This window comes from Nicotiana sylvestris, chromosome 1 (assembly GCF_000393655.2).
Source record: "Nicotiana sylvestris chromosome 1, ASM39365v2, whole genome shotgun sequence".
NCBI lineage: Eukaryota > Viridiplantae > Streptophyta > Magnoliopsida > Solanales > Solanaceae > Nicotiana > Nicotiana sylvestris.
In genome coordinates this window covers 103715029-103831707 of record NC_091057.1, presented here as the reverse complement: position 1 = coordinate 103831707, position 116679 = coordinate 103715029, and the positions used below count along the sequence as shown (strand labels likewise).

General features: G+C 38.1%; 2 protein-coding genes across 2 annotated transcripts; both read right to left on the bottom strand.

Moving 5' to 3' along the window:
• Positions 1 to 29995: 29995 nt before the first annotated feature.
• On the bottom strand, positions 29996 to 97957 carry LOC138872663 (uncharacterized). The gene is made up of 7 exons (XM_070151053.1): positions 97779 to 97957; positions 59224 to 59282; positions 55966 to 58271; positions 55721 to 55845; positions 54918 to 55455; positions 53246 to 53844; positions 29996 to 30152 (listed from the first exon to the last, which is right to left on the bottom strand). Exons 1-7 carry the CDS (start codon positions 97955 to 97957, stop codon positions 29996 to 29998), a joined length of 3963 nt encoding a protein of 1320 aa, XP_070007154.1.
• Positions 97958 to 104001: 6044 nt separating this feature from the next.
• On the bottom strand, positions 104002 to 104460 carry LOC138872662 (non-specific lipid-transfer protein 1-like). The gene is made up of 3 exons (XM_070151049.1): positions 104355 to 104460; positions 104127 to 104268; positions 104002 to 104011 (listed from the first exon to the last, which is right to left on the bottom strand). The coding sequence occupies exons 1-3, from the start codon at positions 104458 to 104460 to the stop codon at positions 104002 to 104004; spliced, it is 258 nt and encodes an 85-aa protein (XP_070007150.1).
• Positions 104461 to 116679: the final 12219 nt, after the last annotated feature.

Below are 116679 nucleotides of genomic sequence, written 5' to 3'. Positions count from 1 at the left end.
AAAACTATAATGGAAAAAAAGTATAGTAAAATAGCAACGATTTTGCAATGAAAAACAAAATTTATCGTTGATTTTTATGCTAACTAATAGCAAAAAAATTAGAAATAGAAATTTCCGCTGAAAACACTATTATTCATATTAATTTTTGCGGTTATTACACAAATTACTCCTATAGTATTAATCAGTTTCAGATACAACCGTTGTATTTTAAATTTAAAGTTATATCCTATATATTATTGAATTCTACACTTACACCCTCTATGATGTATATCTGTAATTAATTTCTTAAAATATAATGTTAAAGACAAATTACAATTGTAAATATTTTTTATGTACTTATTTTTATGATATTTTGAGAAGAGAAGAAATATTTTTGTTGAAAATCTTTATTCACGTCATTGATTAGAAATTAATAAATATTTTTTAAAATATGTATCTCTTGAAACTCTTAAATAAAAAATTAAAACAAGTTATTTATTTATAAGACTAGAATTTTGTGTATTTTGCATAATAGCTTTATCTGTCGAAGCTTTTACCTGTAATGATGTTACTCCTATTTTTCTAGAAATATTTAAACCTCTTATGTAATAAAAATATTGCACAAGTGAAATTTCATCCAACTAAGTAAATTTAAAATAACTTTGAAGCAGATGAATAAATAACACAAACTAAAACAAAAATGAGATATTCGTATTATGAGTCTTGAATGATATATGTTTCAAAATATAGTTATTATATTCCTTAGTCAATTGGGTGAATACAAGTTTTCAACAAAAATATTTATTTTCTTTTCAAATTTCATGAAATAAATACATAAAAGGCTTTTATTTATAATTTAATTTTTCTTGTAATAAGTATGTTTTAATATACTTAGTTATGGATATACTTCATAACTTTCATGTTTTAATTTATGAGTCATAAGAGCTGTAATCGTAAGATTTTCATAATATATAAAGTTTATAAGTGCTTAATTTTCTTATAACTTCTAAGATATATAAGCCAATCAACTGCTCCACCATCACTTTAGTACCTAAAGTTGCTAAACCGGCTACAATCAAAGAATATTGGCCAATTGCATGTAGTACAATGTTATATAAAGTGATCTCAAAAGTTCTAGCGGCTAGACTTCAAAAGATCATGACATATATAATCTCTGAATCTCAAGCTGGTTTTGTTCCTGGTAGGAAAATTGCAAATTGTGATATTGGCCCATGAGTTAGTAAAGTCTTATACTAGAGCCCAAATATCTCCCAGGTGCATGATTAAAATTGACCTCCAAAAGGCTTATGATTCAGTTGAATGAATATTTTTACAACAGGTGATGGAGAAGATTGGTTTTCCTGACAAATTTATAAAGTGGATCATGGAATGTATCAAATCAGTTAGCTATACTGTACTTATTAATGGAGAAACTACTAAACCTTTTGAAGCTGCTAAGGGTCTTAGACAAGGAGACCCTATCTCACCTTTCTTATTTGCTATTGTTATGGAGTACTTGAGCAGATCATTCATTGAAATGGGGAAGGACAAGCTGTTTCAATATCATCCTAGACGCAAAAAATTGGGCATAGCTCACTTGAGTTTTGCTGATGATCTTCTTCTTTTTTCCAGAGATGATCTTACTTCTATATCCGCCCTACACCAATACTTTTCTCAGTTCTCAAAGGCATCTGGATTACAAGCTAATATGGTTAAAAGCTCAGTGTATTTTGGGGGAGTGAATCAGGATGTTAAGCAGCAAATTTTAAACTATCTTGGATTTGTACAAGGGGAGTTACCTTTTAAATACTTAGGCATCCCTGTGTCTTCCAAGAAAATTGCATTGATCCAATGACAACCCTTAATTGATAGAATCACAGGAAAGATTTCATCTTGGACTGAAAAAAAGCTCTCTTATGCTGGTCGAATACAGTTAGTCAAGTCTGTCATTTTTGGTATCCAAGCATATTGGGCTCGACTGTTTATTCTACCCACTAAAGTGTTAAAGATGATAGATGTTACGTGTAGAAGCTACATATGATCAGGTAGTAATACTATTACCAGAAAGAGCTATGTGGCATGGGACAAAATGTGTACTCCAAAATCGACTAGAGGTAAGAATATATTAATCTGATGCTCTGGAACAAGGCTACAATTGCTAAAGTATGCTGGAATTTAGCTCATAAAGAAGACAAACTATGGATTAGGTGGATCAATGCCTACTACATCAAGCATCAACAGATTCTGACCATGCCTATCCCAAAGCAAGCTAGTTGGATGGTTAGAAGAATAATAGCTTCCAGAGATGTCTTACAACAAATTTAGAGCACAAAGGATAACAAAGAGACCATCAGACATATATATCTACAACTACTGGGAGACTTACCAAGAGTGAATTGGAAGAGCTTGGTATTTCATAATTCTGCTCGACCAAAGGCTATTTTCAGTCTATGGTTAATGTTACATGGGAGATACCAAAGATAGAGTAGCAAGCTGGGAATGCACATCGATCAAAGTTGTGTATTATGCCAGGGACATCTAAAAACAAGAGATCATTTGTTTTTACATTGTTCTTATGCAACAAAATTATGCAGTAGAATATGAAAATGAATTCATGAAGATCAAAGAAACTATAGTAATTGGAAATATCATCTTCAATGGATCATCAAGAAAGGAAAAGGGAAATCTAACCATGCCAACATCTGCAGACTGGTATTCACAGAAGCAACCTATGCATTATGGCTGGAAAGAAATAATCGTATCTTTGAAAAAAGATATCGTCACTGTGAAAGTATAGTTCGAGAGATAGCTTATATTTGTAATGTTAGAGTCGAGCCTAAAGCTAGAATCCAATTACAGAAATACTTATTAGTATAGAGAGTAGTAGCTTGTACAGTCTTTTTGAGTAGATTAAGGATGTAGTGATTTCGTTGAGATAGTCAGCAGAGTATGATGTTGACTATAATTTTGTAATGATCTCACTTTGGTGATTAATACAAAGAAAGTTAATTACCCAAAAAAAAAATTAGATTAAAAATTAAGAGTTTAATATGGTTGAAATCTAAGTCGATAAAAAATTCTTATTTTATAATTATTATCAAACAAGTCTTACCTATAAGTTTTAATTATAATTACAAAACAATGAAATTATATACCATTATTGTGTATATGCCTAATTATAACATCGAATTTAAATAAATATAATCGCATATCAATTATATTGCACAATAAATTATTTATTATATACCGAATCAAAAAATTAAGAATTTAATATAATTCATATACAAGAAGGGGTCATGTCTCTTTTACGACTATTATTCGATATTTTTATAAACTTAAATAATTTTAATATTATTAGGTTCTATCAAAGCACTGATAATTTAATATGGTTGATAAAGGAGTTTAATTATAAAAAAAATTAATCAGTATATCATAATTCATACTAAACAAAGTATTACTTGTGATTTTCTAATATAATTTAAATGAATATTAACTTTGTGCTGTATCTATTTACATTGATCACTAATTTTATTCAGTTTGAATATGCATAATTAATGATCTAATGCTATTTTGATAACGTAATAATTAATTAATTACTATCATAAATCTATTAAGCACTAATATTTTTTAAAATTAATATAATTGAAATAGGAGCATACAACAAACAAACAATATCATATAGAACGAAAGAAGCTCTAAAGAAAACGGTACCTTCATTTTATTTAAATAGTTTATTGTTTCTATGTTATTTATTACTATAAATTAAGTATTTATAATATTTTTCCTTTTGGTTTTTGGTAGTTTTTTTTGTATTACTTATATTTGTTAGCACTTACACTTTTTGCATTTAATGCATTCCTTGTCTTATTAAAAATTAAAAGAAAGCAAAAATCTATATAACAACAAGTAAAAAAACGACAAAGGCCCAAAGCAAAATCCCTAAAACCTAACTTACTCTGACCTCCTCTCCCTCCCGCCGCCACCTCCCCTTCCCCACTTTTCTATTTTATTCTTTAACCATGGCTAAATGTCACGACCTAATTTCTCCTCCGTTGGATTTCGTGACGACACCTGATCTTAAGGACTAGGTAAACCTAATATTTACGGAAGAACAACAATAGTAAATAATATCTTAAAGTTCTTCTGAAATGAATCATTTATCAAATGAATATATTCCCAAAACCCGGTAGTACAAGTCATAAGCTCTACAAAGTTAACTACCACTTCTAAATATAACTGTTCGGAAAAGAATGAAAATAGTTGAATACAAGTAAGAAGATGACTCTGAAACCTGCGACGCAACATCAGGTTTACCTTGAGTTTCCTCAGCAATGATTCGCACAACTACTAACAATCGATACCTGGATCTGCACAACAAAAAATGTGCAGAAGAGTAGCATGAGCACACCACAGCGGTGCCTAGTAAGTATCAAGACTAACCTCGGTGGAGTAGTGACGAGGAACAGTCGAGACACCTACTGGTCTAATAAACTAAACAAGTATAAGTGTAGAACAACAGAGCATAATATCTATACAAGGACTACGCGATATGGCTAACAACACAGTAATTGCATTAAGGAAAGAAAACAACAAGTAACAGCGGAACACCGTAATAAGAATACAGAAAAGTGAATGGAAATGCAACCCAACTCCGAAATCATAATTACAGCAAAGACAAGTCATAACTCAATAACTACAACAACTTTCATATTTGGTCTTAGCTAGCAAACTTCAATCAATTAGCCAAATCATCCAAGTGATAAAAATGCTTCGAAATACTTCGTTCCAATAAATATTTTTCCAAAATAGTTCTTTCAAAATAAATACCTTTCTAATATAATTTTCTCGAATAAATATCCTTTGAATATAAGTCACCCTGTGACGCCTGATCTCAAAATCATATAATACGGGTCTCAATACCTGAACCCTGACACTTGGTATCATGCACCCTCATCACATCACATAGTCATACTGACAACTCACATACCAAATAGAGTCATTCTCACATTGAAGACAAATAAACAATGGTGTGCGTCTACACTCGACATTACCAAGAAGCTTCCTATCTGATTAGGGTGCTTAGCCACGTATATGCTTGTGCAGGTGTCCTACCATAGTTCATACTAGCTAGTAAGTGTAAGGAATAGAACGGACAACACATATATTGTTTACACAAGGATAGGATCAATGAAAACAATAGCTCAGAACACAGAGATGACAACTAGGGGATCTACTGGGATATCGTCCTGTTGTTCCAAACGTAAATATACAGGAGGATCTACCGGAATACCAATTCGTAGTCCTAAAGTAAATATCCAGTACAGGAGGATCTACCGGATGTCGTCCTTTAGTCCAAAATATAAATGTGCAGGGGGATCTACTGGAATACCAATCCGTAGTCCCAAAGTAAATATCCAATACAGGGGGATCTACCGGGTGTCGGCCCGTTGTCTCAAATATAAATGTTCAGGGGGATCTACCGGAATACTAATCCGTAGTCCCAAAGTAAATATCCAATACAGGGGGATCTACCAGGTGTCGTCTCGTAGTTCCAAATATAAACATGCAGGGGGAGCTACCGGAATACCGATTCGTAGTCCAAAAGTAAATACGCAGCGCAACCAACAGAGACAAAAGTTATAGCACAATAGAAGGCTCGTACATTATCACAATACGTATAACAACAACAATGACAATAATACAAGACAAGATAAGTAAATCAACTCAAGGACTGTAAATCACAAGGAAACAGTAGAACCAGCTCACAAAGAGTAACCACAAAAAAGAATGCTAACATAAAAGGGACAGTTCAACAACGGGAAAACTAACATGTAACGATGATTCCACAATACACAAGTCAATAACGAGGAAATCAACACGAGTCAAGTAGTCCCAAATAAGAGCAAGTCTACGAAGATATAAGTTATCTAAACTCCTTTTAAGATTGGACAATTTCGAGAATATTCGATAACTCAATTTAAGGAAAGATGATCTTAGCTTCACTTAAGACTAAACAATTTCAAGAGGGATAATAATAATTCTCAAATAATACAAGCAGCTATGAAAAAATAGCATGACAATAGGAGAGGCGAAATTCTTCAATTAAATTAAATAGGAGTCAATTAGGCAATAAGAGTGAATCATGAAGCAATTAATTCCAATTAAGCATGTAGAGGTGAAACTAGTAAATAGGAAACTCAGTCATGTCAAGAACACGTCCATACATAGTAAATAAAAAGACCTAAGAACCTTAAAAGGCCAATTTTTCACAATTAAGTCTGAGCACGCACTCATCACCTCACGTACACGAACTACAGTCAACATAGAAGACTCAAATCTTAAGGGGAAGTCCCCCACACAAGGTTAGGCAAGATGCTTACCTCAAAGACGATAAACCGATACTCTAAAATGCATTTCTCGGGTGAAAAGACCTCCGAACGGCTCAAATCTAACCAAATACGACTTGAATACATCAAACTATGCAAGAGAAAATAATTTCAATTAACAAAACTATGATTCTTATACAATTTGTACAAAGTCAACAAAAGTTAACTCCCAAGGCCCGCACCTCAGAACCCGACAAAATTTACAAAAATCGAATACACATTCCGATACGAGTTCACCCATAAAATTATCCAATTCCGATACCATTTGGTCATTCAAATCATTATTTTACATTTTTTTTGAAAGATTTCATAATTTTTCCCAAATTTTCCTTTAGATTCTCATGAATTTGATATTAAATCTAATATATAATCACAAAATATAGTTGTAAATTGATTAGAGACACTTACCCAATGATTTGGAGAAGTTTGGGTCTTTGGAAAATCGCCCATGGAGGTTTAGGGTTTGAGAAAATTGAAAAATAGGTGAAAATCTCGTCAAAAACCTCACTTAATATGCCTCAGATGTCGCATTTGCGAACAAAGCAGGGATGACAGAAGTTGCATTTGTGACAAAAAGTTCGCATTTGCGAACTGGGCATCGCAAATGCGATGAAGAAGTTCACATTTGCGAACACACCAGAAACCAACAATTTTTCCCGACATGAAAATGAGCATAACTTCTTCTTACGATGTCCAAATTCGATGATTCTTTTCCTATGGCTCCGTAATTTTGATATGGATCTAATGGTTCAAACAAAACTGAATTTGGATCTCATTTTCTCAATGTGATATTATTTTTTCTTGAAAAAACGACGATGAAGCATCCAAAAACAAGCGCAACATAGCCTAAACCTATCCGAAACTCACCCAAGCCCTCGGGGCTCCAAATCAAACATGCACGCAAGTCTAAAAATATTATACAGACTTGTTCGTGCGATCAAATCATCAAAATAACATCAAAAACTACGAATTTAACCTCAAAACTCATGATTTTCTCAAGGACACTCAAATTTTCTAATTTTTCAACCGGACGTCCAAATGACGTCAAATCAATTCCGATTCTCACCAAATTTTACAGATAGGACTTAAATATCATAATAAATTTGTACCGGGATTCGGAACCAAAATATAGGTCCGATACCAACGAGTTCAAACATTAATTTATTTCTTTATTTTCTTTAAAAACCAGCACAATAATATTTTTCAAAAATTGTTTTCTAAGTCTAGGGACCTCGGAATTCAATTCCGGGCATACTCCCAAGTCCCATATTTTACCTCGGACCTCTCAGGATCATTGGGACACAGATCCGAGTCCATTTACTAAAAATGTTGACCAAAGTCAACTAAAAACTAAATTTTAACTCTAGAAATTACTATATTTTTCATATTTTCACATAAACGCTTTCCGGCTTCACACCTGGACTGTGCACGCAAGTCGATACACATAATATGATGCTGTTTGTGACCTCAAACTGACAAACCGGATGCAATTGCTCAAAATGACCAGTTGGGTCGTTACATCCTCCTCCACTCATCGAACCACTGCATGAGCTCCTCATACATACACCTGGGGGTGATTCCCCATCATCCAACCTATACAGAACTGACAATGCAACTTAACTAAAGGTCTCATCTCCTCCTTAGTTCAAAACCTTAGAACATGACCCAAACCTCAACATCTGAAATTCATCATAGGACCCGAATTCCACATCATCATACTGAACACCCCAAACAAGCTGAATCGAGCCAAAAATTCCAATCCAGAATACAATCACATACTGTTCCACACAACTCACTTACTCGAAGCAATAACCTTTGACCACCATAGCTGCTTAAATAACATCTTGGATGCCGTCAATATACTTCACATTAAATTCAACCTTGTTACAGACTTCCACAACACTACCTGTGATAAAGAGACATGCGAAAACTCATAGCTGCCCATGAAGTCAATAAGTCACGAAGCTCTCCCGCCCGCCAATGGCCATTACCCAAATCTTAGCAGAAACACCCTCTCACTTCCAAACACTCCCTACCCCCAATACCATAGCACTAAACTCAGGTCTAAGAACCTTATCTCAGCCAATACAAGCAATCCAACTAACAATTCATCATGGAACCACATAGATTCTTACACTACACAATTCGTACACCAAATCAGCAATAACTCAATTATGCAGCACAAATAAAGAAAAACAAAGTAGAAGAATTATCTAACAAGTACAACATGTGTGACAACAAAAGTATAGGTTTTTCATCAAATCGTCCCATAGAGGGAAGACACAACACCAAATAAACACAAGGAAAGGGTATCCCACATAACATCCGCTGCGGTGTGCAGCCCGTTCCCAAATACTCATCAAGCTAAAATGCTCGGGCTCACTGAACATATGTGTGAGCACGTGATTTTTGCCCTATGAGAACTACTCCCAAAAAATTCAAAATAAAATGGTTTTTGTGTTGTTTGTAATTTGTGTATTTTGTCTATTTTCTATTTTAAATGAGAAAAATGCAAAAAAATATGTGTTGCATGTGCATTTAGGATTTAATTTTGCAAATTAGGATTTAATTTTACAATTTAGGATTTAATTAAGCAAGTTTGTTTTACAAAAATAGAAAAATCACAAAAAATATATGCTTTGCATTTTTAGCATTTAATGTCCGAATTGTGTAATTTTATCTTTATTTGATGTTTAATTTCGTGTGATAGTTATTTTTAAGAGTCAATATTTTAAGTTAATTGTCGATTTTATAATTTAATTAGCATTTTTAGTTTTGTTGTTGAAAAGAAAAATTGAAAAAAAAAATAATTAAAATAAATAAGAAGAGGAAGATTCAGTTGGGCCAATTTGGCCAAGCCCAAATCCTTATAGCCAAACCTGGCCAAAAAAGCAGCCCAATACCCGCCCAATCCAGTCCATCTCAGGGGCAAACCAAACGACGTCGTTTAGTAGCGCTCAATCTAGGCCGTTGATCTCAGCTGATCAACGGTCCAGATCAACTCCTCTTTCACCCGACCCGTTCCCATCCAAGACCGATCCGGTCTCGAGGGTAAACGAAACGACACCGTCTCCCTTAAATGAACTAATCCAGGCCATTGATTATGCCTGATCCAACGGCCAGGATTAGACCATCCCCTCCGTATATAAACCTAACCCCTCTCCTCACAGCCCCCCTAAGCCATATCCTGTTCATCGTCTCTTTCAGAGACGAACCCAAGCAACCCTCCCAAACCCTAGCCGCCCTGAAACCCCTTCGCTTGAAAGCCGACGGCAACAACGCCGGTGACCACCAAAATAACACCCCTGAACCTCCTAACCACCCTCTCCACAAATCCCTTAACCGTTTTGCTCGAATCAGACTCCAGCTTCTTGAATCTTCAATCGAAGATTCGAGCAAACTTGAAACCCACCCCAACCAGTCCCAAACTCACACCAAGGCACCCCCTGACCACCCTCGTTATAGATTTGTTAACCGTTTGCCTCGAATCAACCTCCAGCTTCTCGAATCTTCAATCGAATATTCGAGCAAAACCTGGACCTACCCCAATCTGCCTTGAACTCACACCCTGGCACCCCATGACCTCCCTCATGACCAAACCACCGTTGGTTTGGTTCGAATCTGGCTAGAAACACTCGAACCCCAAATCGAAAAGTAAAAACCCTAGAAAAAAACCAAAACTGGTTTCTGTCCGAAGTTCAAGAGGTTTTGGGTGTTTAACTGACCTTAGTCGAAGTGTTCTCAGATGAGAACACTCGATTAAGGTTCGTTTGACCTAAAAAAAAAGATCAAGTATGTGTTGATTCAAGTCCGTCTATTCTTTGTTCCATTTTAAGGTATTTTTCTTATTTTTTCTTTTATTCTAGTTTTGATATTTTAAATGTCTGTTTATGTGTTTAGTATTGTTATATTAATTTTTCAGTTATGTCAATTGTTCTGTTCTTCTCCCTCAGACCTTTTTATTTGGTCAAATTTGTTTCTGTTCTTTGTTGCGTATAATTATAGGTTGTGTAATCAATTCAAATAAGTTTCGTCGATTAGTTAAGCTTTATTACAAATCCATGTTCTTGTCATTGTTACTTGAATGGCCTGATTATCTATTTCTGAGTAATTGCGGTCAATTGTTATAGACAATTGGTTAATTAGTTTTCGTCGATTAATTCGTTCTTGTTTGTAGACCAATAAGCTCGTCAAATGGTTATTGTGTATGCTTGATCTGTGGACACTTAGCTTCAGGGCATTGTCAATAGACTGACAATGAACCTGCATTCATGTTACCTGCATTCATGATCATTTTGATTCAATTTTCAGTTTCAGTTATAATGATTCTGTTGAGTTCTGTGTTGTGATTCAAATTCAGTCCATGGGTTTCAATGGGAACTTGACCTTAATCATTCAGTTTGTTAGGAGAATTGGATATAGCTGTTAATCAAATTAGTTTTAGATAATTGCTAGTTTGAACAGATTTTAGAATTAAAAGTTTTAATACAGTTGAATAATTGTATTGAGGCAGTAATATTAAGGGGCTTCAGGGTGATTTGGGAATGAAACAGTTAGGATAATATTTTAATGTTAGCGTTTTGTAGTGGGATATTAATGTCTTTAAATTAATATGGTAATGGGGGGCTAAAAATAAGGAAAAGTTTTCCTTAGTGGGTTTTAAAGTGGAATGATTCAGATTTTAGTGGGAGAAGGGGGTCGGGCAGTAAGTTTGAAAGGAGGGTAGGTCTGTATAAGAGGGCAGAATGAGATCTGTTGAAGGGGGACTGGGAATTGAATTCTGAAAGCTGAAAAAGTTGAAAAAGAATAGCTATTTTTTTTGCCTGGTTTAGGATATGAAATTAGTTAGAACTTTCTTCCTTTTACTTCTGCTTTATACCTGGGAAAGTTTATAGTTGCTGGTTATTTGTTGCTGCATTGCTGTTGCCACTTCTGTTTGCTACTACTGCTGCTGACTCTCTTCTTCTTCTTCTTCTTCTTCTTCTTCTTCTTCTTCTTCTTCTTCTTCTTCTTCTTCTTCTTCTTCTTCTTCTTCTTCTTCTTCTTCTTCTTCTTCTTCTTCTTCTTCTTCTTCTTCTTCTTCTTCTTCTTCTTCTTCTTGTATTGTCAATACTAGGTGCATGCTTCGAACTCCCTTGATGTAGTTCCTTGAAGTTCATAAAAATGGAAATATTCACAGATTTGTGTTCTTTAGTAGGCTGTCTGTTGTTTATAAACGGATGAATTGTTAGTCAGATATACCTAGTCGATATTGGTTATGTGTTTTGTATTATATGAATAGTGGAGACATACGAATTGTAATTAAGAGCTAACTAAACTGCTATGCTCACGTTGACATGCTTTTAATTTACAAAATTCAACTGCCATGCTCATGATGACATGCTATTAGTTTACAAATTTGAGCTGCTAGGTTGTCAGTTCGCCTTACCTAAATATGATTTGAGCTAGAGTTTGTGGTTATAACTGTTGCGTCGGTATTTTAGGAGTGAGCTTACTTAAAGGATGATTTTGTGATTGTTGGCATTAGAACGTATTCAGCCATTGGTTAGCGTATCTGTTTGTTGGTGATCTTAAGCTAGAACTCAATTGTCATAAGGTTTTGTTGGTCTTCTTGATTAGTTGGAAGTTTGATTCCTATTATTGCTCCACCTTGGTGACTGATTGAAATATGTTTGTGATTTATTGCTTACTGCTAATTGACAAAAGGGTACACTCTATTGTTTTCATTTCTATACCATGTTCTTTCCAGGAGTCCAGGCAACAAAATCCATTAAAAGGAAATATAACAACCCATTTATTATGCTTGAATATTAGTTGATTATTGTTACAAAAAAACTTATGTCTAATAAGTGACGAAAACAGAGGCGAACGAACTTGAGATTTTGAATGATGTCATATAATATTTGTTTGGTTGTGCTGATTTTGGTTATGAATTATTCTGTTAATGAGCCGTTTCGATAATTGTTTAAAGCCATAAGGCCATTATGAAATAAGGAATGTATAGCCTTGCAACTCATTTGGGCCAGCTGCCAGCCCAATGCCATTTCAGCTGAACGCTTAGCTTCAATTTAACACAAGATCAATAGTTATTAAGTTAGCTTGAACATTAGCCTAAAAATAATTAGAATTCCTTTAAGCTCTTCTTAATTAATTAGACTCTTACGATTGGTTTGAAATGTGCCATATTAGCCAGGCCAACAATTATGACCCTCACTTAATTAACTTTAATCCTTTAGAAATCAAGGTGTGCCATTTAGTGAATTTTCCATGGCTGCGCAAAGTTAAAAACGCGTAGTGGCTTTTAAGGGCGATATTTTAATAAGGTTATTTTCATAAATTTCGGGTACACATTTATGTGACCCAAATCCAAATCTCAACAGAGTTGAAATGTGTCAATAACCACGGATGCATTGATGTGATGTGGTTCGAGATGTATTTTCACGATGTTGCAATTCTCGGTAAAAATAATAATAATAAAAGCGATACACAGTTAAAATTTGCACATCGATTCAATAAGTAAAAAATCAAATAAATAAGCCAAATATGATAGTTGAGCGACCGTGCTAGAATCATGCAACTCGGGAATGCCTAACACCTTCTCCCGGGTTAACAGAATTCCTTATCCGGATTTCTAGTGCGCAGACTGTTAAACAAAGTCATTCGTTTCCTCGATTCGGGATTCAACCGGTGACTTGGTACACCACAAATCTCCCAAGTGGCGACTCTGAATCTTTAAATAAAATCCCGTTTCGATTGTCCTTTAATTGAAAAAACTCCCTTTACGTCCCTTAGCGGGAGGCGTAGGTAAAAAAGGAGGTGTGACAGCTCTGGCGACTCTGCTGGGGACGTAACCCAGAATCTCTGGTTCAGGGTTCAAGAGTTCGAGCTTAAAATAGTTGTTATATTTGGCTTTGTTTATTATCTGATTTTTTTTACATGTTTGGGCCTAATGTGCTAAATGCTGCTTTTACCGCTTTGATATTATCTGAACTGTATATAAACTGTGCCGAAACCCTTCTCTTCTTACCTCCGGGGATGAGCTTGCTGGTCGAGACTCCCTATTCTGTTAGTGTCAATACCTGAAATAAGAAAGAGGTCGGACAAGTTACAAAGCCGGACGATCCCGCAGGTCCCCGGTACGTAGCCCCCTCCTCGATTCGAGTTGTCCGCTCGGGTACACAGTCTAGAACAAATACCCAGGTTATGAACCTAGAATAACTCAGCTTCATGCCGGATCCCTAGTAGGAACGTTTGTTTGCATCACGTACATTTGACTTTGGAGGCTCAACACAGGGGTTGGGTCTGTCTAGGACAGGTGTACCAAAAATGAAAACAACCATCCTGATGCATCTTACTTACTTCTACTTATGCATCTATTTGTTTCGGACTTGCATACTGACTAACTTTTAAGGAAAGAGGGTTAAAGAGAGTTAACCACCTATTTTGGAAAAAATCATCAATGTCCAAATAGCATCGAAACTCTGTCGAATTTTTGAGAAAACGAAAAAAAAGAAAAAAAAGAAAAAAAGGGCTGTGTTTATGAAAAAGGGTTTTATTTGCCATTAAAAAAGTCGTGTTTTCAAAAGAAGTTCGTTTTATCTGCCCGAACTACGCCGGTTTGATTCTCACAGGGTGCAGGATACGTAGGCAACCCTCATCGGGTCCAACCTCCCTTTAAAAAAAAAGAAATAAAAAAATGTCAAATTTTAATCGTCAACATAAATAAGTCGGGTGATGCCGTTTTTGGCAAGAATAACCGAATGTTCCTGAAAAGGACGCCGGAAGGATGGCTTTGCATAAACGGCCACTTTTAGTCATTTTTGGATTTTTGACCGGTTGACTCACCCAGCTTTAAAATCTTCGTTCCCGAAGTGCTGAAAAGTCGTGTGCGGAACCGCATCTTCCTTTTAAGCTGTGAAAAATTAAAAATAGTCAATTTGTTGAGTCAAATAAATTTTACTCCTTAAATCACCTTAATAAATGTGCAGGATGAGTACGATGCAAAATGAACATTTTTCAATAATGACTAAAGTCCATTTCAAGTTGCGGCTATGGTGGGATGATTTAGGTGATGAAGGGCGAGATGAGGTCAGGAAATATTTGAAAGGTCTTACGGGTTTATTGGAAATCCAGCCTCGGGGAGATATCATAAGAGCTTTGGTCACCTACTGGGACTCGGCGCACAATGTCTTCCACTTCTCCAATTTTGAACTCACCCCGACTCTGGAGGAAATAGCCGGGTACATCGGAAATGCTGAAGTTCCGTTGAGGCAAAAATACCTGGTTGCTCCAAGAGCTGTCACTGTGCACCGGTTCTTAGATTCATTGAAAATACCTAGGACGGTCCACAACCCAGATTTGGCTGCAGGGTTTTGTAATCCGCGCTTCATATACGACAGATACGGTCATGCCGGAGGATTCAACAACCCAGATAACAAGTTATGCAGCAAGAGTAATCGTCAAAAGTGGGACAAGCATAGACGAGTGGCTTTTATGATTACCTTTTTGGGCCTTTTGGTATTCCCAAGGAAAGACGGAAACATTGATCTGAAAATAGTCGGAGTCGTCAGTACTTTGCTCATTCAAGACAAAAGCACTCTTGCGCCTATGATAGTATCTGATATCTTCAGAGCTCTCACAACCTGCAAAGCTAGAGGGAGTTTCTTCGAGGGGTGTAACTTGTTGCTATAAATATGGATGACTGAGCATCTCTGCTACCGTTCCCAGCTCTTGAGTTATGGTTCCTCGAAGAAAACTTGCATAGAAGAATTCTACACTAAAATCAAGGGGGCCAGTCTACCCGAGGGAGTTACAGCATGGACATTATTCTTTCGGACCCTCACCGCCAGCCAAATACAGTGGAAACTAGGATGGTTGCCCGTGGACGAGGTCATCCATATGCCAGCAGCTAGGGCCCATTTTCTATTGATGGGGCTCAAGAGCATTCAGCCTTACGCACCATATCCGGTTTTGAGACAACTCGGGAGATGCCAAACAGTGCCTCAGGAGGAAGATCTTAGTGCTCAAGTAATTGAGATTAGCCCTGACGGACAATTCCCTGAAGCAAGAGGCCGTCAGATCTAGAGTGAATGCCAATATCTAAAAGCAGATACTTGTGTACAGGATCAGGCCAAAGGCGAAGTGGCGCCAGGATACCTTGCCTGGTACATGAGAGAACTTGAGCACAAAAGGCCGGCTAAAAGGCCCCATCTCCAGAAGTTCGTCCAGGCGTCGCAAGAACAGTGGAGTTGGTTGGCTAAAGAAGAGAGCTACAGGGCAGAAATAGGCAAGCTGAGGCAACAGATCGAAGACCTGGAATTTGAAAACAGCCTACAAGTTGATGCTGACCGGGGAGAAAAGAGCAAATTCACCCAAGAAAATGAAGCGCTGAAAGCCCAAATCCGACAGATGAGGAGAGATGCCGACAAACAACAAAGGAGTCGGTCGGATGAACGACTAATAAAAGGGTTAAAAAAGGAAATGGGTGAGTGCCGGGATGATTTGAAGCAGTCTGAGGATACCATAGCATAACTCCGGGCACAATGGGCAAAGAAAGTAAGTAAAGATCATGAAAATACTGTGGTCGGTCTAAAAAGGAAGGTGACCACCCTAGAGAGCAAGGTGGCTAAACAAGCCAAGGCTTTTGAAACTGAGAGTAAACACTGCTGTAATCTGATGGCCTCAATGGAAGGTGAAATACAGTAGTTACGGAAACAACATCTGCTAGATTCTTGGGTTTTGAAGGCTAGAGGGGATCAGATAGAACGCCTACTCCTAGAGAAAAATCAAACCAAGAACAAGATTCTGACTATTGCTCGTGCTATCACCAGGAAATGTCGGGAGTGTGAAGACATGACCCGCACTACCTTCATGTCAGCAATAATGATTTTCGTCAAGCGGACAATGTACGAACTGGAGCAACTTGAAAGGGATCTCGCACTTAAGCCCGCGGCAAGGCCGAACGATGCCTCGCGAGCACCAACTTTTGGAGCTTTAATGTATTTGTAGTTCGATTCAGTGTTTTTGTTTTTAGAGTCTGTTGTCTGTTTGTATATTCTCTTTTTCATCAAAACATGTTAGTAGTTTTTTTAGTCCGTAATTGGTATTACTTCAGGTTGTTCTCCTTTCCAAAAATTGTTTAGTTTGTATTATAAAGTTTCAGTAAAGAAAAAAGAAAATTCCCAAAATTTGCTTTCACATTTATGTGGCAGAACTACGCCCGGTCTGATTCATGTGGGGACATGATACGTAGGCAATCCACATAAGATTCGACCACCACTAGAAAAAAGAAAGAAAAAGGCAAAGTGAATAAAAGAAAGGACATAAGCTGGAATGACGCATGCAGTCGAAGCAAAGACATGTTAGAAATGGTTAAACTACCTAGGAACATTGCATTCCCCAATGTGAAATTGCAATATGTGTTAAACTCTAACGCTAACAAGTTTGTTGTTTATACTAGAGAGAGATTTCGAAACAGTTAGCTCGTTAGAACGTTCTGGCAGATTACCATTACCATACAAGATCTAAAGGGCCCATTCCGGAAAGTATGTCTGGTTTGGACAAAAGTGTTGGGGATGAAAAAACAGAGATACAGATGATGAAGGAGGAAGTAGATAGGTTGAGACAAGAGATAGATGGGATGCACCTAGCCTGGGCTAGGGGACAAACATCACCAGTACTTCCCCCTACTCCTACCCTCTCACCGGCTCGGACTCCGGAACACCCTCCCTCTGGTCCATCAACGAGCTTTCCCATTGCCCAATACTATCAGGGGAAACTTCCTATAATCCCCAAGCTCCACCACCCAAACAAAACCCTCCTCCACCAACTGTTCCTGTTTTCGTGGCACCTCCACCCGCCACATTGCAAAAATCATCCGATGAACCAGTGTTTCAGGTTCATGACAACCAATACTATCCTCCCGAACTCACCTTCAAAGCACCCGAGCCATACACTTACACCCCTCACCTTCAGCTCCCGACAGAAACTGGGAGGCCGGCTAAGAATCCGGAGTAGGACGAAGTGCTTCGTAAAGTGAAAAGCATGGAGCAATCCTTCAGGAACATGCATGGATTGGGCAGCCAAGTTAGTGTGGCCTATAAAGATTTGTGTCCCTTCCCCGATGTTCAGTTGCCGACAGGTTTTAAGATGCTAAATTTTGATCTATATGAGGGACATGGTGATCCCGTGGCACATCTACGAGGTTTCTGTAGTAAGATGAGAGGGGCATGTGGAAAGGATGAGCTGCTGATAGCTTATTTTGGCCAAAGTTTAAGCGGGTCCGCACTGGAATGGTACACGAGGCAGGATCCTAGCAGGTGGTATACCTGAGACGATCTAGCACAAGCATTTGCAGGTCACTTCCAGTATAACCTTGAGATCATCCCTGACCGTCTCACACTGTTGAAACTTGAGAAAAAGTCTGGAGAGAGCTTCAGGGAAGTCGGATTCCGTTGGAGAGAACAAGCAGCAAGAGTCGATCCACTAATGAGAGAAGGTGAAATGGTGGACTACTTCTTACAAACTTTGGAGCCAACTTACTTTGGTCACCTGGTGACGTCAGTTGGTAAATCTTTCAATGAAGTAGTAAAAATGGGCGGTATGGTTGAAGAGGGACTTAGGTCCAACAAGATAATGAGTTATTCGGCAATCAAGGCCACAACTCAGGCTATCCAAAGTGGCACGGGAGGTGCGCTCGGGAAAAAGAAGAGAGAGGAGGTCGCAACAGTCGAAGCAGGTACTTGGTCCAGATCCAGAGGTCCTTCCCCTCGCTACCAACCCAGATCCCATCACCCAAATTACCCACACACTCCATACAACCCTCCACAGCCCTACTACCCACCACAAGAGCCACATTTCTCTGTCCATCACACCCAAACTTACACCCAGCCTCCGGCTCGCCTGCAATGGCGTGCGCTAGCTCCCCAAAATGCATATCCACCTCCACAAAACACATATCCACCTCCACAAAACACATACCCACCACCAAAGGCCTACAGGAATCCTTCGGGACCAGGTTTCCGCGGAAATCAGGCTTTTAGGAATGAAAAGGTGCACAGGCAGAGAACATTCACTCCGCTGGGAGAAACCTATACTACTCTATTCCACAAATTGAAGTAATTAGGCCTATTGAGTCCTGTTGAGCCCAAATTGCCAAATCCCCTTCCCAAAAATCTGGACCACTCGGTAAGTTGTGAATATTGTTCGGGGGCTCCCGGGCATGATACTGAGAAGTGTTGGAAGTTGAAGACTGTCGTACAATATATTATTGACACAAATAGGATCGAGGTTCAGGCGCCAGAGGCACCCAACATCAATGAGAACCCATTGCCGGTGCACCATGAGGCTCACATAATCGAACTAATGCACGAAGGAGGGGAGCCCAAGAAACCCTCATAAATGGTAATGATGATTCGTGCCAGTCCAAATGAAAAGCAGACCAGTGGAAAGGCAATGGTACAGTTGGGAAAGGTAGATGACAAGCTATTTGTGGTAGTGGGGAAAGGTTCGTCTGTTGCTGCGAAGAAGCCAGAGCCAGTCAGGGTAGTGCTGCAGGGAGTACCAAGCACACCAGTGTTGGTTGTGAAGGGGGCCCGCGTAGAACCAGTTGTTATCATGCCAGTAATGCAGTTGCCGATAACAAGTGAGAAAGCTGTACCATGGAGTTATAGTCAAGTGACGGTGATGCATAAGGGGAAGGAGGTTGTGGAAGAAGTATGCGAGGCCTAGGGGTTAACTCGTTCAGGAAGGTGTTTTGCTCCCGCAGAATTGAGAAGGGCCAATCCTATAATAATAAAGAAGCCAGTGACGGAGGAAGAAGCAGAGGAGTTTTTGAAGAAGATGAAGGCACATGACTACTCCATTGTAGAGTAGTTGAGGAAGACCCCGGTCCAGATTTCGTTGCTATCCTTGTTGATCCATTCAAGAGATCATTGTCGGGCATTAATGAAGATTTTGAACGAAGCCCATGTTGCGGACAAGCTCTCAGTGAACTATTTGGAGAAAATAGTGCACAAAATCTTCGAGGTAAACCGAGTGACATTCTAGACGATGAGTTGCCAGTAGAGGGTACAGAACACAACAAAGCACTCTATTTGACTGCGAAATGCGAAGACTCGGTGGTCACTCGAGTACTGATTGATAATGGGTCCAGTGCCAATATCTGTCCTTTGGCCACTCTGAACAAATTGAAAGTTGATGATGATAGGATTCACAAGAACATCGTCTGCATCCGAGGTTTTGATGGGGGTAGTACTGACGCAGTGGGCGATATCATACTAGAATTGACAATTGGTCCGGTCGAGTTCACCATGGAATTTCAAGTGATAGATGTGGTAGTGTTCTACAATCTTCTGTTGGGGCGACCCTGGATCCACGCAGCCAAAGCAGTGCCTTCTACACTGCATCAGATGGTCAAATTTGAATGGGATAGACAAGAGATTGTGGTACACGGGGATGATGGTACACATGTCGTTAGTGATGCCATTGTGCCCTTCATAGAAACCGACGATGACAGGGGCCCATGGGTTTATCAGGTTTTTGATGCAGTCTCAGTAGACAAAATTCCTGAGGGCGGGGGCCTGCCACTTCCCAGAATCGCTGCTGCGACCTTCATGATAGCCTCAGAAATGTTACACAGCGGGTTTGTACCAGGAAAAGGTTTGGGGGTTGATCTGCAGGGTATTGTCCAGCCAGTTTCCTTGCCTAAGAATCTGGATACTTTTGGGCTAGGATTCAAGCCTACCGCAGCGGATGTAAAGCGGGCCCGCAAGTTGAAGAAAAGAGTCTGGGTCTTTCCTAAGCCAATCCCGCGCCTATCCAGATCATTTGTCAGAGCAGGTTTCAGAAAAGTTGTCGAGCCCGAAAGTCCTCGGACCACTGATCGGGCCAGATGGAGATTTGAATGAGGGCTTTGAAAGGTTGTTCGCTAATGTCAACATGATAGAAGCTGGAGAAGGTTCCAGTAAGGCAAACATACAGTTTGTGGGGCCTAGGGCCAATGTCAACAATTGGACAACTATTCCTCTTCCTACCTGGAGGGAGTCTTGGTAGTAGGCTCTGGATTTTTCTTTCTTGTTTTCTGGATTATTCCAGAGTTGTAATCCAGTTTTTGTTTTATTTTTTTTTTGTATTCGGCAAAAGTGTGAAACTCTGTTATCCCGCAGTTCAATAAATTAAAAGTTTTCTCTCTTTATTTTGTTTTAATTCTGTTTTCTTCTTTTCTCTTTCTGAACAGTGTTTTTCATACTGGTTCTAATGACATGGCATGCACAACGGATCTTCAACCTAGTCTAAAAGATCAAATTGATTCCGAACTAATTGTACAAGAGGTCGATTATGATGATGAATCGGAATACGATGAGAATGAAGCCTTTGAAGAGATAAACAGAGAGTTAAGCCAGTTTGAAGAGAAATCCAAGCCCAACTTAAATGACACAGAAGCCATCAGTTTAGGGGATGCAGGTGATATCCAGGAAACTAAAATAAGCATCCACATTGCACCAAATATCAGGGAAGAACTAATCAAAACACTTATTGAGTTCAAAGATGTTTTTGCATGGTCGTATGATGACATGCCGGGGTTAAGCACGGATTTAGTGGTTCACAAATTGCCCACTGACCCGGCGTGCCCTCCCGTCAAACAGAAATTGAGAAAGTTCAAGACAGATATAAGTGTGAAGATTAAAGAAGAAGTAACCAAGCAGCTGCAAGCAAAGGTTATTTAGGTCACTCGATATCCTGATTGGTTGGCTAATGTGGTGCCAGTGCCGAAGAAAGATGGGAAGATCAGAGTGTATGTCGATTACCGCAATTTGAACAGGGCAAGCCCTAAGGACAACTTCCCATTACCCAACATCCATATCTTGATCGACAATTGTGTCGGACGTGAGATCGGGTCTTTTATAGATTGCTATGCTGGGTACCATCAGATTCTGATGGATGAAGAAGACGCGGAAAAGACGACTACGCCGTGGGGGACTTATTGCTACCGGGTAATGCCATTTGGTTTGAAGAATGCTGGGGCAACGTACATGAGAGCAATGACTACTGTGTTTCATGACATGATACACAAAGAGATTGAGGTATACGTGGACGATGTGATCATAAAGTCCAAGCATCAGGAGGACCACGTAGCAAACCTGAGGAAGTTTTTCCAAAGACTTCGAAGGTATGATATTAAGCTCAACCCGGCCAAATGTGCATTTGGTGTTCCATCTGGAAAGCTGTTGGGATTCATCGTCAGTCGGCGAGGTATTGAGTTGGACCCGTCAAAGATCAAATCCATCCAAGATTTGCCACCACCGAAGAACAAGACAGAAGTAATGAGTCTATTGGGAAGGTTTAATTATATCAGCAGGTTTATTGCACAACTCACAGCAACCTGTGAACCCATTTTTTGGCTACTGAAGAAAGATGCTGCGGTAGAATGGACGCTAAAATGTCAGGAGGCATTTGACCAAATCAAAGGATATTTATCAAATCCACCTGTGTTGGTTCCACTTGAGCCGTGGAGACCGTTAATTCTTTATTTAACGGTCCTGGAGAATTCATTTGGCTGCGTACTAGGACAACACGACATTACAGGAAGGAAGGAGCAAGCCATCTATTATCTCAGCAAGAAGTTTACAGTATATGAGGTTAAGTACACTCAACTCGAGAAGACATGTTGCGCCCTAACTTGGGTGGCCCAGAAATTGAAGCATTATCTGTCATCATATACTACTTATCTCATTTCACGCTTGGATCCACTGAAGTATATTTTCCAGAAGCCTATGCCCACAGGGAGGTTAGCGAAATGGAAAATATTGCTCATGGAGTTCGACATCGTCTATGTGACGAGGACGGCCATGAAGGCCCAAGCATTGGCTGATCACTTGGCCGAAAATCCTGTTGATGAAGAATACGAGCCCTTGAAGATGTATTTTCCTGATGAAGAAGTAATGCATATAGATGAGTGGGAATTACCTGAGAAACCAGGTTGGAAGCTCTTCTTTGATGGAGCCACAAATGCGAAAGGAGTTAGAATATGAGCGGTACTTATTTCTAAAACACGACATCATTATCCTGTTACGGCACAACTACGTTTCTATTGTACCAATAACATGGCTGAATATGAGGCATGCATTTTGTGTTTAAGGTTAGCTGTAGACATGGATGTCCAGGACGTCTTGGTCTTGGGAGACTCGGATCTCTTGATGCATCAGATTCAGGGTGAATGGGAAACAAGGGATTTAAAGCTCATACCATATCGACAATGTTTGCACGATCTGAGCAAGCTATTTCGATCAGTGGAGTTCAAACACATCCCAAGAGTTCACAATGAGGTTGCCGATGCTTTGGCCACTTTAGCATCGATGTTGCACCACCCAGAAAAAATTCATATTGACCTGTTGCATATCCAGGTTCGTGATCAACATGCTTATTGCAACATGATAGAGGAAGAAATGGATGACGAGCCATGGTTTTATGATGTCAAGGAGTACCTCAGGATGGGGATATACCCGGAGCATGCCACCGGAGATCAAAAGAGAGCCATTCGGCGATTGGCAAATGGTTTCTTCCTCAGTGGAGGAGTGTTGTACAAAAGAACCCCAGATTTGGGATTGCTGAGATGTATAGATGCTAGTCAAGCCACGACAGTTATGACAGAGGTGTATGCCAGAGTTTGTGGGCCACATATGAGCGGATTCGTATTGGCGAAGAAGATTCTTCGAGCAGGGTACTATTGGCTCACTATGGAGCGTGATTGTATCAATTTCGTGCGAAAATGCCATTAGTGTCAGATACACGGAGATTTGATTCATTCTCCGCCGACAGAATTGCATACAATGTCAGCACCATGGCCATTTGTTGCATGGGGCATGGATGTCATTGGACCAATTGAGTTGGCAGCTTCCAACGGTCATAGGTTCATTCTAGTGACCATCGACTATTTCACTAAGTAGGTTGAAGCTAAAACTTTCAAGTCGATAACCAAGAAGGCAGTGGTAGATTTTGTTCATTCCCATATCATCTGTAGATTTGGGATACCAAAAGTGATCATCACGGACAATGGTGCTAATCTTAACAGCGACTTGATGAAAGAAGTATGTCAGCAGTTCAAGATTACACACCGCAATTCCACCCCATATCGTCCCAAGGCGAATGGAGCAGTTGAAGCGGCCAACAAAAACATAAAAAAGATACTTCGGAAAATGGTAGAAGGTTCGAGTCAATGGCATGAAAAATTACCATTTGCATTATTGGGATATCGCACTACTGTTCGTACTTTAGTAGGTGCAACTTCTTATTTGTTGGTATATGGAACTGAAGCAGTAATACCGGCGGAGGTTGAAAATCCATCCCTTCGGATTGTCGCGGAAGTTGAGATTAATGATGACGTATGGGTCAAAGCCCGATTGGAGCAGTTGAACCTGATTGATGAAAACAGGTTGACAGCTGTGTGTCATGGCCAGTTGTATCAAAAAATAATGGCAAGAGCATACAACAAAAAGGTGTGTCCTTGGAAGTTTGAAGTGGGCCAGCAAGTGCTGAAACGCATCCTCCCACATTAGGCTGAGGCAAAGGGCAAGTTCGCCCCAAATTGGCAAGGGCCATTCATTGTAACCAGAGTATTGTCCAATGGCGCTTTATGTTTAACAGATATCGAAGGGAAATGCGTCGACATGGCTATCAATTCTGACGTAGTTAAGAGATATTATGTATGATTTCTTTTGATTGTAATTATGGTTTGTTTATACTTGGCATTTGTCGGAGAATGAAATGACGGAGGCAATTCCTTCTTATACACAAACACTTTAACCTTTGCTTCCCCCTTTGAGCCTTATTTATTCTTTCATACCCCTCTCTTGGAATCAGTAATGGAAATGAAAGAAAAAGAGAAGATAAAAATAATGATAATAAAGACAAAAGAAAAGTCACAAGAAAAAAAAACAAAGGAATTGGGAACTACGTTTGACCTGATTCCTCAAAGAAGGATATGTAGGCGCCTCACGGCTCGATCATAGTGTAACAAAAAATAAAGAATCCCCAAGCAAGAAAAACTAGGGCAGAAGTTGTGTTTATAATTTTGGGAAAGAAAGTTTGATTCCAAGAGTTGTAATGTTTTACCCATCAAAATTATTTTGAGCTTTTTGATACCCCTTTTCCTTTTAGCCAGGCACAAAAACCCATATTGATGTCCAAAAAAGGCCTCCCGATCAGTATCCGAGAAGTGCCAAGTCATGCAAACGGAAGTCGGGAATAACACTCTAATCCCCAACAGAAAGGAAGATCATAAGCTAGAAATGAATTGATAGCCGAAAAGAATCCCTAGCAGGGAGAGTCATATCGGCAACACTCCAATCCCCAGCTGAAAGATAAATTAAAATGAGAGAGTCTTATCGGTGAAAACCTTCATAGGCACCATAAGGCGACGGGAGTTGAGAGAAATGAGAGAGTCTTATTAGTGAAAATCCCTTGAAGGGCACTATGAGGTGACAAGACAAGATTGACGGAAAGGATCCGCATTTGGCAGAGGGTTGAGTGCTTGTTTATCCCCGACAGGATGAGGCCGTCCGAAAGATTGATTGATACGAATAGACTAGGTTGATTAATCCAAAATGCACGACATGATCATTGGGATCGGTTATATCATTCAGATAAGTTCTTTTCTTTCTTTCTTTCTCCCCAACATTTGTTTAGAAAGATTTCTTCTTTTTCTATTTTTTTTGAAATCATCACTTTTCCATTTCTTGGTTTAAAGACTTTACCTCCCCAGCAATTTGTTTTTGAAAAGGATTTTCAGAGCTTACTACCAGCTGCCAAAACGGAGCAAAGCAAAAGGCGAATAGGACATGCCAAATAAGGCGACAAAGCAAAAAGAAGCTTGTCGTAAGACCAAATGATGAATGGGTCTAGATCCCAAGAGGACCAAATTTCCAGGGGAAGTTGGAGAAAAATGGAAAAGCAGGGTTCTCAACCCCTCAACAGTTAAAAGGTTATGAGGATCCCCAGCAGATTTGCGAGATACAGGAACAACTCCGACAGGTTCTCGACCAAGTTCCGCAATGGTCGGACAACACAGAGCGGGGAAGGAAGAGAAAAGAAAAACCATCCCCAGCAGGAGTATCATCCTCAGCAAATAATATTATCCCCAGCAAGTTTTGTAGCAAAGCATGGAAAGGAAAAAGGGAAAAACCATTCCCAGCAGAAGAGGCACGACCACTCACCACGTTTTAAACTAACAAATTTTTCTTTGATTTGAAGCAGGGAAAAGAAATATGATTGACAGTAAGAAGACATGGCCACAAAGAAGATTATCAAACTGGGGCAGAAAATTTCTTTCATTGCGAAAATTTTCTTGAAATCAGATAGCCACTTGGGGAAGATGGAAGATAACACAAGTTTTGAAGGAAGTGAAATCCCCATAATTATACGGGAAAAGGCGATGCAAGTTTTAAAGAAAGCAATCTTGGAAGAAGCAAGATAACCTGAGTTTTAAGGGTAGTGGTCTTTGAGTCAGTGCTATCCCCACCATTGTTGAAAGGAGGAAAGTAACTAGCCTTAAAAAATGGAAGATAATTCCCCAGCAGTGTTATCCCCAGCAGTTTTCGGAAGAATAAGACACCAATTTTGAGGGAAGCAGTTGAAAGAAGATGATTCAAGTTAGAAGGAAAATGGTTCGGGAGGCAGGAAGGAGAAAAATCAATAAAACGCATTTTTAAGGAATAGTTGAAGTCAGGAGCCCGCCTGGAGAATGGAGGTGTTATGTTTTAAGAAATTAATTGAAGTCATTAGCCTGCCTGGAGAATGGAGGTGTTATATTTTAAGAAGTTGTTGAAGTCAGGAGCCCGCCTGGAGAATGGAGGCTGAATTATTAAGAAGTTGTCAAAGTTAGGAGCCCGCCTGGAGAATGGAGGTGTTGTATTTTTAAGGAGTTGTTGAAATCAGGAGCCCGCCTGGAGAATGGAGGTGTTGTATTTTTAATAAGTTATTGAATTCAGGAGCCCACCTGGAGAATGGAGGTGTTGTATTTTTGATAAGTTGTTGAAGTCAGGAGCCCGCCTGGAGAATGAAGGTGCTACATTTTAAGTTATTATTGGAGTCAGGAGCCCGCCTGGAGAATGGAGGCTGAATTATTTTCAAGTTATTATTGGAGTCAGGAGCCCGCCTGGAGAATGGAGGCTGAATTATTTTCAAGTTATTATTGGAGTTAGGAGCCCGCCTGGAGAATGGAGGCTGATTTATTTTCAAAGTTGCTGATAGAGTCAGGAGCCTGCCTGTAGAATGGAGGTTGTTAAATTTTAAGTTGTCAAAGTCAGGAGCCCGCCTGGAGATTGGAGGTGTTGTATTTTAAGAAGTTGTTAAAGTCAGGAGCCCGCCTGGAGAATAGAGGCTGAATTATTTTAAGAAGTTGTCGAAGTCAGGAGCCTGCCTGGAGAATGGAGGCTGAATTATTTTTTTAGTTGTTGCTGAAGTCAGGAGCCCGCCTGTAGAATGGAGGTTGTTAAATTTTAAGTTGAAGGAGTCAGGAGCCCGCCTGCAGAACAGAGGAATACAATCCAAGAGAAAATCAGAAGTCAGTAATGCAGAGGGTCACAACAAAAAATACCCCCAACACGAATCCCAAATCAGAAATCAGAAAGAAGACTACAAGAGCAAGTCGAAAATCTAGATAAGATTTTGTAATTCATAGACTAAGTTTAGTCTAGCTTCTTGTTTCCTTTTAGCATGGTGTAATAAGGAGATCAAAAAGCAGTAGCAACAATATGCAGCAACAATAACAGCAAAATACAGTCCTATGGTAGTCCCAGCTACCGAAACTTCCCGAACTACATTAACCTGATTCCCTTCTAGCCAGGGATATGTAGGAAACCTTTGAAGCAAAGGTTCGGTTAAATTTTTTCAAAAAAATGCTTCACACGGAGTATCACAACGGGCAAAAGTCGCTCGTATCCGCTCACTTTATCTTTGCACGAAAACTCTTTGTGTTTTCGGACAAAGAGGGGCAGTTGTGAGCACGTGATTTTTTCCCTATGAGAACTACTCCCAAAAAATTCAAAATAAAATGGTTTTTGTGTTGTTTGTAATTTATGTGTATTTTGTCTATTTTCTATTTAAATGAGGAAAATGCAAAAAAATATGTGTTGCATGTGCATTTAGGATTTAATTTTGCAAATTAGGATTTAATTTTACAATTTAGGATTTAATTAAGCAAGTTTGTTTTACAAAATAGAAAAATCACAAAAAATATATGCTTTGCATTTTTAGCATTTAATGTCCGAATTGTGTAATTTTATCTATATTTGATGTTTAATTTCGTGTGATAGTTATTTTTAAGAGTCAATATTTTAAGTTAATTGTCGATTTTATAATTTAATTAGCATTTTTAGTTTTGTTGTTGAAAAGAAAAAAGTGAAAAAAATAATAATTAAAATAAATAAGAAGAGGAAGATTCAGTTGGGCCAATTTGGCCAAGCCCAAATCCTTACAGCCAAACCTGGCCAAAAAAGCAGCCCAATACCCGCCCCAATCCAGTCCATCTCAGGGCAAACCAAACGACGTTGTTTAGTAGCGCTCAATCTGGGCCGTTGATCTCAGCTGATCAACGGTCCAGATCAACTCCTCCATCACCCGACCCGTTCCCATCCAAGATCGATCCGATCTCGAGCGTAAACGAAACGACACCGTCTCCCTTAAATGAACTAATCCAGGCCATTGATCGTGCCGTCTATACGTGTAGTGTGGTGCTTAGGCCTACCCACCCTATTTGTTCCATGATCTATGGGTGATCCAATGGCCAGGATTAGACCATCCCCTCCGTATATAAACCTAACCCCTCTCCTCACACCCCCCTAAGCCATATCTTGTTCATCGTCTCTTTCAGAGACGAACCCAAGCAACCCTCCCAAACCCTAGCCGCCCTGAAACCCCTTCGCTTGAAAGCCGACGACAACAACGCCGGTGACCACCAAAATAACACCTCTGAACCTCCTAACCACCCTCTCCACAAATCCCTTAACCGTTTTGCTCGAATCATACTCCAGCTTCTCGAATCTTCAATCGAAGATTCGAGCAAACTTGAAACCCACCCCAACCAGTCCCAAACTCACACCAAGGCACCCACTGACCACCCTCGTTATGGATCTGTTAACCGTTTGCCTCGAATCAACCTCCAGCTTCTCGAATCTTCAATCGACGATTCGAGCAAAATCTAGACCTACCCCAATCTGCCTTGAACTCACACCCTGGCACCCCTTGACCTCCCTCATGACCAAACCACCATTGGTTTGGTTCTAATCTGGCTAGAAACACTCGAACCCCAAATCGAAACGTAAAAACCCTAGAAAAAAACCAAAACTGGTTTTTGTCCGCAGTTCAAGAGGTTTTGGGTGTTTAACTGACCTTAGTCGAAGTGTTATCAAATGAGAACACTCGATTAAGGTCCGTTTGACCTCAAAAAAAAGTTCAAGTATGAGTTGATTCAAGTCTGTCTATTCTTTGTTCCATTTTAAGGTATTTTTCTTATTTTTTCTTTTATTCTAGTTTTGATATTTTAAATGTCTGTTTATGTGTTTAGTATTGTTATATTAATTTTTTAGTCTTGTCAATTGTTCTGTTCTTCTCCCTCAGATCTTTTTATTTGGTCGAATTTGTTTTTGTTTTTTGTTGAGTATAATTATAGGTTGTGTAATCAATTCAAATAAGTTTCGTCGATTAGTTAAGCTTTATTACAAATCCATGTTCTTGTCATAGTTACTTGAATGGCCTGATTATCTATTTCTGAGTAATTGCTGTCAATTGTTATAGGCAATCGGTTAATTAGTTTTCGTCGATTAATTCGTTCTTGTTTGTAGACCAATAAGCTCGTCAAATGGTTATTGTGTATGCTTGATCTGTGGACACTTAGCTTCAGGGCATTGTCAATAGGCTGACTATGAACCTGCATTCATGTTACCTGCATTCATGATCATTTTGATTCAATTTTCAGTTTCAGTTATAATGATTCTGTTGAGTTTTGTGTTGTGATTCAAATTCAGTCCATGGGTTTCAATGGGAACTCGACCTTAATCATTCAGTTTGTTAGGAGAATTGGATATAACTGTTAATCAAATTAGTTTTAGATAATTGCTAGTTTGAACAGATTTTAGAATTAAAAGTTTTAATACAGTTGAATAATTGTATTAGGGGCAGTAATATTAAGGGGTTTTAAGGGTGATTTGGGAATGAAATAGTTAGGATAATATTTTAATGTTAGTGTTTTGTTAGTGAGATATTAGTGTCTTTAAATTAATATGGTAATGGGGAACAAAAGGGAATGAGGGGCTAAAAATAAGGAAAAGTTTTCCTTAGTGGGTTTTAAAGTGGAATGATTCAGATTTTAGTGGGAGAAGGGGGTCGGGCAGTAAGTTTGAAAGGAGGGTAGGTCTGTATAAGAGGGCAGAATGAGGTCTGTAGAAGGGGGACTGGGAATTGAATTCTGAAAGCTGAAAAAGTTGAAAAAGAATAGCTATTTTTTTTTGCCTGGTTTAGGATCTGAAATTAGCTAGAACTTTCTTCCTTTTACTTCTGCTCTATACCTGGGGAAGTTTATAGTTGCTAGTTATTTGTTGCTGCACTGCTGTTGCCACTTCTGTTTGCTACTACTGCTATTGACTCTCTTCTTCTTCTTCTTCTTCTTCTTCTTCTTCTTCTTCTTCTTCTTCTTCTTCTTCTTCTTCTTCTTCTTCTTCTTCTTCTTCTTCTTCTTCTTCTTCTTGTATTGTCAATACCAGGTGCATGCTTTGAACTCTCTTGATGTAGTTCCTTGAAGTTCACAAAAATGGAAATATTCACAGATTTGTGTTCTTTAGTAGGCTATCTGTTGTTTATAAACGGATGAATTGTTAGTCAGATATACCTAGTCGATATTGGTTATATGTTTTGTATTATATGAACAGTGGAGACATACGGATTGTAATTAAGAGCTAACTAAACTGCTATGCTCACGTTGACATGCTTTTAATTTACAAAATTCAACTGCCATGCTCATGATGACATGCTATTAGTTTACAAATTTGAGCTGCTAGGTTGTCAGTTCACCTTACCTAAACATGATTTGAGCTAGAGTTTGTGGTTACAATTGCTGCGTCGGTATTTTAGGAGTGAGCTTACTTAAAGGATGATTTTGTGATTGTTGGCATTAGAACGTATTCAGCCATTAGTTAGCGTATCTGTTTGTTGGTGATCTTAAGGTAGAACTCAATTGTCATAAGGTTTTGTTGGCCTTCTTGATTAGTTGGAAGTTTGATTCCTATTATGGCTCCACCTTGGTGACTGATTGAAATATGTTTGTGATTTATTGCTTACTGCTAATTGACAAAGGGTACACTCTATTATTTTCATTTCTATACCATGTTCTTTCCAGGAGTCCAGGCAACTAAATCCATTAAAAGGAAATATAACAACCCATTTCTTATGCTTGAATATTAGTTGATTATTGTTACAAAAAAGCTTATGTCTAATAAGCGACGAAAACAGAGGCGAACGAACTTGAGATTTTGAATGATGTCATATAATATTTGTTTGGTTGTGCTGATTTTGGTTCTTAATTATTCTGTTAATGAGCCGTTTCGATAATTGTTTAAAGCCATAATGCCATTATGAAATAAGGAATGTATAGCCTTGCAACTCATTTGGGCCAGCTGCCAGCCCAATGCCATTTCAGCTGAACGCTTAGCTTCAATTTAACACAAGCTCAATAGCTATTAAGTTAGCTTGAACATTAGCCTAAAAATAATTAGAATTCCTTTAAGCTCTCCTTAATTAATTAGACTCTTACGATTGGTTTGAAATGTGCCATATTAGCCAGGCCAACAATTATGGCCCTCACTTAATTAACTTTAATCCTTTAGAAATCCAGGTGTGCCATTTAGTGAATTTTCCATGGCTGCGCAAAGTTAAAAACGCGTAGTGGCTTTTAAGGGCGATATTTTAATAAGGTTATTTTCACAAATTTCGGGTACACATTTATGTGACCCAAATCCAAATCTCAACAGAGTTGAAATGTGTCAATAACCACGGGGGCATTGATGTGACGTGGTTCGAGATGTATTTTCACGATGTTGCAATTCTCAGTAATAATAATAATAATAATAAAAGCGATACACAGTTAAAATTTGCACATCGATTCAACATGTAAAAAATCAAATAAATAAGCCGAATATGATAGTTGAGCGACCGTGCTAGAACCACGGAACTCGGGAATGCCTAACACCTTCTCCCGGGTTAACAGAATTCCTTATCCGAATTTCTGATGCGCAGACTGTTAAACAGAGTCATTCTTTTCCTCGATTCAGGATTCAACCAGTGACTTGGGACACCACAAATCTCCCAAGTGGCGACTCTGAATCTTTAAATAAAATCCCGTTTCGATAGTCCTTTAATTGGGAAAACTCCCTTTACATCCCTTAGCCGGGGGCGTAGGTGAAAAATGAGGTGTGACAATATGAATACTGATATAAAGTACAATAGAGTGCACAAATAAAACTGTGGGAAAATAAATGAAAGTGCTAGAACATGAAAGAAACAAGCACAACTAAGGTGCAATGAACAAATCAACATCACGAGGGCTATCTTGCCAGCATCGCCATAAGGCCTGAACATAATTACAACATGCGTGGGGAACAATCATACAACCTCACCGCTTAATACAGTATAAAAGAGTAGCACATAACATAGTCTAGGGGCACAAATAATATCCATTCTTCCCGGTAACATAACCATAATGACAATCTCATAAGAGCGCTCAAACTTGATCTGATACAAGATACATATTCTCATTGAGCTTTCAAATAGCCCCCAACCAAAATCCTGATTATTTCCAAATAGGTAAATATCTTTTCCAAAAATTCGCAGCGACCTATCAATTATGCATGCTATTAATTACCTCATCCTCAATGTTTCTTCGTAATCCGCCAGTAGGAAATGGTCCACATATGAGGGCATCTAGCCCAAAACCTCAGGAATACCAAAACTTCCATACTCAAACTCCACTATGCAAATCAAATGGCTGATATAACACTTACACCCTATCATTCTGCTGAAGCACTCATATAGAGTTTCTGGCCGTGTAACAAAACATGAACCGCGAAAGCCTCAAAACCCAGTAATCAACATGCTACCAGCCACGCACCCGTAAACCAAACCTCAAGGTCCTTTCCAAAATGCACACTCTTCACATATGATAGCCAACAATATCAACACCCCATTAATTTCTGATGCCTATTCAGGAGAAAGCCATAATGTACCACATACTCCTTATGCCCATAGTAGACACCCAACTCAAGCCGTAGTCAAACTATCGAGAACCTTCCCAGATCCGCTCGCACACAAATAAGCCATCAGACTGCACCTCCCCAACTCAATCGAGTCACACAAACCGTCCAATCCAAGAGTGCTTCCACAAATACTAGTAGAGAATTCCTATTCAAATGACCAATCACTTCATTGCTATGCTGACCCAACACCACAGAGCTGACATATTTCTTCGGATAATCGATATGCAATAATAAGTCCCAACATCGTCCCGTGCAAGATCTCAGACCTTAGTCATTTAAAAATTTCGGAAACCTACTAACACCACACATACATATACCTCTGGCCGAAACTGACGCAAGTCTTACTATGCAATCTGAATGCCGCTGATGGACTCCTCCACTTGGCGCGAAGCCATAGAAAACAACGTTTGATGATCCGCAAAGCTAACCTTCATAGCTCGTACTATACAAATCACAAGGTACTTTAATACTGCCAACTGTCCTCAATCAACACCCATCACGCTTCCGCTGCGCCTCCATATAAACAACTGAATAGTCTCTCAATACCTCTGTATCTCTAGTTTGGACAACACATTGAGAAAATGTTTGAGCATCCCTAACTTGCTCGTAGCCTGTCTGTAGCATCACGAACCATTGGCGCATAGCGGACACCGAGAGCGTAATATTACACACGAGTGGATGTAAAGGAACATAAGTTATATGCTTCGAGCTGAATCAATATCGCACTATAAGGAATAGAGAATGTGAGATTATCCTAATAGTTCTATAGCCTCTCAAAGATAAGTACAGACGTCTCCGTACCGATCTCGCAAGAGTCTACTAAACCTGTTTATAACTCGTAGCACCTATGAACCTAGAGTTATGATACCAACTTTTCATGACCCAATTTCCCCTCTGTTGGGTTTCGTGACGGCACCTAGTCTTAAGGACTAGGTAAGCCTAACATTTACGGAAAAACAACAATAGTAAACAATATCTTAAAATTCTTCTGAAATGAATCCTTTATCAAATGAATATATTCCCAAAACCCGCTAGTACAAGTCAGAAGCTCTATAGAGTTAACTACCACTTCTAAATATAACTGTTTGGAAAAGAATGAAAATAGTTGAATACAAGTAAGAAAGTGACTCTGATGCATACGACGCAGCAACACGTTTACCTTGAGTCTCCTCGACAATGATTCGCACAGCTACTAATGATCGATACCTGGATTTGCACAACAAAAATTTGCAGAAGAGTAGCATGAGCACACTATAGCGATGCCCCAGTAAGTATCAAGACTAACCTCGATGGAGTAGTGACGAGGAACAGTCGAAACACCTATTGGTCTAATAAACTAAACAAGTATAAGTGTATAACAACAAAGCATAATATCTATATAAGGACTACAGCGATATGGATAACAACACAGTAATTGCATTAAGGAAAGAAAACAGCAAGTAATAACGAAACACCGTAGTAAAAATACAGAAAAGTGAATGGAAATACTGTAAGGACTCGACCGGTTGTTTTGATCTCTAGCATGTCGTTCAGAAGTTTGAGGCTATGAGAAGCTTCACTTCAGGTATTATGACATGTACGCATGGTCGAAATTGAATTTCAGATAGTTCAGAGTTGATTTGGAAATAGAATTCTCATTTCGGAAGCTTTAAGTTGAAAGAGTTAACTAAAATGGGATTTCTGAGTAAACGACATCGAAATCGGGATTTGAAGGTTCCAACAGATTTGTATGATGATTTTGGACTTGGGCGTATGTCCGGATCGGATTTTGGAACACCCGAAACATTTCAGCACATATTATTGAAGTTAGCATTTTGGAAGAATTTTATAAATTTGGGTTGAAGTGCATTTTAGTGTTATCGATGTCCGTTTGAGATTCTGAGTCTAAGAGTAGCTCCGTATGGTGATTCTGGTGTTGTGAGCGCGATCGAAAGTGAATTCGGAGGTCCGTGGGTCATTTTGGAGTCATTTGGCTAAAGATAGAAATTTGAAGATTTTTGAGAAGTTTGACGGGAAGTGGACTTTTTTATATCGGAGTTGGAATCTGATTCCGAAAGTTGGAGTAGGTCCGTAATGTCAAATATGACTTGTGTGCAAAGTTTGAGGTCAATCGGACGTGATTTGATAGGTTTCGTCATCGAATGTAGAAGTGTGAAATTCTAAAGTTCATCAAGCTTGGATTGGAGATTGATTCATGTTTTTAGCGTTGTTTGATATGATTTGAGGCCTTGAGAAAGTCTATAATGTATTTTGGGACTATTTGGTATGTTTGGTTGGGGTCCTAGGGGCCTCGGGTGGATTCCGAATGGTTAACGAATCAAATTTGGAATTTGAAGAAGGACTGAAGTAGCTGGTATCTGGTGTAACCGCACCAGCGAGGTTTTGGCTGTAGGAGCGGCCTAGGTGCTGCAGAAGCAGAAGTGGCTAGGCTAGGTTGGGACCGTAGATGCGGTCATCGTGCCACAGAAGTGGGACCGCACCTGCGGAAGGAAGGGCGCAAGTGCGGAAATTAGGGGCCTGGAGGAAGACCACAGAAGCGGTTAAATGGTCGCACCTGCGCAACCGCAGAAGCGGTCATGTGACCGCAGGTGCGAAATGCTGGAGGCAGTAAGGTTCTTTTAAATCGGGAGTTGGGTTTATTTCAACCCCATTTCTTCCATTGGAGCCAATTTTGGAGCAACTTTGAGGTGCCATTTTCACCACCAAGCATAAGGAAAGTAGTTTATGTTAGTTTTGAGTTAAATACATGATTGTATATGGATTTGAGCATGAAAACTTGTGGCAAACTTGGGGTTTAAGGGAAAACCTAGAAAATTCGTATCCTTGGATTTTGACCACGATTTTGGGTATGAAATTAGGAAAAAATCATATATTTGAGTTCGTGAGTTCATGGGTAAACTTTATCTTCCAAAAATTTCGGAATCCAGGCACATGGGCTCGAGGGCAATTTTGTCAACTTTTCGATCGGGGTTAGGAATTGTTATAAATTGGATTGTAATGAGTAATTGAACATATATTAATGGATTTGCATAATTATTGGCTAGTTTTGGAGCATTGTGCCTCGATTCGAGTCTTCGGAAGAGCGTAGAATGCCGGTTATGGATCTTCGGAGCGAGGTGAGTCTCCTTTCTAACATTGTAAGAGGGGATTGTCCCCATAGGTGAAATAAATAGTTATGTGCTCCTATTTGTGGGGGATACGTATGCACGAGGTGATGAGATTCCACGCGTAGCTACTAATATGTGTAAGTACGGGTAGTCTTGGACCCAAAAGCATGCTATACTTGGAATATCTGTAATCTTATTGATAGTTGAATCGCTTAAATCCTATCGAATTGGTAAATGAATTTCTAAGAGGATTAAACTTCATTTTCTTAAATTGTTAAACGAGAATTTGCTTTTATTTGGATAAATGTTCCCCGATAAATTCTTAATTGGCTGTTTGAGCATGTATTTCTATGTGTACCTGCGTCGTATGTATGATTCGCGAGCAGGATGATTGTTTATTTAAATTTGACTACGTCGCATGTATGATTCGCGAGCGGGGTAATAGATGCATCTATGGTTCGTGCTGTTCGACCCTCGGTAGTGCACATTTTACATTTATGTTGGATCGGGCCATACGACCTCGGCATGATTTTCATATGCTTGTATTGCTTGCCTTGAGATTTATTGATATTGATATTTGCTCTCCCCGACTTGAGATAATTGTTAATGAATGGGTTATAAATTCGGAGATTTTTAAATAAAAAGGAACTTTTACCTGTTTCCTGACTTATTTGAATTTACTGTTGTTCTTAATAAATCTGTGATTCATCACATTAATAATATTACTATTGGACCACTAGCAAGTGTCGAAGTCGACCTCTCGTTCTCCTGAAGTGAGTTAAGCGAAAGGTTTTTATATGATGAAGTGTTAATCTATTAGTGGTTCCGGAGTTATGACGAAAATTGTGTTCTATCGTATATTAGCATGATGGGTGCAGTGAGTGGTATGGAATTTGAATTGAGGATCAAGGTTGCAGTTCAGTATTGACAACGATGTCACTAGCTCGGATGAGCAGTAAAAGAGTTTCGATGTTTAAAGTAAGTGGGTGTTGCCTTCAGTGTCACCTAAGATCGGTGTTTTGTGAAAAAAAAGCTTTGCATCCTGGTCAAGGATCCTTGATCGCTTTTTAGCGTTAGTGTGGTCGGTGGTTTGGATGTATATACCTGTTATCTGTCACGGAAGGTTGTGGGAGCGTGCCCCACGGGAAGGTTGTATAAGTGTGGCATATATTCACTTGATTGATTGAAGAGCTAAACCAAGTATGAAGATTGTGGTGATGACGTTAAATTGAGAATTGATGCCTGGAGGGCACTCGGTCTATTGGGTTGTGGACTGTGGAGGATTACTCCGGCTATGATGGTTGTTCTTCTGTGTTATGAGAAAAAGGGAGTTATTATGGACCTTTGAAAGGTTATTAGCTTAGTTCAATGCCATTAGAATCAGTTTGAGGTCTGTGGATGGATTTAAATGTGAATATGGGTTATATATCAGGCCAGATGTGTTCATTTCAGCAATGCGCTACTTATGGAAGAGTAGTCGGGGTGTTATTTCGTCTTCAGCTATTTCATGTAATGATAAATTGTGTCGTGTGAGTTGTGAGACGGCTTGGTGAATTTTTTATGTGTTGAGGTTCCGCGTAGTGATGATGTTATATGAGCGGAATAGCTCTTGAGATTCAGGTCGTATAAAACAACCTCAGTTGCGCTTGAGTTCGTAGCTTGTGGTGCTATATGTCTCCCCAGGGATGGTATTATGCACTTAGCATGCTTATGACCGATATTCGGTATTTTTTTGTAATGAGCAATCTAGCTCGGTGTGTAACTCCTTTGTGAATTTTATGTGTGGGTCGGGTGGCACGCCGCCATGGGTATGTTATTTGGATCGGGTTGCGCGCTGCAATAGTGTGATATTGAGTACATATTCCTATATCTGTTTTTATGTGTTTTGTTTTCTATCTTTCTAAGGAAAACTCATATTAGTTATGTGCCCGCGTCGCATATATGATTTACAAGCGGGGTGTTTGTTTAATTATGTTGACCGCGTCGCATGTATGATTCGTGAGCGGGGTAATCAGATTTCCTTTTCAGAGTTTGTTTTCCTTTTGTACCGCGTTCGAATTGGTAGCCTATTGGAACATTGTGGCATCATATGAGACTTTTGGTCATGTCTGGATGGCTTATTGCCTGAGCAGTTTGTACTGGGTGAGATGGGATTATCGGAACTAAGATTAGTGCAATCGGATTATATGAAGAATATTAAAGAGCAAATACCATTATTTAGTTCAGAAGGAGGTAATGATTCTTGTCATGAGTATAGCCCCAATGATTTGTTGATTCAGCAGTTGGTTATGAATTTATACATATCTCTTACGTTGTGGCGGTATTGTAAGAGTTAAAGCAAGACCTATGTATGTCATGAGGTGCAATGGGATTCGTGGAATTTCGACTATTATGCTTAGAGAATGTTATTGTGGTTCTGTGAATAAAGCGGTGCAAGGTGTGAATTCAGCAAGGGTATGCATTCATGTTCTCGTACATCGTGTGGTGATTGATATGGTATTCGTATGTTGGAAACAGGCCTGACAGAGAATTCCGGATGTTGGAATTGGGCTCTAAGGCTTATTTGCCTAAGTGAAAAAGGGTATCTTCAGATTGATCGAGCTAGGGTGCCTAACTGAGTTGTGGTAGCACGAGTAGGTACTCGAGGTGTTAAACAATGATTTCGGGCAACCCCAACGTAGTTCTTAGCACGTTCGAGGACGTACATATGTTTAAGTGGGAGAGAATGTAACGACCTGACCAGTCGTTTTGAGCTCTAGCACGTCGTTCAGCAGTTTGAGGCCATGAGTAGCTTCACTTCAGGTATTATGACTTGTATACATGGTCGGAATTGAATTTCGGGTAGTTCGGAGTTGATTTGGAAAGAGAATTCTATTTCAGAAGCTTTAAGTTGAAAGAATGAACTAAAATTGGAATTTTGAGTAAACGATCTCGGAATCAGGATTTGAAGGTTCCAACAAGTTCATGTAATGATTTTGAACTTGGGCGTATGTCCGTATCGGGTTTTGGAAGACCCGGGAACGTTTCAGCACCTATTGTTGAAGTTAGCATTTTTGGAAGAATTTTATAAGTTTGGGTTGAAGTGCATTTCAGTGTTATCGATATCCGTTTGGGATTCTGAGTCTGAGAGTAGCTCCGTATGGTGATTCTGGTGTTGGGAGCACGATCGTAAGTGAATTCAGAGGTCCGTGGTTCATTTTGGAGTCATTTGGCTAAAGATAGAAATTTGAAGGTTTTTGAGAAGTTTGACTGGAAGTGGACTTTTTGATATCGGGGTCGGAATCCAATTACGAAAGTTGGAGTAGGTCCGTAATGTCAAATATGACTTGTGTGCAAAATTGGAGGTCAATCGGACGTGATTTGATAGGTTTTGTCATCGAATGTAGAAGTGTGAAATTCTAAAGTTCATTAAGCTTGGATTGGAGGTTAATTCATGATTTTAGCGTTGTTTGAAATGATTTGAGGCCTCGAGCAAGTCCGTATTGTGTTTTGGGACTGGTTGGTATGTTTGGTTGGGGTCCCGGAGGCCTCAGGTGGATTCCGAATGGTTAATGGATCAAATTTGTAATTTGAAGACAGATTGAAGTAGCTAGTATCTGGTGTAACCGCACCTGCGAGGTTTTGGCCGCAGGAGCGGCCTAGGTGTCGCAGAAGCGGAAGTGGCTGGGCTAGGCTGGGACCGCAGATGCGGTCATCTTGCCGCAGAAGCGGGACTGCACCTGCGGAAGGAATGGCGCAGATGCAGAAATTGGGGGCCTGGAGGAGGACCGCAGAAGTAGTTAAGTGGTCGCACCTGCGCAACCGCAGAAGCGGTCAAGTAACCGTAGGTGTGAAAATGCTGGAGGCAGTGAGGTTCTTTTAAATCGGGGGTTGGGTTCATTTCAACCCCATTTCTTCCATTGGAGCCGATTTTGGAGCAACTTTGAGGTGCCATTTTCACCACCAAGCATGAGGTAAGTGGTTTATGTTAGTTTTGAGTTAAATACATGATTGTATATGGATTTAAGCATGAAAACTTGTGGAAAACTTGGGGTTTGAGGGAAAACCTAGAAAATTCGTATTCTTGAATTTTGACCACAATTTTGGGTATGGAATTAGGAGAAAATCATATATTTGAGTTCGTGAGTTCATGGGTAAACTTTATCTTCGAAAAATTTCGGAATTCGGGCACGTGGGCCCGAGGGCATTTTTGTCAACTTTTCGATCGGGGTTAGGAATTGTTATAAATTGGATTGTAATGAGTAATTGAACATATATTAATGAATTTGCATAATTATTGGCTAGTTTTGGATCATTGTGCATCGATTCGAGTCTTTGGAAGAGCGTGGAATGCCGGTTATGGATCTTCAGAGCGAGGTGAGTTTCCTAACCTTGTAAGAGAGAATTGTCCCCATAGGTGAAATAATTAGTTGTGTGCTCCTATTTGTAGGGGCTACGAATGCACGAGGTGACGAGAGTCCGTGCGTAGTTACTAATATGTGTAAGTACTATTAGTCTAGGACCCAAAAGCATGCTATACGTGGAATATCTGTAACCTTATTGACAGTTGAATTGCTTAAATCCTATTGAATTTGTAAATGAATTTCTAAAAAGATTAAACTTCATTTTCTTAAATCGTTAAAAGAGAATTGGCTTTTATTTGGATAAATGTTCCCTGATAAATTCTTAATTGGCTGTTTGAGCATGTATTTCTATGTGTACCTGCGTTGCATGTATGATTCACGAGCAGGATGATTGTTTATTTAAATTTGACCGCATAGCATGTATGATTCCCGAGCGGGGTAATAGATGCATCTATGGTTCGTGCTGTTCGACCCTCGGTAGTGCACATTTTACATTTATGTTGGATCGGGCCGTACGACCTCGACATGATTTGCGCATGCTTGTATTGCTTACTGGAGATTTATTGATATTGATATTTGCTCTCCCCGACTTGAGATAATTGTTAATGAATGGGTTATGAATTCGAAGATTCGTGACTTATTTGAATTTACTGTTGTTCTTAATAAATCCGTAATTCATTGCAATTAATAATATTACTACTGGACCACTAGCAAGTGTCGAAGTCGACCTCTCGTCTCTAGTTCTTCGAGATTAGACGGGATACTCATTGGGTACACGTTGTTTTCGTACTCATACTACACTTGCTGTGCATTTTTGTTGCACAGTTTCATATGTAGCTAATGGCTTAGTGGCATAGCGACATGGTTGATATGGAGACTTAGGTGAGCTGCATTTATTGAGACGACCCGTAGCCAACAGAGTCCCCTTCGGAGTATTATACTGTATTTTTTTTATTTCTATCCACTTTGTATTCGGGACAGTTTCCGTATTTTATTTCATTCCCTAGTAAATGCTCATGCACTTGTGACACCGGGTTCTGGGATGATTATGGGGTATATTATACTAACTGCTTAATATTCATATTTGATTTGAAACGATTTTCTTTTACTGGTAAAATTGAAGGAAAATTATAGTTTTCAAAATTATTAAAACGAGAATTTAATTAAGTAATTTGGTTGGCTTGCCTAGCTAACAGTGGTGTCTGGTGCCATCATGACCCTTAATGGAATTTGGGTCGTGACAAATACAACCCAACTCTGAAATCACAATTACAGCAAAGACAAGTCATAACTCAATAACTACAACAACTTTCACATTTGGTCTTAGCTGGCAAACTTCAATCAATTAGCCAAATCCTCTAAGTGATAAAAATGCTTCGAAATATACTTCGTTCCAATAAATATTTTTCCAAAATAGTTCTTTCAAAATAAATACCTTCCGAATATAATTTTCTCGAATAAATATCCTTTGAATATAAGTCACCATGTGACGCCTGATCTCAAAATCATATAATACGGGTCTTAATACCTAAACCCTTACACTTAGCATCATGTACCCTCATCACACCATATAGTCATACTGACAACTCACGTACCAAATAGAGTCATTATCACATGGAAGACAAATAATCAATGGTGTACTTAGCCACGTGTATGCTTGTGCAAGTGTCCTACCATAGTTCATACTAGCTAGTAAGTGTAAGGAATAAAACGGACAACACATATATTATTTACACAAGGATAGGATCAATGAAAAGAATAGCTCAGAACACAGAGATGGCAACAGGGGGATCTACCGGGATATCGTTCCGTAGTCCCAAACGTAAATGTGCAGGAGGATCTACCGGAATACAAATCTGTAGTCCCAAAGTAAATATCCAGTATAGGGGTATTTACCGGATGTCGTCCTGTAGTCCCAAATATAAATGTGCAGGGGGATCTACTGGAATACCAATCTGTAGTCCCAAAGTAAATATCCAGTATAGGGGGATCTATCGGGTGTCGACCTGTAGTCCAAAATATAAATGTGCAGGGGGATCTACCGGAATACCAATCCGTAGTCCCAAAGTAAATATCCAATATAGGAGGATCTACCAGGTGTCGTCCCGTAGTCCCAAATATAAACATGCAGGGGGAGCTACCGGAATACCGATCCATAGTCCCAAAGTAAATACGCAGCGCAACAAATAGAGACAACAGTTACAGCATAACAGAAGGCTCGTACATCACCACAATATGTATAACAACAACAATGACAATAATACAAGGCAAGATAAGTAAATCAACTCAAGGACTGTAAATCACAAGGAAACGGTAGAACTATCTTAAAAAGAGTAGAAAAGAATGTTGACATAAAGGGGACAGTTCAACAACGAGAAAACTAACATGTAACGACGATTCTACAATACACAAGTCAATAACGAGGAAATCAACACGAGTCAAGTAGTCCCAAATAAGGGCAAGTCTACGAAGATATAGGTTATCTAAACTCTTTTTAAGATTGGACAATTTCGAGAATATTCGATAATTCAATTTAAGTAAAGATGATCTTAGCTTCACTTAAGACTAAACAATTTCAGGAGGGACAATAATAATTCTCAAATAAGACAAGCAGCTATGAAAAGATAGCATGACAATAGGAGAGGTGAAATTCGTCAAATAAATCAAATAGGAGTCAATTAGGCAATAAGAGTGAATCATGAAGCAATTAATTCTAATTAAGCATGTAGATGTGAAACTAGTAAATAGGAAACTCAGTCATGTCAAGAACACGTTCATACACAGTAAATAAAAAAACCTAAGAACCCTAAAAGGCCAATTTTCCACAATTAAGTCTTAGCACGCACTTTTCACCTCGTGTACACGAACTACAATCAACATAGAAGACTCAAATCCTAAGGGGAAGTCCCCCACACAAGGTTAGGCAAGATACTTACCTCAAAGATGACAAACTGATACTCTAAAATGCACTTCTCGGGTGAAAAGACCTCCGAACGACTCAAATCTAACCAAATACGACTTGAATACATCAAATAATGCAAGAGAAAATAATTTCAATTAACAAAATTATGATTCTTATAATTTGTAAAAAGTCAATAAAAGTCAACTCCCCAGGCCCGCACCTCGAAACCCGATAAAATTTACAAAAACCGAATACCAATTCCAATACGAGTTCACCCATACAAAAATTATTCAATTCCGATACCATTTGGTCATTCAAATCATCATTTTATATTTTTTTTGAAAGATTTCATAATTTTCCCCAAATTTTTCTTTAGATTCTCATGAATTTGATGTTAAATCTAAGATATCACAAAATATAGTTAGAAATTGATTAGAGATACACGCCCAATGATTTGGACTTTGGAGAAGTTTGGGTCTTTGGAAAATCGCCCATGGAGGTTTAGGGTTTGAGAAAATTGAAAAATTGGTGAAAATCTCGTCAAAAACCTCACTTAACAGGCTTGAGATATCGCATTTGCGACCCAGGGTTCGCAATTGCGAACCCTCGCAAATTGCGAACAAAGCAGGGCTGGCAGAAGTCGCATTTGCGACAAAAAGTTCGTATTTGTGAACTGGGCATCGCAAATGCGATGAAGGAGTTCGCATTTGCGAACACACAAGAAACCAGCAATTTTTCCCGACACGAAAATGAGCATAACTTCCTCATACGATGTCCAAATTCGATGATTTATGGCTCCGTAATTTCGATACGGATCAAATGGTTTAAACAAAACTGAATTTGGATCTCAGTTTCTCAATGTGGTATTATTTTTGCTTGAAGAAACGACGATGAAGCATCCAAAAACAAGCATAACATAGCCTAAACCTATCCGAAACTCACCCAAGCCCTCAGGGCTCCAAACCAAACATGCACGCAAATCTAAAAATATCATATGGACTTGCTCGTGCGATCAAACTATCAAAATAACATCAAAAACTATGAATTTGACCTCAAAACTCATGATTTTCTCAAGGACACTCAAATTTTCTAATTTTTCAACCGGACGTTCAAATTACGTCAAATCAATTTCGGTTCTCACCAACAGATAGGACTTAAATATCATAATAAACTTGTACCGGGCTCTGAAATCAAAATACGGGCATGATACCAACGAGTTCAAACATTAATTTATTTCTTTATTTCCTTTAAAAAACCAGCACAATAAATTTCTTTAAATTTTTTTTTCTAAGGCTAGGGACCTCAGAATTCAATTCCGGCCATACGTCCAAGTCCCATATTTTACCTCGGACCTTCTGGGATTGTCAAGACACAGATCCGGGTCCGTTTACCAAAATTGTTGAGCAAAGTCAATTAAAAACCAAATTTTAACTCTAGAAATTAATATATTTTTCATATTTTCACATAAAAGCTTTTCGATTTTACGCCCGGACTGCGCACGCAAGTTGATACACATAATATGGAGTTGTTCATGATCTCACACTGACGAATCAGACGCAATTGCTCAAAATGATCAGTTGGGTCGTTACACTAAACTAAGGAGACCGATAATGACAAAGAAGAGCGAGAGAAAACCCAATCGCTTCTCTATTCTCGGACAAAAGAGGTAAGCTCATATCTCTATATTTTAGGGCTTGTAAATCTTTTTATACCTACTTCACTTGGATTTTTGGGTACAATTTTGTGGATTATTCCAGCAATTTGATAGATATTGTATCTTATTTTTGATTAGCGATTGAGAATTTGAATAGAAAAACAATATTACAAAATTGGGATGAAGATAATTTAATGGCGTAACGGGTAAAGTTGCCTTCATGTGACCAAAAGGTCACTGGTTCGAGCGGTGGAAACAACCTCTTGCAGAAATGTAGGGTAAGACTGCATACAATAGACCCTTGTGGTCCGGCGCTTCCCTGAACCCCGTGTATAGCGGGAGTTTAGTGCACTGGGCTTCCCTTTTGGGACGAAGATAATTTAAGTTGTTTAAAAAGTGTTCAAAATTTTCTTTTTTACTTCTTTTGTTGCTTTGTTTTTCATGTTGTTATCTGTTAGAAATTCTTGTAAAATATTTATCAAGACATGTTTGTTGTCTGCTTGAAATTATTCTATTAATGTTTTTACTAACTGAATTTACATCTTTGTGTTAAAGTTTCAATTCAGTTGTATCTGTTAAACAGATATGATCAGTTATTTTTGCTTCGTGGTGTTAAAAATAATTTTTTTTGACAGGTAGATTGGTGGAGTTAGAGTAATGAGAAATTTAAAACCAAGATAAGGTGCAGTTGAAGATCCGAGAGGAGTGAAAGAAGAAATGGTGTCTCAAGCAAAATGGTGTTGTAGAAAAATTGTGCATCGTGAATGCTTTGAAATTTACAACTATGTGTAACTTGAAACCTATTGTGGAATGTAAATTCTTTTTTTATCGTATCTACTTTATTAAAAGCTTATGTGTAACTTTGAATTTATTTTGGAATCTAAAATATTTAGAATTTTAGCTATTATGAAAATTATTGTAACTAGTTATTCTTGTAGCAAATTCTTTAATTTGTGGCAATAAAAGTTTAAATTCGTGGCTGAATATATATATAATTATCACGTAACAAAAAAATGATTATACGTTCTCATTTTCGTAGCAAAAGAAGAAATATTTAGCTACCTACCTAAATATTTGTGCAAATACTTCAATTCATAGCTATGAATTTTCGAAATTGTAGCTGAAAAAAGTACTATTGCCACAAAACTAAAATATAAAAATAGCCACAAGATTTGAATTTTCGTGGCAAACAAATTAAGTCTTTTGCGACAGTAAAACACCTTGTGGTAAATATAAAGATTGCTATATAGTTTATTTGTCGTGGCAAAAGATTAAGATTATTTGGTATGAGTATATATTTCGTCGCAAAAAAGTGTTATCAATATAGCTACAACGCAGAAAATATTCGTAGCAATAAGTACTAGTTCTTAGCCACGAATCATATAAAGTCTGTAGCTAACTTTTAGCTACGCTATATTTTGCTACGAATGCTGCGGAAAAAAATATTATGGCTAAAGTGTTTAGCTACGAAAATTTTTATATTTAGCTACAATGTATTTTGTAGCTACATATGCAAAATGTTGTAGTGAATTACAAACAATGTGAAAGTGTAATGTTATGTTTCTTTCTTGATTTTCAAGATGTAATGAGTGTATTTATGTGTAAAGAAAATCACAATGTTGAAGAAGAAGAGAACAAAGTTAGTGGGGTTATGGCTTGAGGTGGAGGTGGAGGTGAAGGTGAAGAAAATAGCGTAAGATGATCGTGTCATTTTCTGTTTTTATTTTTTTTAAAGCATTATTGCTTTAATAAAGCAAATAGAAAATATAATAAAAAAATATTAGTATAAAATGGATCCAAGCCATTGAAACTTTCAACTGTACACATGGAATCATCTAAGTAGTCCATTGAGAATTACTGGACATCACATTACATGAGGGGATCCTATCCCCTTAATCGTCTAACGTAACATTTTAGGAGTGGTGAATTTGAAAGAAGTAATAAATGCCTTTTGTTTTCATACATTGGTTCCATTTTTCACACCTCCTTTTTACACACCCGAAGGTATATAAGGGAGTTTTTCTAATTTAAGTGACATTATTCGAAATGGGATTAATTATTCAATTCAGAGTCGCCACTTGGGATAGTTTATTTGGTGTCCCAAGTCACCGATTTATTTTAAATCCCAAATCGAGGAAATTTTGACTTTCCTTTTGAAGTCTGCGAACCAGAAATTCTGAGTAGGGAATTCTGTTAACCCGGGAGAAGGTGTTAGGCATTCCCGGATTTCGTGGTTCTAGCACGGTCGCTTAAACTATTACAATTGGCCTATTATCTGATTTTTAAAACATGTTTCAACCTATGGTATATTTTTAACTTATTAGCCGCTTTTAATTAATTTTATTTTTTTTTGGAAAAATCCAACGTCATATAAAACACGTATTGAACCACGTCACATGAAATGCACCCGCGGTCCACGACACATTTTATCTAACGTTGTTGAGATTTGGATTTGAGTCACATAAAATGCACACCCGAGTTTAGGAAATTATTTTTTTTTAAAAAAAAAAATAGCGCGTCTAAAGCAACTATGCACTTTCAAGTTTGCGAGGGCCATGGAAAATTCAACTAAATGGCACGCCTCGATTTCTAAGGATTAAAATTAATTAAATGAGGGCCATGAGTTTTGAGATTTTATTTGGCATGGCGCGCCTCGATTATTCTAAAAGGATTGTATTCAATTTAAAGCAAACTACAAATATTCATGATTATGTTTCTTCCTAAAACTACTTTGAGATTATTGCAAGGTCATGATTTATGAATATGGAATTATTATTGAAGAAATATATGATTTGAGTTATTATGGACCTAATCACCCATGTCGGTATCAAATTTGCTATTGACTTAACATCTTTTAATTTGGATCCAAGCTATTACATCGTTCTCTCTCCATTTTGAATACATTTTCCTATCTTTTCCTATGAACTACAATCTCATTGAAGAAACTCATTCTGTCTTTCACGAATTCTATTTCTTGATGCTCTTCCTTCATTTTTTTTATTCATATCTTTCAAGTTGGTAGATAACCAAAATATAATATACAAATCAAAAGGAAATACGGTGAAAGAAAAATAATGGAAACATTAGTTAAGAAAAGAATGAACCTTTTATAGATGAAGATCTTATTCAATACATATGGAGCAAACAACCATTAAATTTAATGTGCAAATGAACCACAATCAGAGGCAACGAGCGGAAACTTTTCGAACCGAACTCGACTTCGACCTCTTCGGGCTAGTATTTTGGGCTATCTTTTAAATTGAGTATGAAGCTTTTGGATTTGATTTTTGGTGTGATTTAGCTCCTGTTTTGAGGTATTTTTTTTTAAACAAAGTAATGAATGACTATATTTTTTTTGTTGTTGAAAGAAATAGGTAGAAAGAATAAAACTAGTAGAAATTCTCTTTAGCATAGAAGAAGAAAATTTGTTTTCTCTCAATATTCTTCCCTCTTCTCTTCTCTTCTTTTCTTCAAATATTTCTCTTCTATTTATAGGAGAATTTTCAAAAAAAAATAGATTTTTTTTAATTTTTTTATTTAAAAGAAATCCCACTTACATTTTGCTTTTCTTTTTTTATAAAAAGAATTACCACCTTTCTTTACTTTTATTTTTTAAATTCCAACTTTAATTACTTTTATCTTATTTAAAATCCCACTTTTTTTACTTTTTTAAAAGAGAATTCCACTTATTTTACTTTTCTTAAAAAGAACAATCCACTTTCTTTTACTTTTCTTTAAAAAATTCTACTTTATTTTAATTTAAATTTTCTAAAATTTTCAGCTACCTTTATATTATTTTTTAATTCTAACTTTCTTTTACTTTTTATTTTTAAAAATTTTCACAAAACTTTAGTTTTATTTTTTTAATTTTTCACTTTGTTTTACTTTTTTAAAAGAGAATTCCACCTACTTTTTTTTTTAATTCCATACTTCCCTTTTTCTTATTTTTTTAAATCTCTCCCGAAAATTTAAAAAAAAATTAATATTTTTCGGATTTTTTATTATTATTTAAAAATAAGAATAAAAATAAAATAATATTAATAGTAATAATTCACCTTCTAAAATTTTGTATTTTTAACCTATAATAAAAAGTATAACAAAGCTAAAAATTTGTATGTTAAAACCCCCTAAAATATTTACATAGAAGAAGTGACAAAAAAATTAAATATTGTCAAAAATTAGGTGCTCACAGCTGCCCCTCTTTGCTTGGAAACATGAAGAGTTTTCAAGCAAAGATAAGGTGAGTCATGTGACTAATTTTTGAACATATCTTTATTCAAAAGAGAAGAAATAAGGATAAGAGAAAAGAGAAAGGGTGCAACCGAGTCTTGGTTTTGGACAACCTACATATCCCGGGTTATAAGGGAATCAGGTCGCGTGTAGTTCAAGAAAAATGATGGAATGATGAGTTGAGGAGTCGAGTGAGGTTCCGTCGAGGCTCCGGTCTGCGATCCTGTTATTATATCAAAAATCAAAGAGAAACTAAACAAGCCTATCAGCTATGAGTTACAAGATTCCTATCTATGAGTCTTGTGAAACTTGTCCTTGATCTTGACTGGTTCTTCCTGCAGACTCTGATCTGAATCTTGATGCTCGTTAGCTGCAACTGCTGGTTCATTCTTCTTCAGCTTTTCGGATCAAGGCGGGACATGCGAAGCTTGTGACTTCAATCATATCTTGAACAGTCCACATCTTTCTCCGCATCAACACTTTGAGTTCATTTCTTTTTGCTCCTTTTTTTCTTTTCTTTATTTTAGATTGAGACTCATTTTTTTGGTTGTCTCAGACCTTGTGCCTCGAGGCCAAACCTGCTCAAACACCAAAACAAACAAACGAACGAAATTTTTCTGCCCCAGTTTTCACTAGGAAAATTTCGTAAGTTATTTGTAACTAAAATCTAAACTTTTTTTATTTGTTTTGAAAGCGGTAAAATAAGGATTGCGTGTCTTTAGGAGGAAGAGATTAGGGAATGGAGCCCTATATCTAAAATAACCTCGACTAGGGAGTGGATACCCTATGTTGGAAAAAAAGGCGACTAGGGAATGGAGGCCCTATGTCTAAAAATCTCAACTCAGGGATTGGAGCTCTAATGTTGGAAAAGAAAGGCGACCAAGAAATGGAGGCCCTGTGTCTAAAATATCAACTAGGGATTGGAGCTCTAAAGTTGGCAAAAGGCGACTAGGGAATGGAGGCCCTATGTCTAAAAATCTCAACTCAGGGATTGGAGCCCTAATGTTGACAAAAGGCGACTAGGGAATGGAGACCCTATGTCTAAAAATCTCAACTTAGGGATTGGAGCCCTAATGTCGGCAAAAATGCGACTAGGGAATGGAGGCCCTATGTCTAAAAATCTCAACTTAGGGATTGGAGCCCTAATGTTGGCAAAAAATGCGACTAAGGAATGGAGGTCCTATGTCTAAAAGTCTTAACTCAGGGATTGGAGCCTTAATGTTGGTAAAAGACGACTAGGGAATGGAGGCCCCAAGTCTAAAAATCTCAACTCAGGGATTGGAGCCCTAATGTTGGCAATAAAGACGATTAGGGAATGGAGACCCTATGTCTAAAATCTCAACTTAGGGATTGGGGCCCAAATGTTGGCAAAAGGCGACTAGAGAATGGAGGCCCTATGTCTAAAAATCTCAACTCAGGGAGTGGAGCCCTAATGTTGGCAAAATGCGACTAGGGAACGGAGGCCCTATGTCTAAAAATCTCAACTCAGGGATTGGAGCCCTAATGTTGGCAAAATGCGACTAGGGAACGGAGGCCCTATGTCTAAAAATCTCAACTCAGGGATTGGAGATCTAATGTTGGCAAAAAGGTAAAAGATTGATTTTGGGGCTTCTAAACTTCCTTTTTTATTTATTTTCTTCTTATCTATTTTCTTTCAATTCATTTTTTAGTAAAAAAATGCAGGAAAGAATTTGGAGGAAACTTCCCTTTTGGGTTGATTATTGTTGCTAAGCTATTTCTAGCGCTTGCACATTTCTTTTTCTATTTTGGTTACACCTGCTTCTTGCACTGTTGCTTTGGATTGCACCTGTTTTAATTTTCAAACAAAGAACAATTGTTAGTTTGAAACGGTGGTCGGTTTTGTGGCCTTTATTATTTTTGATCACTTGATCTCGGCCCAACTCTTTTGGCGAGAACCTCTACCGCTTGCTGGCTTTTCTTAAAGATTGGTCTCTCTCCTAAAACCAAGGAACTCAATTTTTCAAAATTTATCATGACGGCTCATCCGTATAGGCTTTGGTCCTTTCATTTTAATCTACTTCTAGGGGCTTTTGACTTTGGATTTCTTTTCATTTTCAATAACTCTGATTTCAGAGCATCGACTAATATGGCCAGTTGGGATCGACTTGATGCACCCACTAAGGCTGGATACTTTTCTTTGGACTTGGCTTTTATTAAACAAAACCCTATAAAACCAATCTTGCCACCTTTTATTTGTATTAGTTTCGGAACAGAGTTAGACCGAAAGAGATTCAAGGAAAAGTAAAGAAAGGACAAGAAAAAATGAATTTAAGGAGAAACATCCCTTTTGGGGGAAAGAAGGACTTATCTGGGGTGCATGCAGACTTCAATAGACATGACATGCTTCTTGGACTGGATACCCGATATGCACAACTATCCAACTCATTGTGAACCACATCTCCAAATCGAGAAACCTGGCCGTGACTCTTTCAGTGGTGGGGGGTGTCTTCTTTTCGATCGACGGCGCCCTTTGCGGGTTTTCGTCAATCGACCTCTCTCATTTCTCTTCTCACCGTCGCTTGATAGTACTCTTTACGAGTTTTCACTAACCAGGCTCTCTCATTTTCAATTTTTCTGCTCACCGTCGCCTCATGGTGCCCATGTGGGTTTTCACCAATAAGACTCTCTCATTTTATTGCATCGGATCCAAGTAGCTGTATTCTCTGATCCTTGAACATTCTCACTGATTGATCGAAAGGACTTGAAAGGATTTGGATAAATATGATTTGGATCGAATTACAACTTTGGAACCATTCAAGCGGGATTATCGCAGGACCATTACAACATCTGCCCCAGTTTCACTTTTGAGGGAATTTGAATTTTTATTTTGGTGTGACTGAACCCCATAGAGAGGCTGGCTACGTATCCTTTCGGAATCAAGTCGAATGTAGTTCAGAAAAACATCTTCTTCTTCTTTTTTCATTTCTTTTTTTTTTCAATAACACTTTCAAGTTTCAAAGAGGGCAATCAAAGAAGAGTAACCGGCACAAATGGGTTTGCAAAGGGTAGATAGTGTTTGGGTAGCGAGAATAAAAGCCTTCGTCCTCCCAATCGGACAATGTTATTGTTACAGAAAGACTAAACATAGTACCTTTTGACTGCATCCGCATTTACAGCTGCTTCAGGATCATTTCCTTCGATATCGCCCAGATACAATGCTCCTCTCGGCAATATCTTTCTGATGACGTATGGGCCCTTCCAATTAGGAGCGAATTTTCCTTTTGCTTCCTGGTGATAGGGAAGAATACGCCTTAAAACGAGTTGACCCACTTCAAAACTTCTAGGACGCACTTTCTTGTTATAGGCACGAACCATTCTTTGTTGGTACAACTGCCCATGGCAGACCGCAGCCATTCGCTTTTCATCGATCAAGGTTAATTGTTCCAGACGGGTTTTAACCCACTCACTGTCTTCAATTTCGGCTTTAACAATGATTCGGAGAGAGGGGATTTCAACCTCGGCGGGTATTACGGCTTCCGTGCCATAAACCAAAAGATACGGGGTGGCTCCAATTGATGTGTGCACAGTAGTGCAATATCCCAACAATGCAAACGACAACTTTTCATGCCACTGCCTGGAACTTTGAATCATCTTTCTCAAAATCTTTTTGATGTTTTTGTTTGCTGCTTCAACGGCACCATTGCCTTTAGGCCGATAAGGAGTAGAGTTCCGGTGCATTATCTTGAATTGCTCACATATCTCCCCCATCAAATGACTATTCAAGTTTGCAGCATTGTCTGTGATAATAGTTGCAGGAATGCCAAAACGGCAGATAAGATTGGAGTGCACGAAATCTACCACAGCTTTCTTGGTGACAGACTTGAGAGTGATTGCTTCAACCCATTTTGTAAAGTAGTCAATGGCAGCTAGTATGAATCTGTGTCCATTTGAGGCTTTTGGCTCGATTGGCCCAATGACGTCCATGCCCCAGGCAACAAATGGCCAAGGTGCATACATGGGATGCAGTTCTATGGGAGGTGCATGAATCAAATCACCGTGCACCTGACACTGATGACACTTTCGAACGAAACTAAAACAGTCCTTTTCCATGCTCATCCAGTAATACCCGCTCAAAGGATTTTCTTTGCTAAAACATACCCATTCATGTGGGGCCCGCATGCTCCCGCGTGTACCTCATGCATGATTCTTCCAGCCTCTTCTGCGTCAACACATCTTAACAAATTGAGGTCCGGAGTTCTCTTTTACAAGACATCCCCACTCAAAAAGAAACCACTCGCGTGTCGTCTAATGGTTCTCTTTTGGTCTCCACTGGCTTGCTCGGGGTATTCTTGAGTTTTCAAAAACTTTTTGATGTCATGGTACCATGGTTGGGTATTTGGTGCTGCTTCAATTGTATTACAATAACCATGCCTTTCCCGGATTTGAATTTCCAAGGGATCTATGTGAGCATTGCCTGGATACGGCAGCATTGAGGCCAAAGTAGCAAGTGCGTCGGCTAATTCGTTGTGACAACGAGGAATGTACCTGAACTCTATTGACTTGAATCGCTTGCTGAGGTCTTCCACGTGCTTCTTGTAAGGGATAAGCTTAACATCTCGGGTTTCCCATTCTCCTTGGGCTTGCCGGATAATCAGATCTGAGTCTCCCATGATCAACAACTCTTCGACATTTTGGTCGATTGCCATGTTTATACCCATAATGCAAGCTTCATACTCCGCGGTGTTGTTTGTAAAGAAGAACCGAAGCCGAGCTGTGGCTGGATAGTGCTGACCAGTGGGTGAGATCAAAATTGCCCCAATTCCAACACCTTTTGCGTTTACCGCCCCATCAAAGAACATTTTCCAAGCATGAGTGTCTTCAGATATTGCCTCAACTGAATTTACTTCTTCATCTGGGAAGTAAGTTCTCAAAGGTTGGTACTCATCATCAATCGGGTTCTCAGCCAAATGATCCGCTAATTCCTAGGCTTTCATTGTCGTGCAAGTGACATAGATTATGTCAAACTCCGTGAGCAAGATCTGCCACTTTGCTAATCTCCCAGTGGGCATTGGTTTCTGAAATATGTACTTTAAAGGATCCAACCTGGTTATGAGGTAGGTGGTGTAAGCTTGCAAATAATGCCTCAGCTTCTGAGCGACCCATGTCAAAGCACAACAAGTTCTTTCCAATAAAGTGTACTTGGCTTCATAACTAGTAAACTTCTTGCTCAGATAGTAAATGGCCTGCTCTTTTTTTCCGGTCACGTCATGTTGCCCGAGGACACAGCCAAAAGAATTTTCCAAGACGGTCAGGTACAAGAACAGAGGCCTCCCTAGCTCAGGTGGGACCAAAACTGGCGGATTTGACAGATATTCCTTGATTTTATCAAAAGCTTCTTGACATTCAACTGTCCATTTGATTGTCGCATCTTTCTTTAACAACTTAAATATGGGTTCACACGTGGAGGTCAACTGAGCAATGAAACGACTGATGTAATTCAATATTCCCAACAAACTCATAACATCTTTCTTGGTTCTTGGAGGAGGCAAATCCCGAATAGACTTTATCTTTGTTGGATCTAACTTGATGCCCCTCCGAATGACTATGAATCCCAAGAGTTTGCCGGATGGTACCCTAAATGCACATTTGGCTGGGTTCAGCTTCAAATTATATTTGCGCAGCCGCTGAAAGAATTTTCTCAAGTCCCGAACGTGGTCATCCTGAGTTTTGGATTTGATGATTACATCGTCCACATACACCTCTATCTCTTGGTGCATCATATCATGAAAAATGGTAGTCATGGCCCTCATGTAGGTTGCCCTGGCATTTTTCAGACCAAATGGCATGACTCTATAACAGTAAGTGCCCCAAGGTGTGGTAAAAGCTGTCTTTTCTGCATCTTCTTCATCCATCAAGACCTGGTGGTATCCTGCGTAACAATCCACAAAAGACTGTATTTCATGCTTGGCGTAGTTATCAACAAAGATGTGGATGTTTGGAAAAGGGAATTGTCCTTGGGGCTTGCTTTGTTCAGATCTCGGTAGTCAACGCACACCTGAATTTTCCTATCTTTCTTTGGCACATGAACTATATTAGCCAGCCATGTGGTGTATCGGACCACTCGGATCACTCCTGCCTTTAACTGTTTTGTGACCTCTACTTTAATCTTGTCACTGATATCAATTTTGAACTTCCTCTGTTTTTGCTGGATAGGGGAATAATCGGGGTAGGTTGGCAACCTATGGACCACTAAATCGACACTTAATCCTGGCATGTCATCGTATGACCAAACAAACACAACTTTGAATTCAAACAAAAGATGGATCAATGCGTCCCTGGTTCTTTCATCTGTATGAATGCTTATCTTGGTTTCTTTGACTTCTTCAGAGCTACACAAATTAACCGGCTCGGTTTCATTTAAGTTTGGCTTAGGTTTATTCTCAAATTGTTCCAATTCTCGATTTATTTCCTTAAAAGCCTCTTCTTCATCATATTCCGGTTCTTGGTTCATTATTTCGCAGCGAGACAACGTGTTTGGATCTGGGCATGAAGTCCGCAAGCATGTCATGTTATTTAAAGCCACATTATTAGAGCTGAAAGAAAAAAGAGAAAAAATAACAAAATTAGAAAGAATAAAGAAGGATGGACGATGAAATATGATTTCATTTCTTTGAATTTGAAGATAACAGGGTTTACATTGGAAATTAAAAGACAAGAAACTAAAGAAAAACATTCGAGTTACACCCTGACATAACTCGCGATGTAGAAAAAGTGGCAGGACAGGTCTACCGGGACTCCCGCCTGATTGGGAATGGCGTAGCCTTCCAATTCTGCAGCTTGGCATTGGGTCCCATATACAGCACCTCAACGGTGCTTGAGCCCTCCCCTGGCTGGACCATGTGGGTTTTATATAGTATCTTCCTCATTGCCCCACAAATCTCTTCAATCTCTTCGGCAATAAATGCCTCATCTTCTTCTTTCTTCTGGTATTTTGGCTTGACAAATGTTATGTACAGATGCGGAACCGGCTGACGCAAGACCCAACCATCATTCTTTCTATCATCTGCCCATCTTATATCAGCTGGAGTGGGTCAGAAGCCTACCCCGAAGAACTTTTCACTGGTGGGCGGGGTGATAAGTTCAACTATCCCTTGCAATGATTTCCCAAGTCCCTTCCCCAGTTTGAAGCCATGTCGGATCATTTCTTTGGCCACCATGATTGATGCATTAGAAAGGAAGTGTTGGGGGTAAGGGTTTCCTTCTTTGTACTGGTCTGCAACCACAATTTCAAAAGCCTGATAAACTATGTGCTCACTCCCCTCTCTTGCTTCAAGACATGGGACTGATGGGTCCCAATAAATTGATTGTTCATATTCTCCGTGGACCACGATCTCTTGATCCTCATGCTCGAACTTCACCATCTGATGAAGAGTAGAGGGTACAGCCCCCGCTGCATAAATCCATGACCTCCCCAAAAGAAAGTTGTAGGATGTGTCCATGTCTAGAACCTGGAAGGTTACTTCAAAGTCTATTGGGCCGATGGTCAGAATTAGATTGATCTCTCCAATTGTGTCCCTTTTGATGCCATAGAAGGCACGTACGCAGACATTGTTGGGTCGGATTATTTCGGTCCCGATTTCCATGCGCTGTAGAGTTGAAAGTGGGCAAATGTCTACTCCAGAGCCTCCATCCAACATAACTCTTTTCACGTAGTGCCCTTTGCATTTGACTGTTAGGTGCAGGGCTTTGTTATGTGTGGCCCCTTCTGAGGGCAAATCATTTTTACTGAAAGTGATCTGGTTGATTGCGGAAAATCTTTCTGCCATTCTCTCCAACTGCCCTACAGAAGTGTCAACAGGTACATATGCTTCGTTAAAGGTCTTGATCAATACCTTCTGATGTTCGGCGGAGTTCATAAACAAAGCCAACAAGGAGACTTGTTCGGGAAATTTTCGAAGCTGGTCAATCACCTCATAATCTGCCATTTTCATGTTTTGAAAGAAAGCCTCCGCTTTTTCGGCACTCACGGGCTTCTTAAGTGGGAAGCGCTTTCTAGTAGCGTTGTTCACCTCTTCCAAATTGGAATACTTTTCAACAGGGTTATTTTCTTGAACTTCTCTTGGGATTTCTTTGCCCTTATATGTCACCACCATTTTGTTGTAGTTCCAGGGCACAGCAGTAGGATCTTTCATGGGCTTCTGTGGCGCGCGTCCAATAACCATGGGCTCATTCAGCCTCGATGGCTTAATTGGCCCCCGCATCATATAAGCCCCCTTGGGCACATACATCTGGGTTGTTTTGTTCTGCTCGAATCTCCTGGAAGGACTCAATGTCATCTGCTTTTCTTTATGGCCTTGAGGGACGTAGAGAACAACATCTTTGGGAGGCGTTGCCCCGGTCTCAACTTCAATTTTCTTCTCTGACTTTGGAGGGGTGGTTTCTTTCTTTTTCTCCCCTTTATCTTGCTTCGGGGCAGCTTTTGGTTTCTTTTCTTCATCAGCAATGGCAATGATGGCCTTCAATGCTGGGTCAAATTCCTTATCCTCACAAATTATTCCAATTACCGGCCCTTTGTTGTAGGCTGGCAGTGGGTTATTGGTCACATTGGGAACATCTTCATCCCTCAGCACTATCTTCCTTTGTTCTATCAAGTTCTCCATAGCTGTCTTCAGAGTCCAGCAATCATCTGTGTCATGCCCTTCTGCCCCTGAGTGATAGGCGTATCGGGTACCGGCTCTGTAAGCGGGTGATGCTGGGTTTTGCCTGGTTTGAGGAACAGGCTGTAGCAGACCCATTTGAACAAGCTTTGGTAACAGGCTGGAGTAGGTTTCGCCAATTGGTCTGAAATTTGGCCTCTTTAGCGGTTCATGAGGGTGGAAATTATTTTGTGGAGGACGGGGGTTGTAGTGGGTTTGGTAAGGAGGTTGGTTTCTAGGAAATGGAGCTTGATTTCTGTTGGCTTGTTGTTGTGGCCGGACATAAGGCTGAGCATTCATGACCGAGTATGGCTGAGGAGTATAGGCCAAGTCTTGGTGAGGGTAATAGTGTTGCGGGGTCCTTTCTGAGAAAAGGGATCTGGGAGTACAGTTTCTCCTTGCACCCGACACTGCCATAGATGTTTCTTCCTTTTTCTTTCCCTTTGCTATTCCTCCAGACCTACCCTGAATGGTTTGGGAGGTAGCTCTGATAGTAGATTGGCTTATAATTCGACCCGTTTTCAGCCCATTTTCAACCATTTCGCCAATCTTGATAGCTTTAGCGAACGGTTTACCCATTGCGGACATCATATTTTGGAAGTAGTCAGCTTCCTGAGCTTGAAGGAAAATTGTAACCATTCCAACCTCATCCATCAGAGGCTTTACCCTGGATGCCTGCTCACGCCATTTAACTGTGTACTCTCGGAAGCTTTCTGAGGATTTTTTTTCAAGTTTGTCAATGAGTTCCTATCTGGAGAAATATCAATGTTGTACTGGAACTGCCTGACGAAATCTCTAGCAAGATCATCCCAGATGTACCAGCGGGATATATCCTGGTCCATGTACCACTCAGATGCGATGCCAACCAGACTTTCTCCGAAATAGGCCATGAGTAGTTTTTCCTTTCCCCCGGCTCCTCGCAGCTGATTGCAATATCTCTTGAGATGAGCAATAGGATCACCATGCCCATTGTACTTCTCAAATTTGGGGGTTTTGAATCCCAATGGTAGGTGCACATGAGGGAACATGCATAAGTCGACATAGGATACACTTTTCTGTCCACTCAAGCCTTGTATGCTTTTGAGACTCTGTTCCATACTCCTCATCTTCCTCACAATTTCTTCTTGCTCAGGAGTTTTGGTGGTCTTTTCTTGCCCCGCAGTGAACTCAAATTGGGGTGGTTGAGGGTAAGTATAAGTAGGAAACTGAGGAGGTTCCACTGGGAAAGATGGTGCTTGAAATGTGAAGGAAGCTGAATCAAAGTTAGGCCTGGGTAAAGCAAGTTGTGCCGTAGCTGAACAAGGTGGCGTGGTGAATATGTTTGAAGCCGCACTTGAAGCTAACACCTAGGGACGAGACTCAGAAGGTGTTCCAGCAAAGTGGGCTGAAATGGTAGGATATCCCAGTGGGGTATTTGGATAACTTATGGGGATGTTGGAGGTCCCACTTGCCCTGGGAAAAAGCTCAGGGAATCCAGGGATCGCACTTGGCGGTTCTTTTCCATTGGCCCAGGCGTCCCACATTTCCATCATGCGGAGACACAGAATTCTATTTTCCTCAGCCGTTGCTAACTCAGAAGTTGGGATGGACGAGATCGGACTATCCTCTGGAATAGGAACTGTTGGCAGAGGAATTTCCGAAGACATTTCAACGCTTCCTTTTGACCTTGTGAAGTATGAATGTGAAGCCAGACTACCACAAAACCAACCACCTTACTATAGAACCTTTACAATAGTAGACAACAAACTAGTTAGTTTAAAGCAATTAACACATAGGAAATCGCACGTTGGGGTGTGATGCATCTATACAGTTAAATGTGTTTCTACATGTTTCGCAACGGTTGCATGTTTCATCCTGGCTCTGCTTATTTTCCCAATTTATTTTTCTTTCCACTTTTGGCTTTTGTACTTCTCCTCTTATTCCCATTTTCCACTCTTTTCTTTCCTCTCTTTCCTTGCCTTTTTTTTCGTTTTTCTTTTGGTTTTTCTTTGGCTCTCTTTTTCACATCCCTCTATTATTTGAGTTATTTACAAAAATCGTGACCGGATCCGATGAGGATTGCCTACGTATCACGATGTCGCATGAATTAGATCATTACGTAGTTCAAGAAAAATAAGTGCGAAAAATAAAGAAACAATTTTTTGGGAATTTTCAAATTTTCATTAATAAAACTCCTAAACTTTCTATTACAAAAGACTTCAAACTACTCATTTTCTTGGAATTTTAAAACTACCAACAGACTAAAAAATAATTTCCAAAATACAGACTCAATAAGTGAAAAATCATGAATACATCAATGCTTCGACTCCTAGGGCCCGTGGGACATCATTCGGTCTCACGGGCCTACGTGCGAGATCCCCTTGAAGCCGCTCCAAATCACTCATTATCTAGCGGACAAATGTCATTACAACAGCGAAGAAAGTGGTCTGAGTCATATCCTCACATGCGTGGCATTTCATGACGATGTAGTCGGCAATGGCTCTAACCCTCTCTCGGACAATACCCTTTTCCTGAAGTAAACGCCCGATTTGCTGATTCTGGGCTTCCAACACTTGAGTGTCATGATGATTTTGATTCCGCAATTGTTGCATATCTTCGTCCATTTGGGCCATCAAAGCATAACAATGTTACCTATCGGCTTTAAAATTCCTAGCCTGTTTGTCCGCCTCATTTTCAAGGGTGATTAGCTTTCTCTTTAAATTGGCGATTGTCCCCTCATATTTTCTTTTCATTTGTCGCACAAACTCTGCCCGCCCTTCTGCATTCTCTGCCAATTGTGCTTGGACTTTTGCTAGACTAGCCTCAGATTTTTCTAGGTCATCTTGACACTCAAGTAATTTCTTTCCAGACCGCTTATAAGCCTTTCATCTGCCCGGCTTCTTTTCGGGTTTCTAGCAGCTATTCTCATTTTATGGATTTGAGCTTTGAAAGCTTCGTTTTCCTGAGTTAGCTTTTTCTTTTCCCCTTCATCTGCGGCAGCTTGGATACTATGGCCAAATTTGAGGTCCCTAATTTGTCCCTCTAATTTACTTATCTTAGCCCTATAGCTTTCTTCTTTTGTCAACCAGCCCCACTGCTCCTGCGAGTCGTTAGTGAATTGTTGGACATGAGGTCTCTTAGCAGGTCTCTCGGGCTCTCGAGGAATTTGAAATCTTTTGCCAAACCAAACCATATAATTGGGGTCCACCTCACCTCTAGCTAGATCCCGCACCATAGTCTTGGGTTCGAGAAATCTGCACTCATTCCAAACTTGGCGAACTCTTCCTTCTGGAAATACAGCCTTTGGGCCCAATTCGACTACATGTACACTCAAATCTTCGTCATGGGGGACGGTTTGAAATCTTCCTAGTTGGCAAAACCCTATGAGGAGTATATGGTTGGATGCTACGGATGCCCATTAGGAGAAAGTAGCACACATTAGCTGACATGTATATGACTTCGATGGCAGGGAGCCATCCGAACGTCCACTCAATTTTATCCGAAGTTAAAGAACTCAAGTGGGCAAACCAATCTTCGATACCCTCTGGAAATTCAACCCCCACCACTCGGCTTTCAAATTCTTCGATGCAATCCAAACCGGTCATGCCGTAGTTCATATACCAGACACGGTGACAGAGATGTTCCAGTATCCACAATTGTAGTAGTAAGTTGCAGCCTTGGAAGAATTTTCCCCCTTCTCGACAGATGGTCAAAGCTCGGTAAATCTCAGACAAGATCAGGGGAACTAATGTGCCATTCGCTTTCTTGATTGCGACATCAACCATTCCCACGAGGCCCAATTCTATGTTGTCGTCTTTTCGCGGACATATTATAACACCCAAGAATGCTGTCACACCTCTTTTTGGCCGCACCCGCAAGGCGCAGAGGGAGTTTTTCCAATTAAAGGACAATCGAAACGGGATTTGTTTGTTTAATTCAGAGTCACCACTTGGGAGATTTATGGTGTCCCAAGTCACCGGTTTAATCCCGAATCGAGGAAAAAAATGACTCTGTTAACAGTCCGCGAACCAGAAATCCGAATAAGGAATTTTGTTAACCTGGGAGAAGGTGTTAGGCATTCCCAAGTTCTGTGGTTCTACCACGGTCGCTCAACTGTCATATTTGGCTTAAATATCTGATTTTTATACAATTATGAACTTATGTGCAGATTTTAACCTTTAGCCGCTTTTATTATTATTTATTTATTGTTATTATTTTACGGAGAATTGCAACATTGTGAAAACGTATTTCAGACCACGTTGCAATCAATGCACCCATGGTTATCGACACATTTCGACTCCGTTGAGATTTGGATTTGGGTTACATAAATGCACACCCATATTTAAGAAAATGATTTGTTAAAGACGCGCCTAGAACGACTAGCGTATTGTTGTTTTGGGAAAGGCCGTAAAATTTCTCTAGACGGCCAACTCCGATGTTCTAAGTAATTAATGCATACATTTGTGAGGGCCCCGCAATCTATACATTTTACTAGGCGAGGCTCATCTCATTTATTTTAAATGGACAAATCCTAAAGCGACTACATTTTTTCTATTAAAATTAGTCTCTAAAATAAAGAAAGAAAATCCTAATTAATTACGAGCCTTTTTTTATTTAAGAAAGCATGGCATACTAATTGCTAGATTAATACAAATATTGATGAAAAGAAATTATACAAAAAACAAATTCGAAATTATAAATAAAAATAAAATTCGACAACTAATATTCAAAAGAATCAAATATAGCTAGATTAAAACTCGCATTGTTATAAAAAACTATTGAGATTAATTATTCATAACCATTTGAAACTAGATTTAACCATAATTACTAAAGCTTATTAGAAAGTTTATTAAACTTAAACGTTCTTCTAATCTTGTTTGAACTCAAATCATGCCTTAATGCCTAATTCACGAAATTTAGTTCAAATTCATGCCTTAGCTAAATTTAGCTACTTGTTTACGATTAACCTACTGTTAATAATCTTAAAACCTTCATAACTAGCGAATTAACCCGTTTTTCCAAGCCGATTCATTAAAGACTAACTTATGTTATTTTCTCTTATTCCAATTATTATTCAGTAATATATGAAATAGCTTAAATACAATCAATAAAAGGAAGAAAGAAAAAAAGCGAAATCAAAACTTCAAAATTCTATTCTTCATATGTATTCATGCTTCCACATTATTATCTTGTAATAACTAGTATTACAGTCGTGTACCTGGTATTGGAAACAAAAGAAGATGAAGATGAGAATCAGCAGCAGTAGTAACAATACAGCCCAGCAACAACAGCCCAGCAACAGTAACAACCCAGGAATAGAGTTTGCAAACCGGTGGAATAGTAATCCCAAAAAAGAAGCTTCAAGCTTCGATGAAACAACAGCAATTAATGCTGATTTCAAACAATGAAGGAAAGTAGAAGATTTTTTTTCAGTTTTTGTTCTCTCCTTTAGTTTTGAAATTTCTCTCCCAAAATTCTTCCAAAAATCCCCTTCTCTAAATTCAATCCCCTCATCCCCCCTTATATACAAAGCAAGACCCCCTTTTACCTCTTTCCCCTTTTTACTTTAAACTATTCTTACTACCCTTTTTTACCCTTTTTTTTACTTTTACCCCAATATTCTTCTACTATGTATAACTTTTAACCTTTTATTATTACCTACACTATTTCTAATTTTTACTTTAGTAAAAGTAGTCAACGTGGGCCCCACTGTTCCCTCTTTTTGAATGGTCAAAAGAAGACATCATCATTAACCTTTTTCTTTTTACTTTTATCATTATGTCTTGTCCTCCACCATAATTAAATAATCTGCAATTGGTTAATTTCCGTATTACCCCTAAAACTACTGTTACTGTCCTGATTCAAAAATCTGTCCAAATAACAATTATCGCACATTTAAATAGCAATTAACTATAAAAATCGCACAATTTAGACGTTAAATGCTAAAAATGCAATGTACATTATTTTTATGATATTGTAAAACAAACTTAAATAAATACTAAATGCATATACGACATATTTTTGTAGTTTTTTTATTAATTTAACCAATAAACACGCACAGACAAAAATACAAATAATTATCAAAAATGCCACAAAAATTCTAAAAATTGCACACAAAGGAAAATTGTTTTATTTTGGATTTTTGGGAGTAATTCTCATACCAATAAACACGCACAGATAGAAATACAAATAATTATCAAAAATGCCACAAAAATTCTAAAAATTGCACACAAAGGAAAATTGTTTTATTTTGGATTTTTGGGAGTAATTCTCATATAGGGCAAAAATCATGTGCTCACAGCTGCCCCTCTTTGTCCGAAAACACAAAGAGTTTTCGTGCAAAGATAAAGTGAGCGGATACGAGCGATTTTTGCCCGTTCGAGTACTCCGTGCGAAGCATTTTTTTTTGAAAAGATTTGACCGAACCTTTGCTTCAGAGGTTTCCTACATATCCTGGGCTAAACAGGAATCAGGTCAATGTAGTTCGGGAAGTTTTGGTAGCTGGGACTACCACGGAACTGTAATGTTGTTGTTACTGATATTGTTGTTGCTGCTACTGCTTACTAACCTCCTCATTACACCATGCCAAGAGAAATCAAGAAGCTAGACTAAACTATAGTCTATGAATTACAAAATCTCTTCAGTCTTGCTCTTGTGTCCCTCGTTGCCTTGATGTCTCCTTGATTTGTGTTTCTTCTACTGTTTCTTCACTTCTGATTTGATTTGCATCCTCCCTTGATTGTCGGTCTCGAACTGCTTTCCTTTGCTGGGGATTTTTGTTTTATTTCTCAAGGGATTTTGTTGTATTCCTCTGCTTTACTGACTTCAACAACAATTTAAAGAGAATCCAGCCTCCATTCTCCAGGCGGGCTCCTGACCTCAACAACAACTTTGAAAAATAAAACGTCTTTCCTCTCTTCAGGCGGGCTCCTGACTTCAACAACAACTTTGAAAATAAAATGTCATTCCTTTCTTTAGGTTGGCGAGATTTAAACAACTTTAAAAATAAAACGCCTTTCCTCTCTTCAGGCGGGCTCCTGACCTCAACAACAACTTTAAAAATAAAATGTCGTTCCTTTCTTTAGGTTGGCGAGATTTAAACAACTTTAAAAATAAAATGCCTTTCCTCTCTTCAGGCGGGCTCCTGACACAACAACTTTGAAAAATAAAACGCCTTTTCTCTCTTCAGGCGGGCTCCTGACTTCAACAACAACTTTGAAAATAAAATGTCATTTCTTTCTTTAGGCTGGCGAGATTTCAACAACTTTTAAAAATAAAACGCCTTTCCTCTCTTCAGGCGGGCTCCTGACTTCAACAACAACTTTGAAAAATAAAATGCCTTTCCTCTCTTCAGGCGGGCTCCTGACTTCAACAAAAACTTTTGAAAATAAAATGTCATTCCTTTCTTTGAGTTGGCGAGATTTAAACAACTTTAAAAATAAAACGCCTTTCCTCTCTTCAGGCGGGCTCCTGACTTCAACAACAACTTTGAAAAATAAAACGCCTTTCCTCTCTTCAGGCGGGCTCCTGACTTCAACAAAAACTTTTGAAAATAAAATGTCATTCCTTTCTTTGGGTTGGAGAGATTTAAACAACTTTAAAAATAAAACGTCTTTCCTTTCTTCAGGCGGACTCCTGACTTCAACAACAACTTTGAAAATAAAATCCTATTTGAGGGCGGATGAACCCAAAATATCCTATTTGAGGGCGGATGAACCCAACATATCCTATTTTGAGGGCGGATGAACCCAAAATATCCTATTCGAGGGAGGATGAACCCAAGATATCCTATTCGAGGGAGGATGAACCCAAGATATCCTATTCGAGGGCGGATGAACCCAAGATATCCTATTCGAGGGCGGATGAACCCAAAATATCCTATTCGAGGGCAGATGAACCCAAAATATCCTATTCGAGGGCGGATGAACCCAAAATATCCTATTCGAGGGCGGATGAACCCAAGATATCCTATTCGAGGGCGGATGAACCCAAAATATCCTATTCGAGGGCGGGTGAACCCAACTAGGAAGTGCGTCTCCTACGAGTAAAACTTGTATGAACCAAAATCAGGAAGTGCGTCTCCTAAAGCAAAATATAACCTGAAAGACCCAGCCTAGGAAGTGTGTCTCCTACAAATGAACTTAAATGAACCAGACTAGGAAGTGTGTCTCCTAAGGGTAAAAATAAACTTAGGAAGTGCGTCTCCTATGGGTGAAACTTTAATGATTTTGAACTAGGAAGTGCGTGTCCTATTAATGAAAACTTAATTCAGGAAGTGCGTCTCCTATGCATGAAATAAAACTTAGGAAGTGCGTCTCCTAGGGATAAAAATAAACTCAGGAAGTGCGTCTCCTATGGGGTAAAAATGAACTTAGGAAGTGCGTCTCCTATGGGGTAAAAATGAACTTAGGAACTGCGTCTCCTATGAATGAAAATACTTTAGGAAGTGCATCTCCTATGAATGAAATCTTAATTTAGGAAGTGCGTCTCCTATGGGGTAAAAGTAAACTTAGGAAGTGCGTCTCCAATGGGTAAAATAAACTTAGGAAGTGCGTCTCCTAGGGGTAAAACTTTAATGATTTTAAACTAGGAAGTGCGTCTCCTATGGGTAACTAAACTTAGGAAGTGCGTATCCAATGGGTAAAATAGACTTAGGAAGTGTGTGTCCTATGGGTAAAACTTTAATGATTTTAAACTAGGAAATGCGTCTCCTATTAATGAAATCTTAATTTAGGAAGCACGTCTCCTATGCACGAAATCTTAATTTAGGAAGTGCGTCTCCTATGCATGAAATCTTAATTTAGGAAGTGCGTCTCCTATGCATGAAATCTTAATTTAGGAAGTGCGTCTCCTATGCATGAAATTAAACTTAGGAAGTGTGTCTCCTATGCATGAAATTAAACTTAGGAAGTGCGTCTCCTAGGGGTAAAAATAAACTTAGGAAGTGCGTCTCCTATGGGTGAAACTAAACTTAGGAAGTGCGTCTCCTAGGGGTAAAACTTTAATGATTTTAAACTAGGAAGTGCGTCTCCTATGGGTAAAACTTTAATGATTTTAAACTAGGAAATGCGTCTCCTATTAATGAAATCTTAATTTAGGAAGCGCGTCTCCTATGCACGAAATCTTAATTTAGGAAGTGCGTCTCCTATGCATGAAATCTTAATTTAGGAAGTGCGTCTTCTATGCATGAAATCTTAATTTAGGAAGTGCGTCTCCTATGCATGAAATTAAACTTAGGAAGTGCGTCTCCTATGCATGAAATTAAACTTAGGATGTGCGTCTCCTAGGGGTAAAAATAAACTTAGGAAGTGCGTCTCCTATGGGTGAAACTAAACTTAGGAAGTACATCTCCTAGGGGTAAAACTTTAATGATTTTAAACTAGGAAGTGCGTCTCATATGGGTAACTAAACTTAGGAAGTGTGTATCCTATGGGTAAAATAGACTTAGGAAGTGCGTGTCCTATGGGTAAAACTTTAATGATTTTAAACTAGGAAATGCGTCTCCTATTAATGAAATCTTAATTTAGGAAGCGCGTCTCCTATGCACGAAATCTTAATTTAGGAAGTGCGTCTCCTATGCGTGAACCATTTCCTTCTTCCTGAATTATTTACTTACCTGTGTTGTCTTCCCTCGAAACTGCTGGGGATAACACTGTTGGGGAATTATTTACTTACCTGTTGGGGGATAAAATGTTATCAGTTGGGGATAACGCTGTCGAGGATAACACTGCTGGGGATTTTGATTCCTTTAAAACTAGTGCTTCATTCTTCGGAAGGCTGGCCTTTTGCTTTTTTCTAGCACAAGTTTCATCCTTTTGTTCTGTCCACTGGGGAACAACTTCCTTCATTAAAACTTATTATGCTGGGGGTAACACCGGTTCAAAGACCACTTCCCTTGAAACTGGTGCTATCTTTATTCTTCCCCGAATGGGTACCTGACTTCCAGAAAATTTTCTAAATGGAAGGAAAATTTTCTGCCCCAGTTTGATAATCTTTCTTGTGGCATGCATTTCCGTCATCAATGCCATTTCCTTTTACCTATTTCAAATCAAACAAAATTTGTTAGTTTAAAACGCGGTGGTTGGTTGTGATACTCCTACTGGGATGGCTTTTCCCTTTCTCCTTCCCTGCTCTGCGTTCCAAAACTTGTTGGGGATGATATTATTTGTTGGGGATAATCCCTTTCTGCTGGGGATATCCCTCTTCTTTTGTGGCATAGCTCGGAAACTTGCATTTCCCCAACCTTTTAGTCTCGTATGAATTTCCCAAATCATGCTCATTGCTCTCCTTGCTTTGTCCACGGGCCTCAGCCTTGAGGTTTATAACCTTTGATTTTGGCAAGGATATCCCTCTTGACACTCGTCAATCCTTTGGTCAATTCCCTTTTGCTGGGGATATCTTTCTGACACTGGCCTCGCGCTTGTTCCTTGCTGACTTAGACCATTTGGATGTTCTAATTGGATCCGGTCTTGCATAATTGGAAATCTAATGGTAGATTTTGAAGTCATTTCTCATTGGTTCTGACCAAATAGACTCTACTGGGGAATGTTTCTATGAAAGGAGAAAGACAAACAAAAAGGGAACCGAATAAAAGACAAAGGAAAGAGATGACTCTTTAACAAAAGAAACTATAAATAAAAACCTATCAAACGTCGCTACCGACTCTAATGGTCGTGACATGCACATGTGGCCTATCCTCCGCCGTCAATCGTCTTTCAAGATCTTAACTTGGAGATTCCCCATCAGATTCTTAATCTTATTCGACTTGTAGTGCCCAAAGGGTTTTCACTATCAAGCCTCTCTCATTTTGTTTTTTTTCTCTCAGCTTTCATCGCCTTATGGTGTCCATGAAGATTTTCACCGATAAGACTCTCTCATTTGTATCACTTTCCAGCTGGGGATTTGGGGTGTTGCCGGTATGACTCTCTCTGCAGGGGATTAGAGTCCTTTCTGCTGTGGGACAGAGTGTTATGTTCACCGGTAAGACTCTCATTTGTCTGACTTGGCATCTTTTGAAGACTGATCAGAAGGTCTTTCTTTGGACCGTAATGTGGGGTTTTGGATAGGCTAGAAAGAAAGGGTTTTAAAGGCTCAAAAATAAATCAATTTGGGGTTCGAAATTACAACCTTCGGAACCATATTTGTTTATAACAAGCACAACCCTTGCCCGAGTTTCTTGCTTGGGGATTTTTTATTTTTTTTGTTACACTATGCACACTATGCACCCTATGACCAAGCCGTGAGGCGCCTACATATCCTCTTTGAGGAATCAGGTCAAACGTAGTTCCCAAATCCTCTGTTTTCTTCTGACTTTCTTTTGTTTTTGTTATCATTTTTTCTTTTTTTCTTTTTTCCCTTTTGTTGTTTTTTGTTGTTTTAGTTGCTTTCTTTTCCTTTTTTTTCTTTTTCTTCCACGTTTGTGTTTCTAATCTTTGCTACTGATTCCGAAAGAGAGGTACGAAAGAACAATAAATAAGGCTCAAAGGGCTAACGAAGGATAAAGTGTTTGGATAGTAGAACAAAATGTCTTCGTCATTCCAATCTCCAAAACACGCCAAGTACAAACAACACAATTAAACAAACTGCCGAAAACATTGGTAACATCTTTTGATTGCACCAGAGAACCATATCCACACGTAACATCGTTGGACAACACTCTCATTTACTTTCCCCAATTTCTCATGGTTTGGGCTTCAAATGATCTCAAACCATTCTTATTTCCCTTAAATATCCCGATCACCTTCAACTGATTTTATGATTAACTTTTATGATTACGCCCAAACTGTGTGCGCATGTCATGTCACTAGAATCGGCGTTGAATAAAAGACACAACAAAATGATAAAAGAACTAAATGAAAAGACGACTGGAAATAATAAAAGGCCGGATTTTGCATTAGACTAACGGAGAAATGGTTTGAATAACAAAACAAACAAAACAAACCAGGATAAAATCCTAAAACAACCTGGACAAAACTAAACAGACCGCTACGACAAGATAAGAAAGATAAGAAGGTTTGACACAAGACAACATCCGTATTACAATCCTAAGAATAACCCGGACAACAGAAATGACAACAAAATAAGTCACCAAAAGCTTCTCTCTTGCTAACCAAGGAACGGAGCGTCCTCCCACTTAGTCAAAACTGGCATCTTAGCCACTGAGCCTCGCATCAGTATTGCCCAGACCATTGCCAACTTTAATATCATCAACCTTAGTCAACAAGTCCCCAATAGGATTCGAGTGCTTCTGTCATCAGGCCTGATCCCCGCAAAGTGTGCTTCTGGATCTTGTACTTCTGGCTTACCACAAACCAACCACCTTAACTTTCTTTGTGATTCAAAACAAAATAGGTTAGAATGGACTCAGTCGGTCCTCATTATTAACAACATCTTTTTCCTTTTTTTCTTTTTTTTTCTTTTTTTCATTTTCCTTCTTTTTCGATTTTTTTTTCATTTTTTTTTTGTTGTGGTCGAATCTTATGGAGATTGCCTACATATCATGACCCCGCATGAATCAGACCTTGCGTAGTTCGGACCAATAAAAGATAAGTAATAATAGAACTTTTTTTTTTGGAATTTTCGAATTTTCAAACTTGATTACCAAGTTTTAAAAACTGACCATACTAACAGACTTCGACGAAAAGATGACCTACATACTTAAAAATCAAACAACCCACATACCCTAATTAAAAGAATTAAAAACTCAAAGACAGACGGACACTTTCTTTTCCCTATTTGCCAATTTTAACCAAATGGTTGTTTTTGCAAACATGGCCCCCTCTTAATTCTATGAATTTTGAGGCCGGGAAGGATTGTTTTTTAAAAAAAAAAACTTTGTCCATTCTTTTACAAAAATAGTCTTTCGACGACTGAAAGATACTCTAAGGCTGTCTCGGCAAGAACGGCTTTAGATACTGCCGAAGCTGGCTCGACTTATTTTGACCAAAAATCTAAACGGTATTCACTTTGGCCACTGACTTTTTTAAAAAAAATAAATAAAATAAAAGGCCAGGTTTTGCCAAGACGACCTTTCAGCACTTTGGGAACGAAGATTTTAAGGCTGCGTTAGCTAACCGGCCAAAAATCTACAAAATAACCAAAGGTGACCGTTTATGCGAAGTCAGCCTTCCGACGTCCCTTTTCGGGAACATTCGGCTATTTCTGGCAAAAACAGCATCACCTGCTTATTTACGACTCTTTTCTCATTTTTTTTTTAAAAATAGAAAACTAGATATTTGCAAACACGGCCTTTCCGCGCCTCGGGGACGAAGATTCTAAGGCTGTGTGGGTCAATCGACCGAAAATCTAAAAAAATGACCAAAGGTGGCCGTTTATGCAAAGTCAGCCTTCCGGTGTCCTTTTCGGGAACATTTGGCTATGTTTGACATAAACGGCATCACCGGACATATTCATGACATAAATTAAAATTGACATTTTTGCTATTTTAGAAAAGGGGAGGTTGGACCCAATGAGGGTTGCCTACGTATCTCACGCCCTGTGAGAATCAAACCCGCGTAGTTCGGCAATATCATGCATAAAGTAAATAAACTAACTTTTTTTTTTGAATTTTTGTTTTATTTTTCAAAAGAAAGACTTATAAAGAATAAAGGGAACATTTTTGGATTTTGATTTTTTTTTCCAGCATTTTTGCAAAGAAGGACTTCTAAAGAAGAAAGATTTTTTTTTTGAATTTTTTTTTTGAGTTTTGAAAGAAAGAAAGAAAATATTTTTTATATTTTTTTTTTAAAAAACAATTAGGGTCTAAAAGAAAGACTTTCTAAAGAAGCAAATAGTGGAAAATATTTTTGGATTTTTTGAAAATTGGGGGTCTAAAAAACTTTTCTAGAGAGGAAGTAAAGAAAAATATTTTTTTTGGATTTTTTGAAAACTATGGGCCGGAACCGATGAGGTTTGCCTACGTATCTCACATCCGGTGAGAATCAAACCCGATGTAGTTCGGGCAGATTGGATACGGGTGAGAATAAAAAAATAATTAATTCAGAGAAAACATATCTTTTTTTTTCTTTTGCTTTTTCTTAAAAGGTGATGAAACATGTAAAATCTTTTGGATTTTCTTTTTCCCTTTTTTTTATTTTTTATTTTTCAAAAATGATAAAAAGTGCAAAGAATTTTTTTTTAATTTTTTTTTAAATAAAAATGTAACAAAACATAATCGGGCCCTATTTGCTTTATCTTCGCACTTCACCCTCTCTTTTTCCTTTTTTCCTTTTCATTCACTCTCAATTATCATTGGTCCGCCAAATGACCCTTTTACCCTTGAAGGAATGCAACATGTAGCACATAGGATGCATCAAGATGGTCTTTTTCATTTCAGGTTGCTAGCCCTAGACAGACCCAACCCCTGTGTTGAGTCCCCTAAGTCAAAATGCACATGATGCAAATAAGCGTTCCTACTAGGGATCTGGCATAAAGTTGAGTTATCTATGTTTAAAACCTGGGTCGGTGTTCTAGACTGTGTACCCGAGCGGACAACTCGAATCGAGGAGGGGGCAACTTTCCGGGAACCAAAGGGCCATCCGGCTTAGTAACTTGTCTGGCCTCTTTCTTATTTCAAGGTATGACACTAACAGAATAGGGAGTCTCAACCAGTAAGCACATCCCCGGAGGTGAAGAGAGAAGGGTGTCGGCACAGTTTATATACAATTCAGATAATATCAAAGCGGTAACATTTAGCACGTTCAGCGTAAAACATGTAGGAAAATCAGACACAATCAAATACAACAATTTATCTAAGCTCGAATTCTGAACCCTGAACCAGAGATTCTGGGTTTTACAGGAATTCCCCAGCAGAGTCGCTAGAACTGTCACACATCCTTTTGGCCGCACCCGCAAGGCGCAGAGGGAGTTTTTCCAATTAAAGGACAATCGAAATGGGATTTGTTTGTTTAATTCAGAGTCGCCACTTGGGAGATTTATGGTGTCCCAAGTCACCGGTTTAATCCCGAATCGAGGAAAAAAATGATTCTGTTAATAGTCCGTGAACCATAAATCCGAATAAGGAATTCTGTTAACCTGGGAGAAGGTGTTAGGCATTCTCAAGTTCCGTGGTTCTAGCACGGTCGCTCAACTGTCATATTTGGCTTAAATATCTGATTTTTATACAATTATGAACTTATGTGCAAATTTTAACCTTTAGCCGCTTTTATTATTATTTATTTATTGTTATTATTTTACGGAGAATTGCAACATTGTGAAAACGTATTTCAGACCACGTTGCAATCAATGCACCCATGGTTATCGACACATTTCGACTCCGTTGAGATTTGGATTTGGGTTACATAAATGCACACCCATATTTAAGAAAATGATTTGTTAAAGACGCGCCTAGAACGACTAGCGTATTGTTATTTTGGGAAAGGCCATAAAATTTCTCTAGACGGCCAACTCCGATGTTCTAAGTAATTAATGCATACATTTGTGAGGGCCCCGCAATCTATACATTTTACTAGGCGAGGCTCATCTCATTTATTTTAAATGGACAAATCCTAAAGCGACTACATTTTTTCTATTAAAATTAGTCTCTAAAATAAAGAAAGAAAATCCTAATTAATTATGACCTTTTTTTATTTAAGAAAGCAGGGCATACTAATTGCTAGATTAATATAAATATTGATGAAAAGGAATTTTACAAAAAAAAATCGAAATTATAAATAAAAATAAAATTCGACAACTAATATTCAAAAGAATCAAATATAGCTAGATTAAAACTCGCATTGTTATAAAAAACTATTGAGATTAATTATTCATAACCATTTGAAACTAGATTTAACCATAATTACTAAAGCTTATTAGAAAGTTTATTAAATTTAAACGTTCTTCTAATCTTGTTTGAACTCAAATCATGCCTTAATGCCTAATTCACGAAATTTAGTTCAAATTCATGTCTTAGCTAAATTTAGCTACTTGTTTACGATTAACCTACTGTTAATAATCTTAAAACCTTCATAACTAGCGAATTAACCCGTTTTGTCGAGCCGATTCATTAAAGACTAACTTATATTATTTTCTCTTATTCCAATTATTATTCAGTAATACATGAAATAGCCTAAATACAATCAATAAAAGGAAGAAAGAAAAAGCGAAATCAAAACTTCAAAATTCTATTCTTCATATGTATTCATGCTTCCACATTATTATCTTGTAATAACTAGTATTACAGTCGTGTACCTGTTATTGGAAACAAAAGAAGATGAAGATGAGAATCAGCAGCAGTAGTAACAATACAGCACAACAACAACAGCCCAGCAACAATAACAACCCAGGAACAGAGTTTGCAAACCGGTGGAATAGTAATCCCAAAAAAGAAGCTTCAAGCTTCGATGAAACAACAACAATTAATGCCGATTTCAAACAATGAAGGAAAGTAGAAGATTTTTTTTCAGTTTTTGTTCTCTCCTTTAGTTTTGAAATTTCTCTCCCAAAATTCTTCCAAAAATCCCATTCCCTAAATTCAATCCCCTCATCCCCCCTTATATACAAAGCAAGACCCCCTTTTACCTCTTTCCCCATTTTACTTTAAACTATTTTACTACCCCTTTTTACCTTTTTTTTACTTTTACCCCAATATTCTTCTACTATGTATAACTTTTAACCTTTTATTATTACCTACACTATTTCTAATTTTTACATTAGTAAAAGTAGTCAACATGAGCCCCATTATTCCCTCTTTTTGAATGGTCAAAAAAAGACATCATCATTAACCTTTTTCTTTTTACTTTTATCATTATGTCTTGTTCTCCACCATAATTAAATAATCTGCAATTGGTTAATTTCCATATTACCCTTAAAACTACTGTTACTGTCCTGATTCAAAAATCTGTCCAAATAACAATTATCGCACATTTAATAGCAATTAACTATAAAAATCGCACAATTTAGACGTTAAATGCTAAAAATGCAATGTACATTATTTTTATGATTTTGTAAAACAAACTTAAATAAATACTAAATGCAAATACGACATATTTTTATATTTTTTTTATTAATTTAACCAATAAACACGCACAGACAGAAATACAAATAATTATCAAAAATGCCACAAAAATTCTAAAAATTGCACACAAAGGAAAATTGTTTTATTTTGGATTTTTGGGAGTAATTCTCATACCAATAAACACGCACAGACAGAAATACAAATAATTATCAAAAATGCCACAAAAATTCTAAAAATTGCACACAAAGGAAAATTGTTTTATTTTGAATTTTTGGGAGTAATTCTCATATAGGGCAAATATCACGTGCTCACAAATGCTACTATAAAAAACAAACCCCGCCTTGCCTCCCATTTATCTTTATTTCCGGCATGGGTCAGACCAGTATTCGGTGCTTCGAAACCTTGGGGATTGCCATAGCGTTGGTACAGGAACTGGAAAGTGCAAAACCCTCCAGATAAATTCTCATCCTGAATATCCCGGCTAATACTCAACATATCCAGAAACTTGTGAGGAGATACTGGTCTCGGTGACACCGGGTACCGACTTCTAAGGTTTCCGCTAAGGCCGGCGTAACCCGCAATTTCCTCTAGCGTGGGTGTGAGCTCAAAATCAGAAAAGCGAAACACATTGCGAGTCAGATCCCAAAAAGGTATCAAGGCTTCAATCACGTCTAATCTTGGCTTGATGTTAAAAAGTCTGACAAGACCACCCAAAACTTTTATCACAGTTCCTCGGCTACCTTTTTCTAAGTCATTCCACCACATGTGGAGCTGTAAGGGGATCTCTTCAAGAGCTGTGAAGGGTTCGTTTTCATCTGTGCTCATCCTGCACATTTATTAGGGTGATTTAATTTAAAAGATTATGACTCATTTTGACTCAAGAAAAGGTTATCACTATTTTTTTTAAATTTTCATAAAAAATTCGGCTTTACAAATACGGCCTTTCAGCACTTCGGGGAAGAAGATTTTAAGGCTGTGTTTGCTAAACGGCCAAAACCTTAAAAAAAATACTAAAGGTGGTTGTTCTTGCAAAAACGGCCTTCCGGCGCCTTTTTGGGGACATTCAACTATTTTAGACAAGAATGACATCACCTTCTTATTTACAATCAAAACAAAATTTTTTGTTCTTTTTGGGCTATTTTTACAAAAATGAAGTTGGACCCGATGGGAGTTGCCTACGTATCCCACATCCGGTGAGAATCAAACTAGCGTAGTTCGGGAAGACAAAAAATAAAGTAAATAAACTAACTCTTTTTTTTTTGGAATATTTTAATTTCCGCAAGAAAGACTTATAAAGAAGAAAGAAAATATTTTTGATTTCAATTTTTTTTTGGGAATTTCGAAAGAAGAAAGATTTTTTTTTTTTAATTTAGACTTTTACTGTTTTTTTTTTTTTTGAAATTTCGATAAAAAAAAACTTCTAAAGAAGAAAGAAAAATATTTTTGGAATTTTATTTTGAATTTATGAAAGAAATGCTTCTAAAAAAATGAAATATTTTTGAATTTTGAATTTTCTTTTCAATTTTGAAAGAAGAATGAAAATATTTTTGGATTTTTTGAAGAAATTAAAAGAGAATATTTTTGTATATATATATATATATATATATTTTTAAAGAAAAAACAATTAGGGTCTAAAGAAGCAATAAAAGAAAATATTTTTGTATATAAAAAAACAATTAGTTTCTAAAGAAGCAAGTAATGGAAAATACTTTTTTTTTGGATTTTTTGAAAATTGGGGTTTAAAAAAAAGACTTTTCTAGAGAGGAAGTAAAAGAAAATATTTTTGGTTTTTTTTTTTTTTGAAAATTATGAGCCAAAACCGATGAGGTTTGCCTACGTATCTCACATCCGGTGAGAATCAGACCCGCGTAGTTCACCAGTTTTGACAGAACATGGTAGTTGAAAACTTTGGCTTATTTGGAGACGACTTTTTTTTTTTCCGGAATTTCTGCAGAGTTTCAGAATTTTCTAAATACCTACCTCTCACTCCTATATTATTATTATTATTATTATTATTATTATTATTATTATTATTATTATTATTATTATTATTATTATTATTATTGTTATTATTATTATTATTTTGATTTTTTGATTTTTTTTTATTTTCTTCCTCTGTTCTAGAAACCGATCAACATGCAAGCCGAAACAAACAGATGCGCAAGTAGCACATAAGATGCATCAGAATGATCTTTTTCATTTGGGTACACCTGTCCTAGACAGACCCAACCCCTGTGTTGAGTCTCCAAGGTCAAATGCACATGATGCAAACAAACGTTCCTACTAGGGATCCGACATGAGGCTTGTTATACTAGGTTTAAAAACCTAGGTTTATTGTTCTAGACCTGGCTTACCCGAGCGGACAGCTCGAGCCGAGGGGGGCAGCGTACTAGGAATACAGAAGCTTCATCGGCTTTGCAACTTGTCCGAACCTCGTTCTAAAATTGGGATAAGACTCTAATAGAAAAGAAGTCACACGAAGTGCACACTTCCCAAATTATTTAGAAGACTCAGAGAGAGGAGGGTTTCATAGCAATTTATATACAGTCCAAACAATATCAAAGCGGTAAAAGCGGCATTTAGCACATTAGGCTCAACATGTAAAAATCAGATAAAACAAGCCAACTATAACAATTATTCTAAGCTCGAATTCTTGAACCCTGAACCGAAGTTCTGGATTTGGATCCCCCAGCAGAGTCGCCAGAGCTGTCACACCTCCTTTTTACACACCCGAAGGTATATAAGGGAGTTTTTCCAATTTAAGTGACATTATTCGAAATGGGATTAATTATTCAATTCAGAGTCGCCACTTGGGATAGTTTATTTGGTGTCCCAAGTCACCGATTTATTTTAAATCCCAAATCGAGGAAATTTCGACTTTCCTTTTGAAGTCTGCGAACCAGAAATTCTGAGTAGGGAATTCTGTTAACCCGGGAGAAGGTGTTAGGCATTCCCGGATTTCGTAGTTCTAGCACGGTCGCTTAAACTATTACAATTGGTCTATTATCTGATTTTTAAAACATGTTTCAACCTATGGTATATTTTTAACTTATTCGCCGCTTTTAATTAATTTTTTTTTTGGAAAAATTCAACGTCATATAAAACACGTATTGAACCACGTCACATGAAATGCACCCGCGGTTCACGACACATTTTATCTAACGTTGTTGAGTTTTGGATTTGGGTCACATAAAATGCACACCCTAGTTTAGGAAATTAATTTTTTTTTAAAAAAAATAGTGCGCCTAAAGCAGCTACGCACTTTCAAGTTTGCGAGGGCCATGGAAAATTCAACTAAATGGCACGCCTCGATTTCTAAGGATTGAAATTAATTAAATGAGGGCCATGAGTTTTGAGATTTTATTTGGCATGGCGCGCCTTGATTATTCTAAAAGGATTGTATTCAATTTAAAGAAAACTACAAATATTCATGATTATGTTTCTTCCTAAAACTACTTTGAGATTATTGCAAGGTCATGATTTATGAATATGGAATTATTATTGAAGAAATATATGATTTGAGTTATTATGGACCTAATCACCCATGTCGGTATCAAATTTGCTATTGACTTAACATCCTTTAATTTGGATTCAAGCTATTACATCGTTCTCTCTCCATTTTGAATACATTTTCCCATCTTTCCCTATGAACTACAATCTCATTGAAGAAACTCATTCTGTCTTTCACGAATTCTATTTCTTGATGCTCTTCCTTCATTTTTTTGTTCATATCTTTCAAGTTGGTAGATAACCAAAATATAATATACAAATCAAAAGGAAATACGGTGAAAGAAAAATAATGGAAACATTGGTTAAGAAAAGAATGAACATTTTATAGATGAAGATCTTATTCAATACATATGGAGCAAACAACCATCAAATTTAATGTGCAAATGAACCACAATCAGAGGCAACGAGCGGAAATCTTTCGAACCGAACTCGACTTCGACCTCTTCAGGCTAGTATTTTGGGATATCTTTTAAATTGAGTTTGAAGCTTTTGGATTTGATTTTTGGTGTGATTTAGCTCCTGTTTTTGAGGTATTTTTTTTAAACAAAGTAATGAATGACTATATGTTTTTTTGTTGTTGAAAGAAATAGGTAGAAAGAATAAAACTAGTAGAAATTCTCTTTAGCATAGAAGAAGAAAATTTGTTTTCTCTCAATATTCTTCCCTCTTCTCTTCTCTTCTTTTCTTCAAATATTTCTCTTCTATTTATAGGAGAATTTTCAAAAAAAATTAGATTTTTTTTAAATTTTTTATTTAAAAGAAATCCCAATTACATTTTGCTTTTCTTTTTTTATAAAAAGAATTACCACCTTTCTTTACTTTTATTTTTTAAACTCCAACTTTAATTACTTTTATCTTATTTAAAATTCCACTTTTTTTACTTTTTTAAAAGAGAATTCCACTTATTTTACTTTTCTTAAAAAAAACAATCCACTTTCTTTTACTTTTCTTTAAAAAATTCTATTTTATTTTAATTTAAATTTTTTAAAATTTTCAGCAACCTTTATATTATTTTTTAATTCCAACTTTCTTTTACTTTTTATTTTTAAAAATTTCCACAAAAGTTTACTTTTATTTTTTTAATTTTTCACTTTCTTTTACTTTTTTAAAAGATAATTTCACCTACTTTTACTTCTCTTTTTTTAATTCCGTACTTCCCTTTTTCTTATTTTTTTAAATCTCTCCCGAAAATTAAAAAAAAATAATATTTTTCGGATTTTTTATTATTATTTAAAAATAAGAATAAAAATAAAATAATATTAATAGTAATAATTCACCTTCTAAAATTTTGTATTTTTAACCTATAATAAAAAGTTTAACAAAGCTACAAATTTGTATGTTAAAATCCCCTAAAATATTTACATAGAAGAAGTGACAAAAAAAATTAAATATTGTCAAAAATTAGGTGCTCACACCTTCAGTTTTTGTCGAGTATGAAAATGGATGGTTTTGAGGTGCAAAGCGAGGCAATAGTGTTTTTTCTTGATTGGCCTTGTTGATGGCTAGCCAATGTCTTAAGAGGGTGGTATACAGTGACGGAGGCAGGATCTCCACGAAGGGGGTTTAAATTTTTTTTTTTATATTTAGTGGGAATTGAACTCATGACTTTATGTAGATTTTGAACCCCCTTGACCACTAAACTACACTTTTGGATTGTGTTAAGGGGGTTCAAAACTTAATATATAGAGGTAAAAAATAGATTTTGCCTTATATATACAGTTTATTTTTTTGGCGAAGAGGGTTCGGGTAAACCCCCTTGCGCCCCCTAAATCCACCCCTGGTGGTATATATAGGAATATGATAAGTGCTAAAAAAAGTAAATTTGTTTTTTGCTGTGGTAATATCAGTTATCTCTTTTTGGATTTTTGTTTCCTTGTTATGTCATTTCCTGATTTGTTGCAGAAGAAAGGAACAAATAGTCTTACATGTTATGTTACGACGGTTATTTGCAGGTATTGATGATGCTTCATTTTGTGTAAGAAAATGGATGTATTTTAAGGTGAAAAGTGAGGAAAGAGTGTTTTTTCTTTATTGCCCTTGTAGATGGACAGCCAGAGTCTGAAGAGGCCGGTATATATAGGAACATTTTGGTGCACAGAAACATAAGCTGCCCTTGGTTTTGGCAATGTTTGTTAATCTCTGCTGTCCAAAATAAGTGATTTTTTAGTTGTTTCACATAGAATAAGAAATTCACCTTTTCACATTAATTAGTAATAAAATTGACTATATTAATCTTTTCTATCTCTTCATATAAATACTCCTAATACATACTCCAATATTATTTACTCCAAGGGCAATGTAGGAAAAAATAATTAATTCTTTCTTAAAATCTAGAAAAATCATTTATTTTGGATCACAAAAAAAGTCAAAAAATCACTTATTTTGAACCGGAGTACTATGTTATATCAGCTGTTCTGTTCCTTGTTATGTTATTTCTGATTTGTTGCACAGGAAAGAAAATAAATTGGCATAATACCCCGAGATCCCCTAAACTTGGAATTAATTATTCGCCGCGCATCTGAACTTTATTTAGTCCTAATTACTCTCTGTACTTGGCAGTTTGACAACCTTAACCCTGCACGTACACTCTATTAAGCGTTTGAGAGTAAAAAAATTGAAAAATCAGCTTTCAAGTGACGCTAATGTGACAACGAACGTATATTTTTCACCTTTTCTTTAGTGCAGGTGCATTGGGATGGAAGAATTCAACAAACTTTATCGTCTAGCTACTTTATTTGGCAGCCTTAATTAGTAAAATTTTTATTACCTATAATAAAAATTGATACCTTATTTATTTTAAATAAATACATTTTTCCTTTCTCTCAACACCTGTTTTTTTTCATGAATACAACCATGATTCTCCACTAATTCATCTTCATTGTCGAACTAAATTTTCATTGTCAGTGGCCAGGGGCTCTGAATCAGTATCGAAATCAAGCCATAGAGAGAAAGATAAGGCTCGAAATCTGCTATTGAAAGATAAATTAGGGTTGACAATGAAAATTAAGCAGATTGTGCAATGGGCTTTGGTAAAGGGACCACCGGCAGCAAAGCCAGCCAATTTTACGTCGTCACCGCTTTTCCGACGACAGCAACAACCCTAAGCCGGGAACCCTCCGTCACGCTGTCATTCAAAAGGAGCCATTGTGGATCACTTTTTCAAAAAGCATGACCATTAGATTACATCAAGGAGTAATCTTTGTTGTAATTACTCAAAGATCACACAAATACAGAAAATGGTTGCCGGAGTACATCAAATACAGGAGTAATTTTTGCAAAAAGCAAGACCATTACTCATTGTCAAGTATTTTTGAAAGGATTTTTTAGGGTAAATTGGGGCTGACAATGGAGATTCAAAATCTGCTATCGATGAGACGACATTAGGGTTATTCTTGAACAAAGACGACGGATTTTAGGGCTGAGCAAGTTGAAGAGTCTATTACCTTTTTTTCATTGTATTTCAGGGTATCTCGTTGTATTCTATGTATTTCATTTTATTCATTGTCTTTTTTTTCATTGTATTTCAATATATCTCACCTGTATTCCATGTATTTTATTATATTCACTGTCTCGCTATATTCCATGAATGTCTTCATTTGTTTTTTCTAATTAATATAATTTATGTATTCAGATGTATTTATGTATTCAGATTTATAATTGAGTTTGTTGAGTTATATTAGGAGTCTATTATGTTAATTGATTTACTTTCTATTTTAAAAATAGTGTAATCCCCTATTTCACGTCGTGAATACAGTCGAATACACTCGAATACAATAACTGATTAGCTGGACTTCCTTGATTCACACCTATTTTTGCTATTATTTTTGCTAATGTATTCATGAATACAATAGCTTAAATACATTAAATATATCTTATAACCACAAAAAAGGTATCTATAATCCGTAATATAGCAAATAATATCTATATATGACTAATTATTACTAAAGATAGTGCTTTATGAAAATTTCTCTTAATTAGTCATCTCCAAAATACGTACCTCTGTTCTATGTGAGTCAATTATACACTAAAGAAAGGCAAACCATGTTGTTTAATTAAGCACGATATTATTACCTTCCTGAAAAATACGCCAATTACAGTGAAGTATGCACTGTTGAGAGACTATCAACCGAGCTTTGTTTTACCTATATTCACAATAATTTGAAGTCAAATGTTTGGATCACGAATGGGACAAAGGTTATACGTAGATGTATTGCTCTAATTAATTTACCACTTGTGTCCCCCTATGTATATTCGTGCCCACTAATATCATGGGCGAAGAGAGAGTATAAGTTACGGTTTGGAAGAACCCAATGTCTTGGCCCTGACCCCGAACCCGGTCGTGATGGCGCCTTTCGTGAAGATAAAGTCAGCCAGTTAAATCCAATTCGCCTTTTTAAAACACTTAATCAACGCAAAAATAGTCTAAACATGATTTAATAATACTGAATAGCGGGAAATATCGATAAAAATGCGGAACATCCAACCTGACACAGCCCTAACTGGGGTGTCACAAGTCACGAGCATCTATAGCCATAATACAAGTCTGCTAAAGTCATAAACTACTACAAGTGTTTGAAAAGGAACAGAAATGATAGAGGAGTAGAGACACAGGGCTGCGAACGTCGACAACTACCTCGTAATCTCCGAAAGGCCCGCCTGGAACTGGAGGAAATCAGCACTCCGGAGCGGAACCAGCTACGCCTGAATCTGCACACAGGGGTGCAGGGTGTAAAGTGAGTACTCCAACTCAGTGAGTAACAAATGTAAATAACGACTGAAAGTAAGAAAATATGTAAGGCACAAAGCATTCCATAATGAAGCAGTAAAATCGTTTAAAATAGTAAAACAATGAAAAGTCAAAAAAAATCCTCTTTCAACAAGTAAACAAGTAATTGACAGTCAATTATGAAAGGTAAACACATAAAGGTTCGCCCCTCGGGCACAGTATCACCACATCCTCCCCTCGGACAACATCTCAGAACAATAACAGCTCCTCAGGCTTAATCTCACATCACAATAGGTACCCGCGCTCACTTGGGGTGTGCAGACTCCTGGAGGGGCCCCTTACGGCCCAAGCGCTATAATAAGCCATCTCGTGACATCAAAACTAGGCCCTCAACCTTATATCAATCAAGCCACCTCGTGGCATATATATATATATCTCAGGCCCTTGGCCTCAAATCAATATCAGTGTTTTCCTCACAACTAGGTCCTCGACCTTACTCAGTCAAAAATACTCACAAGCCTCTCGGGCAATAGTAAAACAGTGTTTCTCAACCCAAACATCATTTAAAATATTATTTAAGTCTTAAAACTAAGTAAACATGGCTAAGTATGAAAATAGTGAAAAATAACAGGACTGAGTTCAAGTATAAAGTCAAAACAGTGAGGAAATATCAATAAAATCTACAAAGGGTTCAAATAGTTGGCACTAGGCCCAAATATGACATTCAGCCCAAATAATGATGATAGCAAATAGTTTTCAGTCAAATATGTAGTAAAATCGTCAATCGGGACAGACCAAGTCACAATTCCCATTAGTGCACGACCCCACGCTCGGCATCAAGCGTGTGTCTCACCTCAATATAGCACTACGATGTGCAATCCGGGGTTTCAAACCCTCAAAACATCATTTACAATCATTACTCACCTCGAACCGGCTAAATCTCTAGCTCGCGACGCCTTTGCCCCTCAAATCGGCCTCCACACGCATCAAATCTATCCAAAACCAGAACGAGGACGTCAAAATATGCTAAGGGAATGAAGCCCAAGCGAAAACAATCAATAAAGGGTACAAATCCCGCAATTATCAAAACCCGACCCCCGAGCCCACGTCTCGAAATTCAGAAATTTTTACCTCAACGGATTTCTTATCTCCCAACGAGTTCATACATACCAAGAACATCAAAATCCATCCACAAATGGCCCTTCAAGTTCCAAATGTTTGGTCTCCAATTTCAAGCCCTAGTTCTTCAATTTTTAGTCTTAGATTCCATGATTTTCTAGGTGAAATTCACATAATAATCGAGTTTTTAGTCCAAAAATCTTACCTCCCAACGATTCCCCTTGAATCTCTCTTCAATCTCCTTCAAAAGATCTCCCAAAATGACCAACTATGGAGGAAATATACTCAATCCTCGCGGACAAGACGAGTTTAAAAACATTCTGCCCAGGCCTTATTTCCTTCTTCGCGAACGCGGTCAACGCCTCGCGTTCGCGAAACACAAAAATTCCGTTGACCCAAAATTCTTCTTCGCAATCGCGACCTGGCCATCGCGAACGTGATGGTTCCTCAACCTTACCCTTCGTGAACACACTCCTCTCTCGCCAATGCGAAGAACAAACACGACCTCGGACTAGCTGACCAAAAAGACCCTACGCGAACGCAATGCACGAGCCTACAGCCCTTCGCGAACGCGGAGCCTCCCTCGCGAACGCGAAGGCTAAACTTCCACTGACCCCTACTGACTCTTCGCGAATGCGAGGGTCCACTCGCAAACGCGAAGAGTAAAAGCCTGCAACAACTGAACCTGCAACTTCTGCAATTTTTCTAACTTCAAAATGATCCGATTGACCATCCGAAACTCACCCGAGGCCCCTGGGATCTCAACCAAAGGCACCAACATATCCTTAAACCTTATTCAAACTTGTTCCAATCACCAAAACACTTCAAACAACATCAAATCACCCAAAACACATCGGATTCAAGCCAAACTTTCTAAAATCTTCCGAATTACGCTTTTGATCAAAAATCAAACCAAACCACGTCCGAATGACCTGAAATTTTGCACACACATCCCAAATGACACAACGGAACTACTGCAACTCTCGGAGTTCCATTCTGACCCCTATATCAAAATCTCGCCTACCAACCGAAAATCGCCAAAATATCAACTTCGCCAATTCAAGCCTAAATCTACTACGAACCTCCAAAATTCATTCCGATCGCGCTCCTAAGTCACAAATCACCTCCCGAAGCTAACCGAATCATCAGAACTCACATCCGAGCCCTCTTACATATAAGTCAATATCCAGTTGACTTTTTCAACTTAAACTTCCTTAAAAGAGACTAAGTGTCTCAAACTTCACCAAACTCATTCCGGACTCGATCCGACCAACCCGTACCAGAAAACACGGATAACGAAGCATAAAGAAGCAGAAATGGAGAAAACGGACCGGTAACTCGTGAGATGACTGGCCGGGTCGTCACACCCAATAACTTTTGCTTAGATTTTATATTTGTATTAAGAAATTTATTAAATATGTGTAAATATTTAATTGTGAGCTCACTAATTATAATGAGCTATGGATTTTGATGGTAAGTTCAGAACCCATACTTTAAATTTTGGCTCCATCTTTAAATATAATATACAGAGGCGGACCTACGTTATAGGTTGAGGGGTCATGGGACCCCATTAGTCTATATATATATATATATATGGGACCCCTTAAATATTTTAGTTGTGACCCCAGAAACTAGAAAAGCAAGTGGCAGAAGTAGTTGATCGGGGCCTTCAGTTCCATTCATTGTCGGATGACGAGGGTTCGAGACACAACTTCAGCTTCTTCTCCTCCTTTTCATTTTAGTTCTTTTTTCTCCTCTTTTCTATTTTAGTTCTTTTTTCTCCTCCTTTTCATTTTAGTTCTTTTTTCTCCTCCTTTTTATTTAAGTTATTTTTTCTCCTACTTTCTATTTTAGTTCTTTGAATAAAACATAATTTATATTTAATAGCAAACTACTTTATTTTTTATTTTTATCTTTTTTTTAATACAATTATAGTTTATTACTAAAACATAATAGTCAATTTAATTTATTTTATTTGTTTTCAAATCCCTATCTTAAATTTAAAAGCCTTAAATTGCAATGTATCGCTTCACAAATAAAAAAATATGAATGGTTCTGGCACAACCTTTTTCAATAGTTACTTTGACACTTACTCGATATTGACAGAGTTTGAGACTCTTCTTCAATTCTTTGACTATTAACATACACTTAATCTTAATTTCTTTAGTAAGTTTTTGCTAATTTAAAGTTTGAAAGCTCTTTTCATCACCGACCTTCTTTTTTTTTAATTAAAAACTAGAAATTTTAAACGGTGAAACATGCTTAATTAAACACCTTCTCATTCCATAGCACCTATTTTGCGAAGAAATTTCTCTCTCTGTTTGGTTCTTTCTTTTTCTTTAGAACTTCCTTTTGTTTATACTTGGATAATAAGTCATTATAATCATTAAGTTTTTCAAGAGTTGCACGCCGAATTTTATCGCTAGATAAGCACACAATGGTGCCCCCGTCGTGCTCAAATCCTAGGTCCACCTCTGATAATATACATAGTTATATTGAATTCAAATAGTCTCTCTACCTGCATAAGGTAAAGATAATATTACGTACTTCCTAACCTATACGGGGTTTATTGTTATTGTTGTATTGAATTTAGTCAAATATCGATTCAAAAGGTCCATCGTTGCTGCCGGGAGATCTTAATATAGGTCATTTGTTTAGGGAAGCTAATTATGCAGCTACGAATTTTTGTTACTAAATATTATGTACAAGATTTATTAGAAGCAAAGTTTTTACCGTTTTCTTCTTGATGCTGTTGGATTGGAAGCAATAACACATATATATCGGGAAAACAAGTATGTGGTTGACGCTTTAGCAAAGTTTAGATGTTCCAAGCAACCACCAACATCAGAAGGATGCAATACAATATTCTGGGAAACTTCTCTCAACTTTGTTTTACATATTTTTAATAAAGACAAATCGGGGAAAATCGCTATGCGATCTACCCCTATGTTATGTAATAACTAAACTTATTATGCTTCATTAGTTTTAGAGTACGCGCTTTGCGCGTGTACCCATATCGACGAATATAAAATTTATTTAAATATTAGTATAAATAATATATATTTTTTATGCAATTAACGTATCATTTCGATAATATTTCTAGAATTTGATGATGTGCCAAAGATTATAATAACCATAGATATTAGAAACTTATAGCTATAATATAATATTTATTTGAATAGGCATTTATATTTTTGTATGTAAATTTAAGCTAATAATTTATATTTGAATGTGGCTTGTGGGTTTTGATTTTAAACCCATTTGCCTATACTCACTCGTTTAGCTAATCATTTGAAAGGCAAAGTCTACTCATTTCTCAAGAAGAAAGCAAACTGTGTTCCTAAATAAGTACACTAAATATTAGTGATGAGAAACGAAGTTTTTAAACGCTATTGTTGAAGGATCCTAGTTTAATTATAGTAAGGATTAATATTAGTTGAAAGAAGGAAGGAAAAGATTAAATTCCTATATATTAGGAATTTATATATAAAGGACTATTCCTAAATATTTAGAAAAATAGTAAAATAACTATTTTGTCTAATATCTACTTGTAGGAAATTACTCGATTTGCTATTACTGCTGTACAATATGGACTCAATTTTAAAGGATAAAAAGAGTGAGGGACATTGAAGCCATCGCAATGTCCAACTATTTCCTATTTAGCAGAAAAAAGAAAAGTAATTAATTTAGGGAGAATTACACTCCTTATCACTTGGCTCAATAGCCCATCAAAAAATGACCCACGTTTGAGGCCCTTACCTAGTATGGCCTAGGTTGTATATAATGTGAAAATCACTTTTCGCCCATTAGCACACTCCTTTTAATTTTTTTTTTCTTTTCTCTGTTCTTCTTCTCCTTGTGTCCCAACTTTACATCCCAAACTTTCTCCATCATTGTTATTTTCCATCGGCGCTTCTCCATGTTCAAGGCCGATAATCACTATCTGGGTGAAGAAAAAAATAATACATAAAAGAATTAGTTTTTTGGAGTCATATGAAGATCACTTCCTTCAATAGAGTGGAAAGAACTGTGTTTGCACTAAAAGGTTCACTTAGCAGGTTGTTGGATCACCAAACTAGAAAGAAGGTATTGGTATGGTCTCAATCTTATCCTCATTCCACGTGTAATTCTAATTCCATTGGTTGACTTGGAAAATAGAAGTCACCATTAAAGGTATTTCAAATCTTCGATTTCAGAAATTGCATTTTCTGATTTGTTAGTTGTTTGGATTTGGTGTTGTCCCAATTGATTGGATTCATCAAGAGGAGTTCAAAACTTAAATATGAAGTGATTTGGAGTAGATTTAATCTAGATTTGAGTTAAATTTCAGAAAATCCCCAAGAAAGAAAAGAACATGTGAAGTTCCATTGATAGGATTCATCTGTATAACAATGTATACAATTGTATAAATAGCATATAATAGTGTATAAACAACTCTCATACACAATAATATATTATTCACATGTATTTGGTAAATTTCTCACATATTCTTCTTCTTCTACACGTATATACATAGGTATCACGAATATTTTTTTACTGTGCTTATTCATCTTTATACACTTTTATACAACTATATACATAATATAATCTTTGTATAAAAGTGTATAATGTCGTATAAAAGTGTATAAACATCTCTGACGAACTTCTTATACGATTTCACTTGCAATTCTTGTCCAAAATTAGTCTACTCCATTAAATGACTTCAAACTTTATATACAACCTACTTAGACTATTTCTAATAAGTTCAAACAATACCCACTCCAAATTTCTCATAAAATCATATTTAAAATTTAACAAGATTGGCATTGAAGAAGAAGAGATTTTAGGTTTCTCACGTCTGTTTTTGCATTTTTGTAGATGAGATATGTATGTATAAACTTGAGGAAAAAAAGAGAATGAAAACTCAAGGATCTTTCACGCCGGAAGGTCTGGAGAATAAAAAAAAAAGAAAAAAAATTCGGATATAAGTTTATTGATATTTGACTATACATTTGCAAACTTATAACTGGGCTAATAGTGCAAGGTCCGCTTATGGAGTGGTGTATTGCGTAATTCTTCCATTAATATTTAACACATTCTTAAACTTAAACTGACTACTATTCGAGTGATATTCCCTGCATCTCGACCTTGTAATTTTTGGGGGATTTGCATCTATACCCGCCTTTTGGGTCATGTTTAACTTGTGCCCGCTTTTCAGAAAAAATTGCAAGTGTACCCACTTTTTTGCGTAACTTCAGCATACAGGACTGAAGTAGCAAAGACAATCACGCAAAACTTCAGCATTCTAGTAGACGCGCCTGAAGTAGCAAAGACAGTGCTGAAGTTTACCTGGATAAGATGCTGAAGTTATTTAGTTCATTTGTAAAAATTTAAGCACTAAAATAGCTGAAGTTTTTTTTCGTCCTGGATTCATTAGTTTTGTCATAAAGCTTTTTTAGAAACTTTAGCAGAAAATGCTGAAATTATTTAGTTTATTTGTAAAAACTTAAGCACTTTATAAGCCAAAGTAGGGGAAGAGTGAAATATAAATGGCAAAGCTTAAGTTCTATTTGTAAAAATTGAATCAGCACCGAAACATTTCATAAATTTATCAATATCCCACACATGTTACACAAAACACTAATAATTCAAAGATGTTCCTTCTACTGCTGCAACCATTGCATTCACCTAATGTAAAAATTCTACCAATACAATGTTAAAAACAGAATAGAGTGTTAGGTTGTTAATAGGAGAAGGAGAAGGAGGAGGAGAAGAGAAGAGAAGAGAAGAGAAGAGAAGAAAAGAGAAGGAGGAAGGGGCCGAATTTGTTTAAAAATTTGTTACAAGTTAAAATTTAAAAAAAAAAAAATGGGTACAGGTTTGCAATTTTTACGTAATTTTTACGGATTTGCTAGAAAAAATCGGCCGTTGCCCACCCAATTAGAGGGATTCAGAAATTAATTAAGTACAACTTCCAGTATTTTGATGTTTAGAGGACGCTTACATCAGACTGAATTCTAGAACATGGTTACAAACAAAGGTGGCGAAGTAACCTCAGCAATGGCGACAAGTGCTTCTGTGCTTGGTAATCTTCCTCACTTATTTATCGACTTGCAGTTGGTTATTTCAAACATTATAATTTAGCAAAATATAGAAATGTGTGATATTGGACTCACAAAAATTGAGCGCTTTCTGATAATATAAGTTATTGATCATCAAGTTGTGATTTTTCCTTTGTTTCTTGCTCAACCAGTTCTTGTTCAGTTTTGTATTGGGAAAAAACTGAATTTATATTAAAGATGATGTGGCATGACACGTGGATTAGTTAAATGGTCAAAACGCAACAATTGACTAAGAGGCACGGATGGAGACAGCCACGGGAAGAAGAATTTAAATAGGCACGAGACGACGTATAGATACGAGTCTCGTACCAATTTAAATTATTTGCAGCCAACGGATTAGAAGGCATTGAAGACAAAGATCTGATGACAGAAAGGAATCCAAATTCATTATTAAATACTTGATACGTTACAAAATTGGTATTTAATAGGAATGATTGTATAACAGCTTATTTAATGTCATTTATTACTCATAATTATATCATTAAAGCTGAGGCTTCATTCCTTTACCTAGAATTATCTATAAAAGGAAGAAGTATCATCATTTGTATGGACACGGAATACTATTGAGAATTCATTGAAATACACAACTATTTGCTTTTTTACCATCATTCTCAAAAGTATTTTATTTTGTCTCCTGATTATCAGCAACCCGAATTTCTTTTTAGCTTTGACCAAAGACTCAGATTTTTGGTTAAACAAATTTGTTCCGTTACCGGGAATCTGATAATCTTTTCTTTTAAACTATATCTTATCTATATTGTCGTCACCATGTCAAACAACAACACCAACAACAACAGTAATAACACATTGGGAAACCATGAGAATCAAATACATCAAAATCAAGATGACGTGGTTCCCTCTCCTCTAAATTCACCACGTCAATCTCGTGAAGGCACTCCTGTTACTGAATCCCGTGCTGATCAACAAGAGCAATCTGAACATTTTGAAGGAGTTACAACTGAATCTTTGCAAAAGCTAATTGATGCACAGGTCGGCAAAGCTCTTCAGGCACTTGTTAGTCGATTGCCTGCTGCGCCACCCACACCAACTCCTAATAATAATACATTGGAGAATCCCCGTTCTGGTCTTGATAATTCTGGAAACGGAGCAACCCCCAGTGAACCACAGGAAGGGGGACCAGGTAATTTAAATAATTCGTATTTGCAAAATTTAGTACTAACCTTGCAGAAACAGCTTAAGGAACAAGCGTATTGAACAAATCCCTGGAGTTCCACCTATAATAAAAGGAGTAGACATGGACAAATACTCACAACAACCATGGAAACCTAGTGCTGCTCCCCTTCCAATTCCGAAAAAGTTCAAAATGCCTGACATCCCGAAATATGATGGTACTACAGACCCACGTGACCACGTGACTGCATTTACAACAGTCGTAAAAGGCAACGACTTGACCAAACAAGAAATTGTATCAGTAATGGTCAAGAAATTTGGAGAAACACTCACCAAGGGTGCATTAACCTGGTATTCTCTTTTATCTGAAAATTCTATTAATTCTTTTGCTGAGCTTGCAGATTCTTTTATTAAAGCAACATTCGGGAGCACAAAAGGTTAAGAAAAGAATGGAAGATATTTTCAAAATCAAACAAGGGGATTCAGAGCTGCTTAGAAACTTTGTTGATAGATTCCAGCATGAAAAAATGACTCTACCTCGTGTGCCTGACAATTGGGCTGCTATAGCCTTTGCAAGTAATTTAAATGACAAAAGTTCTGAAGCCACGAGACGACTCAAAGAAAGCCTTCGAGAATTTCCTGCAACCACATGGAATGATGTTTACAACAGGTATAGCACGAAGCTGCGAATTGAAGGAGATACCGTACCTAAGCTTCATCATGAAGAAAGGGGCGGTACCCGAAGGTCAGAAACCGAAAAAAGATCAGGTAAAAATAGGTACGATCCATATATGGGACCTGCTGGAAAAGACCCACGGTCGAAACAAGATAGCCAGCAATATGATCAAAAATCGAGGAACCGGGATTCTGGCTCTTCTTCAAAGTTCAGGAATGATCGGAACAGACAAGAATCACGAGATGATGACAGGAAGTTTAAAGGCACGATTCGGCGGATATAATTTTAATGTCTCTACCTCCGAGCTCGTAGCTGTTTTAAGAAGCATGGGAGATAAGGTACGGTGGCCAAAAGAGATGCGGTCAAATCCAAGTAGACGCAATCCGGATCATTGGTGCGAATTTCACAACGATCACGCGCACAAGACTTCAGAATGTTGATTCCTGCAGAGTGAAGTGGATCATTTATTGAAGCAAGGGTACCTCACTAAGTTATTTAGTGAGAAAGGAAAACAAGCTTATATGAAAAACAGACAAGAGCCACCACAACCTCCTTCACCCAAGAGGACAGTGAATGTCATAAGCGGGGGAGAAGATATTCACGACATAACCTACACAGCCTCCAATAAGGTTTCTAAGGTAACGATTACACACGGGAAACGGGTGCGGCAGGTCCTTGAAAATGAAAGTATTTTGTTCGATGACGCAGATACCGAATGGGTGACAACTCCACATAATGACGCAATGGTAATATCTTTACTTGTACATGATACTAATGTAAAATGAGTTTTGATTGATCCAGGGAGTTCAATAAATATTATATTACTAAGGGTACTACGGGAAATGCAAGCTGAAGACAAAATGATACCCAAGGCGCACACCTTGTCAGGCTTCGACAATTCAAGTGTAGTAACAAAAGGTGAGGTATTTCTAACAACTTTTGCTATGGGTGTTGTGAAGGAAACTAAATTTCAGGTAGTTGATATGGAAATGGCCTACAATATGATCATGGGGAGACCATGGATACACGATATGGATGCTGTCCCATCAACTCTACATCAGGTTATTAAATTCCCATCACCATGGGGAATTTGCCAAATTCGTGGGGATCAGCAGATGGCTAGAAGTGTCAATGCTGTAACAAGTACGAGCGCCGAGAATAAAGAAAAGTAGCAATTACAGGAAACAGTTGAAGGTAAAAAAGATCAAACTTCAACTGAACAGGAAAAGACGGATTTGGACTCAAGACCTGACACAATTCAAGAACCTGAAGAAAATGAAAGCATCAAAACGACAATTGAAGAGCTTGAGGCAGTGATGTTATTTGATCAATGGCCTGAACGGAAGGTTTATGTCGGGGCCAATTTAAGCACGAACATGCGAGGTATGATAATCGAATTTTTAAAAGCTAACTTAGACTGCTTTGCTTGGTCCCACGCTGATATGACAGGGATACCACCAAATGTGATGACTCACAAACTCAATGAGGACCCTTCTTTCACACCAATAAAGCAAAAGAAACGGAAGCAAGGTGCCTTCAAGAACCAGGTGATTCAGGATGAAGTCCAAAAATTATTAAAAATCGGATCAATCCGTGAGGTAAAATATCCTACTTGGTTAGCTAACACGGTGGTTGTACCCAAGAAAAATGGTAAGTGGCGTGTTTGTGTAGATTATACCGATTTAAATAAAGCCTGTCCAAAAGATTCCTTTCCCTTACCGCATATAGACCAACTAATTGATGCAACCGCAGGTCATGAACTTTTAAGTTTTTTAGATGCATACTCAGGATATAATCAAATTAAAATGGATCCTGGTGATGAAGAAAAAACTTCTTTCATCACAGACAGGGGGACTTACTGTTATAAAGTAATGCCCTTTGGCCTCAAAAATGCTGGGGCAACCTATCAAAGGTTGGTCACCAAAATGTTCCAAGAACATTTAGGGAAAACAATGGAGGTATATATAGACGATATGCTCGTCAAAACCCAGCAATCTCATGATCATATTTCTCATCTATCTGTTACTTTTGAAATTTTGCGAAAATTTAATATGAAACTCAACCCAGAAAAATGTGCATTTGGAGTTGCATCAGGTAAGTTTTTGGGTTTTCTTGTTTCTAATCGTGGTATTGAAGTGAATCCTTCTCAGATCAAAGCAATAGAAGAAATCCCTGATATCCTTACTAATAAAAAGGAAGTACAAAGATTAACGGGAAGAATTGCAGCTTTGGGGAGATTTATTTCCAAATCCTCAGAAAGGTGTTTTAAGTTTTTCTCTGCACTTAAAAAGCAAGATCATTTTGAATGGAATGAAGATTGTCAACAAGCCCTTAGAAATTTGAAAGCTTATTTGTCAAAACCACCGTTGTTGGCAAAACCAAAGGTGGGGGAAAAACTTCTCATTTATCTGGCCGTATCTGAAGTCGCAGTGAGTGCTGTTTTAGTCCGCGAGGACCAAGGTAAACAATCTCCTATTTATTATGTAAGTAAGTCCTTATTGGAAGCTGAGATACGATACCCACAGCTAGAAAAATTAGCATTAGCTTTGATCATGGCATCTAGAAAATTAAGACCTTATTTTCAATGTCATCCCATTGTTGTAGTTACTGCTTTTCCGCTTCGAAATATTTTGCATAAACACGAACTTTCAGGAAGATTAGCAAAATGGGCTATAGAACTAAGTGAATATGAAGTTATTTATCAACCCAGGACCGCTATAAAGTCTCAAGTACTAGCTGATTTCGTGGCTGATTTTAGCCAGGGGATGCATTTAGAAGCAGAAAAAGAATTATTAGTTTTTAATGGTGCGAACCCGGGGACTTGGGTTTTATACACTGACGGTTCATCTAATGTAAAAGGGGCAGGCTTAGGAATAGTCCTCGTACCACCTGCGGGTGAGACCATTAGACAGGCTATAAAATGTCATTCTATAACTAACAATGAAGCAGAGTATGAGGCTGTAATTGCAGGTTTAGAATTGGCACGAGAACTCGGCATAACACAGATTATAATCAAGAGTGATTCTCAACTCGTGGTTAATCAGATGCTGGGGACTTATACAGCCAGAGAGTCACGAATGCAAGAATACCTCGCAAAGGTACGGGAGTTAATAAAGCAATTCCAAACTTGGAAAGTAGTGCAGATCCCAAGAGATGAGAATGTAGAGGCAGATGCTTTAGCAAACCTTGCATCCGCAGCAGACGTGGCAAACAATACAGATGCTTCAGTCATACATCTATTTCATTCCGTTCTTGAATCTGATAAAAACGAGGTAAATTTTAATCATCTAACATGGGATTGGAGAAACGAAATTGTTGCCTTTTTACAGCACGGTACCGTGCCTAATGACAAAGGAAAGGCTCACGCGCTTCGCAAAAAAGCTGCACGATATTGTTTATATCAAGGAAATCTTTATCGAAAGATGTTCGACGGACCACTAGCAAGGTGTCTCGGACCCTCTCAAACCGAATATGTCATGAGAGAAGTACATGAAGGACATTGTGGGAATCACGCAGGAGGACGGTCACTGGTAAGAACGTTAATTCGCACAGGATATTATTGGCCTAAGATGGAAGAAGAGGCAACCAGTTTCGTGTCCAAATGTGATAAATGTCAAAGGTACGGCAATAATATGCACAGACCAGCTGAGTTACTACATCCTGTTTTAGCCCCTTGGCCCTTTATGAAATGGGGAATGGATATCGTAGGTCCACTTCCACAAGCAAAAGGTCAGGTAAAATTTCTACTTGTACTTACAGATTATTTCACTAAATGGGTAGAAGCAGGGGCATTTAAACAGGTACGAGAAAAAGAAGTTAAAGACTTCATATGGCGAAATATAATATGCCGCTTTGGAGTACCAAAGGAGATCGTGTGTGACAATGGACCACAATTCATTGGAGCTCAAATCACAGAATTTCTTCGAAGTTGGCAGATCAAAAGAATAACGTCTACGCCATATCATCCAGTAGGGAATGGACAAGCAGAATCTACTAACAAAGTCATTATCAATAACTTGAAAAAGAGGTTACAAGATTCAAAAGGTAATTGGCCTGAGGTGTTACCTGGAGTATTATGGGCTTATCGTACAACGACCAAAACAGGCACTGGAGAAACACCATTTTCAATGGTTTATGGTACGGAAGCCTTAATTCCAGTTGAAATAGGTGAGCCAAGCACACGATACGATCAGGCAACGGAGGAATCTAATAATGAAGAGATGCGGGTTAGCCTAGATTTACTTGAAGGAAGAAGAGAAGCTGCTTTGATAAGGATGGCAGCACAAAAGCAAGTAATAGAACGATATTACAATAGGAAAGCACGCCTCAGATTTTTCAAAATTGGGGACTTCGTGCTTAAAAAGGTGTTCCAATCTGCAAAGGCTGCTAACTCAGGAAAGCTAAGTCCAACATGGGAAGGACCGTACAAAGTCCGTGGCATTGAGGGAAAAAGAGCATACCAGTTGGAGACAATGGATGGTAAAGTTTTACCCTCACATTGGAATGTTGTCCACTTAAAAAGATATTACTTTTGAGAAAGTACCTACGGTCAGGTATCATCATGTTAAAATTTCTCTCTTGGTTTATTAATATTTTACTAACGATTTTAGATGCTAGGCAAAATATCCTAACTCGTGCCAAATGATGAGTCACAACCTGCAAGGCAAAATGGAGTATTCTTAAATTCCTAGCCCAGGGTTACAATTAATCTGATGGAAATACACACGAGTTAGGCGGTCTTCATCTACAATCGCACCTTCGGGTCCCGCATATCTTTCTGTTTCAGGAAAAAGGGCCAAAGTAAAAGAAATAAACAAGTGCTCGAGGCTTCATACTTCACCGCTCAAACACTTGGGGGAATACAATACTGTACACAGACACGTGTAGAAATGTAGATACGCAGATACGAATATCGAACGATAGAAGTCAAGTGTTGAGAAAAAATTATGAAGTCTTCAGCATTCATGAGAACAACAGAGTCATCTCTCAAACTCATAAACAAAGTCACCTCTCAAACCCTTCTTAATATGTAAAGATAGGGTCATGACTATGTACTGAAACAGGTTATGAAGAAAAACCTTGTTTATTTTATGTTATGTACAAATCTGTTACAAGAAAAACAGTTACGAGAAAGTTGTAGATGTATTGTAATACATGTAACAGTCAAACACTTGTTAAAAGTTTATGAATAAAAACTTGCCAAAGTTGTTTCATACAAAACGTGTGTTTTCCTATTTCTTTCATCGTATTATAACACCATTATGAAGTTGAGACGTCTTCTTCATTAAGTGTCGATAAAATAAAAGGGCCCTCTTTTATAAGCCTCATGTTGATATTCCATGAGAAGAATTGTAAAGCATTTTAAAAGGATAAAAATGCTAAGCTATTCCATGAGTCCTAGATAAATAGGCAAGAATAGAATATGCAGAAGTACCGATAAAACTTCTTTTTTAAACAAAAAACTAAGTACAAACTTAGTCAACTAAGCATTTGTTTTTTATTTTTACAAATGCCCCATTATGTTAACTGGGGACTTCATCAAAAGATCCTTTACAACAATTTCATTTTTAGCTAGTCACTGAAGGGTTTGGAGCATCAGAAGTTTCACCCTCGGAAGAAGGAATTGTAATCCCAATTGCTGCAGTAGTCACTTCTTCATTTAAAAGTTCTTCTGTTCCAGGAACTTCAAGTGCAGGAGAAGGAGTATCAGTAGACTGTTGGCTTTTCTCGATGGTATCTACGACTTTGGCCAGTTCAGACTGCAAGTCAAAACCTTCTTGAGCAGCTTCCGTCAAAGCATCACGACGAGATTTCAGGAAAGCCCAACTCACCTCTATGTTGAAGTTTTCCTCCAGAAGTCCATATTCCTTTTCCCACATAGCAAGATCGTTTTTTAAGATTTGGTGCTCAACTAAATGGGAATCAAGGGAAGCTTCAAGAGAGGCATGAGAACTCTTCAAGGCATGAATCTCGTCAGAAGAGGTCTGTAAGTCAGCCTGAGCTTGAGTCAAGCTTTGCACTAACTCTCCTGTATACTCTTCCTTCTTAGCCAAAAGTGCCTTCAGCTCCCTAACTTCTTCACTAGCCTTGGATAATTGTTCTGACAAAGAGCATTCCAAAAGCTCTTTGTCTCTTTTCAATTGGCTTGAAGAAGCTTTGGCAGTTTCCAGTTCAGAAGTTAAACCACAGTTTTGCTGCTCCATGAGATTTTTATTTTCTTGCAACTCCTCTATGGTCCCTTGAGCATTCTCAAACTGTTCCTTCCAATTGGTTGCTTCAAGATGGGCTCCCCTAGCTATTTATTCGGCCTCGTGGACAGTCTTTTCAGACTCACGAGCTTTTCTTTCCAGAAGGGAAATTCTTCCCATTAATTCCGTGCCAATAAGGTTAGCCTACAGAGACAACTCATAGAAATGAGAGATTGAAGATAATTAAAAAAAAACTTGTTGGTAAGAAGAGAAAATACCTTCAAAGTAGAATGAACTATGTCATTCATCAGAGTTAAGCAGCTATGGCTCTCTATCTTCTTCTTCTCGATATCTCCAATTAGGGGCTCGAGCCAAAAATCGGCTCTACCAGTCTTCCTCAACAGGCTATGATTGGCAGGTACTTCCAGAATAACACTTCTCATAGTCATACTTCCACTACTAGAACCCGTCTCTGTACGATGAATAGAGGGAAGAGGAGCAATGGAAGGAATGGAAGGAGAAGATGAAGAAACAGGAATGGAAGGAGAAGATATAGAAACCAACGCAGGAGCAGAAGCAGGTGCAGTAGAAACTGCCAAGGGAACGGACATAAGAGCGGTAGAAACTGGCAAAAGAACGGAAGTCGTCAAAACTGGTAAAGAAATACTTACGGTTGGCAGAGGAATGGAGGAAATAGGAACAAATGAGGAAAGATGAGCTTCATAAAAAACAGGGCCGAGCTCGCCACTCCCGAAACCACTGTCAAAAAGATGCTGAATTGACTCATTATTATCTCTTGGTTCGGTGTCCTCGTCAGAATGAATCAAAACAGGCTCGGTGGTGGAGGTTCGAGCAGGAGTGTTTTCAATTTCATCATCAATGATTATTCGCCTCCTGACCCTTGGCCTGGTAATTAGGGAGGTACCCTCCTCTTCTTCTTTAGAACTTTCCTTTATAGCTTTCCTTTTTGGCAGCAAGGCTCGAGCCTTATCCAAATCAAGAGCAGCATTCGCAGACATGCGAATGGCCATAGTTACTTCAGCCGTCATTCCTCTAATGCCAAATCCTGATTAAAGGATGGATATACATGATCAAAGTTGAGGAAAAAATGCTTAACATGTAAAAAAAACATATAAAAAGGGGGATACCATGTGTTTTGACCTTTCAGCCATGTAAGGAAGAAATTGATTTCCAAGTTCTTTGCTCCCTAGAAGCAATCTTCAAAAGTGAGGCTACCCAACCACGGAAGTTGGGAATAGGTTCCACATCTCCCATGGTTGCTACAAAAAACCAAGAAGAGGCAAGGTTAAAAACAAAATATCTTTTGAAATTCTCAAAAGTAGGTACGGTAAATAAAAGGAAACCTACGTTCAAAATTCCACTTCTCAGGGAAGGGAATATTTGTTTCGCCAATCAAGTCCACCGTACGAACATCAACGTAACGGATATACCATCCACGATCTTTGTCATCTTCAGGATTTACCAAAACTTTTTTGCTCCTTGCAGTTAAGGTAAAAACCCCATGGCGTATTAAGTTAGGATGGTACAGATGAATGAGGTGAGAAAAGGTGAAATTGACATTGGCTTTGGAGGATAAATATCTCAAACAAGCCACTGTTCTCCACACTAATGGACCGATTTGGGCCAAACAAATTGTAAAGAAACGACAAAAATCGAGAATAACTGGGTCAATCGGAGGATTAAAACCTAAAGTGAAGGGGTAAGTATAAACAGAAGAATACCCACTTCTAAAAGAGGAAATTCTTTGATTTGGGGAAGGAATTGACATTCGGAGACTATCCTTCCAGTTACAATCTTTTCTTATGGTGGGGATTGTAAGCTCGGTTACTATTGTGGGGTAAGTATCGGCCTTTTCTAAATTTGCAATTTGTTTTTGAAGAGGCGTTTTGTCACTTTCAAAAGACAAATCGCTGGGAACTATTTCATCAACTGAGGGTTCTTGAGAAGAATCAAGAATTTACCTACTTTTAGAAGAAGGGGCCTTTGGGATAGAACTTCTTGAAGAAGAACCAGAGGAGCCGCCTCGAGTAGATTCTAACCCTGTTCGAAGCCTACCTCCTCCGCCTCTTCTGTGTCTAACAGGGACGTTGGGGAATTGATCTAGAATTGGAACTTTTTTACGGTTAGGGTTTGAAGAAGACATTGTTAAGAAGGAAGTGTGTGCTGAAGATTTGTGAAGAAGACAAAGGAAGAAAAAGTTATGTGTAAAATGAGAACCGTCAACCTTAGAAGTGTAATGATGGAAAGCCTATAATAAAGGCAGTTATCACTTCGTAAATAGTGAGAATGAAGAAGTCTCGAAAAAGGGTGTGAATAGCGGAATCAATTAGAAAATGACACATGGGCAGAACATTAAATTGAAAAGACTACTGAGGCGTTAATACTGTCATGAGCATTAATTATGGCAAAAATTCCTTTTTCATGAAGATCCACTTCCCAATTATTTTATTGATAAATAAATGGAAAGTGGGGGGACTATCTGTATTGGGAAAAAACTGAATTTATATTAAAGATGATGTGGCATGACACGTGGATTAGTTAAATGGTCAAAGCGCAACAATTGACTAAGAGGCACGGATGGAGACAGCCACGGGAAGAAGAATTTAAATAGGCACGAGACGACGTATAGATACGAGTCTCGTACCAATTTAAATTATTTGCAGCCAACGGATTAAAAGGCATTGAAGACAAAGATCTGATGACAGAAAGGAGTCCAAATTCATTATTAAATACTTGATACGTTACAAAATTGGTATTTAATAGGAATGATTGTATAACGACTTATTTAATGTCATTTATTACTCATAATTATATCATTAAAGCTGAGCCTTCATTCCTTTACCTAGAATTATCTATAAAAGGAAGAAGTATCATCATTTGTTTGGACACGGAATACTATTGAGAATTCATTGAAATACACAACTATTTGCTTTTTTACCATCATTCTCAAAAGTATTTTATTTTGTCTCCTGATTATCAGCAACCCGAATTTCTTTTTAGCTTTGACCAAAGACTCAGATTTTTGGTTAAACAAGTTTGTTCATTGTGCTCCTTTGGGGATAAATTATCTGCAATAGAATAACGGTTAAGATTATCTCTGACCTCTTGAGATTCTACTAATGACTTCATCAGGGCAAAGCTACACTCTTGCTTAATCGAAAAATTATATTGTATATATAGGTAACTATATATTAAGTTTTAGAGGTATATAACATATTTTGAACACCATTTGTCAGGAAACTTTTTTTTTAACTTCTTTCAAGTTTTACATCCTTGGAAAAATTTCTGGCTCGCCACTGGACTTCATTAGTTGGACATGAAGAAATAGTTGGCGGTTATTCATCACAAGTTGAACTCTGGTCTCCGTTAGTTTGCTGGGGACTTCTTTTCTTGTTTTCTTTTAGTTATTTTTCTTTCTTTTTGGTGTACATCAAGATGTGCATTCTTGCGTCTTAACGCGGGTCATTGGTTTTCCATTTTTGCGCTTTAAAGTGATGACTAGTCGAAAAGGAAGCATAAAAAGCGTGAAAATTAAATTGCTCTTACTATACTCGGTGTTGGCATCAGAAAGCTTGAATAACTTGATAAAGCTTAGAGTACTGAAAAATGGTTCTCCAATGTAGTGCCGGGCCCGGGCCTAAATGGGCCAAACGAGCCTGGGCTTAGCGGTCCCGGGATCTGGCGGTCCCGGGCTTCGTGGGCTCAACGGGTGGAACCAGCCCGTGACGGGCCTAAGCCCATATGGTCCTGGGCTAAACGGGTCGGGCTCGTGGGCTTAGCAGGCCTAACAGGCTTTTTTATTTCCGATTTTTTTTTAAAGGCAATTTCTTGTAAACCATATCATGGCTATATAAATAATATATATGTAATATATATGTAGAAATCAAATTATTAAAGTGCTTGACGAAAAAGTAAAATAACAAAACAATAGTAAAACTAAATTGCCATGCATAATAAATTAATAAGAAAGTACAACATGAAGCATAAATACGTCTAATAATTTTAAAATAACACAAATAGTTGAAATATCTTAAAGACGAATTTGCGGATAAATACTATCAACACAATACGGTATATGCCTCCTTAAAATGCCTGTGGTACACCCTGAACGAAAATTTAAGACTCTTCCACAGTTCTTGCATTTTAATATTTGGCCTTCTTCATTTTCTTCAAGCACTTCATAGTAGTGCGAAACAAATAAGCGCACTCTTTCCGAACGAGGCATGATGTAACTTGAAAATTAAGATTGAGACTTGAAGTCTTGAAAATGGAGATTGGGAGATTGAGAGAAATTTAGATTGAGAAATGAGTATTGAGTATTGAAATGAAGAAGAGGGAGGGGGTATTTATAGTGTTAGAGAAGGTTAGTTTTGTAAATTGAAAAAAAATGGCTATTTGTGCTATATGGCCGTTGGCGGTCATTGGAGGTGGAGCCCTCATTTTGAATTTTGAAAAATCTTGTTTTGTAGTATATATAGTATAATAGTATAGTATATAATATATATATATATATATATATATATATATATAAATTTTCTTGTAGTATATATTGTATGGTATGTATATATATATTATCTTATAAATTTTCTTGTAGTATATATTGTATGTTATGTGTATATATTACCTTATATATTTTCTTCTAGTATATAAACTAAACAGTTTGAAATAGTAGGATAATATTGCCCAGAAAATGCATTTGTAGCAATTTGAAAATGTTCTAAAAAATCTATAAGAATTTTAACATTCGTCCAATCTTGAGTAGTAAGCATTTCATCATCATCCTCACCACCTACCCGAGCATTAAACGTTGCATTAATTGGGTTTCTATATTCATATGCAACTACTAAACTTTCGTACATATAATTCCATCTAGTCGGGCAAGGTTTAGGAACCTTTCTTTCTCTAAGGCCATATTCATCACATTTTTTAAAACTAGGGGTTTCTACAGGTGGGTCGGACGGTACATCAGTTGGGTTATTAACAGGACTAGTAGGTGTATCATCTAAATCCGGTTGGGTTTCATCTTCATCCTCATTTTCCTCATCATTTTCAAAGATAGTTTCATTAAGATAAAGAGCATTCATAGTTTCATCATCTAGATTTTGACCTGGTGCAGCATTATGGCAAAATTGACTATCGGAAAATTGAAAACAGGGGTTATCACTATCAAGAATAATAGGAGCAGCAGGACGTCTACCAGGTCTGGGTCGGGGAGCCGGGGGAAGGGTAGTAGGTTGGCCACTACTTTCACCAATTTTAGCTTTACCCTTACCACCAAAAATATTTTTCAAAGAAAATGCCATATTAATTATAATTATACTAAATAAAACTAACAAAACTATAATATTAAAACTTAAGAGTTGGAACGCGTTTACCGAATTGCCGAACAACTTCTTGAAAATTGAAAATCGTTGAAGACTTGAATACTTCAATTCACCAACTTCACAATTTTTCACGAAATTTCAACAATAAAATAAGCAATTATAGTAGAGAGATTGAGAGAGATTGATGAATTGGTGAGTAAAAATGAAAGAATGAAGGGGTATTTATAGTTGAGAATTGGAAAAAAGTGTAATTATATAAAGTTTGGGGGCCAAATGGCTATTTTCTAAACATCCAAACGGTCAAAATTGCAGCCCAAACGGCTACTTTTCAAATTTTGACCGTTGGAATTTTTTATTTTTTAAATAGAAACTAGCCGTTAGGCCCGCGAGGCCCATTAGGACATGCCCAGGCCTGCCAGCCGGTCCCGGACTTAGCGGTCCCGGGCTCGTGTGCTTTCTAGGAAGAACCGGCCCGCCACGGGCTTTAGAGAACCGTTAAGACCGGCCCACCAGGCCCGTTAGGACCGCGGGCCCGGTCCGATCCTGTTCGGGCCCGGCCCACAGTACACTCTTACTCCAATGTCACTGAGTCCAAAACCATTATTTACGCTACAAGAGAAGAAGTACAATATAGGCAAAAAGAAATATAAGGATTCACTAAGAAGTCATCCTTCTTTATTTTCTTGCAGATGCTCTTTGTTTTCCTCCTGTCTTTTAATTGATGCTGTCCACAGAAAGGAAAAGAAAAAGCGGAAAAAGATTTTAAGTCAGAGAAGAAACTTTTTAATAGTGAATTAAACTTTTATCTCAAATCTAAATGCATAAAAAGAGTAACTTACATATCACAGTTAACAGTTCTGGAGACAGGGGTATCCATAGTGACTCCACACTTGGTGGGAAGAGCTTGAGCTGCATCGTCTTTAAGGTTCGCGTACCTATTAGCAGCAGCCTTGACACAATTGCAAGCTGCCCTTTTGTCAGCTGTGGTTTGAGTCAATTCTTTTAGGCTTTTCACCCACTGCAGCAAGCTGAACTTGGATCACCACCCTGAGTAAGGTAAGGGATACATGGTGCTAAAGAAGCGTCCACTTGACCACAGGTAAGAGCTTGTCCTGGCTCAAACATGAGCTGAATCATGGCCAGCACTGCAATGGCAATGATGATTCCCTTCATCTTTTCAGTTTTTGTGTAAGAAAAAGGATAGTTTTAAGGCAGGTGTTTTTCTCTGGATTCTTGATTGGCCTTGTTGATGACTAGCCAGTGTCTTAGGAGGGTATATATAGGAATATGATAAGTGCTAAGAAAAGTAAAATTGTTCTTTGTTGTAGTAATATCAGTTATCTCTTTTTGGATTTTTGTTTCCTTGTTATGTCATTTCCTGATTTGTTGCAGAAGAAAGGAACAAATGATAAGTTCAGCTGCTGCCAACTACCAATTCTAGAAGCCCACCATTGTTGAAGCCACCAACCCATTCTAGAAGCCACCATTGTTGAAGCGTCCATTGTTGAATGAAGAATTCAACCACCAACCACCTTCTTTAAGGCTATAAATAAAGCCTTATGTTTTACACAAAAACATCAATCCAGAGAGATTGAAATACAATCCAGGAAGAGATTGTGAGAACAAAAAGAGAGTTTGGTGAGGTTTTTGTAGAGAGAAATTCTTGGTGTAAATTCTCTATAATTCTATTCTTGTGAAATAGAGTTGTTTTTCCTCCCAAATAATCTTCACATTGATCCGAGAATCACAACAAGTGGTATCAGAGCCTTCGATTCTGTGTTCATCGAGAAATATCGGAACACTGAAAATTTCAACCCGGATTTACGTTTTTCGAAAACGTGATCTTCGGTGTGTTTTGATCATTTCATTAGATTCCTTGCGTCGATACGAATTCAACGCAATTTTTCGGAGGCCAAACAAAGCTAAAACGAAGAAGTTATGGCATTTTTTTTTTCTTCTGCCCAAGGAAGAAGATGATGAATAGTAACTGCCCAGTCAGCGCCACATCAGCATCCAGTCAGCGCCACATCATCATCCAGTCAGAGCCACGTCAGCATCTAGTCAGCGCCACGTCAGCATCCGGTCATCGCCACGTCAGCATCCAGTCATCATAAAATTTTTAAAAATTTATGAAATAACCCCTGAAGTTACTGAAATTATAAATTTGCCCCACAAGTTCAGTATATTTTCGATTTAACCCCAAAAGTTTGGTGTAAATTTTGAAAATTTTCTGGAGGCCCTATTTTGACCCAAGAAGAGTCAATCCTACCATTTTTCACCATTCCGGACGTGTTGGTGAGTTCCGTTTGGTGAGATTCTGCTCCAAAATTTTGACCAAGCCATTTTAAAGACATAATGGAAGAGTCATCATCATCTGGAGCTATGATAAAGCTTACTGCCACAAATTACACATTGTGGAGACCTCGGATGGAAGATCTCCTCAGTTGTAAAGATTTGTTTGATCCCATAGAAGCAAAGGGTAGGAACCCCGATTCCACCAAAGAAGCAGAGTGGAAGAAATTAAACAGAAAAACTATCGGTCAAATTCGACAATGGATTGACGATAGCGTTTTTCATCATGTTGCACAAGAGACAGATGCGTATGCCCTCTGGGTGAAGTTAGAAGGGATGTATCAAGCCAAGACCGCTAGGAACAAAGCCTTGTTGATGAGGCGTTTGGTAAATTTGAAGTTAAAGCGCGGAACTTCAGTTGCCGAGCATACCAGTGAGTTTCAGAGCTTGATAAATCAATTATCGTCTGTTGACATGCCGCTCGGGGATGAGATGCAAGCCCTACTACTTCTTAGTTCTCTTCCTGATAGTTGGGAGATGCTGGTAGTCTCTCTCAGTAATTCAGCTCCTAGTGGAAATCTGACCATGTCTATGGTTAAAGATGCCTTATTTAATGAAGAAGCCAGAAGAAAGGACATCGATCATGGTGAGTCGCATGCCCTTATTACAGAAAGAGGGAGACAACAAGAAAGAAGTCAAGATAAGAGGAGAGGCAGAAGCAAGAGTAGGGGAAAATCCACGGATGGTAGGAAGTCATCATATGCGTGCTACCACTGTGGAATAAAGGGCCATTTAAAGAAGAACTGCAGAAAATTGCATAAGGAGAAGGAGCAGTTGAAGCAAAAGGATGGAGATGCATTAGTCACTACCCACGGAGAGGTAGCCATTTGTTCCATCCAAGAAGAGGCATGCCTTCACGTCTCAAGTCAAGAAGAAAACGAATGGGTGGTAGATACTGCAGCATCATACCATGCCACATCCCGAAAAGATTTCTTCACAACATACAAAGCAGGAGACTTTGGAGTAGTGAAGATGGGGAACACTTCTTCCTGTGAGATAGTTGGAATTGGTGATATCAAAATACAAACAAATATCGGGAGTACAATGATATTGAAGGATGTCCGTCATGTGCCAGAACTTCGTCTAAACCTAATATCAGGTATAGCTCTTGACAAACAGGGCTATGAAAGTTATTTCAGAAAAGGCACATGGAAATTGCTGAAAGGGGTTATGATTCTCGCTCGAGGACATATTTGTGGCAACTTATATAAAACTCATGTGAAGGTATGTTCAGACAACCTCAATGTTATGGAAAAAGAGGCGTCTCAAAACCTGTGGCACCAGAGACTCGGTCACATGAGTGAAAAGGGGATATCAATTCTAACGAAAAAGTAGCTTATCAGAATAGACAAGAATGCTGCTTTAGACCCTTGTAATCATTGCTTATTCGGAAAGCAACATAGAGTCTCTTTTACATTTTCTTCAACCAGAAAATCAGAGTTACTCAGTCTGGTACACTCTGATATTTGTGGTCCCATGGAGGAGAAGTCACTTGGCGGCAATAGGTATTTTCTGACTTTCATTGATGATGCTTCTCGAAAGGTGTGGGTGTACTTCTTAAAGACAAAGGACCAGGCTTTTGATTATTTCAAGATATTTCATGCCATGGTAGAGCGTGAAACGGGAAAGAAATTAAAATGCCTTCGCTCAGATAATGGAGGCGAGTATACTTCCAAGGAGTTCGATTCCTATTGCAAGAGACAAGGGATTCGACATGAAAAGACGGTCCCACGCACCCCACAACACAATGGAGTAGCCGAGAGAATGAACCGGACAATTATGGAAAGAGTCAGAAGTATGATCAGTATGGCAAAACTGCCTAAGCCATTCTGGGGAGAAGCTGTTCGCACCGCTTGCTACCTAATCAACCGGTCACCATCAGCCCCGTTGAATTTTGAGGTTCCAGAGAAAATATGGTCGGGTAAGAATCCCTCATATTCTCACTTAAGGGTATTCGGTTGTTTAGCACATGCACATGTATCCAAGGAGCTCAGGAAGAAGCTTGATGGTAGAACTATACCATGTATCTTCATAGGCTATGGAGATGAAGAATTTGGGTATAGATTATGGGATCCAATACAGAAGACGGTGATCAGAAGTAGGGATGTTGTATTCCACGAAAACCAGATAATTGAAGACATTGAAAAGCCCACAATATCTTATGAAAGAGGTTCCAGTGCCCAAAAAGTTGGTCCAGATCCACTACCATTGCAGTTTGACACAAATAGCATGGGGGAGCATGAAGCAGTACCAGAAGCAGAACGGGAGGATGTTTGGCAGGGGGAGGCACAAACCCCTCAGGAAACCACAGAACCATCACAGGGGAACGATGATGGTACACATCTTGAAGCTAATAATCAACAACCTCGTCGATCTGAACGAGGTCAGATTCCATCAACTCGATACCCAGAAACCGAGTATATTCTACTTTCTGAAGATGGAGAACCAGAGAGTTTCCATGAAGCTATATCTCATACGGATAAAGAAAAATGGCTGCAAGCAATGACCGAAGAGATGAACTCTTTACAGAAAAACAACACTTATGAGATTGTGAAACTTCCACAAGGAAAGAAGGTACTGAAGAGTAAATGGGTATTCAAGCTGAAGAAAGCAGCGGAAAGGTGGTGAAGCACAAAGCCCGGTTAGTAGTCAAAGGATTCCTACAGAAAAAGGGAATTGACTTTGATGAAATATTTTCACCAGTTGTAAAATTGACTTCAATCCGCATCATCCTTGGATTGGTAGCCAGTTTGAATTTGGAGCTTGAACAAATGGATGTCAAGACAGCATTTCTTCATGGTGATCTAAATGAAGAAATCTATATGGAGCAGCCGGAAGGTTTTGAGGTTTCAGGAAAAGAAAACCTCGTCTATAAGCTTACGAAAAGTTTATATGGCCTAAAGCAAGCACCGAGGCAGTGGTACAAAAGGTTTGACTCATTTATGGTAAGTCAAGGATATAAAAGGACTGCTGCAGATCAGTGTGTTTACATTCAGAGATTTTCGGATGGCAATTTTGTTGTACTTCTACTTTATGTAGACGACATGTTGATCGTCGGACAAGATGCAACAAAAATTAGACAGTTGAAGAAAGAACTCTCTAAGTCCTTTGAAATGAAAGACTTAGGTCCAGCTCAACATATTTTGGGATTGCAGATAACTCGAGATAGGAGAAACAAGAAGTTATGGCTATCTCAAGAAAATTACATTGAACGGGTGATCAAACGGTTCAATATGAGTAATGCCAAACCGGTAGGTGTCCCTTTGGCAAATCACTTCAAGTTGAGCAAGAGTTTGTGCCCCTCATCCAAGAAAGAGATTGAGGAGATGTCTACAATTCCATATTCTTCAGCAGTTGGAAGCCTGATGTATGCCATGGTTTGCACGAGGCCAGATATCGCACATGCGGTAGGTGTGGTAAGTCGTTTTCTTTCTAACCCTGGAAAGAAACATTGGGAGGCAGTTAAGTGGATTTTCAGGTATCTTAAAGGTACTTCAAAATCAAGTCTGTGCTTTGGGGGAGCTGATCCAGTCTTGGAAGGCTATACAGATTCAGATATGGCCGGAGATCCTGATGGAAGAAAATCAACCTCAGGATATGTTTATACTTTTGCAGGGGGAGCTGTGTCATGGCAGTCAAGATTGCAGAAGTGTGTTGCACTATCCACAACTGAAGCAGAGTATATTGCTGTAGCGGAAGCTGGAAAAGAAATGTTGTGGCTAAAGCGGTTTCTCCAAGAACTAGGGATAAATCAAACAGAGTATAAGATACATTGTGATAGTCAAAGTGCAATTGATTTAAGCAAAAACTCAATGTATCATTCTCGGACAAAGCACATCGACATTCGCTATCACTGGATACGCGAGGTGATGAATCAACAACTGTTGAAACTAGTGAAGATCCATACGAAGGAGAATCCAGCAGACATGTTAACAAAGGTGGTCACTCAAGAAAAGTTAGAGCTGTGCAGAGACATAGTTGGAATAACTTTCAAATAGTAGCTGCGTTGGAATGCAGCTGAAGGGGGAGAATTGATAAGTTCAGCTGCTGCCAACTACCAATTCTAGAAGCCCACCATTGTTGAAGCCACCAACCCATTCTAGAAGCCACCATTGTTGAATGAAGAATTCAACCACCAACCACCTTCTTTAAGGCTATAAATAGAGCCTTATGTTTTACACAGAAACATCAATCCAGAGAGATTGAAATACAATCCAGGAAGAGATTGTGAGAACAAAAAGAGAGTTTGGTGAGGTTTTTTGTAGAGAGAAATTCTTGGTGTAAATTCTCTATAATTCTATTCTTGTGAAATAGAGTTGTTTTTCCTCCCAAATAATCTTCATATTGATCCGAGAATCACAACAACAAATAGTCTTACATGTTATGACGTATGGTTATTTGCAGGTATTGATGATGCTTCATCTTTCTCTACTAGTGGTGCTTAGAGATAAATGAATTCAACAAACCTTATCTCTTTTGCATCAGAAACCACTTTCTTTCTTTCCAGCCTTAACGGTCAGCAGCGAAATACACATCTCTGTTTTGTGTGCCAGTATGAAAGAAAAGGTAAACCATGCATGTTGTTTAATATAACTTACAAATTGATGTATCAATTTATTCCTTATATTTTTTACTGACTGCATCAAGTAGCTATTTTGATCATCATTTCCTTGTGAGCTTTTGTATACAAACTAAGTCTTTGAATTGGATTAGATGAACTCAAATTCATTTAATGCATTTGAGCCTTAAATTAGTTAGCTTGGATCAGATTCAACTGAAGAAGGAGTTCGAGATGAAGGATTTGGGTGAGGCAAAGAAAATTCTTGGCATGGAGATAATTAGAGATAGACGTTCAAAGAAACTCTGTTTATCTCAAAAGGAATATTTGAAGAGAGTACTTCAACGTTTTGGCATAGATGACAAGACTAAGCCAGTTAGTACTCCACTTGCTTCCCATTTTAAGCTAAGTACTACTATGTCGCCAATGGATGAAGCTGAACGAGAGTATATGTCAAAGGTACCATACGCAAATGTTGTTGGTAGCTTGATGTATGCAATGGTTTGCACAAGGCCTGACATTTCACAAGCTGTTGGAGTTATTAGCAGATATATGCACAATCCAGGGAAGGAGCATTGGCAAGCTGTGAAGTGGATTCTACGGTATATTCATAATACTGTAGATGTCGGGTTAGTTTTTGAGCAGGAAGACAATCAGTCTGTAGTTGGATATTGTGACTCAGATTTTGCGGGTGATATGGACAAACGAAGATCAACTACTGGTTATGTGTTTACTTTTGCAAAGGCACCAGTTAGTTGGAAGTCTACTTTGCAGTCAACAGTTGCTTTGTCTACAACAGAGGCAGAGTACATGGCTATTACAGAGGCTGTGAAGGAGGCAATTTGGCTTCAAGGATTGCTAAAGGAGCTTGGTGTTGAACAAAAAGGTATCACAATTTTTTGTGATAGTCAAAGTGCTATTCAATTAGCGAAGAACCAAGTTTATCATGCAAGGACGAAGCACATTGATGTTCGGTATCATTTCGTACGAGAAATCATAGAAGAAGGTGGAGTCACGGTGAAGAAAATTCATACTACAGAGAATCCTGCTGATATGCTGACAAAGGTGGTGACTGCGGTCAAGTTTCAACATTGTTTGGATTTGATCAACATTGTTGAACACTGAAGATTGAAGATGAAGACACAACCAAAATTTGTTATTGAGAGAGAATTGAAAATGTGGAATTTTGCCAAGGTGGAGATTTGTTGAAGTTTGGCAAAATGCCAAAGTCCCACATTGGTTGGGAGTTAAGTTTGGGGGGGATTTTTCCCCTATAAAAGAAGGCCTAATGTTTAGGATTGAAACACACCTCTCATTTGCCTTCTCATCTGTTTAAGGCATTTGTATCTTCTCTCTTTAGTATTATTTCACTTGTATTTTGGAGTGGAATAAAATATTGGTTGTGTCCGAGGAGTAGGCAAAATTAGCCGAACCTCGTAAATTCTGGTGTTTCCTTTATTGTTGTTTTATTGTCTTATTTATTATTTGGTGGCTGTCATAATTTTTGGTATAGTAGTTGTGACTTATTCACACTATATACATTTGGCTTCCGCAACAATTGGTATCAGAGCCAAGGTACTGTCTAAGTATGCTCTGTGGTTGCAGCATAGTCTGATCTTCCACATCAGAAAAGATTTATCTTGGTAACTGAGTCAAGGTTCTATCTGAGTATGCTCTGTGGTTGCAGCTTAGTCTGATCTTCCACACCAGAAAGGAAATAATCTTGATTTGTGTCGTCAGCTATTAAATAATATTTGTGTCAAAGATGGGAGACAATAAACAAGAAGAATCTACATCAAGTGTCAACAATACGTCATCATTGACATCTTCGCTTATGACAAGAATTGTGTCAAATGCGAAATTTGCGGTAGAAATATTTGACGGGTCCGGACATTTTGGGATGTGGCAAGACGAGGTTCTAGATGTCCTTTTTCAACAAGGGCTAGATCTGGCCATTGAAGAAAAGAAACCAGATGTTATTGGAGAAGAAGATTGGAAGATTCTCAACCGTGTTGCTTGCGGTACCATTCGATCCTTCCTTGCTAGAGAACAGAAATATCCATACACAAAGGAAACTTCTGCAAGTAAATTATGGAAAGCACTGGAGGATAAATTTTTGAAGAAAAATAGTCAAAATAAATTGTACATGAAGAAGAGACTGTTTAACTTCACCTATGTTCCTGGTACCACGATGAATGAACATATCACCAGTTTCAATAAGTTGGTCACAGATTTGCAAAATATGGATACAACTTATGATAATGGTGACTTGGCCTTGATGTTGTTGGCGTCACTTCCTGATGAGTACGAGCACCTTGAAACTACTCTACTCCATGGAAATGACGAAGTTTCTCTCAGAAAAGTTTGTTCGGCTTTGTACAGCTATGAACAAAGAAAGCGAGAAAAACAGAAGGGCGGAGAAGGAGAAGCACTGTTTGTGAGGGGTCGTCCTCAAAATCAAACGAGGACAAAGAAGGGAAGATCCAAGTCAAGATCCAGACCCAGCAAAGATGAATGTGCCTTTTGTCGAGAAAAAGGGCACTGGAAGAAAGACTGTCCGAAGTTGAAGAATAAGGCCAAACATAACAATGGAAAGGCTATTATGGATTCAAATGTAGCTGATTGTGATGATTCAGACTTCTCATTAGTTACAACAGAGTCATCAACATCATCAGACATATGGTTGATGGACTCGGCTTGTAGCTATCATATGTGTCCCAACAGGGACTGGTTCGTGGAATTTCAAGAAGGAGAATATGGAGTCGTCCACACAGCGGATAACAGCCCTCTTACCTCATATGGCATTGGTTCAATACGATTAAGGAACCATGATGGAATGATCAGAACATTGACAGATGTTCGATATGTACCGGATTTGAAGAAGAATCTCATCTCTGTGGGAGCCCTAGAATCAAAAGGGTTCAAAATCATTGCAGAAAATGGAGTGATGAGAGTATGCTCCGGTGCACTAGTGGTAATGAAGGCTAATCGGAAGAATAATAATATGTACCGCTATCGTGGCAGTACAGTTATTGGGACAGCGACAGTGACATCCAGTGATGACAAAGAAGCAGAAGCAACCAAGCTATGGCACATGCGCTTGGGACATGCTGGAGGAAAATCCTTGAAAACTCTATCAGATCAAGGATTGTTAAAAGGAGTAAAGGCTTGCAACTTGGAGTTTTGTGAGCATTGTGTCAAAGGGAAACAGACAAGGGTTAAATTTGGTACAGCGATCCATAATACTAAAGGCATTTTGGATTATGTACACTCTGATGTTTGGGGTCCTTCCAAAACACCTTCATTGGGTGGGAAGCACTATTTTGTAACCTTTGTTGATGATTTTTCCCGAAGAGTATGGGTGTATACAATGAAGAGCAAAGATGAAGTGTTGGGAATTTTTCTCAAATGGAAGACGATGGTGGAGAATCAGACAGGCAGGAGGATCAAGTTTATTCGCACAGACAATAGAGGTGAATACAAAAATGATCATTTCAATAAGGTCTGTGAAAATGATGGCATCGTCCGACACTTCACTGTTAGACATACACCACAACAGAATGGAGTGGCAGAACGTATGAACCGGACCTTCCTGGAGAAGGTACGGTGTATGTTGTCCAATGCTGGCTTGGGCAAAGAATTTTGGGCTGAGGCAATTACATATGCATGTCACCTCATTAATCGTCTACCATCTGCTGCTATTGATGGCAAGACACCATTTGAAAAATGGTACGGAAAACCTGCTGTAGATTATAACTCTTTGCACGTGTTTGGCTCAACTGCATATTATCATGTGACGGAGTCAAAATTGGATCCAAGGGCAAAGAAGGCTATTTTTATGGGAATTACTTCTGGAGTCAAAGGATATCGCTTATGGTGTCCTATGACAAAGAAAGTAATATTCAGCAGAGATGTTACCTTTGATGAATCTGCTATGGTAAATAAGGTAACAGAAGACACCAAACAAAATAAAGGTGCTTCTAAGCAGGTGGAGTTTGAGGGAAAATTTATTTTTCCTACACAAGAAGCAGAGGAGGAAACAAATGAAGATTACCCTCTGGAAGGAGAGCCAGTAGAGGAGATTCCAACTCAGGAACCTCAACAACAACTTGAATCAATAGCAACCAGCAGGCCAAAAAGAACAATAACGAAACCTGTTCGTCTCATAGAGACGGTTGCTTGTGCAACCTCAATTGTAGCTGATGATGTTCCTACTACTTATAAAGACGCTGTCCAAAGTTCAGAAGAAGATAAGTGGAGGATTGCCATGAATGATGAAATACAGTCCCTTCATCAGAATCATACATGGAGATTGGCCAATCTCCCGAAGGGAAAGAAAGCAATTGGGTGCAAATGGGTATTTGCAAAGAAGGAAGGATTTCCTAACCAAGTAGATGTTCGCTACAAAGCAAGATTGGTGGCCAAAGGATATGCTCAAAAGGAGGGAATTGATTACAATGAAGTGTTTTCTCCAGTTGTAAAACATTCCTCCATTAGAATTATGTTGGCTTTGGTAGCACAATTGGATTTGGAACTAGTTCAGATGGATGTAAAAACTGCGTTTTTACATGGAAACTTGGAGGAGGAAATCTACATGACTCAGCCAGAAGGATTCAAAGTTGCTGGAAAAGAAAATATGGTGTGCAAACTTGAAAAATCGTTGTACGGATTGAAACAATCTTCTAGACAATGGTACAAGCAATTTGACGAGTTTATGTTGCGGCAAGGGTACAAGAGAAGCAAATACGATCATTGTGTGTATTTGCACAAGCTTAAAGATGGTTCCTTTGTATATCTTCTCCTATATGTTGATGATATGTTGATAGCTTCCAAGAATTTGGAAGAAATTGATAAGTTGAAGATTCAACTGAAGAAGGAGTTCGAGATGAAGGATTTGGGTGAGGCAAAGAAAATTCTTGGCATGGAGATAATTAGAGATAGACGTTCAAAGAAACTCTGTTTATCTCAAAAGGAATATTTGAAGAGAGTACTTCAACGTTTTGGCATAGATGACAAGACTAAGCCAGTTAGTACTCCACTTGCTTCCCATTTTAAGCTAAGTACTATTATGTCGCCAATGGATGAAGCTGAACGAGAGTATATGTCAAAGGTACCATACGCAAATGTTGTTGGTAGCTTGATGTATGCAATGGTTTGCACAAAGCCTGACATTTCACAAGCTGTTGGAATTATTAGCAGATATATGCACAATCCAGGGAAGGAGCATTGGCAAGCTGTGAAGTGGATTCTACGGTATATTCATAATACTGTAGATGTCGGGTTAGTTTTTGAGCAGGAATACAATCAGTCTGTAGTTGGATATTGTGACTCAGATTTTGCGGGTGATCTGGACAAACGAAGATCAACTACTGGTTATGTGTTTACTTTTGCAAAAGCACCAGTTAGTTGGAAGTCTACTTTGCAGTCAACAGTTGCTTTGTCTACAACAGAGGCAGAGTACATGGCTATTACAGAGGCTGTGAAGGAGGCAATTTGGCTTCAAGGATTGCTAAAGGAGCTTGGTGTTGAACAAAAAGGTATCACAATTTTTTGTGATAGTCAAAGTGCTATTCAATTAGCGAAGAACCAAGTTTATCATGCAAGGACGAAGCATATTGATGTTCGGTATCATTTCGTACGAGAAATCATAGAAGAAGGAGGAGTCACAGTGAAGAAAATTCATACTACGGAGAATCCTGCTGATATGCTAACTAAGGTGGTGACTGCGATCAAGTTTCAACATTGTTTGGATTTGATCAACATTGTTGAACACTGAAGATTGAAGATGAAGACACAACCAAAATTTGTTATTGAGAGAGAATTGAAAATGTGGAATTTTGCCAAGGTGGAGATTTGTTGAAGTTTGGCAAAATGCCAAAGTCCCACATTGGTTGGGAGTTAAGTTTGGGGGGATTTTTCCCCTATAAAAGAAGGCCTAATGTTTAGGATTGAAACACACCTCTCATTTGCCTTCTCATCTGTTTAAGGCATTTGTATCTTCTCTCTTTAGTATTATTTCACTTGTATTTTTGGAGTGGAATAAAATATTGGTTGTGTCCGAGGAGTAGGCAAAATTAGCCGAACCTCGTAAATTCTGGTGTTTCCTTTATTGTTGTTTTATTGTCTTATTTATTATTTGGTGGCTGTCATAATTTTTGGTATAGTAGTTGTGACTTATTCACACTATATACATTTGGCTTCCGCAACAATTGGTATCAGAGCCAAGGTACTGTCTAAGTATGCTAATGGAAGTTAAATAATAGAATCTACTGCTGGCATATACTGGTAATTTGCACTAATGTTTTTGAGTTCTTGGATCACTTATCGTTCTAGGGGAAATTCATGGGGCTAAGATAATCCAATCATCTGATGATATATCAGTTTATTCAACTAGTTAATTGTTAAGTATACGGATTACAAAGAAACTTTAATTGAAATCGAACTGAAATGATGTTTCTTTTTCATCCTTTAGCTATGATGAA

Excerpts from the sequence above, each read along its gene's own strand:
- LOC138872663 (XM_070151053.1), bottom strand. The coding sequence starts at position 97,957 with ATGGAGCAGCAAAACTGTGGTTTAACTTCTGAACTGGAAACTGCCAAA. Across the intron at positions 55,846-55,965 it reads CCAGTGAAAAGTTCTTCGGG|AAGAAAGAAGAAGATGAGGC; the intron begins GTAGGCTTCTGA and ends CCAAAATACCAG. Across the intron at positions 30,153-53,245 it reads GCACCAAATACCCAACCATG|GAACTACATCAAGAGAGTTC; the intron begins GTACCATGACAT and ends GTGAACTTCAAG.
- LOC138872662 (XM_070151049.1), bottom strand. The coding sequence starts at position 104,460 with ATGAAGGGAATCATCATTGCCATTGCAGTGCTGGCCATGATTCAGCTC. Across the intron at positions 104,269-104,354 it reads GGACGCTTCTTTAGCACCAT|CTGACAAAAGGGCAGCTTGC; the intron begins GTATCCCTTACC and ends CTCAAACCACAG.